At 36.2% G+C, this 132,290-nt stretch overlaps 1 protein-coding gene and 2 pseudogenes across 2 annotated transcripts; 2 read left to right on the top strand and 1 right to left on the bottom strand.

Annotated features, from left to right (window-relative positions):
- Positions 1–20,796: 20,796 nt before the first annotated feature.
- Positions 20,797–87,367, bottom strand: LOC114031823 (desmocollin-2-like). Of its 2 annotated transcripts, XM_027846956.1 has the most exons (17): positions 86,761–87,367; positions 74,472–74,556; positions 72,962–73,161; positions 70,650–70,769; positions 70,095–70,250; positions 65,307–65,451; positions 63,230–63,396; positions 57,446–57,580; positions 56,799–56,984; positions 51,445–51,692; positions 47,915–48,057; positions 41,814–42,032; positions 38,346–38,573; positions 36,649–36,773; positions 24,189–24,506; positions 22,731–22,776; positions 22,560–22,652 (listed from the first exon to the last, which is right to left on the bottom strand). In XM_027846956.1, the coding sequence occupies exons 1-16, from the start codon at positions 86,827–86,829 to the stop codon at positions 22,741–22,743; spliced, it is 2,580 nt and encodes an 859-aa protein (XP_027702757.1). In that variant the 5' UTR covers positions 86,830–87,367; the 3' UTR covers positions 22,560–22,652; positions 22,731–22,740. The 2 variants fall into 2 exon arrangements, with proteins under 2 accessions (XP_027702756.1, XP_027702757.1); XM_027846955.1 differs by lacking the exon at positions 22,731–22,776 and having other exon boundaries at positions 20,797–22,652; positions 86,761–87,365.
- On the top strand, positions 40,641–41,388 carry LOC114031720 (annotated as a pseudogene).
- A 13,630-nt stretch (positions 87,368–100,997) lies between the features above and the next one.
- On the top strand, positions 100,998–101,724 carry LOC114031710 (annotated as a pseudogene).
- Positions 101,725–132,290: the final 30,566 nt, after the last annotated feature.

Here is a 132,290-nt window from a genome sequence, read left to right as displayed (position 1 = left end):
CACACACACACACACACACACACACACACACACACACACACACACACACACGCACCAGTCTAGCATCCACTTAGGAAACATCAAATGGATGAAGACTGCTCATTGTAGAGACCTTGATATGGAGTTAAATGGAACTTAGAACTAGTCTATTAATACAATGCCTGGCCCATAGTAGATGCTCAATGCTTGTGTGTTGCTTGATATTTCTTGGTTAGAAAGTGCACATGAACAATGAACTGAACCCAGAACTGTATGAACAAGAAGGGTAATTAGTTGGTATAATTGTGCAGCATTTTCAATGACCTCAAACTTCTCCTCATAAAAAAAACAAAGCTATCTTTACATTTCTGAAGAATCAACATAGTTAGACACACAAAGAAAGGGTAATAAAGAGAAATATCACATGCATAAACAAGTTGTCACATTTAGCAACACTATGAAGTGAAAAAATTATCAAAATTTAGCAATAAAAACACTCATGACTCAAAAAAGATGGTGGACTGCTCATATAGTGAGTGAGGGATGGCAAATGAACAATCTGTGTACTTCATTGGTATCCACTGAGATAGAGATTTTAAGAGGCCTCTAAATATATATTTTTGGACCCTTTATGGACAAATTGCAATAAGATGTACAATGTGGAGAGCCTGGGTTCAAATCATGGAATCACCAGGATAGTAAGAAGCATGGGATAGTAGCAAAATAAAACTTCTATTGAGTGGAGATAAACTCACATTTCCAGAAACAAAGGGAATGCAAAGTAAAATACCTTCAAAATGGTTGCCTAGGGGAAAACTTTCCAGAATTACTGACTTAATCCAAATGAAGATTTCAAAGAATCTAATGAGGATAAATGCAATGAGGGTAGTCATTCATATAACTTCTAGGTATTGGACAAGTCACATGGGATGAAAAGATTATATATTAATAACTTATGATCTGTATTTTTGAAGGGAGTACCTCCTCAATGAAACTATAGCTCTTTTGAAGTAAGGTACTATCTAATTGATCAACATACAAGTATTTATTAAATGCCTATTAAATCTCAGGCATTATGCTAGGCACAGGGGATACAGACACAAGGAATAAGACAATCTCTACTCTCAAGAAGCTTACATTCTAAGGGGAGGGACAACAAGTGCATGAACAATGTTTTCACTTTCACTTTGTTTCTGCTACTTTGCTTGGTTTCAACTCCACTGATCAAGATGCCCTTCCAGGATATCTAGGATAAGCTCATCACTTCTAAACTCACCACCATGCTGCTGACTCAAACCTTGACTGACACCACTTCCCCTAGACTCCTCACTCCTGCCCTACCTGGTTTCAACTGCAAGGAAAGAGATCAGGTACCCCTTGGTTTCCCATTTCCTCCCACTTTCCTGCCTTCCTTCGTGTGTTGTCTCTCTCTTTATATTGAAAGCTCTTTGAGGGCAGGGACTCTCTTCTTATCAATTATATCCCTAGTGCTTAACGTGATGCCTGACATATAGTAAATGCTTAATAAATGTTTATTGGATTAGATAAGTATATACAGAGAAACTATAAACATAATAAAGACAAAGTAGTTAAATGCAAGGTAGTTTGAGTAAGGGTACTAGCTATTAGGGAGACCAGGAAATTGATCATATATAAGGAGGTAATTGAACTGTGTCTTGAAGAGAGGGATTCTGTGAGGGAGAAATGAGAAGGGAGCGCATTTTAGTCATGGCGAATGGCCAATATAGAGGCACAGAGATAAAGATGGAGTGTTATGAATGAGGGACAGAGTGCAAGAGGGGGAATAATGTATAATGAAACCAAAAACTCTGATTATTTTCCTGATTTCATGCCACTACTACACTCCTCATACAAATCTTAATCAAAATGAAGGATGGGGAGAGTAGTATGTATTATTTTATTTGTGTTTTTCAGTAATTTGATCTTTTTGTATTAAAATTCTTAAATGATATTGTCCATATTTTTTTTTCTTTTTCTGTGTTAATGTCTTTTCCTCTATTTTGGAAAATCGATTGTGCAGTATAGAGATTACTTATTCTTTGAGTATTTGTTTATCTTGCTTTTGGTATGGCACTTTATTAACTTTTTTTTTAAATTTCTATATAAAATTTATTTATTTTTGTCTATTTTCTATTTTGCCAATCCTGTGAGGAGAAAAAGGACAGAACTCAAAGATTGCTCCTCAATCCTCAAACACTTGGGTAGCTGGCTGCAAGCACCAATAGAAACTCCTCTCTCAAACTTCTTTGTCATTTACCATCCTGACCTTTCAAAATTCACAAGTTTGTAGTCTCCAATCTCCTTTACCAAAAATGAATGAAGGAACACTGAGGCTGAGAACAAAGGCCCATAGTCACAGCTACTTGTAATTCTCAAATTAGAGGGGCTAGAGGACTCTAGCCTTACAGCCCTGTCTCTCTTCTATCACTGAAACACTAAAGAGAATGGGCAAGGCTCTGGTGCCTGTGAAAAGCACTCTCAGTTCCTGCTTTGCAGCTAGTTAAAGAGCTCCTCCTCACCACCTGGAAAGCAGACCAGAACCACTTACAGACCATCTGCTCTAAATCTCTCCAAGGTACTTTTATTCCATGTCATCGTGACTCCCCTGAAAGGCTAGCTCCCATGAGGAAAGAATCAGTCAAGCATACTTATGCCTGCTCATAAGGGCTGAAGTCATTGGCCAGGTCACTATTACAAATGTTTGTTGAATGACTGAATGAATTGGGACTTGCTAGTGTCATGTAGAAATTCAGTAATAGAATCAGTACTAAAACCCAGTTCCTCAAATACCCAACCATACTAATTTTCCACTTTATCATCCATGACTCAGTGGAGTAAGTCAGGAAAAAAGGCATCTTGGTGTAAGAAAAAGAGCACAGAACTTGCACCTGAGGTCTGAGTTCCAATTCTACCACTTCTAAGCTACATGATATTGCATGACGTTCTTCATTTCTCTGAGCCTCAGCATCCTTGTCTGCAAAATGAAAATTGCCATTGGAATAGAGCTCAAATGAAATAATGCATATAAAATGCTTTGTATACATTATGTATGTATACATGTATACATGTATATATAATATATATATATGTGTGTGTGTGTATGTGCATGTGTGTGTGTGTGTGTGTGTGTGTGTGTGTGTGTGTGTATGGATTGGATTCTCAAGAAGAGAATGAGGCTTTTTCCTCTCTCTTTCTCCGCTGTAGTCCCACCCAGGAGTTTTGGAGAAAAAGTTCTTAAATAAAGCTTATGTCTATTATCATCCGTAAAAGAAATTAAGCCCCTTATAGAAAGGTACTTAATGAACAAAATTTATATCAAGTATAAGGTAGCTATTTACTTCCTCCATCACTAAAGGAATGCTTAAAAATACAAAAGATTAATAAGCACACATTAGCAAATATTTAAATCATACAACAATAACCCATCATTACTACTGCACTCTCTCAAGAGGCAAAGCCAACTTGATGGGACTGAAAAACATATTTACATTCAATTCAGAGGTGGACTGTCAAAGCCACTTACAAGTGCAGTTCTACTGACCAGCAAGGCATACATCGTTAGTCCCTTTTGAATTTTGGAAAATTATGTCAATTGTTATCTTCTACTCCAAGAATTGATGGAGTACCAAGAAATAACTTTCATTGGATAAATGATATCAGCTTGGGAATTCTCAATCTCTTGAACTCATGTGGCTACCTCATGGAGCAGAAATGTCAGTTTCTCAGGGTCACTGTTTGGTGACAAGGCTCAGAGAAAGAAACACAGTAGATGCAGCCAGGGCTTAAGGTCTAGTATAATGTTCACCTAGGCAAGCATGTGTTCTTGCTGCCCTATGCTCTAATTGTAGATGCCATTGTTACAGGATGGGAAAGGAAAGAAAATTTGCCCCCATCCTTGCTAGAAGTCCAAAGCAGAAGAATTCTGAAACTCAAATGATTCACTTAAAAGACAGGAAGGGATAGTGAGGCAGAGTTTCTCCTCTCCTTTTAGAACCTACTGAGAAAACAGCTTCTCTTGGTTCAATTACAAATCAACTTTGACACAATTCCCAGTCACAGAGACATAGCAAGAATTGCTGAATCATCTCAATAGAGTGAAATACCTATCCCTCAGCTGGAGTCAAAAGAGCATGTCGTTCCTCAAGGACTCAGAACTAATCCTCCATTGTACAACTCCTGTTATAGCAGGATACATATTGAGGGAGATTATTAAATTCATTTGCTGGGATATCGACATTTTGCCATACACCCAATGGTACTATAGCCAACACTATATGGGTCTTCACTCCTTGATATTCTTTGGTTATTAGGCAAAAAGCATTTATTAAATGCTTCCTATATGCCAGGTATTGTTCCAAGCAATAGGTATACAAATGCAAACAAAAAAACAGCCCCTCTTCTACAGGGGCTTACATTGTAATGTTGGAAGACACACAAAAAGGAGCTGAAAAGCAGTGCACAAAAGGTATCTGTTAACAAAGGAGCATGGTGAAGAATGGCCAGCCTAGGACATCCTCATAATTCAGGCCCTGAGAGGAACTCAACAATGGAAGAAGAGAGCTGGCATGGGGAAGGGATGTTCCATTGTGAGAAGGCCACAGGGAAAGTTTGATGTTCCAGAGTGAGGAGGCTCCAGGCACTAGGAAAGGTTATAGGGCAAGACTGTAGTTGAGGCCTGGTGCTGACATCCAGAAAGTGTATGAAGGTTACAGAAATGAAGGTGTTTTTGAAAGTGATAGAAGTATACATTGATTGACCCTCACAAATTTTATTTTTTTATCCAAAAGATATTATTTGGCTAAATTATTTTCCATGAATCTTTTCTAAGTTGATTGAAATACAACCTTTGAAGCAAAAATCAACTTCAAAACCTGTTTGTGAAGATGGCTTATACTTGCAACACTTTATTATATGAAATCAGTATGATGATGAAATTTACCCCACAAAGATTGCTTCTATATATGAATATTATAGCCTCTCACTGCTGAAAAGCTCTTGCTTTGTAGAAAAAGAAATAATGTAAGAAGTTCACTGAGACAGAAAACATTTAAACAGCCAAAAAAATGCAAGTAGATAGATGCTATTGGTAATTACCCTGTGATATATAGGGCTTTTTGTTCCTTACTGCAAATTGAATGCAAATAATTTTATTCCTGGAAGAAAAATGTTAGTGATACTTGAAGGACATTTTACAGTAACTGAAATCCAAAGGTATATTAGTCTCTCTTCAAGGAGATGAAGATAATACTCATAATAATTTATATATAGTTAGGGGGCAGGATTAGAAATCACTTTCTGAATAGTTTCCACTAAGCCAGGACTACCATTGGCATTTTCTATTGAGGGAACATGAAATACAAATACACAACCTAGTTGCACATGAGGTATAGCTAAATTGGGAATGGATATGAAAGCTACACTTACCAAACAAAGCAGTCCTTCATCTTTCCATAGCTGAGAAGCTGAAAGGGTAGGGAGTGAAGTAGGAATAGTCCACATTATTTGGATAATTATACTTATGTAGGCTTAATACTTTGAGTGTATATGGTACTGGTCAAGAAATAGAAAGGTAAATCAATGTAATAGGGTAGATATACAATTTACAGCAGCAAATAAACAATAATCTTGTATTTGACAAGTGTAAAGACAAGATTTGGAGATAAGAATTCATTTTTTAGTAAAAGATTGTTGGGAAAACTGCAAAGCAGTGTGGCAGAAACTGGGCAGATACCAATATCTTACACCATTTACCAAGATAAGGTCAAAATGGATGCATGATTTAGATATAAAGAGAGAATTTAAAAGAAAATTAGAAGAACATGGAACATTTTCTTATCAGACTTGTGGATAGGTGAACAATTTATGAATAAACATGAGATAGAGAGTGAAGATTGGTATAAAATGGATAATTTTGATTATATTAAATTAAAAGGTTTTTGTATAAATAAAACAAACATAGCCAAGATCACAAGGAAAGCATAAAATTGAGGGAGAAATTTCTATAGACAGTTTATCAGACAAAGGTTTTATATCTAAAATATATAAAGAATTTTGTCAAATCTATAAAACTATGAGTCATTCCCCAATTGAGTCAAAGCATATGAACAAGCAGTTTTCCAACGAAGAAATCAAAACAATTTATAGTCATATAAAAATGCTCTAAATCATTATTGATTAGAGAAAATCAAATTAAAACAACCTTGAGATATCATTTTATACCTACCAGATTAGCTAAAATGATAGAAGGGGAAAGTGACAAATGTTGGAAGGGAAATGGAAAATTGAGATACTAATTCATTGTTGATAGAATTGTGAACTGATCCAACCATTTTGGAGAGCAATCTGGAATTATGCTCAATATCAAACTACCTATAGTATAGATGTCCCCTTAATAAAAAGATTTGTTCTGTGAAGTTTGGATTCAGTTAAAGGGCCACACTTGAGGAACTATAGGTCCACATGTGGCCTTGAGGCCACTTGTTCTATTTCAAAAGATAATTAGGGAAAAAGGAAAAGAACCTATATGCTCTAAAATGTTTATAGCTGCTTTCTTTGTGGTGGAACTGAAATTGTAGGAATGCCATCAATTGAGGAATGGCTGAACAAGTTGTGATATATAATTGTGATAAAATACTACTACACTATAAGAAATGATAAGGTCAATGATTTTAGAAAAACATGAAAAGACTTGCATGATATAATGAAGAGTGAAATGAGCAGAACCAAGAGAACACTATACAGTAATAGCAATATTATTTTAAGAATGACTTTGAGCAAATAAGTTATTTTGATTATTATAAATACTAGAATTAACTACAAAGGACATGTGAAGAAAGACACTATCTGCATACAGTGAAAGAATTGATAAATAGAAGTATGTAGAAAACAGTTTTATGCATGTGTGTGTGTGTGTGTATGTGTGTGTACCTATTTGTGTCTAATGGTAGCCATCTCTAGGGTGGAGTGTGGGAGGGAGGAAAGAAAAAAAAAGAAATTTATATGATAATTTTGTTGAATATTTGAAAGGAATAGTAAGTTGTGCATAGTAGATTTGCAGTTTCATGTACAATATTTTTTAATTGTACTATGTTATGGAAATGATGGGCTTATTCCATAAATTAAAATAAAATAAAATAAAATAAATACTTTGAGTGTTTCGATAGTTTCCCCAGTGGAAGAGAATGGAATTTAGTCAAAGTGACAAGTAATTAACCCAAAACAATAGGCTGTTTGCCCAAGATTTGGATCTTTGGCATGGGGCAAGCATGAAATGTCATAAGACTTTTTTTTTAAGATAAAATGAGTTGGAGGGAGGTGAGATGGCAGAATGAGAAGAAGTCTTCTTGTCTTAATCTGCCCAGCATACCTCTTCCACAAGGATGTAGAAAATGCACCAAACCAATTCTGCATCTGCAAACCAAGAAAAAGTCACAAGGAGTCATTTTTCCAAACAAGGTCAGCTTAGGGAGACAGACAAAGAGGTTTGTGGACACTGGGCACAGGGGCTGATCAGGAGCACAAATATCAACAGTGGCAGCTGGAAGCATTCCTGACTCCAGAGAAAGAAAGTATTTTGCATACTAACTCCTCCTACCTTTGCAGTCTTCTTACACCTCACTCCCTGCTATGTGCTTTTCAATCCAGTGACACTGGTCTCCTTGCTATTCTCAAACGAGATTCTTCATCTCAGCACTAGGCATTTTCTCTGGTTTTCTCCCATGCTTAGAATGCTCTCTATACTGGTTTTCTTCAAGTCTCAGGTAAAACTCCACCTTCTACAGGAAGTTTTTCCCAATACCTCTTAATTCTATTATCTTACCTCTGTTAATTATTTCATATTTATCCTGCATGTAGATCGTACATAGTTGAATCTAATCCCCAATTAGATTCTGAGCTCCTAGAAGACAGGGACTCTGTTTTGCCTTTCTTCTTTTCCCTAACATGTGTTACATTGCATGGCACATAGTAGGCACTTAATAAATGCTTATTGACTAACTCCCTGAAAAGAAAAGGAAATATAACAGCTACAATTCAATGGAAAATCAGCAGTGGAGAAAACCTCCCAGGAAATGGTTTAAGCAACTCTACAGAGAAGCAACACATAGCAGTTTTGAGGGCAGAGTTGTTTTAAAAGCACCATAAACCTAGAAGGTAATTCAGTTGCCATTGTGTCCAATTTCTTCATTTTACAGGTGAGAAAGATGAGGTACAAACAGAATAAATGGCTTGTCCAAAGTCAAACAAGTAAATGTCAAAGGCAGGATTTGAACCCAGGTGATATAATTCTTAAATCAACGTCTTTTCCACCATGCTATCACGCCTTCCCAGTTCAATTTATCAATATTTTTAAGTTATTACTATGTGCCAAGCATTGTGCTTGGTGCTCAGGATATAAAGATGAAAATGGAAAGGAAAAAAAAAAAGAGTCCCCGTCGTCAAGAAGTTTATGGTCTACCAGCAGAAAGTAAATATGCAAAAGTATGTCAATGTATTTCTTTGAAGGGAAGTGGTCAGAAGGCTATCTAGATCTGTGATTTAATCACTGTAAGGAGCTCATGGTGAGAAAATTCACTCCACTAACGCTATTTGCCAACAACTCAGTGTCTTATAGCCTTAGTTACATGGTGGCAGTGAGAGATTATGTGACTTAACCCAGGGTCATACAGTAGATCTGTGACAGAGGTGAACCTTGCACTCAGTTATTTCTGGCTGAGACCAGTTCTCTAACCATCATACCAAACCCTTCTCAAAGAAAATGCAAAGTAATTGGGGGAGGTGGAATGGAAAGGCCTAACAACTGGAGGATCTGGAAAGGTCTTGTGTAGCAGAGGGCATGAGCTGAATTTTGAGCTAGGAAATCCAATGGGCAGAGATAAGAAAGACAACATTGCAGGTATGGGAGGTAGCCTATGCAAAAGGATAAAGGTAATAGATGTAATGTCATGTGCACGAAGCAGCAAGTGGGTTTCTGATTATAGTGAAAAATCAGTCTCCTAGAGAAATAATGTCACTAAATTTCCTTGACTAGAGGACTGACATGGTCTGACCTGTGTTTTAGAAATACAATTCCAGCTGATGCAGCCCCAGTAATGTGAGTTGTCTGGCATCTGTGCATTCCATTTCTCATCAGAGGCATGGAAAGTCATGAGAAAGTACACTCTTTTAGTTATGAGGGAAGGATGCATATTTCCTTTGTGACTACTTTATTGTTAAATTTGGTCTGGTAAATAAAAAGCATGCTTAAGATATGGATTCTTGAGCTAGGGTTTTGAATAGATGTTGACCCAAAGGCATGAACTGAAGCTGGATGTAGCTTTCAGCAGCTCACATGTTAAGAGCGGATTGGGAATGGGTGGACTGAGCTACATGTCTGTAATACATTTAGCTCTCGCTACACACACTGACTCCTATTTATTCTTAGTATAATTTTGAAATATAATTTTAATCTTTAATACCCTATATCTTTTTAGTGTTGAATATTATACAGGGGACTTTTCCTTAGCACAGAAAATGGAGATTTAAAGGAATTTTTACATTCTAACTCAGAGCAGGATAAATTTAAAGCGACAGAAGAAAAGAGATCAAAAGATAGAGGACTTCTGCTGACTTTCGCCTACTGACTGGGTATGGCAATGGGTCTAAATCACAGAAGAGCTCTAAAAGATTTGAGAATCTACCCTGTAAGGAAGAGGCAACAGAGCAGTTGCAATTCATCAGAAGACCAGAGGGCCTGAGCTACGTTTGGTCATTTGTCTTTGATGGTTGGCAAGTTTATAATAATTTAAAAATTTAAGAAAGATTATTAATCTCTTTGCCAATAACTGTTAATCACATTCATTTAAACTGAATTTTATAAGTTTAAAATAGCAAGGAAAAAAATACTAAATGTATCTCTCCTCCTTCTAACCCCTGGCAATGAAGAACACATTTCCTTCTACCTTATCCCTAGACCTCACACATTTTTATAGAACCAAAATTTTTGAATGGGAAGGAATTTTAAAAACAATTTCATTATTGTATTTGTATCTCACATCCTATCCCAGTGCCTTCCTTATACATAGTAAGCACTTTAAAAATGTTTGTTGTTTTTTTTGTTGAATGCTTGATGCTGAAGGAGATATTGAGATAAATGAAGTAGTCTTAGAATAAGAAGGGACCCCCACAAATCATTTAGTCCAACCTATAACTAAACAGGGGCATCTAGGTGGTGCAGTGGATAGAGCATCAATCCTGAAGTCAGAAAGACTTATCTTCCTGACTTCAAATCTCACCTCAGATACTTCCTAGATGTGTGATCCTGGGCAAGTCACTTAACTCTTTTTGCCTCAGTTTCCTTATCTATAAAATGAGCTTAGGAAGGGAATAGCAAGCTATCTGATATCTTTGCCAAGAAAATCTAAAATGTGGTCATGAAGCATCAGACACAACTACAATAAAAACATCTTCAACATCTTTAACAAGTGGCTGCCAAGCCTCTTCCTGAGTACCTCCCTTGGTGGGGAACTCACTACATATAGAAGGACCTGATTCCAATCAGGATGAACCTCCCCTATAAAATTGGGTCAATGACCAGGAATCTCAGACTCTTGAGTCCAGCCTGGAGATGTCTTCCAGAGATGTTGTTGTTGTTAGTCTGTGTTTTTTATTTTTTTAACAGAACTAGAAATTCTAATGGTCCCCATTCTCATGCAGTAGGAGAAACTAGACATCAGAGCTTTGCCAGTTTAGATTTTTAGCCCGTGTTAATTGTCATCACCTAATCTAAACTGACCAAAATGCCTCTAAAAGCACTTTCTTGTACAATTCTGTATGAAATAATAATGTTCTAACAAAGTTTTGTAATTCAGGTGTAGTTTTTAGTTTTTTACTATTGAGAAACTATTTTGGATTCCTGAGAGAGACTGGTAAATGATTAACATAAAACAAAAGCAGTAAGCTATTGTTATCATGTTAAAATTAGCAATTCTAATGACTAGATATAGTTAAAATTGAAGATAGTAGGCTCAATTAAAATTGTCTAAATTTTACTTGTGGTTGTCATTTAGTATTTATGGAAATGACCTCAAAGGTCACTTAGTCCAACCTGTACTTCAACCAGAATTCCTTCTCCAAAATGCCTGACAAGTAATGATCCAGAATTTGTTTAAAGAATTTACAGTGACAGGGAAATGACCACTTTCCAAGGCTGTCTATTCCAAATTGGGACAGCTCTAATTGTTAAGTACTTTTTCCTTCTATTGAACTGAGATTTGCCTCTCTATCTAGAGCTCCTAGTTCTGCCCTCTTAGGTCAAGAAAAATAAATCTAATCCATTTTCCATATTCATCTTTCTGACAGTTGAGGACAGTTATCATGCTCTACCATAATACTTTTGACCTCATTCCTTTCAGTGGCATTCTCTACTGCCTCTAGAATTTAAAAAAAATGAACTCTTCTCTTTGGCACCTAGGTAGCCTCACAATATAGCTCCCTTCTTTCTTCTAGAATGTTTAAATGTTTCTTCCTTTCATCAGCTCTATACTCCAACCTAATTGTCCTACTTGCTGACTCCTATATACAATATTCCATCTCCCACCTGCCTTACATAAGCTTATAGGAGGCTTCACAACAAAATAAAAACAAAAGTGCCATTAAACTTCCTAATGTCCTGAATTTCTGCTTTAACTCAACTCAACTGTTAACAAACAGGTTCATATTCTCTCAGGACTTTCTGTACAGTACTTTATATATGTGGATTTAGGCTGTCTCCTCTGATTTATCAGATGTGGCTGAAGACAATTACTCTGTGTGTGTAGGTGTGTGTGTGTGTGTGTGTGTGTGTGTGTAACCTGGACCTGTCTGGGTATGCCTAACATAAAGGTACTCTGAGGGGCTTTTGGAGTATGTCCACTTTGCCTAACACGGAAGCTTCCATCCTACTGATGGAATCCTAATGAAGCTGCTCCTAGGCCCAATATTCTAACTTCCTTATGCGCCTCACTGAACAATATAGCCACTGCTCTGTACCTAGCCATTGCCCACAAACCCATTCCTCATATTTCCCACCAAAACAATAGGTAGGTTCACATACTCAATCACAACCATATCCATCCAATCTCAGACAAGACCACAATAGTCAGCCAATCAGAAAGCAGCAAAAACAAACAAAAAAAGAAGTATAATGTATAAGTATTACCTCCGTAATCAAATGGCCAAATCATGTTTGACATATATATGTGCATATGTGTGTGACTCCATTTTGAACTAGCCTCTGACTAACATTCCTTGGGCAAAGCTAATTACAAAGAAAGGATTCTTCTTTTTAATCTCTCAAATCCTGGTACAGATTAGTAAATTTTTGTCCCATTGTCCAAATGTAGAACACCTTGTCCCATTGCTTCTGTTTCCCACATGATATATTTGTTATCGTTCAGTAGCTTCAGTTATGTCCAACCCTTTGTTACCCCATTTGGTGTTTTCTTGGCAAAGATACTGAACTGGTTTGCCATTCCTTCTCTCGCTCATTTTGACAGATGAGGAAACTGAGCCAAATAGGATTAAGTGACTTGTTCAGGGTCACACAGCAAATAAATGCCTGAGACCAATTTCTAACTCAGGTCTTCCTGACTCCAGGGTCTATGCTCTATCCACTGTATATTTAGCTGACTCACATCATGCATATTGCTAGGAAATTGTACTCCAAAGGTTCCTTTACTGATGAATTTAGTTCTGTGAATCAAATAACCTCCCCTTGTTATGGCTTTTAGTAATAATTTGAATAAAACCTTTTGTTTTTCATGACTTGTACCCAAACTTTGAGCAAGGTCCTTTTCACATGACAGCATATGTTTGAAGGAAGTATTAACGGAAATTTAAGGGAGGGAGAAACGATTTTCCACTAGAGGAATCAAGGAAGACTTCATGGAGGAGGTGATAACTGAGACTTGAATTAATTGTCTCCAAGGTTTGAAATGTTTTTCCTCTTCACCTTGGCCTCTGAGTTTTCCTGACTTTCTTCAAGACTCAGCTCAAATTAAATGTACGAAAGAGGTGGTTCCCACACAATCAATTTTAGACATGTTGGGTTTAAGATCTTGGCAGAACATACAGTGGATTGCCCAAAGGGCATTTGGAAATGAGGGAAGAGATCCTTATCTGAATATATAGATTTGGAATTCATCTGAATAGAGGTGATGATTGAGATAAAAGAATCAGCAAAAGACTGGACGTCTTCATTCATTTTGATTCATTTTGTTGATTTTGGAGAGGACAGAAAGCAGAGGATATTAGAACAGAGAGCAAAGGAAGAAGTTGAAGCAGCCTAGGAAATGGAAAAGTGATGAGAGGGGTAGAAAAAAGGAAAGAACATCATAGAAGTACATGGGGAAATATTATCAAAAAGGGAGTGATCAAGTGTCTAAGGTTGCACAAAAATCAAGGTGAATAATAAGAAGAGGAAATTGATTGGTCAACTAAGAGGCAATTTCAGAGTGAGTAACTTCAGTAGAGTTATAGGGAAGAAAGCCACACCATATGAGCTTGAGTCTGCTTCAGATATCCCCTTCAATCCCCTCTCACCAGAACCTGAATTCTGAGATGTAAGCTTTCACCTTAGCTTATCTGGGACCAGATCTCTACTTCATTTACAAGCTATTTCCAAATGACATGGTCACATGTGTTATATTCCCACCCTACCACACCGTTATATCCATTATTCTCTTATAATTTGTATTTATTTAGGAGTGACTATCACATAATAAGAACTTAATAAATGTTTAATTATTATCATCACAAATAAGGATGTGGGAGTAGAATGTAGACTACTCTGAACTATGTGTGTTCAGTGACAGCAAACTCAAATAGAAATAAATCCCTAGGGGCTGTATTGGCTTTTAAAAAACCACAAATTAATATTATCTATGTTGTATTGTAATTTTATTTATTTTCTTAAACATTTCTCCAATTACACTTCAATCTGATTCAACCTAGGAAAGAATTGGAGAGTTTTACTGCTGCTTGGGAGGTGGGGGTAGGGGACGGGCAGTAGTAATGCAATTTTATACCTGGAATTAGAAATGTCCAGCTTGGAGAAAAGATTGGAAGAGGACCTGATAGCTATCTTCAAGTATTTAAAAGGATATCTGATAGAAGAGGGAGTATAACTATCTGACAGAAAGGGGAGTACACTTGGTTTCCTTAGCCTCCAAAGGTAGGACTTCAGAAGGCAGAATGGGGAGTAGGTGCAAAGAAGCAGATTTTGACTCAGTAGAAGGGGAAATTTCCTAACAATTAAATATTCAAGATCCATATCATTGGAAGACAACCATTTGTCTGAGAATTTTGGTTCAGGTACAGGTACTAGATGATCTTTCCAGCTCAAGCGATAGTATTACATTTCTGCTCTAACTTGTTAGTGATGATTCATTTTTAAGCAAGAAAAAAAAACGGCAATTGTAACTCATTAGGAATTTCTGTAAAAGAGGCCTTTGGTTCAAACTCATTTCTTCATGTCAGAGCAACCTGCCCAGTTCAAGAGACATGATTTCATTGTTTCAGCACAATCCTTCTACCAATCATGATGGTTCATAGGATCATCAAACGATTTCTTGTAAAAGAAGTGAATCAAATGACTGAGAGGTAAATCCTCAACTTTTTTTTTTTGCTTCTTTATTAGTTTTATAGGTTCACTTATTCAGTTCACTCATTAGAAGAAGGCAGGCCAATGCAACCTGACTTTTTTTTTTTTTAATGGGAAGCAAATTGAATGTACATTTCTTAAAGACTGAGTTAAAAAAAAAATTCTTGTCACCTCTTAGAGGTCTTTCTGTGTCATTTTAAATATGTGCTCCATTATGTCATCTGGAGTGTTTTGCTCCTTATTTCCTCCAGAACACAGCTGCATTTGTAAAAAGATGGGGTAATGCCACAGCAGAAGGAAGGTTTCAGGGTCAGGTCTCTCTGCCTGACCTGAGGCTAGCATAGTGCCAGACACACAATGGGCATTAATAAATGCTTGTTTAAATAGAATAAATCATTTTAGGTCATTTTCCATTCTCCCTTTGAAGGATTTTCCTTTTCTTTTTTAGGCAGTTGGGGTTAGGTGACTTGCCCAGGGTCACACAGCTAGTATGGGTCAAGTGTCTGGTCTGAGGCTGGATTTGAACTCAGGTCCTCCTGACTTCAGGGCTTGTGCTCTATCCACTGTGCCACCTAGCTGCCCCTGGACTTTCCTTTTCAATCTTCCTTTTCATAACAAGAGGAAATATTTCACTTTATCAGTTCAGAGTCACTCATCTAATTTTATTTCCAGATAATAATAAAAGTAATAGTTAAAAATTTATATAGCACTTACTATGTGCCAGGTACTGTGCTAAGCAGTTTGCAATTATTTTTTTTGATCCTTACAACAACCCTGGGAAGTAGGTGCTATTATCCCGATTTTACAAATGAGGAAACTGATGCAAATAGAGACTAAGTGATTTAGCCAGAGTCACAGCTAATGTCTGATGCCAGATTTGAACTGAGATCTTCTTGCCTCTAGGCCCTCCATCCTATCCATGTGTCACCTACCTTCCCATCCTAAGTGTTTCCAAGTTAGTAAAATGTCAATCTAGTAGAGATAAACTGAAGGAAAACTGACCAAGTAGGAGCATATGAGTTTCACTTTATGTAAGCAAAAAATTACCCAAGCACTATTTTTTACCCAACACCCACCATGCTTCTGCTAAAGGACCCCAAAGGACCCAGCTGAGCTTCAGGATGGCCCTAGGGCAGCTAAGGAGATGGATAGATTCATTCTTTTGGGAGTACAAGGGAAGGTGGTCCCAAACTAGTGTCAAGTTCTGGTGCCTCATATAGTACACTTAAGGAAAAAAAAAAACCTGGGTTAACAGAGCTGTTATTCCAAAGTGGAATGGACTAACCAGGGAAGTGGTTCCCCTTCATTAGAGGTCTTATGACCAAGGGACAAAGCTTGTTTGCTATGTCCAAGAAGGAATACTTTTTCAGGAACTGTGACTATGTGGTCTCTGAGGTCCCTGTGAGCTTTGAAATTCTTTGATTCCGTGATTATTTAATGAGGGATTCTGAGTTATCTACTATCGATCAGGAACAGGATCAAGGAGTAATTATGGATTTGCAGGTTATTCCTTGGAAGCATCTCTACCCAAAGTGCTGTTGTGGACAAAAAAAAAATGGCACAAAAGTGATAGACTTTATCATGAATGGTAGGAAAAAGACTTTTTTCCTTGCAATTTAGAACTAATAATCTGAGCCCAGAATGAGGGATTTGCAGTTTAAACAATTAATTAACATTCCTATAATACCCCTAAATCTAGGTTAATGCTACAATAGTAAATTGTTAAAATGCCACCTTACCAACTCTTCCATTTTTTAGATAGTGTGGAGAAGTCCCTTAAAAATACTATTCTTTTTGGCAGAGACATATTAGTTTCTCTTTATTGATTGAGAAAACTATACAAAAATCTAGATCAGTCATAAAAGAGTATTAATTAAAAAGTACTAGCATTTTAACTATCCAAAGTGCATTTGAAATATAGGGCAGCTTTTTAAAAATCCATATTAGGTAATAGAAATATATATTTTTTTAAAAAGATACAAAGGTCTTACTTATGTCATAGTTAATTAGGTGATTCACACCCACGTTTTGGGTTACACATGGAATAAGGAAAAGCTGACTGTACAAAGTAAAGGTTCAGTCATTGATAGCAAGCATCTACATGGAGAGGAACCTGGGAAAGGCAGAGATTGAACAAGGAACAAGAGCTCCTTGAGAGTAGAAACTGTGGCTTTGTTTCCCTTAGCACCAGGCAGGCTATCTTGAGTATTCAATAAATCTTGGTGAATGAAATGATGACGATGGTGATGAAAACTACTTCAGAAGCTATAAGTCTATGTAAGGCTCAGACATGGATAATTGGAAGTATATGGACATTGGAAGTACTTGATTTGGTTTGGCAAAATTCATCAGTACTTCCTAAGCTTTGCCAAACCCAGACCCCTCCAACTCAGTCCCCATCCACCATGAGGAATCCATACCTGGAGGATGCTCACTGATCAGCTACCTGAGCAATGTAACAGCAGTGTCTGCCAAAAAACCTTCTGTTCTTAGGTTCTATCATGTTTTGTTTCGAGAAGGGAGAGAGGAATACAGTGGAAAAGTGGAAAAGACATACAATTTCAACAGCTGACTCAGACTGCTCAAAGGTGTGATACATGGGAAAGAGCACCAGCTTTGTAGTCAAGGACCTAGAGTTGACTCCTCCTCTAGGGCTAAGTCTTTTCATCTGAAAAACAACGGGATTGGACTAGATAACTTCTAAGGTCTCTTCCATCTGTAAATACATGATTCTTTATATCGATACTAGTTTTCATTAAATAAAAATACCAATGAGAAAGTTATTCATGTTCACATTAAGAGGGAAAAAAGGAACACAATTCCCTGCCTCTTCTGGTTATAGTGATAAGAGAAATTGGCAGGTAGAATCAATTAATTCTAGGAATCTCTGCTTTTAGTGGTAAAAATGTCTTTGAAATAAGTTTGAGTTTGAAATTTTTCCTATGAAATTGAAAACTTACTAAAAAGATCTCAGAATCTCCCTTGTAGTTTTAAAGAGTGAATAGTTCCCTTTAATTTGAAAAAAGAATTCAATTCACCTTGAGTTACAAAGTCAAGTTGCAAAATATTGTTTATGTGAAATTTGTTTCAATTTGAAAAACTTTTTTTTAACTTTGGTTATCATAAAAGATACAGAAATTGACATGTTATAACTTTGTGAAGGTATTAATATTGCTTTTCCTCCAAAAAAGAGTGTAAAAGAATAATGATTAACAAACATATCCAAATCTGTATAAGCTTTGTAGAACAGAACAATGAGTCTATTTTTAAAAATTGATTCTTAAATAAATTTATTTAAATTGTTAGAGATCAATATCATTTCCAATTTAGACCAGTTGCTTAAAATTTGAAATCAATTTATTTTTTAACCATGAGATTCTGGAAGCTATAATCAGTTTTGATTCCTTGACGAAAATGAATGATGTTTAGTAATTACTAAAATCTTTTTTACAATTCAATGATATATCCATACATAATATTAAAACCAGATATCAAAAGATGAAGAGAAAAACTAATTTTTTCTATCTCATCACAGTCCCTCCAAACATCTAAACACCTTGAAGACCATTAAAAAATCATTTTCCCCTCCTCAATTGCTTATACATTATACATTCCCTAGAATCCTTGAGAGAACTCCTAGGTCTTTTCTGACAATATAGCCTTTCCCTTTTGAAAAACTGTTCTTTGCTAGCAAGGGATTAATTACTCAATTGATTTTTATAATATAAAACACAATAGATAGCATCAGAGCATGTGGGTTCCAAACCCAGGGTTTCCATTAACCAGCTGTAAGACCTCAGACATAATACGTGGACCTTAGTTTCTCATTCTTTTCTAGTTTCAAATGGAAAAAAAAAAAGGTATTACTTACCTCATGGTTCCTGAGAGGAAATTGTTTGCAAATTAAAAAAAAAAATAGAATTGCAAATTATTCTACTTAATCTGTAAATGAGTTGGAGTAGATGATACTAAGACTCCCTCCTCCTTTGTATGTTCAATTTTTTTGAGCACTCAATAAAGTGCCTAAGAGGTAAGAAGGACGTATAAGAAATGGTCCCTGATTTGAAATATTTTATATATCTGGTGAGAAGCAGGAGAAGACTTAGCCATGTGAAAATAAGTAGGAAATTATAAAAAGTTAATGTAAAAATACCATTTGGTTCTAGATGATTATAAGATGACATGATTTTTAACAGAACTGGAATAGGAAATCACAAAAATAGTGAGTGATAAAAAACAAAGGGAAGTGATTAAGAAAAATCCATTGGTACAACTGGAAACATGGTATTTGATAGCTCTGAAGTCACCCTCTGTAATGATGATGGTTCAATATCCTGTGCCATTGTCAGATTTAATGAGAAGTTTCCAGTGAGGAAACCTTACAGAGAGTTTTTCCTTCCCCCAGTCTCCAGATTTTCATCCTATTAAAGTCTATAATAGTATATACCTTAACTTTTCTTTTCCTCCTGACCATTATATCATATACTTCTCATCTAGAAAGTCTTTTGAGGTAAAACCCAACCATTTTCCAATCTTTTAGAACCATTTTTGACATACTTTTTCATCCTTGATACACATTTGTCATTATAAATTAGCCTGTGTTGTTTGCCCATTTGATGGTAAACTCTGTATGGGAAAGACTATCTGGAGTGTAATTCTCTAAACATAAATACATGAAATTAGCTGAAAGTCCTTTTATTAGAATATAATAAATGTTTTATTTTCCCATTCCATTTACAATCCTATAAAGCTGTAGGTAACATAACAATGAATAACTTTAATTTTAGTAATGAAAGGCTCTTTGCTAACATAGACTTCTCAAAAAAAAAAAAAAACCAAGAGCATTGGATATATAATTTACATTCTAAGTATATACATTTCCATAAAACCAAGAAAATTATGCTGTACATTTGCATAAAAAGCAGAGTATTTCTTTAAAAAAAGTTTTTGAAGTTTTCCTTTTAAATATCCATACTCTCTGGTTAAGGTAACACACAATTTAGGATTATAGTGTAAAGATAATACCAATTGACAGAAAGGACGTTAACTTTTTTAAAATATAAAAAGATATAACATACTTTCAAAAGTTTGAATTTTAAATGGACATTTCAACAGTAAATTAATTCAAAGTACAAAATGCGTATCAAATGCAAAATACTGTATCTCCATAAATATTTCCTACAAAAGCTCCCACTAAGCTGTATATATAAAATACCCACACCTTTATGATGTATATAGCTAATTGTCGATCCATCTTTTCACCAACCTTACTTAAGCTACCCTACCAAGTTTACATAAACCCCTTTCCCCTTGAATTTATATAAGTTCCAGAGCAAAGTAGGTGATACAGGGGAAAGGGGAGAGGCTGGGTAGTATAAAAGAGACCTAACAAGAGTTTTGGTTGTTTAGTTGCTTAATTGTGTCCAATTCTTCATGACTCCATTTAAGGTTTTCTTGGCGAAGACATTGAAGTGGTTTGTCATTTCCCTCTCCAGCTTATTTTACAAATGAGGAAACTGAGGTAAACAGGGTAAATTGACTTGCCCAGGGTCACACAACTAGTGTCGGAGGCCGATTTGAACTCAGGAAGATCAATCTGCCTGATTTCAGGCCTGACATTCTATTCACTATGCCAAGTTAAATGACAGCAATCCTTGGCTACCAGGAGGAAGAGGAAGAATGGAGGTTAAGTCCTACATAATATATAAACGGGCAAAAAATAGTCTTTGGCATCCTATTCTCTCCTTTTCCTTTCCCCGGCTTTTCTCGTATGTACTGAAACCTCTTCTGCTCCAGAATCACAGGTTCCCTATCCCAGTTTTTACGTGCTCAAAAATTCTCTCTGGATTCTTATGCTATCTACTTCAAAACCCTTATTCCTTTACTTTGTAATTACAAAGGAAGCAATCTGGTCACATTAATTTACATCAGGTGAGGACAAACTTAAGGTGTGACAATTCAATCTTCCAATGACTAATTTCCTTGTTATTCTAATTAAATCTCAAATTGATAGCGTTTGTGGGGCAGTCCTAGGAAATAGCAAAGTGTGAGGAGGCAGTGACTACTCTTAAATTATAATGATTCCTTTATTTTTCTTTTCTTTTTTTTTTTTTGGTGAGGCAATTGGGGTTAAGTGACTTAGTGCCCAGGGTCATACAGCAAGTAAGTGTTAAGTGTCCGAGGCAGGATTTGAACTCAGGTCCTCCTGACTCCAAGGTTGGTGCTCTATCAACTGCGCCACCTAGCTATCCCTAATTTCAATGCTTCTTGAAGCAGGAGAAGATAAAGGAACATTTGTAGAAGTCCATCTTATGTAGAAAGGAGGTAGAAGTAGAGAGGGGAAAGAAAGTGTAGAAAGAAAGAAATGATATGTAGGCCAAGAAAGAAGGTGTCCTGAGGTTCATTTATATATCTCATAATGCATAAACTCAGGGGAACACAGGTAGCTAGACCTCCATGCTTCCTTGTTTAGGGAATGTTCATAGCCCAACTATTCTGGGAACTATCAAAAGCTTGCTTTGGCCATGTAAAAGCAATCAATATGCTTTCTTTGCTCATTATGACTAATTGACGTGAAAATAATAATTATATCATGAAATATTGACTGTTATTTTGATCTGATTATGACGCAAAATACTTCATATGCATTCAGTCTTTGCTGTTTGTGGCTTACTAAGTTCAGTCGTATAATCATAACTCTTTTAAAAATGTACTAGTCACTGTGCAAGTTTCAAGGGAGTTGTGGAAAACCAAACAACTATTAAAACTTACTGTCTACATCATTGTTCATAAGTGGTAAAAGAGAGTTTAGCATGTTGCAATGCTGTACATTATTAGAGCTAATCTTCATATGGAAAAGAGAATATCCAATCAGAAGCAAGTCATTCTTCTCACCTCTTCAAAGACAAAATCATGTTGTTCATCCTGCAGTTTTAGTACTGAAAGGTCATTCTTATTTCTGCCAACGAATGGAAGGGAACAACCAATTCAGAGAAATGAGTAAGGGCTTCTAACTCACAGAGAGAATAAAGAAAAATAAAGTAGTTCAATATATTTAATGTAAGATTACAGATAAGGTGCTGGGCCCCTGATTTTACAGATGAGGAAACTGAGGCAGAGGAAGGTTAAGAGACTTACCAAAAGTCATACAAATAGTAAGCTTCAAAGGGAGAATTTGAGTCCAAGTCCTCTGACTCAAGAGTCAGTATTATGTTCAGTTAGTTTAATAAGAGCTACTTTTTTTTAATGTTATTGTTTTAAGGTAGTGAGTATAAAAGTGTCTCTCTCCCCCTCTGCTTCCCTCCTTCTTCTCTCCTCTTCCCTCCTTCTCTCTCTCCCCTTTCTTTCCACTCTCTCTCATCATTCTATATGATCAAGGCACATCACCCGACAAAAGTTCCAAGTATTGTCTTATTATATTGAAATGGTTTGAAATTCTTATAGTCTACAAGACTGTTGGCATGGAAATCACTTGGTATGCTGTCACATCAACCAAGTTTTAATGGCAAAATATTTTTGCTTTTTAGGATGAGGGAAGGAGATAGGAACAAGTATACAAGTGAATACAGAACTTTTAATCCTTATAATGGAGCCTTAGAAACAGTCATTTGTCTATTTGCCCCCAAGATAATTTATTTCATTTTGCCATATGTTGGCCTCTTGGAAGAGGTAAATAGACTTGCAGGGGAAAAAAATGTGTGAGGGTGAGTAAGTAAACCCTCCCTTCAAAATGAAGAAAAATTCACCCTCATGATAGTCATCAAATTTATTTTTTTTTGTCCTTTTTGGAGCCCTCCAAACTATCTGGAAAAAAAGTGTAGAACTATTGGCAACACATTTATCTCTTCATGCATGTTTGTGCTAATGTAGCAAATTTGGGTTCCAGATGATCTAAAAATTCAAGCCCTTCTTCTTCATGGCGCTCACTGCAACATCCTACAGAGCCAGCTGTGGAGCCTCTTCCTTCATAGTTATATGTAAGAACACAGTCTTGAGCATTGGTGTTGTCTTCATTCTGGTTGCAGAGATGCAACTTCTACAAAGTAAGAAAACACATTTTATTATTTTTAAAGAGGCACCTAAGTAGATGAATGTAAAAATTATTTTTATTTACCTTTGATTGCTTAATTTTTAACCAGAGTGTGTCCTCTAATGGATTCCTACACACAAAAAATGTACATGGTTGGCCGGTATCATAAGCACACTATAAAATCAACATTTAGCAGATCTCTAGCAATCATGCAGTTAGAAGGTTGTGCACAAATGTGTTCTTCATAATCATGGTTCCATCAGGAAATCACAACTAAAAGCAGTATTTGCTCGTGAAATGTAGGTAGAACCAGGATTCTGATCTTTGCAGTTTTGGTTCAATACATTTGGTAAACAATCTAGAGCCATATCTCTGTACATCAAAATCAAGTTCCACCAAACAATTAGCAACAATGAAAAATTCTTCCACATAGTTCAAATAAAATCAATGAAATTACATGAGAAACACAAAATGAAGTTCATTTGAAGGTTAGACATTTTGAAAAGACGTCTCTGTCTCAATCCTCTTGTTCTTTGTCTACCAAATTTCCTTGTCCATAATTGGTACTGATTTGCACAGCTTTTGCTGTAAAGTGCCCAGTCACCAGAAGCTTTCCCAAAGAATAAGCTTCCAAGCACAGTGTATTGAACCAAAGAACCACAGGTAAATGGTTCCACAATCCTACCCTCTTTCCAATTTGTGCTTAGAGTTACCTTGTGACATGAAAACCAGAGTCACAAAAAACAAACAACACTGGGCATAGACTTGGATTTACCCACAATAGGCAATAGATCAATAATAAGTCATAAATCCTTCCTATCTCAGGTAAAGATCCAAAAAAGATTAAGGACTTTGAGATATATGAATAAAAAGGTGCTCAAAGCATTGGAAATCTTAGAGACAGAAGAAAGTGGTTAGAATATCTGTTTTTCTCATTCTCTATTCACCTCTCAAAGCCCTATATATGTGTCACGAACTTGTTGGGAGAGAGGGAGTACAGACAGTAAAACATGCAGACTTAAGGAGTCTGTAAATTTTAAGTACGTGTTTTTTTCTAAATTCTACTAGATTAAGTGACTTTGTACAGTGAAACACTTAAATGATATAAAAGAGTTTTAATGAGTGGCATTAGACATGTTAATGGTATTGAAGATACATATTAAGTGAAATGTAATGGATAAAGCAAAATCTGTTTCTGACTAAACATAAATATACACTGAAAATATGGAATAACTGTTCCCAAAAATATAGTTTAGCCTATTATTACAAGTTTACCATTCAGTATAAGTATGTATATATACTTATATATACATGTGTATACACACATATTATACATATATTTGTATAAATGTGTGTATATAAAGATGTATATATATAAAGTCTATATATAGATCTATATATACATCTAGATATGTGTACAAAAGATGCACACATATAGATATGTAGATATAGACATCTATATATCTATATATACACACTCACATATATTCTCAAAAATTCTAATACAAACATTATAGCCTGAAGACTACCCAGAAAACTCACTTCACCAAGACGTGGTTGAGTATAATTGTGCCACTCAGAGTATGTATATCTGCAGGTATCAACTTCAACATGTCCTCCACTCCTGCAAGAATCCAGGGTGTGATGTCCTCCTTGACAGGATTCCAGGGTGTGATGCCCTCCTTGACAGGATTCCAGAGTGTGATGGCCTCCTCCTCGACAGGATTCCAAGGTCTGATGTCCTCCTTTCATCATTTCAAAGCATTCCTGTCCCCCATTTTTAATTCCTGATCCCGATGTGCCACAAAAACCTTGGCCATTACCGTTAAGCATCTGTGTAGCAAATCCATTTGTGGAACACTGAAAGAAAATAGGGCCATTTATGTCATGTGATCAAGGAATGCAAAGCATGATGACAGGTACAAAAGAAAGAGGAATACATTGATTTGCAATAATATTTAGGTAATTAAACTTTGCTATTTGTACTCTAGTATGTGTTATGGAATGAAATTCATTGGAAAGCAGGTCTGCCCTTAGCATTGTTTCGATAAAAGTTAATCACATATTACAGTAAGAACTAGGGATACAGTGATTAAAAAATGACAGTCTGTGCTGCCAAGAAGTTTGCATTCTGCTGTAGGGAATGGTGGGAGTGTATGTTACACAACATGTATGCAGATAAATAGAATACAAGCTGGGAAGTGACAGGGTCAAAGGAGCACACTAGTCAAAGTACTTCACAAAAATCGGACAGGGAAGAGAACTCTTTCATTTGGGAAGAATGGAAGGGTAGGAGGGGGTGGCACCTAAACTGAGAGCTATGCATCCTAAATGTTGGGGTAGCTAGGTGGTGCGGTGGATACAGTGCTAAACCTGGAGTCAGGAAAAGATGCCTCTTCATGAGTTCAGATGTGTTTTCAGACTCTTATTAGTTTTTGTGAGCCTGGGCAACTCATTGAACCTTGTTTACTTCAGTTTCCTCACCTGTAAAACAAGCTGAAGAAAATAGTAAACCACTGGAATATCTTTGCCAAGAAAGCCCCAAATGGGGCTGCAAAGAGTCAGATATAACTGAAACAACTGACCAACAATCTCCTTAAGTGATTGTGCTCCATCCTATCTCAGATTATGCTCTCTGTCATCCTCATTCTATCACTTATTTTCAGTCTCTCTTTATCTACTGGCTCATTCTGTATGGCCTACAAACATGTCCATACATTCCTTATCTAGAAAAAACCCTCACCTGATCTCCACTATCTCCACTATCATTCTAAATCACTTATGCCTTTTGTGGCTAAAGTAAAAGATCTTAGAAGAAAACTTAAGAAACCTTAAAAATAAACAGATGAACCCACAGGAAAAACAGTAACAACATAAGGAAACATGGCCCCCAGATCTAGTAAATAAGTGTAGGCATTTATGAAGAAATATTTCAAAATAAAGGAAAATGATCCAACACTTGATGAGACAGACAAAATTGTGAAAGTCGAGGAGAATATGGAACCACAGCATGCTACTCCTAGGTCTCCCAGAAGAACAAGACAGGACAAAAAAAAAAAAAAAAAAACACTATGATGAAAGAAATAATAGCAGAAAACTGCCCAGAACTTCTAAACATAAGAAAATGTAACTTCAACTGAAAGAATCCATAGGTCACCTCTAGAAAAAAATTCCAAGGCTGCAAAATCCATCATACATAATGGTTAAATTTAACAATTCAATTCAGAATCAAGTTTTGCAAGGCATCAAAGGAAAAACCTTTAAATAAAAAGGAAAGGATATTTGAATAGCACAAGACTACTCTGCATACTCTAGAAAAAGAAGGCAATACAATATGTTCCAAAGAGCAATGGAGCTCAGGATAAGCCCAGTTGTTTCAGTTGTATCTGACTCTTTGTGGCCCCATTTGGGAGTCAGTACAAATCTGAGCTTAACCATACAAGACAAAAGATGGACATTCAATAAGAAACATTTGAAACATTTTTAAAAAAGAACCAGAACTGAAGATATCATTTGCTTCTCAAATACCCCAAAAAATAGAAATATAGGAGGAGTGAAGAAAGGTAACAAGCAAGAAAAGCAACAGCCAACAGAGTGACAACAGAAAGATGAGTAAAAGACTTCTTACCAAATGTACACAAAGAGATAGGGACAAAGGTGGAAATCTGGTAGAGGAAGTAGAAAGGGAATATTATGGATAGAACCTGGAGACACCCTGCCTACAGGAGAATATTTCTTTTGTGGGACTATATTACAACATGGGAAGTACATAAAACGAAGGGAGGAAAACTGGGGGATAGAGAAGAGTGAGTGATGTGCCCGTGCCAAATCATGTGCTACCAATGAGGGGAAGGAGAAAGCTGTGGTCTCATAAAGAAAAGAGCCTACAGGGGAGCAGGTGAGGAGGAGGGAGAAAAGATTAAAAAAGGTTGAAAAATGAAGGAGGGCTTAAAAGTAGGAGGGGGTTCCACTGATAAATGCTCCCATGAGTGACAAGAGATGATTGGTGAAGAAACTTTACACTAGATAAGCCCTGGGGGATTTTATGCTTGAAATGTCAACTTGTCCTAGAAGGGGGAGATGGAACCCCTACGAGTAACTGCCACCTAGAGAAGTCAACACATGAAAGAGATTTCCAGCAAATGTAGAATAAAAGTTCAACAGATTAGTGTTGGAATGCATAATCAGAGATGTGGTAGGGAAGTGACTCTACCGTGAGATAGGGTCTCTGACACATACAATAACTGGCACCCGGGGGCAAGCCCTACCAGGCAGTGTCAGACAGCACCTAGAGAGGAGCCTAGAATGGTTACCTTGGGAGCTTTGACTGCATGAAGAATATAGACAAAATAGGAAGACCAGATAATTATAGTGATCATGAATCAGAGAAGGAGGGTCTAGAGCAGGCCTGCCCAACCTGTGGCCTACCAAAGGTGGGACCTGCTCTAGAGTAAACAAAGTATTTAATGAAGAGAGAGAGAAATCCTTTTTGGAAAGGGGATCAAAAAATGGAATTTCAAAACTAAGGAACATGACTAGCTGAATGGTTGGAGAAGGGTAAACCTATTTGACTGAAAGGAAAAAAAGAAGAAGAAATATTTACCACATAAAAGCAGGAGAGGAAAAAGGAACTAATAAACAAAACCCTAAAGGGAAGAAGTATCAAAATGAGAAGAAAGGGAGGGAAAGAGAATCAGTGGGAACAGGGCCACCTTAAAAAAATATTGAAGTAAAGTAACTGAAGGAAAATAATACTTTGTCTACAACAGAAGAGGAACTTGAAACTGAAAAATCACCTTCTACACAGACAACATTAATACATCTAGGATAAGAAGAGAAATGGTGGAAGGGGGGGGATATTTGTATCAAATTTTTCTGATAAGTGTTTATATGTCTTGGATACCAAACCCTTAAGAAATATGTATAAAACTGATAGCTATTCCCTGATAAATGGTCAAAAGACATGAACAATCAGTTATCAAAAAAAGTGCAAAATATTCATAAACTTGTGAAAGAATGCTCCAAGTCACTAATAATAAGAGAAATACAAATCAAAACAACTCAGAAGATTCATCTCATACCCTGCATATTGGTAAAAACAAAAACAAAAAAAACAAAAAAAATGGCAGGGGTTGCCTAAGGATAAGTACATTAATACATTGTTGGTGGAACTGTGAAATGGTACAAACATTTTGGAAAACAATTTGGAATTATGCAAATAAAGTGAATAAAATGTCCATACCCTTTAAATCAGAGACTCTCCTACTGAACTTGCCCCCAAGAAAGCCATCAAAAGGAAAAAAAATCCTCATATACTAAAAAGTATTTATAGCAGCACTTTTTGTGATAGCTAAGAACTGGAAACAGTAATACTCATCAATTAGGGAATGACTAAACAAATTGTGGTACATCAATTAATTGAATATTACTGTGCTGTAGGAAATGATGCATGTGATGAATACTGAGAAGCATGGAAAGATCTACATGAACTGATACAGAGTGACGTAAACAGAGCCAAGAAAACAATATACATAGTAACCACAACAATATAAATGGAAAGAATAATGATATTCCCCCAAATCAAAAGTTAAGAAAATTATAAGGGTCAAGTAGGACACAAATGAAGAGATAAGAGATGATATTCCCTTTGTGGAGGTGAGAGGTCCAAAAGTGTTACATGTTGCAAATGTTTTCAGACTTTTTCAATGTATTGACAAGTTATTCTGACTTTTTTCCCCCTCTCCAAAAATACCATTTGTAGGAGCAGCTAGGTAGCGCAGTAGATAGAGCTCTGGCCTTGTAGTCAGGAGGACCTGAGTTCAAATCTGGCCTCAGACACATGACACTTCCTAGCTGTGTGACCCTGGGCAAGTCACTTAACCCCTATTCCCTCACCAAAAAGCAAAAAAAAAAATACCATTTGTTGTATGGGATGGTTCTCTTGCAGGGAGAGGAGTAGAGAAAGGCTATTATGGTGATACAAGAAATAGAAAATATCAATGAAAGCTTATTTGAAAAAAGTGAGCTTTTGGTGGCACTACTTTCACATTTTTTTCTAGACTTATAAATATCATTATAAAAATCTCCCTGGAGCTGCCAAGTTGATTTATTGTAGCAACATTTGAAAATAATGATCAACAATAGTGGTGTGCTGGGAAATGTCAAATAATCAGCTCTCCAGAAAAAAAAAACTGTTCAGCAAGATACTATTTTTACATTTAATTTGCATTAACATTTTCTCCACTACTTTCTTAGTTTTAGACAATTAGCAAAACAATAAATCAAGACCTAATTTGTAGAATTGATTGATTTCTGAGGTATAAATTCACTGAAAATTTAATAATTTATAACTCATATTAATACTTTAGCTGTTGGTAATCTGGTTCCAACTGACTCCAGCACAACCCTGAATCATATACACAATCTACATCATTGTCAAATAATGGATGTTAAGCATCAACCTTGTCTATTACCTTCTATTTTTTTATTAGTCTCTCTTCTCCCTGAGGTTTCATACATTTGATAGTTACATGATAACACCTCTATACAGATGACTAATATTTCTATATTTTCCTTTATTACCACTTACCTAAGGTTTGGTGTGGTATCTTCAAGTAGACATTTGTTGCTCTGTCACTTTAAATTCAGCACATCTAAAATTCAAGTTGTCACCTTCTACTGTGGAAAAATTGCTCTAAATATTTGTTTTAAAAGAGCATTAATGTTTCATTTACTTTTTGCTTTAATTCATTTCCTGGGATAAGTTGTATTTGTAACTCTCGTTTTTTCTATATGCTTGCTTTTGATTATGTTATCCTCTTCCATGGGTTCAATGACCACTTTATGAGACAGTGAAGGGTAATGGATAAGCCACTAATGACTTGGGTTCAAATCTCAATTCAGCCACTAGCTGTGTGATCTTGGGCAAATCATTTTCTCATTTGTAAAATCAGAGGTTTGGACTTAATGGTCTCTAAGGTCCCTCACACTTCTCAAATGACTTCAAAATCTATATATCAAGACCATTCTCTTAAATTCCAGCTTCACATCTCCTTTTTCCTGGTGGCAATTTCCACTTGAATCTCATAATGAACATTAAATTCATTTCTCAATCTGAACATCACTTTTTTCAACTATATCTGGCTCTCAATCCAAATTTCCTATTCTTTAGACAATACCACCATTTTTTCCAATTATCCATGCTCAAAATCTTTGGACATTCTTTAAGTTTTCCTTCTCCCATATCCTATAAATCCAATCAATTGCCCAGTCTCATCGATTCTATCTCCATAGCATCTCATGTTCTTCCTCCTTCTCTCCACTCACAATGCTACCACTCTAATTTAGGCCCTAATCTTCTCTTATATTGAGATAATGATCCTGATCAATCTCTACTTCCTCCAGTCTCACCCTTTTCTAACTTATCCATTCAAGTGCCAACCTAATTTTATCAATACTTAAGTCAATATACACTGCCGAAACATTGGTGACTCCCTACAGTCAATAGGACAAGAGCTAATCTGTACAGCCTGGCATTTTAGTCTATGTTACAGCCAAATAGAATATGAATATGTGGAATATGAATGAGAATAAATGAAATATGAATAAACAGAATATTAATATACAATAAATATATTTACATATTATATAACTATTTTTTATATAATGTATAAATATGTAAACATATATGTACATATACATAGATACATGTATATATACATAGATACACCAACGTGCATATACATGTGCGCATGCACGCACACACAAACACACACACACACATATATATATATCCCCCAAACCCAACATTCTTCCATAAAGACTGACCCACATGCCTGGACACATTCCCTGCTCACCAGCACCTTTCAGGATAACCAGCTTCCTCCAAAGTTCAGCATAGATGCCACCTCCTCCCTGAAGTCTTCCCTGAAGTCTTGAGCAAAAGATCTTTTCTTTCTCAAATGCTCCCATATGACTTTGTCAGGAGCTCTCATTTTCTTATACAATAGTTTAAAACAGTATTTGTGAGAAATGTATTGAACCACTCTTAGGTCTTTCATTTCCTTAAATATTATTTTTATTTCATATTCTACTTTGAAATGTTTCTAAAGCTACTAGTTTATCATGATTTGCAACTTTAAAACTATAAAAGAGCTATAATTTCATCAGTGTGCCTATGCCCTCCACACCTTAGTAGATAGTCTCTAGGAGTTATTATGCCTAAAAAAAAAATTACCTGGTAACTAATTTCTGATAGTAAGTGCCTCAAAATTTAGACAGGCTTCTACATGATACACATTCTTGTCACTAGTCCCAGATACTTTTCAGCTTTGTAGGCCCTGCGGCCAGCAAGTATAGCCTTCCAAAGTTTGGCATCACCTCCATGCCATGATGAATGACTAGGTTAGGACTTTAGAGGAGGAATTAAACATGAATATTAGTTACTGGAAGAGGTTTTAAAAGTCTAATTGAATGGGAAAGCATAGCATGTTTTCTTGGGTAGACAAACCTAGAATTGATCTACCTTATTGTAACTAACACATAGAGAAGCTAAGATATTACTATTTGATATGTTGTCTGCATATACCAGTTAAACACAAGCATAGAAAAAGGGAAAAAATCCCAGCATTTTTCATTGTGGCCAACCCTACTATATTAATGTAATAACAAATAAACTCCACAAACTAATTCATCTCTTTCTTTCAGTGATACATTCTTTCCTTTAACCCTCAGGTCTCCATTAATCACCAAGACATGTCAGTTCTTCATTTGAAACTTCTCACATCTGTGTCTAATCTCTTGTAAAATCCTGCTGACACCAGAAAGGGAAAGTAATTGGCTAAAGATAGGTTAAAGGGCAGAAATATGCAATTCTGATTTTGTTTCTGTGTTCTTTACCAAGAAGAATGATCAGTATACCAAGTTGGGCTTAGAAAGACAGGGTCTTCAACAGAAGATTAGCCACAATGATGGAGAAAAGGCAGGGACTCATCTGAGTTCTCTCCCAAACTTCTCCAATTGCCTTTAAGTAATGCTTTAAAAGGAATTCTAGAGTAGCAGAACCCACAAAAGGATGTAGTGAAACAATTTTCCAAGCCAAGACAACTTAGACGGTCAGCAGAAAAGGTTTGTTGCACCAGGGTGAGAGTGGAGTGCAAACCAGCACAGACTGGGCCTCAGCAAATGAGGAGCAGGACGTGGAGGTGACCAGCAGTGGTGGTTTTCAGACCTCTTAGCCCACAGATGGTAAGGGGTTAAGACAACTGGTCAAAAGGAGATTACAGGGGTCCCTTGGCTGGCACTGGGTGCAGGACTCTGTTGCATTGCCCATACTTGGACCTGGGTCACAGTCCCAGGTATCAGTCTCAGGGCAAAGAGAAGCACTTGCACACTAGAGTTTGTGGCCACAGGGGAGCCAGGACCTGGTCACAGTTCCAGGGTGGAAAACACAGACCAGTGCACAGTACAGGAGAGTAATAAACACACCTCTCCCTAGATCATACCAACTTGGAAGAACCAAAAACTTATAGGTCCCCAGAATTACCTCTAAAACTATCTCTAAAAACAGCTGCACAACAAAACCCAAAGCTTTGGACAGTGTCCCCTCCATTCGAGAAGCAGGGCCCCACTTTAGCATAGAGTTAAAAGTCAACAAATAGGCTGAAAAATTAACAAACAGCAGAAAAAGATCCTGACTATAGAAAGTTACTGGGGCAGCTAGGTGGTACAGTGGATAGAGCACTGGCCCTGGATTCAGGAGGACCTGAGTTCAAATCTGGCCTCAGACACATAACACTCACTAGCTGTATGACTCCGGGCAAGTCACTTAACCCCAATTGCCTCAAAAAAAAAAAGTTACTATGGTGACAGGGAAGATCAAAACAGAAACTCAGAAGAATAGAACAAAGTCAAGATTCTTACATTCAAAGCCTCAAAGAAAAACATGAATTGGCCCTAGGCCATGGGAGAACTCAAAAAAAGATTTTAAAAGTCAAGTAATAGAGGTAGAAGAAAAATTATTAAGAGATATGAGAGTGATGCAAGAAAATCATGAAAAAAGAATCAACAGCTTGGTAAAAGAAGCAAAAAAAAAAAAAAAATACTGAAGAAAACATCACCTTAAAAGAACAGAACAGGCCAAATCTAAAACAAGCACAAAAATCCAATGAAGAAAAGAATGCCTTGATAAGCAGAATTGGCCAATGGAAAAGGAGATACAAAAGCTCACTGAAGAAAATAATGCCTTAGAAATTAGAATTGGGCAAGTGGAAGCTAATGACTTTATGAGACATCAAGAAACAATAAAACAAAATCAAAAGAATGAGAAAAATAGAAGACAATGTAAAATATCTCATTGGGAAAACAACTGATCTGGAAGATAGATCAAGTAGATATATTGTTAAAAATTATTAGATTATCTGAAAGCCATGATCAAAAAAAGAGCCTAGACATCATCATTCAAGAAATTTTCAAGGAAAACTGCCCTGATGTTTTAGAACCAGAGGGTAAAATAAAAATTGAAAGAATCTACCAATCACCTCCTAAAGGAGATTCCCCAAAGAAAAATTCCTAGGAATATTGTAGTCAAATTCCTGAGTTCTCAGGTTAAGGAGTAAATATCACAAGCAGCCAAAAAGAAAAAATTCAAATATTGTGGAGTCACAGTCAGGATAACACAAGATTTAACAGCTTCCAAGTTAAAGGATTGGAGGGCTTGGATTGTGACATTCTGGAGGGCAAAAAAGCTAGGATTACAACCAAGAATCATCTATCCAGCAAAACTGAGTATAATCCTTCAGAGGGAGAAAATAGATATTCGATGAAAAAGAAGACTTTCAAGCACTTCTGATGAAAAGACCAGAGCTGAATAGAACACTTGACTTTCAAATGCAAGACTCAAAAGAAGCATAAAAAGGTAAACAGGAAAGAGAAATCATGAGGTATTCAATAAGGTTAAAATGTTTACATTCCTATATGGGAAAATGAAACTTACAACTCCTAAAAACTTTCTCATTATTAGGGCAGTTAGAAGGAGTGCACATAGAAAGCACGATGTGAATTGAATATGATGGGATGATTATCTTAAAAAAAATTAAAAGGTGAAAAAGAAGAATACAATGGGAGAAGGGGAAAGGTAACAATAGAATGCGGTAAATTATCTGGCATAAAAGAGGTCCAAAAGAGATTTTGCCATGGAGGGGAGTCCATGAACCATACTCTCATCAGAACTGACTCAAAGAGGGAATAGTATAAATACTCAGTTGAGTGTAGAAATCTATCTTAGTATATAGGAAAGTAGAAAGGGAAGGGGATAAGAAAAGGGGGGTTAATAAAAGGGAGGGCACATTGGGGAAGGTAAAAATCAGAAGCAAAACACTTTTGAGAATGGACAGAGTGAAAGGAGAGAGTAGGATAAACAGGGGGGAAATAGGATGGAGGGAAATACATAGTAATCATTACTGTGAAAAAAAATTTACAGCAAGTTTCTCTGATAAAGACCTCATTTCTTAAATATGTAGAAAACTGAGTCAAATTTATAGAAATATGATCCATTCCTCAATTGATACATGGTCAAATGATATGAACAGACAGTTTTCAGACAAAGTAATCAAAACTATTTATAGTCATATGAAAAAAATGCTCTAAATCACTACTGATTAGAGAAATGCAAATTAAAACAACTTTGAGCTACCACCACATACCAATAAGATTGGCTAATATGACAAAAAAAGAAAATGACAAATGTTAGAGGAGGTGTGGGAAAATTAACACACTAATGCCCTGTTGGTAAAGTTGAATATTGATTAATCCAAACATTCTGGAGAGCAATTTGGAAGTATGCCCAAAGGGCTGTAAAATCATGCATACCTTTTAATTCAGCAATACCACTACTAGGTGTGTATTCCAAAGAGATTTAAAAAAAAAAAAGGAAAAGAACATATAGGTACAAAAATATTTGTAGCAGCTCTTTTCATGGTGGCAAAGAATTGGAAATTGAGAGGATGTCCACCAACTGGGGAAATGGCTGAAATGTTGTATATGATTGTGATGAAACACTATTATGTTATAAGAAATGATAATTGGGATGCTCTCAGAAAAAACTAGAAAGAATTACATGGACTGATGCAAAGTGGAATGAGCAGAACCAGAAGAACATTGTACACAGTAACAGCAATATTGTATGATGATCTACTGTGAATAGCTTAGCTATTGTCAGCAATACAATGATTCAAGACAATTCTGAAGGCCTTATAATGAAAGGTGCTGGCCCTCTCCAAACAAAGAACTGGTGGACCCTGAATGCAGATCAAAGATACCTTTCCTTTATTTTTCTTGGGTTTTTTGTCTGTTTTCTTTCACAGCATGGCTTACACAGAAATGGGTTTTGCATGACTACCCACATAACCTATGTCAAATTGCTTGGCAAATTTAGTTGATAAATATTTTGTGTGTTTTGATGATTCCATCTACCAGCCATTTTCTCCCTACCTCTTCTCAGGCTTCCCTATTCCCTGAGACGCAACAATATTGACATTAGGCCAATTAATAACCCTACAATGGCTTCTAAGAGTTCAACTGAAAGGAAAAGCCAATGGGTGGAGCAAACTTCATTGTTGTCTTATTTAAGAAATCGCCACACTCATCCCAACATTCAGCAACCACCACCTTTATCGTTCAGTAGCCATCAACACTGAGGCAAGACCTTATACCAGCAAAAAGATTATGACTCATCAAAGGCTCAGATGATGGTTAGCATTTTTTACAATACAGGATTTTTTTAGTTAGAGTATGTACCTTGTTTTTAGACATAACACTATTGTATACTTAATAGACTACATTATAGCATAACTTTTATATGCACTGGGAAAGAAGAAAATTCATATGACTCACTTTATTGTAAGACTCACTTTATTCTTCGTGATCTGGAACCGAACTCTCAGTATCTCCAAGGTATGCCCATACACAGTCCCACCTTCCTTCATTAAACTCTCTGCACACTCATTCACCTTACAGCATTTGATCATACATTCATTGCCTCATATTGACATTCACTAGTTTCATGATGATACAACCTGTATCTCCATGTAAGTTTTAAAATCCATGAAAGTAGAAAGTATGTTTCATGTTTCTTTTGTACCCCTAATACCATGTAGTACTGTCCTGATCATACAATAGGTATTCAATAAATATATATTAAATTATATAAGAGATGCTTTGAATCCTATGAGAAAAAAGGCTAGATACTCATATGTACCCCATCTCTTATCATGTGTTATTAGGGAATTTGGGAAAGGTTTTCCTATGTTTAAAGAGAAGGGTGAAAGGACTTAAAAGACATTTGTAGGATAAATGAACTATATAGAGTTCAATTTTCCCTGAAATGCTTTCTGCCAGTAAAATGAACAAAATAGATTAAGTGCTTTATTTTTTTAATAGAAAGGTATTATTATCTGGTCAACAATCAGACAAAACATGTTCAGCTCTTTTACCTAAAACACTATTATTGCTTAAGAAGACACAATCCCAAGCAGTAGGTTTAAAATCATAAATATGGAAAGTTTCCCTCAAAATTATCTTATATCCCTATTATGTATATGTGTTTTATATACCTTTATATCTATATGCTGGTTTCCCTAGCTACGTGGTAAGCTCCTTGAGAGCAAAGACTATTTTCACCCTTTTCTTTGCATTTTTATTTGGGCCTAGCATATAGAATGTACTTAATAAATGCTTACTGATAGATTGATTACAGTAGAAAACTAATTAGTAATGTCTCTTAATTATGCCACTGCAACTATGTCAAAATTTAATGCTGTCATCAACAAATGCTTTCTGAATATTCTTGAGTTATCTAACAAGGCACCTGATACTATTTTTTTTTACTGACATCAAAATTGTTTTATGTGAAGAAGCAAAGTCTTACATAATAATAATAATAATAATAACAATAATAACAATCCATTCATGATTAAAGATTTGTTCCTAAAAGCATATTACTTACCACTCTGTCATCTCCAGGAGCTTCTGTGTTTGATATAATTAAATTTTGCTGAGCCATATCATCAGGAAAAGGTTTTTTTACTTTTGAGGGACTCCAAATTCCACAGACTAAGGTGAATAAGACACCTAGGTGAGGAATAGAATCATTTGAGTTTAATATGCAAAGCAGGAAATACAGGGTATGTATAGTGATTATTTGTTCAGCTGATTATTTTAGATCCTTGGATCAATTCTTCATTTTTCTACTTGTGGATTAACTGGATATAATTGAAGAATATCATCAAGTGCATTCTTTTTTTTTTTTTTTTTTGGCTAGGCAATGGGGTTAAGTGACTTGCCCAGGGTCACACAGCTAGTAAGTGTTATGTGTCTGAGGCCACATTTGAACTCAGTTCCTCCTGAATACAGGGCCAGTGCTCTATCCACTGCGCCACCTAGCTGCCCCTTCAAGTGGGTTTTAAGTGGTTTCTTTCAGCCACTCCAAATTGACCAAACACAAGCTAACTCAGGTTTCAAAATCAGTAGTCCAATGTATTTACACAAATTTAAGCATTCTCTCATAGAACCAAAGTCTAATAGAACCCCCACAAGAAAAAGGATATAAACTTAGGGCAGCATATAAAATTTACACTCTTCACAATATCTATTTAGGGAAGAGATTTTTTTCCTCCAAATATCCTAATGAATACAAAAAGTATAAATTGTTCTTATGCATACAAGGCAAAGAAAGATCATTCTATCCTGAATAAATGCTCTTGATCTATCTCTTGATGGAAAACACTGCATCTTTTCTCCACTGTTAGAGATTTAAGTTCTATGTTAAATCTTTATATGGCTGCAAAATACAAAAGGATCAAATTATACATTTCTATTAATACATAGTGTCCCTAAAGTTTTAATGCATTTTAAAGCTTTAATAGCATAAATATGCACTAAGACTTTTGTGATACCCTATACATAGGTGATATATACTCACATTAAAAAAATTGTAATTGCTTTTCATGGAGTCTTACTCTGATGCCTCCATGTGGTGTAAGATAAAACTAGGATCTCAAAGAATAGGAAAATAGAGCTTAATCTCTGACAGATTGTACTATTCTGGAGAGTCTTCAAGTAGAGACCTGACAATGGTCTGAGTTCTGCATTCTGAGGACCAACCCAGCTAAACAGAGAACAGGTTATCATCAAGTAAGCTGACTACTTAGTGATAATTTTTTTTTGCTATAGCAGTGAAACAAAGAAAAACAAATTATATTTATGCATATGTATATGTATCCCCATGTATAGAACTCAATATAAGCAAAGGGAAAGTGATAACATTTTGGGGGGCCTTATATAATGGTGATTTTCATACTAGTTCCTAAATATTAGTATAAAAGATATTTACTTAAAAGTTGTACAGTGGAAAGAGGAGGAGCCTTGCAATTAGAAGCCCTGGACTCAATCCTCAGCTCTATCACTTGCTAGCAGCCTGACCTTTAGAAAGTCACCATTTGTATAAGGCCTAGATTTATCATTGATAAAAATGGTATGATATCTCCCTCACAGGGTTGCTATGAGGAAGATAATTTGTAAAATATAAAGCCCTGTATTCTGATAGTATGTCATTGTCACAGAATCCCTGGGTTTGAAGGAATCTCAGAGACCATCTAGTCCAACCAGCATCATTATTATGTTCAACTAAACAAAAAGACTTACAAAATAGTAATGCTACACCCAACAATATTGCAAGGATGGCCCATGCGCCCAGTCTTGTGTCTGGATACACTGCTTTCTCAAATTTACATTGTTCTGGATGAATACAATCACAGAGATTAACATGCAACATCTTTGTTGAAGACATTCCGTGTCTATCACTCACAGTGATAGGTATGGAATATTTTCCAAATTGAGCATTATTCTGGTATGAAAGATGTGCAGATGTATCTGAAAGAAAATAAAAAGCCACAGTTACATTCTAAGTTACATTCACTGTTGCTCATCCTTTTATCACTCTATATTTTTCATCACAATTGTCTATAATCACACCCCTGTTGAGCTATGTGTCATCGTTCAATGACTTTTATTGAGGGTTTAACCTGTATAAATCATTTTTCTAGGCAATAAGATATAGAGAGGAGAATAAGGCACAGTCTCTGCCTGCAGGGAGTTTAGACTCTAAGAAGAGAAATGAAACAAAGGCAAAAATAACAGTAATACAAAATAAAGTATGCCAGGTACATAGGAGAGGTGCAAATAAATAAGCCTTAGGAGAAATTCAAGAAACTTCTGGCCAGTGGTAGGTCACAAAAAAATTCCATGGAGAAAATGGTAATTGAGCTGGTCCACTAAAAATACATAGTTTTTCCAATAGGTAAACATTAGGGATGGGGAAGAGGAGTGAGAGAATTGTTTTTGAGGCATACAAAATTTGATGAACATTGAATGGAGGTAGAAAATGAGAGGATGAAGTGAGGATAAGTGATTCATGCAGTTTGCCAGGAAAGACTATGTGAAAGGATTGTCTGAGATAAGTCTAAAAAGGTGGACTGGACCTGGATTACAAGAATGTCTACAATATGACACTAAGAAATTTAGTCATTATTGGGTAGATAATTGAGAACCATGAGCAAAAGAATGATACAATAAAAACTATTTTAGTTAAATTTCCATAATTGCTTAAATCATAATATAACTATCTTTACCTAGAACTCTAGCTACAAATAACTGCAAACAAAACAGTTTTATTTGTACTGATCAGCGTATCTTTCTATAGAACATCTCTGTGAAAATCTACTACTAAACCCAAAATAACAATATTCCACCAGTATTTATCTCTAGAACAATCTGTAATTTTCAGCATATGTTTAGAGAAATTAACTAAAATACTTAGTACCTTTCACTTTTTGAAAGTGTGCCACCAAAAACTGCATAAGTTGCTATTATATTCACATATTATGGCAAACATATTTTACTTTTCTAGATAACTTAATATTAGAAAAATGACTACACTTCAGAGCTTCATTTTTCAAAGCTTCATTCTCACATGATGAACACATACAGACATACACATGTGGGTTCATATGTATTTTGATATGTAGACACAGTTGACATTATCAAGGCTAGTTGTGATGTTGAGAACTCTGGTTTTATGCCATTAGAGAACTATAGCATCATATATTTGTTATCATCAATTTGTTATCAAGAATTTCACTCTAGATTATTCACTCATTCATTACCTATAACTAAAAGATTCACAGGTTTCCATGAAATAGCTTTGTGATATTTTGGGTAACTCAGAAATAAATCATCAGAAACAATTTAAGTATAATTCTTCATTCTGTACTACTGATAATGATTTTAGAGATAGGCTGATATAGAATGACAACTAACATTAAATAAGGGCAATAAAGTGGTTTACTACCTTGGAAAGTGATTAACAACTAATTCTTGCCACTGGTTAAGTTCTAAAAGAACTGGAGGTTTAGGCAGAAACTATTGCAAAAATTTTAGCTGTGGCTGATATTCTAAGAAAAAACAAAGAATTTTAGCATTTACATGGATTAGGAGGTTATCAAGTTCAACCCATATCTGAATAACAAAATTTTCCACAAAATCCCTGACAAGTACTAAGTCAAATCTTCAAATCACTAGTGCTAGGAAACTTCCTGAGGCAACCCATTCTACTTTAAGACAGCTCATATTTTTAGGAGGTTTTCCTTGACACTTAACAAAAATTATCCATGGAAACTTCTACCCATTGCTCCTAATTGTGTTCTCTGAGGCCAAGGGTGGGGTGGGGAACAAGTCTAATCCGTCTTTCATATAACAGTACCTCAAACACCAAAACAAGAATTCATTTTTCCCTCTACAGCCTATCCTCTTTCTATCTTTTCTATTACTGCTAAGACCACCATTATTTCAGCACACAATCAGTTACCTAGGTGTCAGCCTTGACTCTCCATACTCAAACTCATACTCAATCCATTATCAAATCTTGTCATTTCTACCTTCATGATGTCTCCTGTACGTCCTGTCATTTGCACTCATACAGACAAAACCCTGGTGCTTCATCATCTTACATTAACTATTGTTATGGGGACCAAGGACACTGGTGGGGGAAGGGGCAGGAAATGCATCATCACTCCCCCCACACCTTTTCCTTTCTCTCGCCGTCGCCTCCTTACAGACCCGTCTACGGACCCCAAACGAAACCATCCACCGTTGGGGGAGCCTTCTCCATCACCCTTCCCCCAGGGGCTCTGGACTGATTTCCAGCCTGTACCGGACAACCAGTGAGTTTTCTGCCATCGCAGGACAGAGCAGAGTGTCCTCAAGGAACTCCTGGAGCTGCAGTGCAGGAGCACGTGCAAGGAGAAGCGGCAGGGCGGTACCACTTCTAGGCTGTGGGAGAGGTGCAAGGGTCAGGGGGCGAGCAAGTAGAGGCTGTGCAGCCCCTCTCCTCCCACACTCAGCCCCTTTGGGGCTGCCAGGATGCCTGGGTCCCCTGCGGCCAGCAGCGTATGGCCAAGGAAAATGAGGCGAATGAAAAGGATTTGATCTTACACCTGGCCCTGTTCCGATTGCCCCAGTATGGGACTGACCTTCTGCTGACCTTCACGAGCCTATCTCTGGGAGTAGGTCAACCCATGGACATGAAGCCCAGGGCCTCCCACCCTGGACCCTGGTTGATTTTGAAAGGCTAGTGACTTCCCTGACTCTTCTTGACCCCAGCATCTTTGGTCCCCAGGAAAGATCATGAACTGCCCTCTGCTGCTGGTGTCTGAATGTCTGGATTCCCCAACAGAAGCAAGGGGTTGATGGCTGGGGTTTCCCCCATATCTCTGCTCCATATAGAGACATAAGGCACCGCCTTTGCAGAAATAAACTTGCTTTATACACACACACACAAAAAAAACCAAAAACAAAAACAAAACTATTGCAATGGACCTCTGGTTGATTTCCCTGCCTCAAATCTTTCCCCACTTTAACCTATCTTCTACTCAGAAGCCCAAGTTTAGTTCTGAACATACATCTGTGTGTGTGTGTGTGTCTGTGTCTCTGTCTCTGTCTCTCTCCTATATGTTTCCTGAGACCAGAATCTGTGTTGTACCTCTCTTTATACCCCATGTGCTTACAACACATCAGGCTTCTAGTAAGCATGAAATTGAGTTGCAGATCATGTACCATTCAATCTGGTGATTGTCCACATTTTCTGGATTTCAGGAGAACCTAATTTGAAATCAAATGGAGGCCCATTCATGGGATCATCAGGATCAACAGCAACGACCGTTGTATGTCCCATCTTTGGTTTGCAAAGTACAATATTCTCTTCAAGGATGATTGGAGCATTGTCATTCACATCTTCAAGGATAATTCCAAGGGTACCAGTACATGTTTTACCATCTGGGAAAATTGGAGAAAATTTCAATGTAGCTTTTACTCTTTTATTCATTCCTGGTGGTAATCAGTTACATTCAATTTCAAATCCTAATCACCTAGAATCTTAAATATTTTATTTCATCTGGGAGCTTGTATTCCTCCCCCTTCCTACTCTCAATTTTATGTTATGCAGCTATTTGTGTCTCTACAGAGTAACAAGGCTTTATGAAAAGAAACAAAGACTTAGATGACAATGCAAATAAACACAATTATATAAACTTAAAATATATCATTTGAGTTGACCACTATTCTAAACCACTTCAACTTTTACCACTGGAATAGCTACTTTCTGATTGAGTGGTGAAGGAAACTAGCAAGGACATTATAGCAATATATCACAAGGATCATACACTATAATGAGTTGGAGTTTACATCAGGAATGCAGGACTAGTTCAATATTAGGAAAACTATCAGCGTAATTGACCATATCAATAACAAAACCAACAGAAATCATATGATTATCTCAACAGATGCAAAAAAAGCCTTTGAGAAAATACAACACCTATTCCTATTAAAAACACAAGAGAATATAGGAATAAATGGAGCTTGCCTAAAAATGATAAGTAATATTTATCTAAACGCATCAGCAAGCATTACTTGTAATGGAAATAAACTGGAAGCCTTCTTAATAAAATCAGGGGTGAAGCAAGGATGTCCATTATCACCACTATTATTCAATATTGTACTAGAAATGCTAGCTATAACAATAGGAGAAGAAAAAGAAATTGAAGAAATTAGAAGAGGAAATGAGGAAATAAAACTATTATTCTTTGGAGATGATATGATGGTATACTTAGCGAATCCTAGGGAATCAACTAAAAAAAAACTACTTGAAATAATTAACAACTTTAGCAACTTTGCAGGACACAAAATAAACCCACTTAAATCATCAGCCTTTCTATATATTACAAAGTTCAGAAGTAAGAAACAGACAGAGAAATTCCATTTAAAATAACTATAGACAATATAAAATACTTGGGAGGCTACCTGCCAAGACAAGTCCAAGAACTACATGAACATAATTACAAAACTTTTTTTACAAAAGTCAGATCTAAACATTTAGGGAAAAAGTAATAATTGTTCAGAGGTAGACCAAGACAATATAATAAAACTAACAACTCTGTCTAAATTAATCTACTTATTCAGTGCCATACCAACCAAACTACCAAAAAATTACTTTATGGAGCTAGAAAAAATAATAACAAAATTCATCTGGAAGAACAAAAAGTCAAGAATATCAAGGGAACCAATTAAAAATGTTAAATAAGGTGGCCTAGCAATACCTAGCAAAACAAGCTGGTATGGGCTAAGAAAGAGAGTGGTGGATTAGTGGAATAGATTACATACACAATACACAATAGTAAATGACCATAGTAATCTAGTGTTTGATAAACCCAAAGACCCAAGCTTTTGAGACAAAAACTCATTATTTGACAAAAAATTGCTGGGAAAACTGGAAAAGAATATGGCAGAAACCAAGTATAGCCCAACATCTCACACTGTATACTAAGTTAAAGTTAATATGTGTATATGATTTAGACATAAAGGGTGATAAGCAAATTAGCAGAGCATGGAATAGTGTACTAATCAGATCTATAGATAAGACTTAGGACCAAACAAGATACAGAGAGCATTACAAAATGTAAAATGGATCATTTTGATTATATAAAATTTAAAAGTTTTTGCACAAACATAACTAATGCGACCAAAATTAGAAGGAAAGCAGAAAACTGGGATGAAAATTTTTACAGCAAGTGTCTCTGATAAAGGACTTACCTCTCAAATAAGTAGAGAGCTGAGTCAAATTTATAAGAATGCAAGTCATTGCCTAATTGATAAATAGTCAAAGGATATGAATAGGCAGTTTTTTAAACAAAGAAAGCAAAGCTCTCTATAGTCATATTAAAAAAAATACTCTAAACCAGTATTAATTAGAGAAATGCAAATTAAAACAACTCTGAGGTACCACCTCATACCTTTCAGATTGCCTAATATGATAGAAAAGGAAAATGATAAATGCTGAAGGGGATATGGGAAAACTGAGACACATGCACTATTAGTGATGTTGTGAACTGATCTAATCACTCTGGAGAACAATTTGGAACTATGCACAAAGAGCTATAAAGCTGTGCATATCCTTTGATCCAATACCACTTCTAGGTCTATATCCCAAAGACATTTTTAAAAAAAGGGAAAAGGACTTATCCGTACAAAAATATTTATAGCAGTTCTTTTCTTGGTAGCTAAGAATTGAAAATTGAGGGGATGCCCATTAATTGGGGAATGGTTGAACAAGTTGTGGTATATGATTGTAATGGAATAAAATTGTGCTATAAGAAATGACAAGTAGAATGGCTTAAAAAAAGAAAAAAACCCTGGAAAGATGTGTACGTAAACTGATACAAAGTGAAGTGATCATAACCAGAAAAAACATTGTATATAGTACAATGAAGAATTATAAATGACTTGGCTATTTTCAGCAGTACAAGGATCCAAGACAATCCCAAAGAACTCATGACGAAAAATGCAATTCAACTTCAAGAAAGAACATAGGTTGTCTGAATACATTCTGAAGTATACTGTTTTTCTCTCTTTCTTTCTCTTTCTTTTCCTTCTTTCTTTCCTTCTTTTTTTTCTTTTTGGGTCTTCTTGCACAAAATGACTAACATGGAAATGTTTTACATGATTGCACATGTATAATCTGTATCAGATTGCCTACTCCCTCAGGGAGGAGGGAGGGAGGGATAGAATTTGAAACTCAAAACTTTAAAAAAATGAATGTAAAAATTATTTTACATATAATTGGGGGAAAATATTTTAAAAGAGTTTTGAATGAATACAAGCACATTTGGGGAATTAGAGGGAATGACCCTATAATTCAAAATTCTAGTTTGAGCCTACCCATATTCCCCCCCACAAAAAAAAATCCTCTTTTTGTCAAAACTTATTAAAGGCAATACTGAAGCTTATTTTGATCACTTTGTTCTGTTTTTTCCATTTCTACAAGCATTGTTAATAGGCACTTAAATGATCAACAGGAAGCCCATAGCCAAACGGTGCCCTGGAAAAGCAAGTGATTTTAAAGATTAGTCTATAGCTGACCATTACCCTGAATAGGTGAAACCTCATTTAGGATAATAACAATCTAAAAAGGTCTGCAAAGTAGTTAATTAACTACTATGAATACTATATTCTCTCTTCACCTTGCTAGTAAAAGGTCTGCAAAGTAGTTAATTAACTACTATGAATACTATATTCTCTCTTCACCTTGCTAGTCTACTGAGATACAAATTACTTCCACATACTGTATAAAAGATACATTTATATAGTAATTCATTTCATAGGAGTAGAAGTACAGTATAAAAGCCCAGGATAAGTTTTAAATAATGTCAGGGATGGGAGTAGGAGAGGAAAAAAAGGAGAAGATGGCATAGCTTCTATGGTGAAGTCATAGCTTTGGAAATAATAAATGGTTTAGAGTTATGTCTCCTTATTTCCTTTTATCTCTTTTAATATAATACATGTAAAATGATGTATAAAATGTAAAACATTATATGGTGGTTAACTATAAAACATGTCAGGATATGCATTATTATCAACACTTTTAAATGTGGGAAAATGTACATTTAAACTGCAATGTTCTTTTATTTTCAGTAGATAACAAGTTGATAGAAGATGTTTCCCCACTCTGAAATTCATTATACCAATGAAGTCATAGATCCGGTCCCTACCCAGCTGCTGTCTCTATTCAACAAGTTAGTAGAATATCTGCTAAGAAATATGAGCAGTCTTCTCATCTTGAGTCTTTAGTTTAACTACACCTTTCATCCATAATCATGAGAAAGAACATTCTAAAGTAGTGTTTCTTAACCTAGGTCTACAGAACCATAGGTAGATTTCAAGGTGTATGGGGGATGGGGAGGAGCTTGGACTTGGATCAGAAAAAAAAAAATTACATCTTTATTTTCACTGACCATTGGTTTTCTTTGTAATCCTTTGCATTTTATTTTGTGCATTTAAAAACACTATTCTAACAAGGGGTCCATAGGCTTCACTGTATTAATAAAGAAGGTCTATGACACACAAAAAGGTTAAGAATCTCTGTTAGGATGAAACCAGCCAGTAAACAATTAAGTGCAAAGCATTACATAGGACAATAGATAGCAATTTTCTTACTATCTTCTTGTCTGAAAAGTGTATGTTCTACCAGAAAGAAGATACCCTTGCAACTTAGTTCATTGGCCAAAGTATAGAGAGAAAAAGCACTACAAGCTTTTAAAATACAGCTAATTAAAAGGAGAAAACTTTTTAAGCTAAAAAATTCCTGTTTTCATTTCAAAAAGAAGTGGCTTTATAAATCAATGAATCAATTAATATTTCTTAAGCCCCTACAATGGGCAAGGCATTGTGCTAAGCACTGGGGATACAGAAAGTGGCAAAAGACAGTCCCTACTGTCAGAGAGCGTGCAATCTAATAAGAAAGACATGTTACCAAATATATACAAAGCAAGAACACTAAATCTAAAATTTTAGTACAATTCATATTTTTATTCTTTATCTTCATCAAATGTAATTGTTTATATAATGTTTGTTTTCAAATAATCCCACTATCAACATATAAAATGTTTTACTTGGGGGGAGGGTGATAATTTTTATAAGGATCAGAAAGAAAAAAAATGGATTATATGTTCATTTAGAAAACAAAAGCTAAAAAAAAAGAATCAAGCCCTGGTTTGCTTTTCCTAATCATGTAATGTTTTTACTGTGTTAATGAAAATAAAATCAACTCCACTGATATTTGATGTTAAACTACTTCATCACTTTCAGGAGCCTTGCTTTCATCCAAATGATTCCTCCCTCCATACAAATAGCAATTTCTCTCCCTCTCTTTCTCCCAGGAAGAGACTCACTGAATGCCCAGGACTCTGGGCCTTAGTTTCATCATCTATAAAATGTAGGAGTTTGACTATGACCAAGGATGACAAAAGATTTCTTATTCCAAAATGTCTGTCTTAGATTAACGATGACAACATATGCCTTTCCTCAACACTTGCCAATTGAAGAGAAGAAAAGGTAGTCTCAAAATATATGAGATAGTTCCCTAGGAATATTACACATATATGTGTGTGTATGTGTATATACACGCATATACATATATATACACAGTAATATAATGCATTACATGTATGTGTATATGCACATATGTGTGTATATCTTATATATGTTATACATATATGCTACATATACCTAATACATATTTTGAAATTCAATACATATTTTGAATGTTATTACATATTTCCCTAAGCTAATCCAAAAGAGAGGGCAGTTAGGTGACACAGTAGATAGAGTGCTAGGCCTGGACTCTTCCTGAGTCCAAATCTAACCTTAGACATTGACTATGTGATCTTGGGCAACTCATTTACCCCTGTTGACCTCAATTTTCTCATCTGTAAAATGAACTAGAGAAGGAAATGGCAAACCACTCCAGTATCTTTGCCAAGAAAATTCTACATAGGGTCATGAAGAATCAGGTATGACTGAAAATGACTGAGCAACAACAAGAATCTAAAAGATGAACAATCTACACACAGATCATATTTTATCATATAAATCTTAGATGGGATATTTAATAGGGATAAAATTCAGCATGTAAGTTGGAAATAATGAGAAAAAGCTACTCGTACATTATCATATCATATCATACCATATCATAGATAGTAAAGTATATAAATCCTAACTGGAAATCAATAATAAAAAGGAGTATACTAAGACTCAAATACACTTTGGATACCTGAGTTATAGCATCACTCTATGGTGATTCCTTTGCAATATTATAAATATCTCACCTTTGTCTGTTGCAAGCACTGTAATGCTGTATACACCATTTTTAACGACCTCTGCTTCTCTGTCCAATTTTTTGGAAGTTATTATTGACCCTGAAGTTTCATCAATGGTGACCCATCCTTTGGGATCATTTAATTTCTTATACCTATTAATAAGGAATAAAAAAATTTCATAAAACTCAAAAACTTGAAACATTCCAAAATATAATATTGCTACTAAATTGCTTTCCTATTCCATTTTACAAAAACATGGAAAGTATAATGGTGTTACTGGTGAAGCTGGGAGGAGAAGGCATGATGAAGATGGGCCTGAGAAGCACCCCAGCATATCAGCAAGGACAGGGACAGAGAATTAAAGGGACCATCATAAAAGACAGACGCTTCGGGGAGACAGGTTGTGGCAAATTGAGTGATTGGTTCTTCTAAACTATGTGTCACCTCATCCAGAACTGACTTTGAAGTTTGATTCTCTCTGTCCCTATAATTAATTGGTTTCTGAAGTTTGATTCTCTCTGTCCCTATAATTAATTGGTTTCACACCCACAACCCACCCATCTGAGATCTGGGTTCTTTGAACAAACCTTGGTTAGGGACCAAACCCAGCCTCTTGCTTTATACTTGCTTGGCTCTCCATTTAGAAATCACCTTTGTCCTCTGGAGGAGTATTGCTCCTCTGCCCAAGTCTTTTACTAATCTCTGGCACATAACAGCCAGCCTTCCCCAGGTTGGGATACCATACTTTGTCTGACTCTGTACCTGAAGCTGTCAATGGCAGAGCTACTTGCTAGTCCCTTATCTGGGAGACTCCAGAGCTATGACAAAATTTGACCCAAACACCAGAATAATTCACTATTTTGTGAGGTGCATTTGCTACTGGTCCAGGAAGACAGAAGTAAAATTTTAGTTAAGACAGAGGGTTGAGTCAGTAGACCTTAGATCTACACAGCACTAGAAACTCCCTTACGTTCTTCCATTGAGCAGACAATGGATCTCCCAAGGCTTCTAGGCCAGTGAAAGATTCTCATGGACCCCCTAAGGAGCCCAAAGGTGACCTTTGTGGGTATCCTGACTAGCAGAGTAGGTTTTCTTCTGAGTCACTCTCTACCTGACTGAATTACCACCCTCTTCAAACCTTGTACAATGTGGACAGATTTCTTTAGAAGTTCAAAGGGAGTAGTGTGCCCTTTATCATCTTAGAGTTAAAACTACCAACCAGCAGATTTATTGGCTTCAGTAGGGACACTTTGCTTCTAGGCCTTAAGGTCTGCTGGTCAGAAAATAACTTTTATTCATGAAAGGAGATATATTCATGGCCTACCTTGACTGCTACTACTACTCCTAATAATAATAGCTAACATTTATATATCACTTACTATGTGCCAGGCACTGTACTAAGCACTTTACAAAATTATTATCTCATTTGATCCTAACAACAGTCCTGGAAGGTACATACTATTACTGTCACCATTTTGCAGATGAGGAAACTAAGTCTAATAAGAAGTTACAGACTTGTTCAGGATCACATAGCTAGGATGTATCTGAGGCAGGATTTGCCCTTACTCTAAATCTAGCACTCTATCTTCACTGTGCCATGACAACCCAGAGCAATTTCAGACCTCCTCATAGCTCCACCAACGCCAGATCAGTTGGGCAATACTATCAAGTAGATTCACTTTCACTCTGACTTATGTTCCTGGACCATGAAATGTGAAGGTAGAAGTGCTGTCATGAAAAGCCAGATCCCAGCTGGAGCCTTATTACAGACTATATCCATTAAACCTTAACAAATCTATTAGAGTTTATCTGCTAGAAATTAAGGATACTTATAATTACACTTGGTTATGCAACTTCCAACTGTATATGGATAGGCCATACCTTACGATAACTAATTTTTAATATCTAAAAGGTTCTTATACCTCCACTGTTGCCTTAGATATATCCTGACTAGCGTAAAGTTTTATATTTTCCATGACGGCTAAGTATCAAACCACAGGGATCATTCAAAACATTCTACGTGGTTGTCTATGACTTTAGGTGGCTGAAACAATGACGTAACTAGGTAAATGCAACTGTGGCATGTTAGAACGTCAAACCATTATGTGCCCAGGCCAAGGAACTGGGGGCACAGCTCCAGTTGTTCAAACTGGCTGGGCAGGGGCCAGTCCAGGGGGGATAGTGCTGAGATATCATGCCTTCATGACCCATTTGGAAAGGATTTACTTCTTCACTGCACTTTCCCTATTTTAATTGTCATAAAGGGAACATGAATTGAATCCTGGAAATATCTCTAGTACCACCTTTACTACTTATCAGAATGATTGTTCCACCCCAATTGTTATTAATATCATCTATTCATCTTCTTAAAACATACTCTTCCATAAGAACTATGATTTCCACAATTATTGTCCACCCCATCTACTCTATGCACTGCAGTTCCTAGAGAAGTAGGAAGCCAGACTAACTTACAGCAAGAAAAGTGGTATATAAATGAGAAGCTGACTACTATCACATCCCAAAGAAACCCACAACCAAGTTTGTCTATTTTCCCATAATCTCCACACCATCAGACTTCCCAAAAACTGATATAAAAGGCTGTCTTCTCATCAATCAGGTTCTAATTCCAGGCTCATATTGGCTGTGGTTATTCTCCTCTTTCCATCACCCTTGTCTCTTTGGTCTAGCAAAATCACCTCATTAGTGAAATAAAGTTTTTTGAGGGGAGATTTTTTTTAATCCCCTCATGGCAACGTGTATACCCTTCGTGTCTAGCACAGTAGCTTAAATATAGTAGGTGTTTAATAAATATTTGTTCATTTGAATTCAGGTCCTTGACTGCTACAGTTAATTAGGTAAAGGGTGGAAAAATATATTGTGCAGATGATCATTACCTCACATAGACAGTGGGACCACTTGAGGATTTTGTGGACTGGCAATGGTATAGAACTGAAGAAAGGACATGGAAACCAGCCCACAAAATGTACAAGCCATAGAAAGGGTAGAGACTTTTCCCCCCAAGGCTATCCCAAACCACAGCAAGAAGTTTAGACAGGTATGCTGACTGATGGAATGGTGTATGAGCTCATAGCATTCTTTCAGAGGACGAGTGAAGAGAAAACAAAGCTGACTCTGTCCCTATGACCCAGCTTTCTTATCAGTAAAGGGTAGGGGTGGAAAATGCAAACAGCTGACATAAAAGACTTAAAATCAGGGAGATGACTGTCAGACAAATGGTCAGTTCCTCTGACATGCCCTGTTTGCTGCTTCCTTATCCGATACTAACCTCCCAACCTCAAGTTCCATTCCTAAAACCCGTTTTTCAACTTATTACAGTGCTTGGAATTTCGGAGCTCTGAAGAAACCCTAATAAGGACATAGTTTGACTTTTTATTTTACACTTTCTTGGCTCCTGACCCAGATATTGCCTCTCTCCTCAGTAGGGGATTGCCCTTCCCCAGCCTCAGTGTTTGCCTAAGCCCTGGCCTTTACCCAGGCAGGACATGACACTGTTTATGTAGATAAGGACTTATTTGTACCTTATATCTTTGCTGCTTCTGGTTTCTGTGTCCTGTGCTTTATACCCACTGGCTCTTGTCCCAATGGATACATTTTCCTTGATGCGAACACTTTGTGCTGGTGGGCTGCAATCTGGGCCTTCATCCTGATCTATTACATTTATGGTTACCATAGCTGTGTTCATGCTCCGTATATCTCTAAGGAATGGGGCTTCATTGGTTGCACCAATTTCCAGTATCACCTTGTGATTTTCCTCATAGTTCAGTGGCTATAAAAGAGCATTCACATCAGTTTAAATGTCCATATGACATGTTGAGCAGGTTAATGGTAACTATTCAATTTAGAAAACAAATGTAATCTCATCAAAATAAGAAATATGAAAATCCTGTGTCACAATTATATTTATATGTGTGTGTATGTGTGTGTGTGTGTGTGTGTGTGTGTATCCCAAATCAGAAGACCCATGGATTATTTTTAAAGTGGTTTCAGTTCTATCTGGTATAAAAGCCTATGAAACCTATAATCCTCTGATATCTCTGTGGCCAACAAAAGAAAAAAAAAACAAAAAACAAAGAAAGAAAAGAAAAAAGGAAGAAAAAGAAAAAAAAAGAGTACAATTGCTCCAAAAGGAATGACCAGAAATAGGTAGCTGTCATTTGTTTTGATAAGTCTTGGGAGGTTCTCTGTTATGTCATGAATACATGTCCTAGAAAGACAGTAGCTTTATTGTTGTTAACAAGTTGACAAACAGCTCCCTTGACCCTGAATAGGGAAATCATCAACTACCACTGTTTCTAGTTTTCTCTAGCTAAAAGAGGCTCTAGCCAGAACCATATGCACGCCCTAGACTATAGTTCTTAGAATGTACTCTCACTTTCTCCAATATGCATGAACAACATATAAACACTGAAAAGTTCAACTTTTAGGGAGAGGCAATGTGACATTATGGGAGGCTGCTACTCAAATATAAAGAAGGTTAACTAACATATTAAGGATATGTTGCTGTTTTTGTTTGTTTTAGAAAATTAAAGAAAACTCACAAGGAATCATACTTTCAAAGTACTCTACACATTTACAGAATTGAACCCTCTGTTCATGCTAGGAATGCTCTTTCTCCTCTCCTTCACCTTCTGGTTTATTTCAAAGTTCAGTACTAATCCACCTTCCTTAAAAGGCCCTTCCCAGACCTCTCTCCTAGCCCCTCCCCCCGACTCATCCCTTGCCTCTGAGATTACCTCCCTTTTATATCATATGCATTTCGTACACATATAACTATTTGCATATTTTCTCCTCCATTAGAATACGACCTCTTTGAAGGCAAGGTCTGTTTGTGGGGTTTTTTTTGGTTGTTGTTATTTTGTATGTGTGTGTCCGTGTGTGTTTGTGTGTTTCTGCCTTTCTTTGTATCTCCAGCACTATATAGAGTGCCAGACACCTAGTAAATGCATGTTGATTGATTGTATCCAGACTCCCTTTTCTTTAATCTTCTTAACTCTTTCCCAAGATACTTAAGCATTCAAGGAGTGGTAGGAATTGGTGATTTACTGATAGACTAGAGCCAAAGGGTCAGAAGAAGAGAATAATAGCAGTCTAAGTGATAATTGAAGCAATTATTTGTCAACCTAACAACAATAGAGATATCTATTGTCTCCTGGGGTATGTGTCCACGATATAATAGAGAATATGTCACAACTAATCAAAAACAAATGATAGCTACCTACATTTGGGTATTCACATGAGCATACTTCAAAAAGGAACATAAAAAATATCATCAGCAAAGTAAAGGTCTTGGGTAAGTAAACTTGGGTAAGAAAGTCTTGGGTAAGAAACTGAAGACCACAGAAACACAGGTTGCATTTTTCTTACTGCTGTCCACTGAAGTAAAGGGAGGCAGAAGAGAAAAACAAATTTGGAAAGAGGAATAGTCAGCTAAGAAGGTTATATCTGAGAATGGGATTTTTATTTCTGGATTATGATTTATAATGGATACAGAGATGACAATTTATTGACAGTCATAGATTACACCTAATAGAGTCTAAAGATATTTGTCAAGTATCTTCCCCCAAAAAAGGGCTTTAAAATAAAAGGGATGGAGGATTAAGACTGTCTGTGTATATCCTCCAAGTTAGATGGTTCAGAGTGTCCACAAAAGGAAAAGAACAGTAACTGAGATACCCAGAAATTCACAGGAGAAAAATTCCAAGGAGAAGCACTAGTAGTAAAATTCAGGACTTCAAATGTCTATATGTAAATGCCTAAAGTTTAAGAAACAAAGAGAACTAAAGGTCTTGACAGTGGAAATAAAATTTGACTTCACAGATATCATTGGGACTTGGAGGGATGAAACCCATGCAGGGATCATAATTGTTTCAAAAGAAACAGAGTAGATTAAAGGGAGATGAGGTAGCATCGTATATTAATTAGATGAAAAAATCTAGGAACCAAAGGAGGGGAGCATGATGGGAGGCATTTGGTAAAGGAGGGAGATCAGAAAAAGTGTACAAAAGATCAGAAGCAAGGCCAGATAACAGAGGACTAATGTAAAAGCATGGCAAAAGTTCCATGAACTGTGTCAGAAGTGCTAAAGTTCAGAATGAGCTGATGTTGGCAAGGGAAGCTTAAGAACAGATTATTTAATAGATAGTTGGTGAGTGTCTAGAAAGGAAGCAGTGATTACAAAGAGTCAACCTGGCTTCATCAAAAATAGGCCATGTCAGGCTACCCTCATTTCCTTTTTTGACAGGATTATTAAACTAGTAGATAAGGAAAATGCCCTAGTTATAGTTTGCTAATATTTTTTAGCAAATCTTTAAATAAAGTGTCACACTGTCCTTGTGGAGAAGATGCAGAGCCATAGATTAAGCACAATATAATTAGATGTATACAGAATTGGTTGAATGATTGAATTCAAAGAATAGTTGTTATTACATGGTAAGTCTCCAGTGGAGTTCTCCAGGGATCTGTGTTTGGTCCTGTGCTATTCAGCATTTTTATCAATGACTTAAATAAAAGTATAGGTGGATATTTATCAACTGCATAGATGACACAAAGACAGGAAGAATAGTTAACACATCCAATGACAGTCAGGTTCCAAAAGGTTCATGACAGAGCATTTTGGCTAAATCTTATAAAACAAAATTCAGTAGAAATAGATGGAAAGTCTTATAATTGGGTGCCAAAAATCAATTTCATAAATACAAGATGGGGAAATATGCCTAGATAGCAGTTGTTCTTAAGAAAAAAAAAAGGACCTAGGGATTTTGAGTCATCGAAATGATGTTACAACCAAAATTTAAAAAAAAAAAAAGCTAATACAATCTAGGGCTACTTTGAGAGAGGCACAGTTTCCAGGAATAGGAAATGAAAGTTCCATTGCCTTCTTCCCTAATCAGATCCCATCTGGAGTATTGCATTTAGTTCTGAGCTCCATAGTTTAAAAAGAACATTGAGGAACTTTACAATGTCCAAGGAGCAACTAGGATGATACAAAACTCTGAGTCTATGTCACATGAGGATCAATTGAAAAAAGAGGAATGTTTAGTCTTGAGAAATAAAGACTCAGAGAGAAGAGGAGGGGGATGGTAATAGTTTTAAAATATTTGCAGAGTAGTCATGTGGTTGAGGGATTAGGCTTGTTCTGTTTGTTCTGAGAAGACAGGAAGAAGAGGAAAGAGAGGAAATTGTAAAGAGGCAAATTTATACTTGACATCAGAGCAAAACTTCCTTATAATTAGAGCTGCCCAAAAGTGAGAGGGGCTGCCTGGACAAGTGGTGAATACCACTTCCTCAGAGATCTTGAAGCAGAGGTTGGATATGGTATAGTGGAAATTCTTTTCAAGTTTGGAGTGGACTAGAGGGCTGCTCAGTTCCTATGATTCCAGGATTTACTTAAAGTATGACAAAATTTAGATAGTTAAATAAATGTTTAGTTCCAAACTTTGCCCACTGAATACGTTCATGAAATGTGATTATTTCCTAATAGCATGGCCTTTTCAAGAAGCCAGAAACTCCTCTACATGTTGAATTCCATCAGATATAAAGAGGTAGAAACAGTCAAGTACCAATGCTTATTTCTGCAATGCTTTGAAAATACAAGGACTAATTTAGAAATACATATATTGGTGGGGGTTTTGTTTATGTTTTAAGAATCATTGGGTTTAGGGCAGGAGTTTGTTTAGGACAAGAGGTCCATGAACTTGGTTGAAAGAAAATTACGTGTTTATTATTTTCATTAACATCTAAATTAAATTTATCATTTTCTTCAATTATTTAAAAACATTATTCTGAAAAGTCTATAGGATTTACCAGACTCCATCTATCTCTCTCTCTCTCTCTCACACACACACACACACATGCGCGCGCACACACACACACACACACACACACGACCTTCTGCTTTAGAGGAAGAAGAATCATCTAACCCAAATGTCTCCTTTTACAGATAAGGAAATTTAGGCTCTTGGAGGTCAAGTGACTTGCTGAAGTTCATATAGCTAATCAGAAGCCAGACTAGAATCTGAAACCATGCTCCACGATTCTAAATTCAATGATTTTTCCACTGCTGTCATGTTGTCTCTCAGAAAATTACTTGAGAAAAGGCCATGACACTCCTCAACAACAGAGGCTTCCAGCAACTTGGGGGACCTTAATAGAAGATTGGTTGAACTTTATTTCAGGTTGGGGTGCCATAGCTACTCTTCCTAAATTCCTTTGGTCAAAACTATGAGAGTACTCTATGAAATTTTCTGAAACCTAGATAAACTGATTTGAGAAATTCTTGCCCTGGCTTTTGAACTCTACTAGTTTGGAATTCCATCAAGCTTCCCAGAAGGGAAAGAAAAAATATGGTTTCCCTTTTACTCTGGAAACCCTTTTCTTCCTCCTTTAGCACTTGCAAAGCCTCAAAAGAGTCAAGGCTTCCTAATTATATACCCAAATGCTAAGGAAGCCTACTTAAAACTAGAAGTTGACCTGGAAAAGCCTCTGAATGTTCTCAATATTGAACTGGAATAGTAAAATCACATTTCTTGAAACAAGTAAATATAACCTTAGAAGACATTCATGGATCGTACTTTTCTTGTCTATGCTAGACTGGATCAGTTGCTAAAACTGAGAAAATGCATGATTTAATTACATCAGTTAATGTCATATTGGCATAATGATTCTGGCTATGAAGGACTGGAAGTCATTCACTAATTAAGATGAAACGGTTCATAAACACATAGACTGGAGGAGTGCCTATATATGACTGAGAAACACAGATTTTTACACTTTATCTAAACATTTGTTTTATTTCTGTAGATGCCAAAGTTCATTTAAGTGAAGTCAATATGACAAGTTTTAGATTTTCCAAGCTATGATTTTTTTTTCTTACCTTAATAACAGATAAAATGCCTTCATTGGTTTGGGGGTCTGTCACAATCTGAAAATTTTTATTTCCATTGCCTTTTAAAATGGTATAATTAGCTCTCCAATTAGCAGTGTTAGGCAAATCCTTATCTTCTACAGCTATTCGCAAAATATTCCTCTTGATTGTATTTTCTTCAACTGATGTTTCATACTGAAATAAATAAAAGTCTCATTAGCAATTTTCTTTACAAAGAGAGAAAGCTATGTTAAGGGCAGTGAAAGTTCTCTTCACTCCCCCAACTCCAAGAGCACTTGATATCACAGTTTTCACAAATGTATTTAAAACAAGGAATTCAAATGGTCTGGTCATTCAGGGTCATTTTTAAATAATGCATTTAGAGTAAAAATTAGTCTATGTGACAAAAGAATACAATCTTCATGCTAATCAAAGTGATAAAGCAGTTTTCTTCTTATGTATATCAGCCATCTAAGCTTTCTTTAATTTTACTTGGAAGAATTTGAATAAGGATGCTACTCATTTTGTAATTTTGTGTTTGTTTTTCAGAAGTTAAACATTATATTGACTCAGACGACATGATTCATGGTAAAAGAAAAATTAGATGTTTCAATTGGATGTAATCCATTTTATATTAAATAAGTATAAGCACTTACCATAGGCTTTGTGAAAGTGGGAGCATGGTCATTCACATCTTTTATTGAAATGATACAAGTTGATGTATTCATCAAACCAAAAAATTGACCATCCATATCTTGTACTTTCATTTTCAACTTGTATTTGTCTACTACCTGAAACCAAAAATAAAAATTCAATTGTAGGAGAAAAGCTAATGTTTGTTCATATTCTTAGACCATTTATCAAATGGGAAATGGGTCTGTTTTCTTATAAATATGAATACATTTCTTATAAAACTTGGAAATGAGACTTTTATCAGAGAAACTTGCTGTACAAATTTTTCCTAGTAATCTTAGCTTCATTAGATTTGTGTTAAAACTTTTTTTTTAATTTTATGTATCGAAATTTATACATTTGATCTTTTATGATACCCTATACATTCTTTGGTCATGGATTTTTCTCCTTATCCCTACATCTGATAAATAACTTTTTCTGTTTCTTTAATTTATTTATGATGTAACCTTTTATATCTAGGTCACATGTCCATTGGGAGGTTATCTCTGTATGTGGTGTGAGGTATTGGTCTAAATCTAATTTCTTCCACATTATTCTCCAATTTTCCCAAAAAATTTTTGTCAAATATTGAGTCCTTATCTCAGTAGCTAGGGTCTATGTTTATCAAATAGTAAGGTATCAGACACACATACTTCTGTATGTTATATACCTACTCTGTTCCACTGATGAATCTCTCTTAGCCACTATCAAATTGTTTTTAAAAATAACTACTTTGTAGTATAATTTGAGATATGGCACTGATAGGCACTGGTGGACCCTCTTTGTTTTCATTTCTTTTCACCATTTCTTTGAAGTTCTTGACCTTTTTTTTCTCCATACAAATTTCAATAATATTTTTCATTCTAAGTTATAGATATATTATATTTATCATTTTAAGGAAACGATCATCTATTCCTTTGAAAATTTCTTTTTAAAGAAATTAACAAAATTGAGACAAAAAAAGAATTAATAAAACTAGAATTTTTTAAAAGATAAGCTATGAATTAACTTGATTAAAAAGAAAGTAGAAAATTAAATTACCAATATCAAAAATAAAAAGGAAAATTCAAAAGAAATGAAAAATGAATAAAAATTATTAAAATCTAATTATTCAACTACATGCCAAATGAAGTAATGAATATTTACAAAAATATAAAGCATCCAAATTAATGAAAGAAATAGAGAACTTAAACAACCCAATTTCAGAGGAAGGAATTAAACCAAACTTTGGCTTTGAAGCTTGGGCCTTCCATGCATCCCTCTTCACCCTAACTTCTCTTCATTTAATTTTGATTCATACCATTTTTTTTCTGAAATGTCTACCATCTCCCAGTACCTAATAGATCAGAAAGGTCTTTCTTTTCCTTCATCTAATTAGGTTATAAAAACCCATAGAAAGGAAAGTATTTCCATGACTAACTAGAAAGAATAAAAACAACAATTGGACTCTTGCTTTCATGTGACTAAAAATATAATTCTAATATCTTCTTCAATTTACCACCTCCTTATGTTGCACTTTGGCATCTATTTTTACACAACATGGCTAAATCGTTTATTTAAACCTACACGGCCAAAGTTTGTCAATTGCCTTTATGCCCTTTGATTCAGACTATGGTTGATGACATCACAAAGGAGAAAAAGTACTGACTGTGGAGTCAGAGAACAATGGTTCAAATCCAACCTCTAAAGCTTACTACCTATTTGAGCTTAGGCAAGTCACTTCACTTCCTGGAACTCAGTTTCTACACCTCTACAATGAATAGTTTGCACTAGGTGGCATAATGCTACTTTGTTTTACATGATAATTTCCCAATGGTCTATTCACATGATTTGTATAGCACATAGCACAGCACCATATATGTAGGAGGAAAGGAGAGAAGATACCTTTCTGATCTATTGGGTACTGGGAGATGGTGGACATTTCAGAAAAAAAGGTATGCATCAAAATTAGATGAAGAGGAAAAGAGTTGGGGTGAAAAGGGAAGCATGGAAGGCTGAAGTTTCAAAGTCAACGTTAAAGGTCTTGCTTTTGTTCATAATGCATTGGGAAGTTTTATAGTAAGCTCCTATAACCGCAGATATTTTTTTCCAGTAAAATATGTGAAAGATACTTTCAAATTTTAAACCAGCAAAGTTAATTATTAAATACTTTTGAATGATATTATATGTTCTAAATATTAAAATAGCAAACTACATACTAAGTTAAGTTATTCATTTGCAGCACAGAGCTAACGTTTCCTCCCCATAATCTTCACTCTCCTTGATACCCTGTTATATTGGAAAGGACTGACCAGTCTCTTGACCACCATTCATATACTCTCCTGTTCCTCCTCTTTGAAAAATCTCTCTGCCTCTTTCCTCCTGCCTCTGAATTTTCCTCCACTGTCCTTAATGTGAATGTTCCTTACAATGAATTATCTACGAAAATTTTTTACTGAAGCTCCTGACCTTAAACATATCTAAAACTGAACTGTTCTTGTGAAAACTGCTACCTTCTTCAAAACACCAAAACCTCAAAACCATGGATCTTTGACTCCTCCTTCTTCTTTGTCCTCTTAAGTAATCAGTTTCCAGATCCTATTAATTTATCCTTCATTATGTTTTAAATCTCATTTTTATTTCCACTGCCATTCTGATTGTCCAGAACCTGATGAATGTAAGTTTATTTCTACTATGCCAGATTTTCAAATAATCTGAATCTAGACTACTCTAAGTCTCCTAAATGTTCCTATCTCTACACTCTTCCCTCTTCAATTAATCCTATATATTAGTCTTCCTAAAATACTCAACACACATCCTGGTAAGCAGGAATGTTTCTATCATACTTCAAAGTCAATAAGATACAATTCAAACTCTTTAAAGTGGCACTTAAAACTCTCCACAATCAGAACCCAATCTGCCTTCTACCTCATTTCTTATATACATTCTGCCCTGGCTAGACTCCTATCTGACTACTGTCCTCTAAATATAGGGGATTCATTACTGCTTACCACTATGGTTTCTGTCATATGCCCCACCCTGATTCCTCCCATACAAACCCTATGTAGTCCTTGTGTCAGGGTGTACCTTTCCTTGAAAGTTGTCTGACTCCTATCCTATAATGGCTTCTCCAACTAGAACTTAAAGATTTTATACATGAGGAAACTGAAGCAAATAGGATTAAGTGACTAGCCCAAGGTCACACAGCTAGCAAGTGTCTGAGGCCAGATGTGAATTCAGGAAGATGAGTCTTCCTGACTCCAGGACTGACACTCTATTCATTGCACCATCTAGCTTCCCAGAACTTACTAATCTTACATTTATTCAATATATAATCAAATGCTACAATAAAATGAGATAATATACATAAAGCACTCTACAACCTTAATATGCTATATAAATGCTAACATAATTATTATTGAAAAAAATTATCATTTTTATCCACTACATCATCATCCACTCACTATTATTCAGCCCTTTGTAATCAAGTCTCTATGCCTTCTTTTCAATTTTTTCACTGAAAGTCACCGAAGACAACACAAAACTGAAAACAAGGTAGATGCCCATGGATTAGAGAATGGCTAAACAAATTATGGCATATCAACATAATGGAATATTATTGTGTTATAAGAAATGATGGGGCAGCTAGATGGCACAGTAGATAGAATTCCAGGCCTGGAGTCAGGAAGATTGATCTTGAGTTCAAATCCAGCCTTGGACAAGTACTAGCTCTATGATCCTGGGCAAGTCACTTAACCCTGTTTGCCTCAGTTCCTTATCTGTAAAATGAGCTAGAGAAGGAAACGACAAACCACTCCAGTACTTTTGCCAAGAAAATCCTAAATGGGTTCACAAAGAGTTTGGCTGAAAAATAACTGAACAACAACATAAAAAATGATGAGTGTAGGGGCATCTAGGTGGTACAGTGGATAGAGCACTGGCCCTGGAGTCAAGTGAGTTCAAATCCAGCCTCAGACACTTGACATTACTAGCTGTGTGACTCTGGGCAAGTCACATAACCTCACTGTGTAGCCAAAAAGAAAAAAAAAAGGGGTAAGTATGATAACTACAGGGAAACATGGAAAGACTTGCACAAACTGATGCAGTGAAGTAAGCAGAGAATAATATACACAACTACAACAATTTAAATGGAAAGAAACACCACGAAACAATAAAAAGCATGTGTTGAAAAATTATTAAAAAAAAAAAATTACGGCCTCAAAGAAATGAGAAGACATCCCATCCCTCATCCTTTCCAGAGTGGGGGAAGGTCCACAGGTATATTGCATATATTTTCAGTTTTTTTATATATATATAGATTGGTTTTGCTAATTTTTTTTCTCTTCTTCCTCTTTTTCTTTTAAAAAATATTCTTTATTATATAAGATAGCTCTCTGGAAGAGGGGAGGAGAAATAAGATGGAGGAAAATACAAACAAAAAAATCAATAAAATGTTATTTAAAATATAATTAAAAGTCACAAAAAGGTTAACTCAAACACCTTCTCGTTACAGCCATTACTGTAAACTAACTCTCTATCCTCCTTCTCATTCTGTACAATAATCCTCTCAAGATATTTAGTTGCCATATTGTACCATTATCAAGATTATAACCCACCAGAACCCTCAGATCCTTTTCATGTTTAGCCATTATTCCCCCATATTATGAAGTTCTGATCAAAATGTAGAATTTTTATGTTTATCTTGATTAAATTATATCTTAATATACTTAGCCCAATTGAAGGCTATCCATCAGGCTATCTTTTTTCTGATCATCATTTATTCAATGTGTTAGCTAGCTCTCCCAATGGTGTGTTATCCACAAATATGGTGGGCACTGTTATCTCATTTGAGAAAACCTAATTGGAAGAGATGGCGGAAGAGAGAGAGAGAATACTATTCTTCCTTCTCTTCCTCCTCCTCATCATCCTTATCTTTCTCTAAAGAAATCATAACTCTCTGAAGAGATGACATTATTTTTTCTATCCACCACAATGCCAGGACATTGCAATACAAAGAGTTAGGGTTCAATATATTGTTGACTGAATTATTACTTTTGCTTTTGATTACTTTTTGTTTGGAAAAAATGTCTATTGTGATTTAAGGGCTGAGTGGTAATAATAATAATGATGAGGTTGATGATGATGATGATAATAATACCTTTTTATTAAAAGATGCTACATGTATTCTGAATCCTACTTTCAAGATGAACAATCAGCATGTGCTGATCCATCACCCACATTCACTCTGCCAGTTCCTTTCATAACCAAGAGCACATTTTTCAAACCAGCTCATGGAGGTTAAGGGTCTGGACTGGTTTGGGCTGTAGCCCTGCAAAAAGTAAAACAAACTGACCTGCACTAAGATTTGAGCCATAACCATAGTTTCAGTTTCAACTGAACCCATGAAAAAAATAACCTTTCAATCCACAAGAAAAATCAAAATGACAGTTTCAAGAATGCTTTTAGCAAGCCAGTCCCACTCTTCCTCTTATATTACTTCACAATGTTCTTCCATCTTTTGGTAACTAACCCCCAAAATATCATATTCCTTTCTCTTCATGGTACATCCCACACAATTAAAATGAAGTAATAAAAGAACCAGCTTAAATAAAATATGAAAATCATAAAATATATCCTCTCACTGCAATCTCTTTTACATGATCTTGACTTTGGCCAGCACTTTTTTTCCACATTTCAGCTAAAAGGCATTTCTTTAAATTGGAATCATGTTTAATAATACTTTTTAGTGAAGTTTGACACAGCAATTAGATGTTATGCTTCAAAGTTACCTCTCTGTCCAGCTGATGTGATATTGTAGTGATCACACCTGAAACTGGATGCACTGAAAATAATTTAGGAGATGGTGGCTGTTGTTCCATAATAGAGTACTTCAGGCGAGTATGCATGGTATCAGGTTCATCTCTATCTGTAGCAGATACCTTCCCCACTGTGGTGCCTATGTATTTGGAGAAAAAAAAACCCTCTTCAGTATCTACAAAAAATATAACCTTATGCCTCTCATCTGTATGGTTTTATCCCAAATAAGGTAGCTTCAACAAATATTATTTTACCTTAACACTATTCAAGTGTTATAACCAAACCACACCAGAAATTCTCAAAATTTTGCTGGAACACCATTGGACAATGATTTATTATTTCCATTGAATCCACTATTCCTATCATAGCACTTGACATAACATTACATTTTCATAGAACTAATTCATGTTATCAGGGAGGGTAGACCTATACTTAGAAAACTTAGGCAAATATGAGGAAAAAACTGATAAATAATTCTGAAAGGAAATAACTTTAAACATTTTGATAATATTTTCCTAAATATGGATAGGGAATAGATCTGTGATTTAATTGGCCTAGGCAACTCCCAAATTAGGAAACTCATTCCACCTATGCCGGTTGGTAGTTTCTCTTCAATTTATAGTATTAGAGTTGCCTAAATCACTGAGAGCTTAAGTGTCTCATACAAAGTCACATAGTCAGCATGGATCTGAGACAAAATTTAAGATTAGGTGTTACTGGCCACAAGGTCAATTATTTATGCCGTGATGACAATCACAAATTTTCACAAAGAATTTAAGATATTTTTAAAAGTCACCAATTATCAGATAATAACTATGTACTGAGCAACCACAGTGCATTCTATTTTATTCACAGTTCAAACTATTATATAATTAATTTCCAAAACTGTGTATTTTGTCTACAATGTTATATTGTCAGGGAATGAATTGAATTATAAAATCAAAATAATAGAAAGATTATGAATCTAAGAGATTACAAATTTTCTTTTATAACTTTGACAACTTTTTTGATGGTGGCAAAGAATTGGAAATTGAGGAGATAGCCATCAATTGGGGGAAACATGAACAAGTTGCAGCATATAATTGTAATACAATGTTATTGTGCCGTAAGAAGTAACATGCAGGATGGTTTCAGAAAAATTTATATGAACTGATGCAAAGTAAAGTGAACAGAACCAAGAGAACATTGTACACAGTAACAAGAATATTGTAATGATCAACTGTGAAAGACTTAGCTACTCTAATCAATACAATGATCCATGACAATTCCAAAAGATGCTATCCACTTCCAGATAGAGAACTGATGAACCCCAAGTGCAGATTGAAGCATTATTCACTTTATTTTTCTTGTTTTGTTTTGTAATATGACTAATACAGAAATATATTTTTCATAAATTCAGGTGTATAATGAGTATCATTTGCCTTCTCAACGGGTGGGGAAGGGACTAGAGAATGGAAAGAATTTGGAACTCAAATTTTTAAAAATAACAGAAAATTTTTAAAAAACAAAAAAGTAATGAGTTTGGAAATTTATAATAGGAATTTAGATAAAATCCACATCATATTTTTTTTTAATTTAGGTAGTAAAAAGGGTAGGGGAGATAGGCCAATCAGGAAGAGTAAATTTTCATTAAAGTAACATCTTGCTAAACCGTCAGGGACAGTTAAGTAAGCAGATGGAAAATACAACATAAATAATGGCTAAAGTAGATATTTGGGTTTTTGGTTTAACCACTGATTTATAGCAACCTGATTTCACCTAATCCTCTTATTCCTTCTTGCAGGGGCTAACAAACACTAGCAACAATGCAAAGAAATTAGAGAAGCAATAGATCTGTTTAAAGCAGAAATTGTATGGTCAAGATTAAATAACTGATAGCTGCCTATTGAAGGAATTCCTTTAGAGTAGGCTTCCATTGAATACCAAGTGGAAAAAATATGATTTAATGCTGTACCAAATCAATATGAAACTTGGTTGCTTAAAAATTACATTTAAAGAATACTCAAACTGAGCAAACTTAATATTAATTATTATTAATAATGTGCTTACCAACTCCACAGCCTTCAAGAACCTCAAAATTATAAACTGTTTCTGTGAACATTGGGTAGTTGTCATTTTCATCTTCAATTTTGATGGTAAGTGTCAAAGGAGAATCTGCATAATATCCATCTCGAGTAGATGCATAGGCATTTAACTATAAGAGAAGAGAAAAATGTAAATTAGATAACAATGAACCAAATTTGGAGATGTTGTCTTGACATTCCTTATTAAATCATTTTCATCACCACAACAAAGCACAACTAACAGAACATGAAATTGGAAGTGGCATATCAACCACAATAAGAGATATCAGGCTATTTTTAGAAAGTGTTGCACTTCAAATGTAAACTAGAAATGAAGAGGGGAATTCCAGGGGCCAATTAGGTCTAGTATAGTAGGATGAAGAATGACATTTGAGGTCAGGAACTCTATTGCTATTCTAAGCTCTGCCCATACTCAGCTACATTATGCTGGGTAGGTCAATTGAACACTTGAATTATCTAGCTATATTTCCTATTGGTTCATTTATATAATGTACCCTGGAATCTTTGTGATAGAAACAAATTTGCAAATAAAATATATCTTTTGAAATTGGGAAGAAAGTAGGAATAACATAAAGAGAATGAACATACAACTAAGAAAAAGAAAATATAGTTTTCTGTATTTTGGAGAGCTCTTTATTAATGTGGACATAGACCCTGTTTTATCCCATGACAGTCCTAGCAAAACCAAGGTGAAAGAGAGATGGATATTTATAACTCAAACTGACAGCCGTGTTCAGATAGCGAAGCAGAAGATATTTAACTATAATATTAGTAAGGAAACTTCTCGACCAAACAGAAATTCCTATTCCCAAAGCAGTGGGAGCAACTAAGTTTATTAGTTGGAGATGACAGGAGAGGAAGACAGCACACAAAGGCAAGGTCAACTAGCTTCTAAATTAAGAACAAAAAACATAAAGCTTTGTTTTAATATATTGCAACAAATTATACAGCATCTAGAATGAAGACAAGAAGTGGAAAGAATACCAAAGAATGAATAGAGAAAGAAGGAAAAGAAAAGGAAAAGGAAAGACAATACCATATAGGGATTCCCATTAAAGATTCCTATATTCCCTACAGAGATTCCCAGTCTCTGCAATCCTACCCCATGGAAATTCCTGAGTGCTTCTTTTAGTTCTAGTAAACTATCCTGGGTAGATCAATTCTGATTAGCCCTGAATACCCTTCCCCAAACAACTGCCAAAACTTCCCCCACAAACTTATTCAAAACCCTCATAATTTGGCCACCCACCTGGCTCTGTTAAAACAACCCCAAAATTTCTTCCCCACAATAGACCATGTCGCCTCCCACATCACCCTCCTGACACCATTGGATCTCTTCGAGAATGAAGGACAAATGACTATCTGTGAATAGTAGTAGTTGCCCCACCAGGGACTCAACTGGTCTTTTCCAGTTGGGCAATACTGCTTGCTTGCTTCTTTCCTTGCTTCCCTCTCTCTCTCTCTCTTTTTTTTTTTTTGTGCGAGGCAATTGGGGTTAAGTGACTTTTCCTGAGTCACACAGCTAGTAAGTGTGACATGACTGAGGCTGGATTTGAACTCAGGTCCTCTTGACTCTAGGGCCAATGCTCTATTCACTGCACCACCTGGCTGACCTTACGCTCATCATGCTCCCCCCCTTTCTTTTCTTCCTTCCTCCTTCCCTCTCTTCTTTCCTTTCTTCCTCCTTCCCCTCCCTCTTTCTCTTCTTTCTTTTCTTCCTTCTTTCCTTCTCTTTCTTTTCTTCCTTTCTCTTGCTTTCCCTCTCTTTTTCCTTCCTAGCTCTTCCTCCTCTCCCTCTGGCCTCATAGGAGGACACTTACTTGCGGGTGGTCTGTCCAAAGAAATATAAATTTTGATTGGTGAAACCTTGCAAGATATCTTGGGGTTTACAGGCTAGATTTCTTTTTAGGGACCATGCCTTAAACACAAATTACTCTTGTCATTGATTGGCCAACAACAGGTCCCAGTCCAAGCCTCACTTGGTCACTGTTTGGGTTCTGATGGCTCAAAGTGAGTATAAATAGCAATTGTTTCTGTTTTGGCCAGAAACCTTGAGGGTCTTCCCCTCCCAGATGGATTTTTTTTTTTCTTTTTTGACTAGGTAAATTCTTCTAGGCCATTCTTTACTTTATTTCTTACTTAGCCTTAATCACTGAATAGGCATTGCCTCAGACAAACTGAGACCTGGGAAAGACCTTAGTTTAAAAAGGCCAACATCTCCCACTTCATCGGGGCCACCTCTAGCCATCTTGAACTATACCTTACCACTGGACTCAGATGGCTCCAGGGGAGAAAGTGAGGCTAGTGACTTTGCACAGCCCTACCTCACTTAAATCCAATTCATGTGCAAGTCAGGACATCACCTTTCTGATGTCATTGGTCCTCTTTGAGAATGAAGGACAAATGGGGCAGCTAGGTGGTGCAGTGTATAGAGCTCTGGCCTTGGAGTAAGGAGGACCTGAGTTCAAATCCAGCCTCAGACACATAACATTTACTAGCTGTGTGACTCTGGGCAAGTCACTTAACCCCAATTGCTTCACAAAAAAAAAAAGAAAAAAGAGAATGAAGGACAAATAACATGTCACTTCTAACTCTGAGACTACTCTTTGCAAAGAAATTAAGAGATTAACTCCACTTATTCTCTAGATAACTTTCTCCCTTTAATGTATTCAAAGAAATTCTTTTTTTTTTTGAAGGAAAGATAAAATCTTTGCAATTGATCTCCAATTCTAGTGTACACTTGATATGACACACAGTTTGTAGACTTCTTTTAGATATCATATCACCTAAAAATCCTTCAAAGGACCAACAAAAAAAGTCATAATCCTTAGCCTGGCATTTAAGGGCCTACACAATGTTGGCTCCAAGCTCCCTTCCCAACTTTATATTTTTATGTTTTCTGGATGACAAACTGGCAAACTTGATGTTTGCCAAACTTGAACCAGTCTCCAACCTCTACACTTTTGCTCACATTCATAATTAAAATACAGTTTTCCATATCTACCTGTTGAAATTTTTTTCATGATTAAAGACTAAACTCAAGACACCACCTTCCTTCCCTTACCTCAAAACTCATTTGCTTTCTACTCTGCATTTTACTCTATTATATTTTTTATATCACTTCCCTATCTCTCCATTTAGATTTCAAGTTTCTCTGTTACAAAGATATTATCTAATTTTATGCTTATGTCTACCATTCAGTTTGATTTATTGAATTTCTGTTTTTGCAAAATACGTTTTCCCATGTAATAACTTCCTTGACTTTTCCAATTAGCCAAAGACTATTTCATTTTAGTTGGAAAATATGGCCTTTTTATCCTCAGAATATGTTAAAAGCTATCATTATTATCATTTGTCCTATTTTCCAATAAGTATTTTTAATAACCTCCATTTTAAATTCTTAACTTTTCCGTTAATACTCACTATTAAATAATTGAGCAGTAAATATCTTAAGTTTTACCTTTCCTATGAGGATGATTGATGTGTTGTACTGTAACATAATTGACAGCTTCAAAATCAAAAGATTCTGTCTGCTAAAATGTCATCGCCATTTCATGATTTTTTTATAAACGACAAGTAGTACTGATATCGCTGCTAAAGTTCTAGTTGTATTGCAGTTTTACAACTAGAGAAATTGTCCTTGATATTTGAGAACACGTCCTAAAAAGTAGAGCTATATCAAATTGAATGAGCTGCCTCAGGAGTTACTCAGTTCCCTTTTACTGAAATGCCCATTTGAAGAGTATGTTATTGAGGAGTTACTTGAGTTGAACTAGATTCCTTCCAACTCAGAAACTTTGAAATAAATTGATTTTGTAATAAGAGGGTAAGAATGTTAAACAAATACTTAATTGCATTTTTAAAGTTATCAAAGGCTAGGTTAAATGAATTCTTACTCTTCATATTGACACTAAAAGATGGCATAATTGCTTAAATTTTAACATTTCTTTGGTCATAGTTTTGTCTGTTCATCAAGAAGATCTCAAAGCAACTCATGATAAATAAACATTCAATACCCTAACAAAACTGTGATACTTAAATACCTCTGATTCTAGCTTTATAAACAAGTTTATTGGGTAAACCTTAAAGTTCTTTCACCTCAAAAGATGGACAGTGAGGCAAGTAAACTGGTATCTCACAGGCCTTACTTTATAGTTACCAGAAGTATAATTTTCTACAGCTTCCCTCTTTTGTCTTTAGAGTCCTATGTAGATTTTTTTTCCAATTCTTTAAGCACTGTTGTTGCCCTTCTCAGGGCTTTTTCCAAGTATTACTCAGATTGTTAATTCTAGATCTCCACTTGCTCTACAGAAAATAAGAGAAAATGTAGTCCTATACAGAATTCTTTTTAGTCACATGCAAATTAACTTCTCAATTTAAACATGATGGGATTATAGCTTCAAAGGCCTCCGAGTCTAACTCCTTCATTTTACAGCTGAGGAAATTAAGGTTTAAGACAATGACGTGTTTTGTTCTAGATTACATGAAAACTGAGTTATAGAATTAGGAATTAGACCCAGGTCCTTTTGACTCTAAATACACTCAGTTCTTTTAACTATACAATATAGCCTCGCTAGAGTTAAGGCAACTGGCAGCAGATACAAATTTCTAAGAGAAATGAACATTAAAACCCATTCAGAGCATAATATACCAAAAGGATAGCCACACTGAGAAAAAAAAAAGATTGAGTACGAACAATGAGCAACAAACAGAATGATCCATAAATAACCTCATTAATAATTTAAACTCATACCTCAAAAGCCTCATACGTCTCACGATCTACAGGACCAGTACAAAATAAATTCCCAGTGTCTTCCTCTATATAAAATAATTTGAGGGGTTTCTGGTCAACTCCAGGCCCACTGATGGAGTAGTAAATAGTGTATTTCTGGGCTGAATCAGATTGGATCTATACAAAAAGTAAATAATATATTTGAAAAAGTCAGAATTTAATTATGTTATTTCTTTTGATAAAATTTGAATGTATATGTTGATATACTTATGGTATGGGAAAGAGATAATTTCAAAAATATAATACATATAAGTATCTTCACAGTATAAAGCATAGTAACAGAAACAAGAAGAAATCTAAGGAATTAGCGCTGGATTAAACACACACACACACACACACACACACACAAATAGAATACATGAAATATAACTCCTGAAGTGATGAAGCCTTGTTAAAAATGATAAATATATACAGATTCATTTTTAAATGTCTGAACTGAATAGCTACTGAGAATAAAAACTTTGTAAGCCCAAGGGTGCTTGTGTGGGTGTGTGTGTGTGTAGATTTAAACTCTACCTGTTGAAGAAACAAGGGGAAAGGGCCTAGAGAGTTCTCTGGCATTGAACATGGAATAGGAGCCCATCTCCTCTTGGCACGTCGGAGAATTGTTTCTTTAAATTCTCTTTTGTTCAGCTTCTAGATTTAAAAGAAAAGGACAAAACAATGGCATTTGGTTTCCTAAACATCCAAATGTCCATAAACTCAAATCCTCAAACAATTAGGATTGAAATGGAAATGAAATAGTAGGATGTTAAAGTCAGTCTTTTTAAAACTTTGACTAACATCATCACCAAAGAGAGGCTTATAAAAGATCATTTTAACCCTCATCATAGCAATCATCTTTCTCTAATAACCTGCATGGAAACATGGAAGGGCTAGGTGTTGAATTAGAGTTGGAAAGGATCTGTTAGTTGAGACTGTCATTTTTACAACTTCTTAGGTTTCAGAAATTCTTAATTAAAATTTTCCAAGTGGAATAGGTTTTAAAGACTATGTGAAGTTAAGGAGAAATAAATTGTACTTCCTGGGAACCTCTCAAGATTAATTACCTTTAGTTCTACAGAATGAGGAATCAACATGTAAACCAGAATGTTCACATCTTACATCTGAAGTATTTTTAATCCTTTTTTGTTGTTGTTGTTGTTGAGTTGGAATCTGACTAGATTAAAAGAAAACCACCTTTTATCTACATAGCTCAAATAGAGTCAGCTTCTTTTTTTTTCTTTTTTCAGGGAAACAGATTTTCCCTGAATAATAAGTTAAAGAGTATACAAACTATAGGTGGAGATAAGATTTGGACTCTGGTCTTTCTCTTATTATAAAGTAGGAATATAATCATTTTGAATTCTGTTGATTTAGCTTGTGTAGATAAAGAAGCTATTATTCTTCTTTGTATTTATCACATTATGCCTTTTAATACAGCTATTTGTATAGATGACTTATCACCCTATCTGACTTACTCCTCTGAGAACAAATTTAGCAGGACAATGGGTCTAAGGTGAAGTATAGGATGTCTTTAGTTGCACAGTTAATGACTGCCTGTTATTAGCTGGACAGAACTGAGTTGGGCCTAGAAGACAATGTAATGGCACTCTGAAGAGTAGGCGGAGGACAGTAAGGTATAAAAAGACTGTAAAAGAGGAGGCAGGTTCCGAAGGGCTTTAAAAGTCAAAGGATTTTTTTGATCATGGAAGCAATAGGGAGCCATGGGAAATTACTAGGGGAAGGGGTGGTGTGTGGAGTGACATGACCAGACATACACTTTAGGAAGATCACTTTGATAGCTGAGTAGATAGATAATGTGCTGCAGTGTGAAGAGACTTGAGTTAGGGAAAACAACTAGAGGCTATTTCAGTAAATAATGAAGGCCTGTACCAGGTTGGTACTAGTGTCAGCAGAAAGAAGGTGGTATATACTAGAGAAATTGTGAAGGTAGAATCAATAGAACTTTACAACAGAATAGATATGGTGGGAAGGGGAGGGAAGGAAAGAGAGAAAAAATGGAATTAAGGATGAAACCTAGATTGTGAGTCTGAGGCCTGGGAGGATAATAGCGCCCTTCACAGTAATAGGGATTGTTTAGGAAAGGGAGGATTTCGTGGAAAAGAAAATGAGTTCTGTTTTGGAACCACTGAGTTTAAGGTGATTACAAAACATCCAATTGAAGATATCTAAGAGAGAGTTGGAGATGTAAGAATAAAGGTCAGCAAAGAGAGAGACTGAATAAATAGATCTAAGAATCATCTGCACTGAGATGATAATTGAATCCTTGGAAGCTAATGAGTTCACTAAGTGAAATAGTAAAGAGTGAAAAGGGATAAGGGCCCAGGACATACCTATAACAGTGGACCTTCCCATTGCATCACATGATATGGCATACAGTAACATATGGTAACCAAGGACAAATCAGCACAGAGACTAGCCAGGTGGAATCACAGCAAAGTTTTAGTATCTTCAATCAGAAATCATCTTTTATGATGCTTTTCTGAGCAATGTCCCTCCAGTTTTGTTGCTCCTATCTGGATCAAATTATCTAAGTGAGTGCCTGAAAACTTCTGAGGTCCCCCACTATATTTCCTCCCACTTATGTACCAGTCAAGATTTCATGCCCTATTTTAATAGCAGCACTTTATCAACTCACAATCAATTTGTCCAAGAGGATGCTTAGATCTTATTACCATATTAAATGTGAGATTTTATAATGAAGTAAAAGTAAAAAATGAAGCAATAACAGGACATCTTAATTATCCTTCAGTTTTGGGAGAGGGGTTTTGAAAAGACACCAGTATTTTTCTAATAAAAATTTTTTTAATAAAATTTTTGAATACCTTCTTTTGATGTTCCAATGTAACATTTATATCCTTCTGTTTCTGTTCCTGAGTATTCACAAGAGATATGATAAAAGTCCTCTTCCCTGGAGACAATAAAATTGTATTTCTTGGATATAATGAACCATCTTCTAAAATTCCAAAGTCAGTATCACTTGAATGAATAAGGTTTGGAGACTTCAAGCAATCTTCCAGATTAACTGTATGAAAAAAAAAATTCATGATAATATGAAAATAGAAATAAATTTCTACAGGAATCCAAGTGACTTTGCAAAGAATGATAAATAGAGAGAGAAGAACCTAGTCACATTGGAATCATCAAATGTTCCTACCAATTTTTAAAAAATCATTTGCAAATGGTTTTGAAATGAGATGCACTTCTAAAAAGGAATCCATGTTTTGATTCAGCTATATTTGAGGTAAAAACATATTACTTTGAATAGACAATTATTAGCCTTTCAAATATGCTCTTTTTAAATATTTTCATAAATGAGAATTTTCATCTAAGGACAAAATACTTAAACTATGAGTTGGTATGTGACTTGAAAATATGATTCACCTGAGGAAATTACATTTCTTAAAGATAACACATAACCTACAAGAGATACATGCCCATTATCAGGACCTAAAGTAGTCCCATGAGGCAGCTAGGTTGCAAAGTAGTTAGAGTGCTAACCCTAGGGATGACCCGAGTTCAAATCCAGCCTCAGAAACTTATAAGCTGTGTGACCCTGAGCAAGTCACTTAACCCTGTTCACTTCAGTTTCTGAATCTGTAAAATGAACAGGAGAAGGAAATGGCAAACCACTCCAGTATTTTTGACAAGAAAACCCCAAATGAAGTCACAAAGAGTCAGACACAACTAATTGACTAAACAAAAAGAAGTTCCATACACACTTACAGAAACTGAAGAAAACAGAACAAGCAACAACAACATTGCCTGAACTAATAAATACAAATAAAAACAAATAAGAGAGGGAGCACTGGGTAGAGCATTAGACCATTAAAAATAAAAATTCTGATGAGTGTATGGGCTTCTCCACACTGGCAAGGGGGGAGGGAGGGGAAGGGAAGGTCAAAAAGATTAAGAACCCTCAGACTAGATGGTCTCTAAAGTGCCTTCCACCTATAGATCCATGAGTTCTCCCTCTTCAGTCTTGAGTTACTTCTAGTCCTCTTGCTGTGGCACTATCTATCATTGGAATTCACATTTTAACTGGAAGCGTAACAAGTAGATGTAGAAATACAAAGATAATAACTGAAAAGGAAAAATGCAAAGAAAAAAATCACAACTAGCAGCAAAACCACAGAACAAGATTTAAAAATACAAAATTCAACAAAATTATGAAGACCGGAAGCATTGTCAAGATTAGTTTGACTTTTGTTTGTTTCCAAATAGCACTCTGAATGGTCAGGGTGAATAATTTTATAGTTGTTTTCCATTTTCAAAAAGGGAGCTTAAAGAATGAAGTCTAAACAACAATTTATAGAATATTATGCCATATCTTACCTCTGCCAACAATTTCATTAGCTTCTAGTTTAGTAGGCACATAGAAAGTTACATCATTGCAGGCTTCACAGGGAAAATTCAGGACCTAGAAAGAAAACCAAAACTATTTGAGACAATTAGTCTTGATATAAAATTGTTATTTTAAATTGTGCACAAGAGAATCTTTCAAATTAATATATAAAATTAGATGCCTTCAGCAAAACAAAGTGAAAATATAATATACTTGAATAGCAAGCCTGAAAAAATTTTTGTCTAATTAGTTTAAATTTTACAGTGTGTTCCCAAAGTCCTAGTGCTATTTTTAGCTATTAAACTGCACTAAGACTTGTGATACAACATATTACACACACACACACACAGAGAGAGAGAGAAACATATGTTTGTGTGGAGAAAGGAAGAGATGGGGGAAGAATATATCAGAGTGGTTGCCATGTGAGAAGTGGATGGATATGATAAATATTATAGAGGTACAATTAACAAGAGTTGACAACTGATTAGGAATGTAGAGTCAGAGCAGGGAGTAAAAGAATGACCACAATGTTCCAAATCTGGTTAGCTGAAATGATGGTGTACCCTCTACATAAATAGGGAAATTCAGAAGAGGGATGGCTTTTACAGGAAAGATGACAAGCTCTGCTTTCACCATGTTGAATTTTAAATGTCTACAGGGCTTCAAGTTTGAAAGGTCCAATGAGCAATTTGTGTAGGACTGGTACTCAGAAGAAAGACTAGGCCCTGACTTGTCATCTACTGGATCTGTTAGACTTACTCCAAATTGCTTTGTTTTAAAACACTCAGATTTATCAATGAGGCTGCTAGAAAAAATATACTGCCATCAACTTGCTGCATAATATCAAGGAAATCATTTAACCACTCTTGCCCTCTTTCTTCACATGTAGAATAATCCCTTCTATCTCTAAAATTCTATCAGCTAAGAATGTATAGTTTCTGAAGACAATTTAAAAGATTGGTTCCAAAAAATACATAATATGATCATTTAAGTAAATGTGTAACCCCAAAGTATAATCCTAGGGCAGCTAGGTGGCACAGTAGATAGTGTCTGACCTGAAGTCAGGAAGATTCACCTTTCTGAGTTCAAATCTGGCCTCACTTACTAGCTGTGTGACCCTGGGCAAGTTATTTAACCCTATTTGCCTCAGTTTCCTCATCTGTAAAATGATCTGGAGAAGGAAATGGCAAACCACTCCAGTGTCTTTGCTGAGAAAATAACAATATATATAAAACAAATAAGATATACAACAGCAATAACAAATAATAACATAACCCAAAGTAATCACTTTGGGAAGGATACTACATATCTAGCCAACTAAATTATATGTTTTGTGTTTTTTTTTTCCAAAGGTCATAGTTCCTTGTTGCTCTGTTATCTTTCTTTCCCCCCTTCCCCATGAATATGCACCCACAAAATTTTATTAAAATTTACTGATGATTTTTTAATGGTCTCAAAAAGAAAAAAAAAAAAGAAAGGTCTTCTGTTATTAGAGGAGCCACCACTATGAAAACAGGTTATTTTAAGAAAATCCAAAATTTATGAAACTGATTAGTCAAGGAGAATTATTACATTACAGAAAGGTTATGTTGAACAGTTACCTTTAGTGCATTTAAAATTATTTGAATTATAAATAACTTTTTAAAACCACCTCAAATGAAATGGATAAGATCTATCATATATACACATATATGTATGTGTACATCTCTATAGGTATACATATATGTACATGTGTATATGTGTACACATATATGTACATATGTATACACATATATGTACATACACACATATACAGAACAAACTGGATTATGCCCTGTGAATAGTAATTGGCTAGATTTCATTCTACTACACTTTGACTATATTTTTTGTATTAATTCAACTCTCTATAATAATTTTACAATGTATTATGTGAATAGTCAGTTGAACTATTTTGCTTTGTTAATTTTGAAAATTTATACAATTCAAAGACAAAGTTAGACTCTCCAAGATTGTTTTATATGTATTAAAATGTGATGTTACAGAGAATCACTGTCGGTTTTCTAAAACAAATACTATTTTTAATGGAAGGATTTGAGTATAAAATGGAGGCTACATTGAGTAATTAGACCAAAGTTCTCTGTTGAATTGAGTCACACATGGAGACATGAAACCTAGGTTTTCATTACTCCAATACCAATGGTCTATCCCCTATAATGGGAGGTGGAAAACACTACAATTATGATTAAGTGAACCAGATTAATATGTAATTGGGAAATATTTAGCAAAATAAATAGAAATACAATAGAACACAAATAATATTAATATGTGGTTTTCTAAGTTAACATGCAGCCCTTATGGCATGCTTTCTTTTTCGAGTTTGACATCCCTGCCCTATACCACAAAAATAACAGAGGATAATAATTATTAAGGGGATCAAAAACAGGGTGAGGATAGTTAAAGCTTCATAGACTGGTAGCTTATAAAAATGCTAAAACAATAAAAAAGGTTTTTTTAGCTTTGTTAGGAACAAGATGAAGATCAAAAAATAATTAGGCATCATACTTTGCCTGAATTAGAAGGTAATCACAGATGAAAGAAAATTTAGTCAACTCCCATTTTGTTCCTAGTTTCTCTATTAAAGAGAATAATCTTCTGATAGCAAAAATGGAATAAAATCAAGACCAAGGATAAATAGGATATATAAGAAAATAATTAAAAGCGGGAGAAGGGGAAGGGAACAGGCATTTACTAAGCCATTACTCTGTGCTACCTATTGTGCTAAGTATTTTATTATCTCATTTCATCCTCACAACCACCCTGGGAGGTAAGAATTACTATCTCCATTTTATGATTGAGAAAACTGAGGTAGACAGAGATTTGCCCAGGGTCACACAGGAAGTGTCTGAGGCAGAATTTGAATCAAGATCTTCTTGACTCCAGGCTCAGTACCCTATTCACTGTGCCACCTAAGGTCTTAATTGCTCCTAATAAGTTCAGATCACCTGGCCTAGATAAACTACATCCCCAAGAGAAATAAAGAAAATGACTGTTAAACCGCCATCAGCGACCCACATCCAGGGAGAAGAGGAGAGGTCTGTGAATGGAAAGACCGGAAAGTGTTGCAATTTTCAAAAAGGGAAAGAAGGTATTCACTTCAGATTGTAGGGTGGGGTGTTCAATGCTGATTTCTAAGGAAATTCTAGAAGAGACTGCTAAAAGTACCAATTATACTTAGAAAGGATGAGGTTTACCACTATGAACTGGGATGGGTTTATTAGGGGCAAGTAAATCTGGAAAGTGGTGTTTATGCTATCAGGCATGGTGAGTATATTGAACTATTTTCTTGAGCATTTTTCTTTTTATTTAATCTTTGTTAGTCAGGAAAGCTTGTTGTATAGAGGAAGTAGAGTATTCAAACATTAATATAATATACTAGCAAAAGGCATCAATAACAAAAATGAAATGGAGGCAAAAAAGAGAGCAAACTATGCCAGACTAGCCTCATTTCCTTTTCTACTAGCTTCACTAGACCAGAAACCAAGATAATGCAAGGATATGGTACATGTGGATTTGAGCAAAGCAGTATAGAAAGTATTGCCCCAGATGCTCTTTCTGCAGCATCTAACACTGTTAACCAAATGTATCTCTTGGATATTCTTTTTCTTTTGGTTCTTGTGACAATCTGATCATTCATTCTCAGTCTCCTTTGCTGGACCATCATCCATGCCCTACCCATTAACTAGAGGTGTGTTCCAATGTTCTATCTTGGGGCCTCTTCTATTTTATGTACGTTAACTTGGGGATCTCATTGGCTCCCGGGAGTTTAGTTATTATCTCTATGTAGATAATTCCCAGATCTACAGAGTCAGTACTTGTGTCTCCTGAACTCCAGGTCCATTTACATCACAAACTACCTACTGGACATTTCACACCACATATCCCACCAGCTTATCAACTTAACTCATCTGAGAAAACTTTCCCTTCTTCTGAACTTTGTTATTACTTCTGAGAGCACTACCTTCATTGCAGGTAACCAGATTTACAACCTCGATGATATCCTCAACTTCTCACTCATCCCACATATCCAGTCCATTGCCAAATTTGGTATTTCTATTTCCATGTTCCTTTCTCTATACTCACAGAGCCAATGCCCTAGTTCAGGCCATTTTGATCTGCCACCTGGACTATTACAACAGTCTTCTATTTTGTCTTTCTAAAGTTTCTACTCACTCTAGTCGATTCACTACACAACTACCAAAGTGATTTTGTGCAGTCCCCTTCCACACCACACCACACCCACACCCACACATACACACATACTCAACTGCCAGTGGCTCTATATTATTTCTAGGATCAAAAGTAAACTCTGTTTGGTATTTAAATTTTTCCACAACCTGGTTCCTTCCTATTCTTATACCTTACCTTACTTCTTGTCATGCACTTCATGGTCCATCTGACTTGGCATACTTGCCCTACTTCACACAGAACACTCCAACTCCCATTTTGGTACCTTTGCACAGGCTGTCTGCCATGCCTGGGAAACTTTCCCTTTTCACCTTTGCTTCTAAGAATCCCTGACTTCCTTTCAAGTCTGAGCTCAAGCTACTGCAACCACTTCCTCTGGAAGTCTTTCCCCATGGCCTTAGGTACCACTGCCTTCCCCTCTAAGGTTATCTTACATTTTCTATGTATCTTATGGGAAGAGGGGGAGTCAGTCTTTGATTCCTTTCCCTTAATTAATATATTCATAAGAAAAAAGAAAATATAACAGAGTTAATTATGTACTGATACGTTAATGAAATACAAATTCCTGTTCATGTCCTGATATCCATTTTGGTTAAGAAAACTATAAAGAAATTTTCCTTGATTGACTCGGGAAAGGACAATGCCATTGACTGGAGAGAGATTGGCCACACTCCTAATAGCTGATAAAAGGCTGAGCTCATCAGCTGCATTCAATCCAACAACAAGTTGTTTTTTTTTTAAGCCCTTACTACAGGCCATGAACTCTGCTATGGCTGACAATACAAAGAAGAGCAAAACCAGTCACTCTCTTCAAGGAGCTTACATTCTATGGCAGAGACAACATGTGAATAAAAATTTAAATACAAAATATATACAAATTAGATGGAAAATAGCCATAGAAGGAATAGCTCTAGCATCTGGGAGTGGGGGAAAGGGAATGGGAAACACCTCCATAGGAAGGTGGCTTTGATTTGAGTTTTAAAGAAAGCCAGGAATTCTAAGAATCAGTAGAAATGTGGGAAGCATGGTGGACAAGTGCAAAGGCATAAATATGAGATATAGAGTGTCATATACAAGGAATAACAAATAGGTCAATATAACTGGGTAGTAGTCTGTATGGAAGGGAGTAAAATTTAAAAAGAATGCAAAAGTGAGAAGGAGCCAGTCTCTGAAGAGCTATGAATGTGATATTCAGTCTGTGAATGTCGAACACAGCTCTGTAGACAATCAGTTTGGTAGTCAGTCTAATACCTCTTCTCTCCCACATTTTCCTTCAGAGCCTCCCAAACACTGAGCTGGCTCTGGCAATGTGTTTGTCAACCTCATTATTAATGCGTACATTTCTAGAAAGTACACTACCAAAGTAAGTGAGCTTATTTACAGCATTCAAAACTTCTACATTGGCAGTAACTGATGGTTCCACATATAGATGGTGTGGTGGTGGCTGATGGAGCACCTGTGTTTTCTTGGTGTTAATTGTTGGGCCAAAATTAGCACAAGCAGCAGAGAATCAATCCATAGTTTGTTGCGTCTCAGCAAAGGAGAATTTACCTTATCTCAGCAAAGAAGAATGTACCTTAGGTTTATGGTAACGGGAGGGTTTTACAGCTACTGTTTTCATAACGCCACCTTAGAAAGTACTTTTGCCTTGGGTCTACTGGTTGACATAATTAAACTATTAAAGAGGAGCTTGTTGATTGTGACTCATGAGTTAAAGTAGTAATAAAACAGACTCACAATCTTCATCCTTGAATCTAAGGGCAGGAGAAGTAACTTCAAAAGGTGCTTTGCTTTTATATACCTATATATGTGCAAATTGTTTTACCCATTTGAATATAAGCCCATTGAAGGCAGAGGCCATTTTCTGCCTTTTTAAAATCATTAGCACTTCTGCCTAACAGATAGTAAGTTCTTGATATATAATAATAAATACTTGTTGATTTACTGATTGGTGTCCTTGCAGATGAGACAGAGAAATGGGGACTGAATGTTATTAGGTGGGTTTGGAATTGTTGACTATCAATATTGCCTGGTGGACATTCTCTGATGGAGTGCTTCAGGGTTCTCAGCTTAGCTCTGTTTTATTCAACAAATTTTATTTGAGAGATTTGGAGAAAGACACAGATGACATATTGGAATTGTGTAAAAATAGTTGACTGATCTGAACCATTCACATGCCCTGATTGCAAACCAAGCACTGAATCTCTTCAGTTTTTACCACATGTTAAACTCTCATCAATTTGTAGTGATTCATCACCTGTATATGACACAAAGCTGGTAGAAATCACTAATACACTGGATGAAAAAGCCAAAGAAACCTCAACTAGTGGAAGGAGCAAGCTAGAGCTAGCAAGAAATTTAATAGGGACAAATGTAAAGTCTTATGTTAGGATAGAAAAAATCAACTGCATAAATGCAAAATGGATAAAATATGACTAGAAAGTAGAGAGGGAAAAAAAAGCTAGGAGTTCTAATGGAATCCAACCTCAATTGGGAGCAAGCAGTGTGATACTACAGTCAAAAGGATTCGTGGCAGTTTAGGCTGTAATAATAGAAATACAATGCTCAGAACAAAGGAGGTAATAGTATTCTTATATTCTGCCCTTATAAATATACATCTTAAGTAACTATGTCCGATCCTGGGTACCATGTTTTAGAAGAGACATTGGCAGAGTAGAGTAGATTCATAGCTGGATAACCAAAATGAGGATATTCAGTACTGACATGTGAATAGGTGAAAGAACAGGGAATGTGTAGCCTGGAGATAAGAATTTTTATAGGGGTCATGACAACTTCCTCAAGTTTTTGATTCTCATGTGGAAGAAGGAATAGGCAAATCATATGGTACTGAAGGGAAAAACTAGGAACGACAGCCAGAAGTTATATGGTGAAAGATTTTTGCTCAGCATAAGGAAGAAACTATAGACAATAGAAGGAGCAACAACTCTAGAATCAGAACCTGGGTTCAAATTCCTCAGATGACATTACCTTTGTGACCTTAACCTGCGATCTCATTTTCCTCCTCTGTAAAATGAGGGAATTGAACTAGATGGGCTTCTGAGGCTCCAATCTAGGTCTATCTCCATGATCTTGTAAGTGGAAAATCTCCTAACAGTTTGTGTATTCTAAAAATGAAATGGGTGCCTTTTGGGAAGGGTGTGGAAGTACTAGGCTCTGACACAATAGACATCTTCAAGAAAATTCTAGATAACCACTAGCTAGATCAGATATTGCAACTGGGATTCAATATTTGGGTAAAGGGTTGAACTAGACAACCTCTAAGAGTCTACAATTATGAATCAGAATGAGTCAGAAGGCACTTCAAAACTTTGCATGTTCACAGAGTTGTCACTATGAACAATCATTATATTTGCGTTATAGGTGATAGAAATTACATGAAATATGTATCAAAGCTTTGACATACCCTGAAAGCTGTATTTAAAATAATGAATCATATCGTTTCTTTTATTACATTTACCTCTTTTACAAATGTGTCATTTGTGAGTTCAAATTAATGAAATTCCAGTTAAATATTACTGTACTTCTTTTTTGTTTAAAATCAACTTGACACATCATCATTAAGCACCTAATCTTTGCAAACCACTGTGCTTTAAAAAAAAAGTATAATTTACATGTTCTTCCCTTAAATCCTAAAACCTTAGAGTTGGAATGAGCCTTGGAAGATATTTAGTCCAACTCACATCCAAACAAGAATCCCTTCTATACTATCCCCAATAAGTGATCACCTATCCTCCACTTGAATTCTTCCTTACCATGGGAACTTGTTCCTGAGGCAACTCCTTCTACTTTTGGACAGCTATTTTAGAAATAAATTAAAAAGAAAAAAAGCAATGAACTAGGAAATGGAAAAATTAGCATCTAATCTTTGTTCTGATACTTAACAGCTTTGTAACCTTTAGCAAAGCACAATCTCTGAGTGCTTCAGTTTACTCATCTGAAAAATGAGAAAGATAGATCAGACCATCTATAAATTCTCATCTATCTTTGACACTCTGTAATTCATTACCAGAAATTTGGCCACCAAACTTATTTTGTCAGTAGCAATTCACAAAACAGAGTTTTGGAAGGGTTGCAAATTTCTTTGGTGGAGCAAGTAATCCATGAAATTATGAAATCTTTTGAAGCAGCAAAAGTTGTATATCACTAATCATATGCAACATTACCCTTTATAAGCAAGGGAGTTACATCATTTTAAAACAGTAAGGGAGAAAATATGAAAATGATTGGATTATAATACCATATCACAATTTATTTTGCTTAGTAACTTCCTTCATTAATTCAGATCAGCAATATTGATGTGGTTATAGAGAGTTACCTGGGATGTTAAAAGGTTAAATGATTTTACCAGTCTTACGGTTTACTGTGACAAATGAAGGGAATGAAAGCAATATGTCCAAAAATACTCAACAAGCCCTCTTTCTTGCAATTTTTTTGGGGGGGTAGTTAACTTCTGATGAGAAAATTCTTCAATTTAAAGAGTCAAAATAAAAAATCAAATTACAGAGTGAAAAGATTGGCTTGGGCCACTGAGAGGTAGAGTGACTTGCTAAGGGCCACATGACCAACATGTGACAGAAGCAGTCCTTGAACACAAGTTTTCCTGACTCTGAGGCTTATTCTATTCACTATGCCTCACACTTTCACAAACAGCAGGTAGTAAATATAGTTCATATGAAGGAAAAAAGCAGCCCTCAGCACACACCTTGAGAGTTGCTGCAAATTTTATGATATGTAAAGAAATATATTAAGATTTTTCAGTCCTTTTTGGAGAAGTAACTGGCAGATCAACTGTAACTCTTTTTATATTCAAAAGTGTGAAGAGACCTGAGTAAGCAAATACAAACCATTTCCCCCATTTTATCATATCTGTTTTAAGTTGGAAATGCTTTAAAATGGAAGCCAACTGTTTGCTTTAGTACAATTTTACTAACAGGTGGCTATCCTAACAATATTTTTTCTTCACTTTTTGGAAAAATCTTAAAGATTGAGGACAGGGAAGATGTAAAATAATATTAAACAAAATTTGAGGGGAGGAAAATCTTAGAATCAAAAAACTGCTTAGCAATTTCTTCAACTTACAAAAAGAAATATAGTACAAATTGAAGATGATAGGGGATAACAGATTTAGAGCTGGAAGGAACATTGGAGGTCTTTCCCCACAACTTGTGAAGAAATTGAGACCCACAGAAATTAAAGGACATCTCTAAGACCAACCAAGTAGCAAGTAGAACAGCTGGGGTTCAAACCTGATTTAAAAAACAATATTCTTTCCATTCCATCTGCTAATAATGCAGAAGATTCACTGTAGCTTTAAAAGCCTAAGGCTGCTATTTTAAAAAAGCTTCCTTAGGAATATTTCTTCAAGAAAAAAAAAATTGTTTTCCAGAGTCCTAGTGATTTTAGACAAAATAGGAACATGTATGTGTATGTATGTGTATGTGAGTGTGTGTGTGTGTGTGTGTGTGTGTGTGTTTTAAGGCTACTACACTACACACCTACATTAAATTGAAAAAGAAAATGAACTTTCTAATTGGGAACATTGTGTCATTTGGATCTATATAATTAATAGAAAGAGGAAAGTTTGTAAAGGTGCAAATGTATTAATCTGGATAGGAGTGCAGGTGTTTGTTGAAGAGATTATGTGAATAGGTGAGAGAAGATTAAAGAAAAAAATGTAATTTAGAAACAACATCCTCAAGTTAAGACCTTTTACCTAAAATTTTTCCTTTTAAAAGAAATAAATGAAATGTGAAGTGGGGAAGTTACTAACCTGGGTATATAATACCTGTATATTATTCTGCTCTCCCCTAGACCAGCCCTCCTAAGACTTAACTCCCAGCTGAGCTGTTTCCCTATCCTCCCTACAGGGACCTACAAAAACCAAAATCTTACTAAACCAGCCTTTACGACCTCCAAACTAGTCCAGACTCCCTACCTGTTCTACGCATCAACTTTAGAATAGAAATAACAACATAAGCACCATTTAAAAAAAGTTAAAGATTCAATACCTTTCAAAAGATTTACAAAAAAAAGCATTTAAAAAAATATTTACCCATGTGCAGAGGTTTTCTTCATACTTGGGCAAGGTTTATATGTTTTTAAATGATCATTGCTCCCCACAGCTATAGATAATAACTGATCCATCAACTTCAAATTTTCAAATTATCTATGATTTTACCCTTGTGGCTTTATCCCTCGTGCTTTAATTTTGTGATTAGAATGGTCAAAATAATTAATCATGTAATGACCAGCAGCTGATGAGCCTCTCAACCTAGTCAGTCCAGTCTACAACAGACATTTCAAAGCCTTTCTAGTTTGGTAAGACCTGCCAGAGCTTGCACACAAGTAGGATAGACTTCAAGAAAACAGGGCCACCTCCACACCCAGAGGAGGCGTTCAAGAAGGGCTTTATGGAGGAGCCAATCAGTTACCAAATATTTCATTATCCACTTCGTACAAAGCACAATGCTAGGCACCATGAAGAATACTAATAAGTCGCAAGTTTGATCCTTGCCCTGAAGTCTTAGTTGGAGAGACAAGGCATTTGTATGCCATATATGTGTACTAAAAGACAGACAAATTTGGCAAGGACGAGGTATTCATTTCATTGGCCTCTACTGCCCTGCAAAGTAAACCCAAGCTCATCTCAAGAAAGCAGGAAAGTAAAAGGCCCCTTTCCTTGCTCTCTATGGATGCCTCTCCACCAGTTTCTAGGCGCAACCAGAAAACCTGCGGCCTGAAGCTATCAACTTGGCTTTTGCGCACATCCAGGACTTTCCCACTTAGCTTTGTTTATTCTCAGGACAAGTACTAGGGATAGGCACAAAGTCTCAAGGAGGAACTACTTTTAATCTTTTTATATGTGCCTATTTTATAACATACTGCCCTCCAATGTGAATGTTTCCCCACACGCCTCATGAATTCATGTTACATTAAAGGCTTACTCAGACGGACAGCATTCCGCACCAGACTAATTTTCAAACCTTGGGACAATGTCTTAAGAAGCTTAAAGTACTATATAAATGTGAATTATTAGTTTCATTAGGGATGCGTGAACTTGCCCAAACTCCTGCCGTCCCAACTACCTTTATCTCCCTCCTTCTCCTCCCTGCCCAGCAGCTCCTGTGTCCTCTTCGCTGAGGTTAAGAGCTTCCCATCCAAAATAAGCTCTCCCCTTTCCCTCTGGCTTTTTTTCCTTTCCTTGGGCACAATGAATTAGGGGCAAATTATCCCCGAAGGTTAAAGCAAAGGCCGAGATCTAACCTGAACGCTAGGAGGCTTTGCCCCACCCGGCTTCACACCCGTTTCTCCCCACCCAAGGATAAGGCTAAGTTTCTCCCCAGGAAGAAAGGAAGCTTCTCACTTTTCCTCTTCTGCCCGTAACCGTTTTCTTTCTCGCTCTCTCAGCTCCAGGTCTCCCTGCATTTCCCAGGAGCTCTCAAGTTTCAGGAAACTCAATCCTTTTGTCTTTTTTCTTTCATTTGGGGGCTGGATATACCCTTTTTGTTGGGCTAGGGTTAGGAGCTCAACAATCCCACCCACGAAAATGAGCCACGGCCGCCCCAGTGGTCAGGATACGACCCTAGAGGGGGCCGGGGGTAGGGGGAAACTGAAGAACTAGGCGATTTCCAAGTGACTGAATAGGCTTCAGAATCTTAGGCACATGCAGGCACGCACACGCCTCCTATAAGCAGAGGCCACAGTTTAGGAATGAAGGCTAAGGGAAACGCCCGTCAGCTTCCCAGGCTGAAACCCTATTCCCAGGCTCCGCTCCTCTCCCAGACTGTTGCTCTTCTTCCTTTCCCCCAGTCGCCTTTTCCCCCAACAGGCTTTCCGGTTCGCATGGGCGATCCATCCCCTCCATTCCCAACTTCCCCCCAGCCCAGTCCAGCTGACCCCTACCCCTAGCCCAGGCTGATCCCCCGCCCTTGGGCTACCAACCCCACCCTCCTGGGAGGGCTGCCCAAGTGGCTACCTGGGGGCAATAGGCTCCTTTCTCTCCCCTGGAGTGCACTAACCGGCGGCCATACTCACCAAGAGGATCAGCAGGAATTTCAGGCAGTTGGCTACAGCCCAGGAGCGTCCTGGCCGGTCTGTGGACATTGGAAGCAGGATCTGAGGGCAGAGGAGGAAAAAACTGCTGCCTCTAGGGGAGGCACGGAATATAAAAGCAAAGTGGGACAGCAAGAGAGGCAACCCCGAGCGGAATCTCCAGCCGGGACCACAACAGCGGCTTCCCAACTGAGAGTGTGTCGTGGGAGTGAGAAGTGGCTGCAGATGCGGGAGGAGGAGGAGGAGGAACAGAAGAGTTGCTTCTCTTCTCAGTCTCTCTCACCTTTCCCAATCCCAAGAACTTCACCCCTCTGACGTAAGGCCACCAGAACTCCCAGGAGACACTGAGGGGCCCCTCCTAGCGATTTCTCAAGTCTTATCACGGAGAAAGTAGTGGTAGGAAAGAAGTATCTCAGGTTGCCATCATCTCCCTGGCGCTTTTTTTTTTTTTTTAATTAAGCTGAGCAGGGCAGTTGTTTCACAGAGGCAGAAGAATCCAATTCTCACCACCCCGTTTATCTTTAGGGCACTATCACCAACCCGCCCTTCATGGAGCAGAGGTATACAAGACTCCCTTAGTTCCTCCTTATTCCTGGCACTCTGCTACACTGACAAAAAATGTTTGCCTGAAGGGATCGTTGTCTCAACATGTATTTTGATGTCAAGAACCTATCTGCTAAAGGAACAGCGGTCCCTCCCATTGAGCTCCTGACCAGTTTTCTGGAATACCGTCTCCAGGTGAGAAAGATTTTCCAGATAGTCATCCCTTTTTTTGTGAGAGGTGCAGCTGCCAGCTCCCCTAGGGAGCTGAGCATGAATATGGTCTGTCATCCTGGTACTTTAGAAATGTACTATTAAAATACATAATTAAATAACAAAAGTTCACAGTTCTTGTTTGTTTCATTTCTTTAACAAATTGTAATTGATTCTTCTATACCTCCTATAAGAAGCAACTATTCAGTCCACAAACTCTGGATTTCTACCTTTCTAGATTCCAAAACTGGACTAAGAGGGCAGAGACAAAGGATATGTGAATCTCTAGAATGAGAATTAGAAACACATTCAAAACTGATCAAACAAAGGGGAAAAAAATGTCCTGTTTAACCTTTAGACTGCAGAGGTGTGTATATACTCCAGGATTTGTTTGCTCTCTTTCAAACGGACATCATGCTCTTCCAAAAAGTTCCCAAAAATACTTTTTTTAGGATATATTTTTATATTTGACTTATCTTATTAGAGCTGTCTCATCTAGAAAGTACTAAAAAGCAATAATTGAAAATTACATAAAGTAACTTGTATTAGAGAAGACTAAGGAATTTATTACACACAAAGAGCCTTCTGCCCTAAACTGTTCAGTTTTCTCCTTAGAGTTGAATTCAACCACTCCAATTTAATTTACGCTTATTTAGAAAAAAAATCACTTTGTTGTGAGAATGTAAGTGCTTTATTTAAACACTTCTTATTTAACTAGAGAAAAAAGTTAATTGAAACTCTTTCTTTACTTTTAGCTAATTAGTCTTACCTTTCCTGTATGACTTCAGCATTAATTGCCTATTGTTTGCAGTCTGACAATGATGAATAGCTCCTAAAATTTCAAGCAATAATATAACAGTAATACTGGGTGACTATATAACATTGAAATAGACTGTTGTACTGACTCATTGTATAAGTTTATCTGAGCTCCAATTGTCTCATCTAGATCATTTAAATTCATATATAGCATGTATGTTCATGTGTGTCTGTGTGTATAGATAGTCATGCTTCAGAGGAGATATTTGTTTCATGTATATGTGTGTGTTTTTAATTTTTAGTTTATTTTCAGTATCCTAGGTCTAAGATTCCTGGGAAGAGTTAGCCAGTTACAGCTGTCTTTAAAAAAAGATGAATACTTATTCAGAAAATTATTACTGCAAAATATGTACAATGAGAGTGCATACTAATGATGGGAGGTACTTTTAGTAACTCAGAGTTTCCTGTCATTATTTCTTATATCATCATTTATTGCTTCTGAGCCTGTTCCCACATCTGTAAAATGGAGATTTGGAGTTAGGAAGTACCTTAGATGTTATTTATCTACTCTAATGCTCCCATTTTATACATGAGGAAACTGAGGCCCATAAAGGTTAAGTGACTTGCCCAAGGTCATAAAGGTGGTAAAAAGTAAAGTCAGGATTTAAACATTGGTCCTCAGACCCCAAATCCAGAATTTTTTCTATTGTACCACACTGCCCATAACATATATTATACGCTACATATCTGGTTGTTATGATCAAGTAAGATAACATGTGAAAGTTTTACAAAGGATAAGGAAAAAGTAAAGTATCATTTTCATCACCTTAGAAATAGTTCTCTCTGACTCAACTAAATTAGGTCTATGAAAATTTTTGAGAGGAAACAATTTGCTAACCCAATTGGTCTCTGTTGTCTTTGTACGGCTTTTTTCGTCTTTTTTGTATTTCTTTTCTGTTCAGTCTGTGAGGAATGCAAGGCAGTGTCTCACTCACTCTTAGTTAAATAATTGCTGGAAAGTACTTTACTTTTGTCTAATAAGCATTAATGGCCCAGCATTAAAATTTTCTTCATAAATGTTCCAGTAAGTAGTTGGGCCATCTTGGATAACTGAATTATTCTGAGAATTGTCACATCTCCAGAAAAATGTCTACAGTGTAGACTTGGCCCAAGAATAGTTGAGTAAGAATCAGAGTTCACATGAGCTAGACTAGAATAAGGAACAATGGACAGAGGTCATTTTCTAGATCCAATCTTCTCCAATATATTGATGATTTTTTATTGTGTTCCCCTTCATTTGATGTGTGTGTTAAAGACTCACTGTACTTTTTAACCTCAGTTGCCAAAAAGGAACATAAAGTTTCCAGGGAGAAGCTTCAGTTTTCTTCTCCTTATGTTAAATTCCTTGACCATATTGTTACTTCTGATGGACTTCATTTAGACTCTGGCCATCTTAAAGGCATTCTTCAATTTCCTCATTCAACCACTAAGCTGCTGCTTAGAGCCTTTTTGGGACTTGCCAGATATTGTCACCTATGGATCCCTGGATTTGCCTTTATTGCCTACCTCCTCTATGATCTACTTAAAAATGACCAGCTGGAGCCTTTTAAATTGACTGGATCCTCCTATGAAGCTTTCCAAACTTTATTTTTTAATGGTAATTTTTATTTTTTTTTTTGTTTTCAACATTTATTTCCACAAGATTTTGAGTTCCAAATTTTCACCCCATCTCGCCCCTCCCCCCACCCCAAGATGGCATGTATTCTGAATACCCATTCCCCTAGTCTGGCTTCCCTTCAGTAATCTTTTGGACTTCCTTTTCCATTTGGCCAATTTTGCACTTTAGTGCATTATCTCTCCCCACTTCTCTTATCCCCTTCCCCTTCAATTTTCCTGTAGGGCAGGATGGATTTCTATACCCCATTTCCTGTATTTCTTATTTCCCAGTTGCATGTGAAAACATTTTTTTTAAACATGTATTTTTAAAACTTTGGGTTCCAAATTTTCTCCCTTCCTCCCTCCTCACTCACCCTCATTGATAAGGCAAGCAACTAAATATAGGTTATATATGTGCATTTATGCAAAACGTGCTGTGGAAAACTAACTCTATTTCCCTTAATCCTATCCTGCCCCTCCATTTATTCTATTCTTTCTTTTGACCCTGTGCCTCCTCAGAAGCATTTGCTTCTGATTACCCCCTTTCCCAATCTGCTCTCCTCTCTATCATCCCCCTACTCTCTTGTCCCCTTCCCTCCCCCCATTTTCCTGTAGGGTAAGACAGATTTCCATATCCAATTGAGTGTGTATGTTATTCCCTCCTTAAGCAAAATCCGATGAGAATAAGATTCACTCATTCCCTCACCTTCCCCCGTTTCCCCTCCACTGTAAGAGCCTTTTCTTTTCTGCTTTTTTTGTGAGATAATTTACCCCGTTCTAACTCTCCCTTTCTCCTTCTCCTAGTATAATCCTCTCTTACCCCTTAATTTTATTCTCCAGATATGAGCCCTTCATTATCAACTCACCCTGTACCCTCTATCTATCTATCTATATCTATATCTATACATATATATATATATATATACACATACATATAATTTTTTCCCCTCCAACTACCCTAATACTGACAAAGGTCTCATGAGTTACAAATATCATCTCCATGCAGGAATGTAAACAGTTCAACCTTAATAAGTCTCTTGTGATTTTCTCTTTCCTGTTTACCTCTTCATGTTCCACTTGGGTCTTGTACTTGAAAATCAAATTTTCCATTGAGCTCTGGTCTTTTCATCATGAATGCTTGAAAGTCCTCTGTTTCACTGAACAACCACTTTTTCCCCTGCAGGATTATACTCAGTTTTGCTGGGTAGATAATTCTTGGTTGTAATCCTATCTCCCTTGCCCTCCAGAATATTATATTCCATGCCCTGTGGTCCGTTAATGTAGAAGCAACTAAATCTTGTGTTATCCTGATTGTGTTTCCACAATACTTGAATTGTTTCTTTCTGGCTGCTTGCAATATTTTCTCCTTGACCTGAGAACTCTGGAATTTGGCTAAAAATTCCTAGGAATTTTCCTTTGGGGATCTTTTTCAAAAGGTGATTGGTGGATTCTTTCAATTTCTATTTTGCCCTCTGGTTCTAATATATCAAGACACTTTTCCTGGATAATTTCTTGAAAGATGATGTCTAAGCTCTTTTTTTGATCATGGCTTTCAGATAGTCCAATAATTTTTAAATTCTCTCTCCTGGATCTATTTTCCAGGTCAGTTGTTTTTCCAATGAGATATTTCACATTGTTTTCTAATTTTTCATTCTTTTGGATTTGTTTTACAGTGTCTTGATAAAGTCACTAGCTTCCAATTGCTCCATTCTAATTTTTAGGGAAGTATTTTCTTCAGTAATCTTTTGGACTTCCTTTTCTATTTGGCCAATTTTGCACTTTAGTGCATTCTTCTCCTCATTGGCTTTTTGGACCGCTTTTGCTATTTGGGTTAGGCTACTTTTTAAGATGTTATTTTCTTCAGTATTTTTTTGGTAAGCTGTTGACTTCTTTTTCATGATTTTCTTGCATCACTCTCAGTTTTTCCTCTACTTCTCTTACTTGCTTCTCAAAATCCCTTTTGAACTCTTCCAAGGCCTGGGACTGATTCATATTTTTCTTGGAGACTTTGGATGTAGGAGCTTTGGCTTCGTTGTCTTCTTCTGGTTGTATGTTTTGATCTTCTTTGTCATCAAAGTAAGATAATATAGTCTGACTTTTTTGCACTGATTACTGATGATCCCAGCCAATTACTTGAATTTAAACTCTTTGTTAAGGTAAAAGTCTGCTTCCAATGTAGAGAATGTACTGTTCCAAGTTTCAGGGATTTGTACAGCTGTTTTCAGAGATACTTCTAGGTATCTGAAAATTTGCAGTTGTTCCAAGGTGCTATGATAAGGGGCAAGGTGTTTCCTCTCCACTGCCACAACAAGCTCCACCACACCAGCGTTCCTTCTCGCCCCAGGACCGCCCCTCAGAACTATGACCCAGATCCAAGCACGGGCAGAGCAAGAGATTCCTGCCTCAGCACTGGCAAAGAGATCCCTGCAATCCCCCTCTGATCAGCCACTTGATTCCCCCTCAGTCTGTGGGCTTGAAGCTCAGGAAATAGCCGCGGCCCTGGGCCGCGTTCCAGACTTGTGGCTGAGACCTAGCTTCTTCTCTCACCGCAGTCACAGACTTTTACCACTGACCTTCCGAGTTGACTTTGACATTCCTGGGTTGAGAAGTCTGGAAACCACCACAACTGCCCTCGATTCAGTCCTCTAAGGCCTGCTCCAGGGATGCTGCAGCCTGAGCACCCATGCTGAACTGCACTCCTCTCCCAGCCTGGCACGATATATCTTTTTGATCAACCATCCAGGCTATCTTTGGCTGGAAATTTGTTTCGCTCTGTCTTTTTCTGGGTTCTGCTGCTTTAGAGTTTGTTTAGAGCCATTTTTATAGGATTTTGGAGGGGTTCGGGGGGGACCTCAGGCAAGTCACTGCTTTCCCTCTGCAATCTTGGCTCCACACCCCCACTTTCCAAACTTTAAAGGCTTCCTTCATACATCCTCCTTCATCTTCCTCCCTTTCCTCAGTCTCCCAAATTAAAAACTCCTCTTTTTCTTATTTGTTTCTGAAAAAGGAGGAAATCGTGCAGGGTATGAACCCAAAAAATACAGAGTACATTTATGCTCTCTCAGATATCATAGTAAGACTATTGATGCTGTAACAAAATGACTTCCTAGTTGCCTAAGAGCAGTAGTGGCAATGGCAGAACTTGATGTTTTAGCTGATGTGATTCTAGACTCCCACTTAACAGTGTTAGTCCCTTACGCAGTAGAGGCATTATTCAAAGCCATTATTCTCAACATTTTTCTACTAGCCAATTGGATAATTTGGAAGCAGGACTTTCAAGTAACCCAAATATAACTATTGAGCAGGTATGGACCCTCAGCCCTGCAACTTTTCTTCCTGATAAGGCACAGAAGAATAATGATAAGGAGTATGATTGTAGAACCTTTCTTTGCAGTATTCTTTCCCTCAGATTGGATTTGAGCAAAACACCCTTGGAAGAAGTAGAATTTGTGTGGTACACTATGGTTCCCATCTGAGGAACCCTAAAAGTTAATTAGTTTCAAGATATGGGACAACAACCTCCACCAAGATAGTGGAGAAAGGACACTTACCTGGTGCCAAGTCAGCTCAACAGGCTGAACCTGAAGCTGTTGTTTGTGCAAATGAGCTGGCCCAAGGTGAGAAAGCAAACATCTATAAAGATAGCAGATATGCATTTGGGAGTACCTCATGACTTTGGAATGCTTTAGAAACACCAGGGATTTTTGACTTAAGGGGACAACCCATAAAGAACAAAGAGTAAGTTAACAGATTTTTAGACTGTCTACTTCTGCCCATAGCAGTAACCATAGTAAAGCTCCAAAGGCATGGTAAAGAGAACACTGAATAAGTCAAAGGAAATGTCTTGGCTGATGAAGCTGCACATTCTGTGGCAGGAATGCCAGAGAACCCACCACAGTTTTTGTTACAGCTGAATTTAAGAAATCAAACCCCTTACTCTTGAAGACACTGGGGAAGCCCAATTGACCATAATTAAAACAGCAATAGACTAATCTGAAGGAGGGACTTTGGACCCAAAACTTGATTGTGGAACGGACCTAATGGACTGATAGTCCTCACTGATGTTCTTGCTTTTCCAATGATGAGGGTTTTGCACCAATTTAATCACTAAGGTCCCAAAAAACTGAAGGATCTAGCTCTAAAATATTGAAAATTTGAAAAGGCTGCCCAGCAAGTGGAGGATCTATGTTTGGTCTGTCAACACCATAATCCTTCCAAATCCATTCATCCATCTCTGGGGAAGTTCTCTCTCCCTAAAGGACCTGTTGAGAACTGGCAGATTGATTTTGTTCAACTCCCTGTCTGAAATAAGTTGCTCTGGTTATGGTTTGTGTGTTCTCTCAGTGGGTAGAAGATTTTCCTATTCAGAAGGCTACTGCCACTGCAGTGGCTAAGATCTTGTTAGAAAAAAAAATTACCTTTTGGGGAATTCCTAAGGAAATACAGTGATTGATATACTCATTTCACAGGTCAGCCTTTCACTGGTCTGCATGCCTCTTCCCCAATATTGTGGCATCTCCACTGTGCCTACCACCCACAGTTCTCAGGATTAGTGGAGTGAACCAATGGAAGAATTAAAATCTAATTGGGGAAACTGACAGAGCACTTTGCTTTGGCTAAGGGTTCTCCTCCTAGTTCTAATGAACCTTAAAGCTAGACCTTTTGGATTCCATAAACTCTCACCTTATGAAATAATAACAGGAAGGCCTATGCCAATATGCCCATAGACTCAAAGGATTAATGCTCAGACTACCCTGTCGTCTTACTGTAGGGGGCTGACCCAAACTTTAACTGCATTACACAAATCTGTGTCTGAGTCATTCTCCACAGATTTATCCCTGAAAGCAAAACCTAATGTTCACCCTGGTGATTGCATATACTGGAAATGAAACTTAAGAAAGAACTCCTCAGGGAGCCAGGATAGCAGAGTAAGCAGTAAATTGCTGTAGCTCTCCCATATTCACTTCCAAACAATCATAAATTAGCAACCTAGAATAAATCCTGGAACAGCAGAGCCAGCAGAAAGGCAGAGTGAAGTGATCTTTTAGCCCCGCAGACTCGGAAGATTGCAAGAAAGATCTGTCTCACTCACCCAAAAGGGGAGCAAATTCCAGGACAGAAAGCATCCCATCAAGCCAGCAGCAAGCCCCACCTCAGCAAACTAGCAGGAGATCCTGAGCCCCAATGTTGTGGAGCAGGCAAACACCAAAACCAGGACCCCCCCCCCCCACTTATCTTAGCATAGCCAGGAGAACTGGCAGACTCCAATTCAGAGAAGTACCACATACTTTAGTGTAACCCCAGGAGGGCAGGTGTCCTCAAGCAGCTGGACCTCCATGTGCTTCAGTGCAACCCAGGGCAAACAGGTATCCTCCAGGAACCAGACCTCCACCTGCTTGAGGATAGCCTTGGGGAAACACAGCTGGCCTCAGCATACACTAGACACCACCACTAGGACCTCAGCTCAGCACCAGGTAAGCTGCCAGATCCCTATAGCCTCCAGCTGTGTGAGCCACCCCCATCCCCTCAACATAGCACCAGACACTAGGGTCCCCCATGGGCCTCAAGGCAACATCAGTGCAGCACCAGATAAACAACCAGGGCCTACCACCACTGCACAAGAAGCCTGAGACAGAGTCCTTTCCACCCTGGGAGCAAATATCAAATTTAAAAGAAAGGAAGAAGGCTAAAAAAAAAAAAAAGGTGAGCAAAAAACAACAACAAAAAAAATCTGACTATTGAAAGTTAATATGAGAAGGGAAGGGTCTTCGACCAAGACACAAACACAGAAGAGGACAACAGTGTCAAAACACCTATGGGCAAAACCCCAAAGAAAAATGACATGTGGTCTCAAGACCAGAAAAAGAACTTATGAAAGAGCTCAAAAAGGAGCTTTAAAAATCATGTAAGAGAAGTAGAAGAAAAATTGGGATGTAAGAGAATTATGAAAAAAAGACTCAACAGCTTAGAAAACTGCTTAAAAAGTAGAAATGACCAAATGGAAAAGAGATACAAAAATCCACTGAAGAAAACAGCTCCTTAAAGAGTACAATTGGCCAAATGGAAAAGAAAGTACAAAACCTAATTGAGGAAAGCAACATCTTAAAAGTTAGAATTGGGCAAGTGGAAGCTAGTGACTCTATGCGACATCATGAATCAATCAAATAAATTCAAAAGAATGAAAAAAATGGAAGAAAATGTAAAATACCTCATGGAAAAAAAAACTGACCTGGAAAATAGATCTAGGAGAGACAATATCAGAATCATGGGACTACCTAAAAGCTATAGTCAAATGGAGGACCTGGAGAGCAACTTTCAAGAAATTATTAAGGAAAACTGCCCTGATGTCCTGGAACTAGAGGGCAAAATAGGCATTGAAAGAATCCACTGGTCACCTCAAGAAAGAGGTCCCAAAATAAAAGCCCCAAGGAACATTATAGTCAAATCTCAGAACTATCAGGTCAAGAAAAAAGTATTAGAAAGAAACAATTCAAATATCAGGGAGTCACAATCAGGATCACATAGAACTTGGCAGCTGTAACATTAAAGCATCAGAGGTCATGGAACATGATATTCTAGAGGGCAAAGGAGCTAGGACTACAACTAAAAATTACTCACCAGGTAAAATTAAGCATAAGACATCAAGGGAAAAAACGGCCATTCAACTAAATAGAAGGATTTCAAGCCTTCATAAGAAGAAGACCAGAACTAAACAAAAATTTGACCTCAATATCAAGACCCAATAGAAACATAAATATAACTTCCCTGCATGGTAAGATGGTGCTTGTAATTCTTTTTTTGGGGGGGGGTGATTATTTTTTATTTCTAAGAATTTTGGTTATATGACTTTTTTTTTTCAAAATAAAACTTAAGAGGAAAAAATTATTTAGGGGGAAAAGATCAAGGTTAGATCAAGGCAATCTAAAATAGGTTAGTCAATCACACATATAACATCCTACACACACAGTGTACCATCATTTCAATTCCAAAGATATAAAATTGGAACCAGTCTTTAAATGAGCATATTTGGGCATGTGCACTGTAATTCACATAATGATTTTTCAAGAGTTCAAGAGTTCACAAGAGGGTAGTGGATTGCTAACTCCAGAGAAGTCAGCAAGTATTTCACTCTTCTAGAATGATCTTCTGTTCTGAAATGTATCATTTTTTTCAGAATTCAAAGTTTACCAAGCATTTGCTTATAGCCTTGCAAACAGAACTAATGACAGATATTAACTAGGTAATGTGGAGATATGGACACTTGTGAAACAATTAGACACCATATGTTGGCTGCAGTTTTCTTTCTTTCTTTTTTCTTATTTATTTGCTATTTCATTTTTTCCCCATTACATGTAAGAAACAATTTTTAACATTCATTTTTAAAACTTTGAGTTCCAAATTCTCTCCCTTCCTTCCTCCCCACACCCCCTCATTGAGAATGCAAGCAATTCAATATAGGTTTATCCATCTGTAACTATGCAAAACACTTCCATAATAGTCATGTTGTGAAAGACTAACTATGTTTCCCTCTATCCTATCCTGCCCCCTGTTCATTCTATTCTCTCTGTCCTTTCATGCTGTCCTTCCTCAAAAATGTTTGCTTCTGATTATTCCTCCCTCCCATCTGTCCTCCCTTCTATCACCCCCCATCTCTTATCCCCTTACCCCCTACTTTCCTGTAGAGTAAGATAAATTTCTATACCCAATTGAGTATGTATGCTATTCCCTCTTTAAGCCACTTCTGATGGAGAGTAAGGTTCACTCATTCCCTATCACCTCCTCCCTCTTCCCCTCCACTGTAAAAGATTTTCTTGTCTCTTTTATGTGAGATAATTTACCCCATTCTACCTCTCCCTTTTTCTCCCAGTACACTCCTCTCTCATTCCTTAATTTTGTTTTTTTTTAGATATCATTCCTTCATATTCAAATCACCCTGTGCCCTCTGTCTATATACACTCCTTCTAGCTACCCTAATAATGAGAAAGGTCTTACGAGTTATAAATATCATCTTTCCATGTAGGAATGTAAACAGTCTAACTTTAATAAGTCCCTTCTGATTTGCTTTCCTGTTTACCTTTTCATGCTTCTCTTGAGTCTTGTATTTGAAAGTCAAATTTTCTATTTAACTCTGGTCTTTTAACAAGAATTCATGAAATTCCTCTATCTCGTTGAATATCAATTTTTTCCCTTCATGGATTAAACTCAGTTTTGCTGGGTATGTGATTCTTGGTTCTAATCCTAGCTCCTTTGACCTCCAGAATATCATATTCCAAGTCCTCTAATTCTATAATGTACAAGCTGCTAAATCTTGTGTTTTCCTGACTGTGGCTCCATGATACTTGAATTATTTCTTTCTGGCTGCTTGCAATATTTTCTCCTTGACCTGGGAACTCTGGAATTTGGCTATAACATTCCTGGGAGTTTTCATTTTGAGATGTCTTTCAGGAGGTGATTGGTGGATTCTTTTGATTTCTATTTTGCCCTCTGGTTCTAGAATATCAGCTTTTCCTTGATAATTTCTTGAAAGATGATGTCTAGGCTCTTTTTTTTTTTTATCATGGCTTTAAAGTAGTTCAATAATTTTTAAATTATCTCTCCTGGATCTATTTTCTAGGTCAGTTGCTTTTTCCAGTAAGATATTTCACATTGTCTCCTATTGTTTTCATTCTTTTGGTTTTGTTTTATCATTTCTTGATTTCTCATAGAGCCATTAGCTTCCATTTGCTCCATTCTATTTTTTAAGGAATTATTTTCTTCAGTGAACTTTCAGACCTCCTTTTCCATTTGGCCAATTCTGTTTTTTAAGGCATTCTTCTCCTCATTGACTTTTTGCACCTCTTTTGCCATTTGGTCTAGTCTATTTCTTAAGATGTTATTTTTCTTCAGTATTTTGGGGGGTTTCCTTTAGCAAGCTGTTGACACATTTTTCATGATTTTCTTGTATCACTCTCATTTCTCCTCCCATTTTTTCCTCTACTTCTCTTACTTGATTTTCAAAATCCTTTTTGAGCTCTTTCATGATCTGAGACCAATTCATATTTTTCTTGGAGGCTTTGAATGTAGGAGCTTTGACTTTGTTATCTTCTGATTGTGTATTTTGATCTTCCTTGTCACCACAGTAAGTTTCTAGTCTAAGCTTTTTCCATTGTTTGCTCATTTTCCCCAGCCTATTACTTGATTTTTTAATTCTTTGTTAAGGTAGGGCTCTGCTTCCAGAATGGAGGGCAAACCAACCCAAGTTTCAAGGGTTTTGTCAAACTGTTTTCAGAGCTATTTCTAGGGACAGGTAAGTTTTTAGTTCTTCCAAGGTGATATGATCTAAGGAGAGGTGTTTACTCCTCTGTGCTATGGTCTATGAGTGACCACAAGCATTCTTTTCTGCCCTGGAATTGTGAGGAGAGTCCCCTCTCCACTGCTACCACAAGCTCTGCTATGCTAGTCCTCCTCCTTGCCCCAGAACTACCACCCAGGACTGTGCCCCAGATCCAAGTATGGGCAAAGCAACAGAGTTCTGTGTCAGTGCAAGGAAAGAGACCCCATAATCTCCTTCTGACCAGTTGTTTTATCCCCTTACCATTTGAGAGCTCCAGAAGCAGCCTCTGTTGCTGCCATTGCTGATTCAGTCATTCCCACGGCCTGCTCCTGGTTTGCTGTGGCCAAGGCTATGTTGGGGCTAGGGCTGGACCATGCTCCTCTCTCACCCAGGTCCAACAAACCTTTCAGGCTGACCTTCTAAGTTGTCTTTGGCTTTTGTGGCCTGAGACGTCTTGAAACTCCAACTTCTACCAGTGATTCGGTCCCCTGAGGCCTGCTCCAGGTTTCCTGGGACCTGGTCTATGCTGGCACAGCCTGTACTGGACTGTGCTCCTCTCTCAGCCTGGTGCAACAGACCTTTACTGTTGACTTTCCAGGTTGTCTTGGGATGGATATTTGTTTCACTCTGTATTTTTGTGTGTTCTGCTGCTCTAGAATTTGTTCAGTCTTTTTTAAAGGTATTTGGAGGGATTTGGGGGAGAGCTCAGGCAAGTTCCTGCCTTTACTCCACCATCTTGGCTCTGCACCCTGGTGTTTGTAACTCTTAAAAATTGTATCACTAATGGTACATTTTGAAGAAATATACATAGAGGGTATGGGTATAAAGTGAATTTGAGGGAATGACATAAAAACATTAAGGAATGAGAAAGAGAAGTATAATGGGTACAGAAGGAAGGAAGTGGTAGAATGGGGTAAATTATGTCACATGAAGAGGTGAGAAAGACCCATTACAGTGGAGGGGAAGATGAGAGGGGGAGACAATGGTCATTGTTTGAACATTACCTTCATTGATATTGGCTCAAAGAGGCACAATCAGTTGAATATAGAAATCTACCTTACCCAACAAATAAGTAGGAAGGGAAGAGATTAAGTAAAGGGGTGGGGGAGTTACTCTTAGAAGGGAAGGCAGATCAGGGGAGGTAGTAGACAGAAGCAAAACACTGGTGAGGTGGAAAAAAGGTGAAAGGAGAGAGAAAACAAACAGGAGAAAGCATAAGATGTAGGGAAATACACAGGTAGTTATCATAACTGCAAATATGAATGGGATGAACTCTCCCATAAAAGGGAAGCAGATGGCAGAGTGGATCAAAAACCAGAATTCTACAATATGTTGCTTACAAGAAACACACTTGAAGCAAAGAGACATACACAAAGGAAAGGTAAAGGGTTAGAGAAGAATCTATTATGTTTCAGCTGAAGAAAAAAGAAATAGAAGTAGTCAACCTGATCTTAGACAAAGTAAAAGCAAAATTAGACCTAATTAAAATAAACAAGGAAGGAAGCTACATCTTGTTAAAAGATACTTTACAAAAAAAAAAAGTCCCTAAAAAATACAATTGGCCAAATGGGGAAGGAGGTAGAAAATCAATAGAAGAAAACAATTTGTTAAAAATTAGAAATGGGGGTCAGGTCGACCCTCCCTCCTTCCTTCCCCCCGCTGCTGGGCCGCCTGGGTCTGGCTCATTCCCAGCCTTCCAGCTGCCCTGACTCTCACCCTCTTTATCTCCTTCCCTCAGAGTATGTCAGGCCTCCAAATTAACTTCAGCCCACTTAAGGAGCCACTGCGCTTCATCAAGATTCTCCAGTGAGTAGCTTCCATTTTTTCTTTTGCCACTTGTGGAGGTTCTAAGGGCAAGACAAGTTTCATAGTTTCGTGCCCAAGTCAGAGAACTAAAAATGAGACAATTGAAGCTGCCTTTGCCTATAAATTCAAGTTGAATCAAGTTTCACTTCATGTAACAGCAACACAGAATCCTCTGTGTGGTGTAACTTGGAGCAGTCATTTTCTTATAGGAAATTTCTCTTCTTCTGCTCAGTTCTGTTACATTCAAAGTCTTGGCCTTCCTATACTGCATTACTACACTTGCACTTTATATTAGTTATATCAACCTATATCAGGAGAGTCAAAAAATTCCCTTTATTGACTTTGTTATTGCTCTTATTGCTTCTTTCTTATGGTTGGTGAGCACTTCAGCCTGGGCTAAAGCTCTGACAGACATTAAGATGGCCACAGGTGAAGATCTTATTGGTCAGATTGACTCATGCAGTAATAATAAGGATGTACACTGCTACTTTGACTCTGTGACCAGTATGGGATCTCTGAATGTATCTGTGATTTTTGGTTTTCTGAACATGATACTTTGGGGAGGAAATGCTTGGTTTATATATAAGGAGACCAGCTTGCAGGGTCAGTCAAATGTTTTTACCCATGGTGCAGGAATAATTGCACCTACTACAGGAATGTAATTAAAGGAGAGAACTACACTGTGTGAAATTAGAATACATTCTACAACATATTGTCAGCATCTTTAGAGACAATGCAATTTGTTTCTAATAAAAGTAATGGTATTTGCAATAAATTTATGGATTGAAAATTCTGCTAGCTTTTACATGAAATATGTGCCTTAGAGACAAATTCTGGATGTAAATATTTCAATTTGTAGAGTCAAAGATCTAGGGATTTATTATGAGGTTGTATATGTAAAAATTAATGTGCAGTTACTTCACTAAATTTTTTGCATAGCAAAACTGTTTACCCCTTAGGCCTTAACACATGTATCTTTATTCAGGAAGTGAATGTATGATTCTATTTTAAAAAAGGAAGAAACTGCATTTGAATTACACACTACTGTAAGTTTGTACAGTTCATATGGTTTAAGAACTGTCTGTTTAAAAAAGGCTTATTACATTATAAATATAGCATAGCAAAAAAAAAGTGTTTAGTTCAGAACTTAAATTTAAATACAGTTCATGTTAAACAAAAATTTCTGAATGCAGAGATGGGTTTTAAAATAAATAACTTTAAATACTTAATAGTTGTACAAAAATTGTTTTGAGGTTGGAGATTGGAAATTTCAAGTATGTATAAGTGTTCTTCGATAAGGTTAATGTAGTAATTCTACAATTTGAGGTGTTTACATTATGTTGATTGGTTTCTTAGACTGAGTATACTCTAAATATGATTCACCTAGACACTTTGAAAACTGCAGGCATAGGCTTATTAATATTTGTCCTCTGTTGTTCATGCTACTTGGTTTCAGGATGGGATAATCCTAGAAGTGTAGAAAAAAATTTAAGTTTTTTCCTTTTTTTAACCCATTCAAAGGAGAGAAGAAATTAAGTTTGTTTTTTTTTTACTTTTGAGATGCATTTAAATGTTTAGAATCACTAAAGTTATTATTGGAAGCTCAGCACTGATATTATGAAAATAAGAAATGAGATCCAAATTTCATTTTTTCTTAATGTTCTCATTCATGCTACATAAATGGATGATTTAAAAAATTATGTATATATGGTAAACAAAGGAACACAAGTGATCTAGCTACATAATAGGTGCCTGTTTCTTTGTACACATATTTGGTTGTATTTTGAGTATGCAAAAGTCATTCACATTATTTGCTAATTTTATAGTTGCATTGTACAGAAATTTAGATTTTTTTCTTCCAAATTGATTATTACTTTGTGAAGCACAATTCACTGTTTCCACATTTTTGTTGCCTTTATTCATGACAGGATTTGATCATGTGAGAAATGTATGTCTTTTATGCAGCCAACTTAATAAAAAAAAGTTGAAAAATTAAAAAAAATAGAATTGGGCAAATGGAAGCTAATGACTCTATGAAAGAGCAAGAATCAGTCAAACAGAAACAAAAGAATGAAAAAATAGATGAAAATGTAAAATACCACATTGGTAAAACAACTGACCTGGAAAATCAATCAGGAGAGATAATATAAAAATTATTGGTCTACCTGAAAATCATGATGAAAAAGAGCCTGGACAGTATCTTTCAGGAAATCATAGAGGAAAACTACTCTGAGGTCTTAGAACCAGAGGGTAAAATTGTCATAGAAAGAATCCACCGATCACCTCCTGAAAGAGATCCCAAATTGAAAACACCAAAGAATATAATAGCCAAATTCCAAAATTAACAGGTCAAAGAGAAAATACTGCAAGCAGCCAGAAAGAAACAATTTAAATATCATGGAACCACAGTCAGGATTACACAGGACCTTGCAGCTTCTACATTAAAAAACCATAGGGCATGGAACATGATATTCCGTAAGGCAAAGGAGCTTGGATTACAACCAAAGATCAACTACCCAGTGAAAATGAGCATGATCTTTCAGGGAAGGAGATGGATATTCAATGACATAGGGGAATTCCAAACCTTCCTGATAAAAAGACCAGAACTCAACATAAAATTTGATCTTCAAATATAAGACTCAAGAGAGACATGAAAAGGTAAATGAGACAGAAAGAAACAACATGTTATTAGTAAGAGCAAACTGTTTACATCCCTACAAGGGAAGATGGCACTTGTAATCCCTGAGAACTGTATTGTTATTACACTATTTTAAAGGGGTATACATAAAGGGGTGGGTATAAATTGACTTTGATGTAATGAGAAAAAAAATCTAATCAAGTGAGTTAAATGGATCCAAGTAAATGGATTAATCTGATCTAACTAAGAAAATGTACTGAAAGAAAAGGAAAGGAGAAGACAGACAAGGGTAAATTACATTACAGGAAAAGGCACAAAAACCTTATTACAGCAGAGGGAAAAAAGGGAATGAGATGAGGATTGTTTGAACCTTACTCTCATCAGATTTGGCTCAAGAAGGGAATAACATCAGTTAGGTATAGAAATCTAACTTGCCCTATAGGCAGTAGGAGGGAAAAGGGGAAAGAAAAGGGAAGGGAAATAGAGGGGATTGAAGAAGTAGTAAGGGTAAAAGGGAAGAAAAGAGAGGGGGGATAGAAGGGAGGGAAGAAGTAGTAAGGGTTAAGGGAAAGAAAAGGGAGTGGGCTAATAGAAGGGAGGCGGGACTGAGGGAGGTGGTAGTCAAAAGCAAAACACTAGTGAGGAGGAAAAAGGAGAAAGAAAAGCATAAACAAAGGGGGAAAAGGATGGAGAGAAAGACACAGATAGTAATCATAACTGTGAATGTGAATGGGATGAACTCTCCCATAAAACAGAAGTGGATAGCAGAATGGATTAAAAACCATAATCCTACAATATGTTTTTTACAGAAAACACATTTGAAACAGAGGGACACACACAGAGTAATGGTAAAAGGCTGGAGGAGAGTATATTATGCTTGACCTGAAATTAAAAAAAGCAGGGGGTATCAATTCTGATCTCAGACAAAGCGAAAGCCAAAATAGATCTTATCAAAAGAGATAAGGAAAGAAACTACATCCTGCTAAAAGACACCATAAACAATGAAGTAATATCATTACTAAACATATATGCATCCAAATTCTTAGAGAAGTTCAGGGAGTTACAGGAAGAAATAGACAGCAAAACTATACTAGTGGGGGACCTCAACCTCCCCCTCTCTGAACTAGATAAATCTAACCACAAAATAAACATGAAAGAAGTTAAGGAAGTGAATAGATTATAAGAAAATTTAGGCATGATAGACCTCTAGAGAAAATTGAATGGGGATAGAAAGGAATATACATTTTTCTCAGCAGCACATGTCACATACACAAAAATTGACAATGTACTAGAGCATAAAAACCTCACAATCCAATGCAGAAAGGCAGAAATATTAAATGCATCCTTTTCAGATCATGATGCAATAAAAATTATATGTAATAAAGGGCCATGGAAAGATAGGCTAAAAAATAATTGGAAACTAAATAATCTAATACTAAAAAATGATTGGGTCAAACAACAAATCATAGAAACAATCAATAATTTCATTCAAGAGAATGACAATAATGAGACAACATACCAAAACTTATGGGATGCAGCAAAAGAAGTTCTTAGGGTAAGTTTTATATCTCTAAATGCCTATATGAATAAAATGGAAAAAGACAAGATCAATGAAAATACAACTAAAAAAACTAGAAAAAAGAATAAATTGAAAACTCTTAATCAAACACCAAATTAGAAATACTGAAAACCAAAGGAGAAATTAATAAATTGAAATTAAGAAAATTATTGAACTAATAAATAAAACTAAGAGCTGGTTTTATAAAAAAAAAACAATAAAATAGATAAACCTTTGGTTAATTTAATTTAAAAAAAAAGAAGAAAACCAAATTACCAGTATCAAAAATGAAAAGGGTGAAGCTACCACCAAGGAAAAGGAAATTAAACCAATAATTAAGAACTATTTTGCCCAACTGTATGCCAATAACTTTGACAATCTTAGTGAAATGGATAAATATTTACAAAAATATAAATTGCCCAGATTAACAGAAGAGGAAGTAAAATACTTAAATAACCCCATCTCAGAAAAAGAAATTAAACAAGGCATTGATGAACTCCCTAGGAAAAAATCTCCAGGGCCAGATGGATTTACAAGCAAATTCTATCAAATGTTTAAAGAACAATTAATTCCAATACTACATAAACTATTTGGGAAAATAGGTGAAGAAGGAGTCTTAAATCCTTAAAATAAAATTCTTTTTATGATACAAATATGGTGCTGATACCTAAACTGGGATGAGTCATAACAGAGAAAGAAAATTACAAACCAATTTCCCTAATGAATACAGGTGCAAAAAATTTAAATAAAATATTAGCAAATAGATTATAGCAACTAATCACAAGAATAATACACTATGACCAGGTAGGATTTATACCAGGAATGCAGGGCTGGTACAATATTAGGAAAACTATCAGAATAATTCATCACATCAACAACAAAACTAACAGAAACCACATGATCATATCAACAGATGCAGAAAAAATTTTTGACAAAATGCAACACCCATTCTTATTAAAAACACCAGAGAGAAGAGGAATAAATGGAGTCTTTCTTAAAATAAAAAGTAGTATCTGTCTAAAACCTTCAGCAAGCATTATATGTAATAGGGAAAAGCTAGAAGCATTTCCAATTAGATCAGGGGTGATATCCATTATTACCATTGTTGTTCAATATTGTACTGGAAACAATAGCTTTAGCAACAAGAGAAGAAAAAGAAATTGAAGATATTAGAATAGGCAAAGAAGAAGCAAAGCTGTCACTCTTTGCAGATGATATGATGATATGCTTAGAGAATCAAGTAAAAAACTAGTTGAAATAACAAACAACTTTAGCAAAGTTTCAGGCTATAAAATAAACTCACATAAATCATCAGCATTTCTATATATTACCAACAAAGCCCAACTGCAAAAGACAGAAAGAGAAATTCCATTTAAAGTTACTATAGACATTATAAAATATTTAGGGGTCTACCTCCTGAAACAAACCCAGGAACTATATGAACACAATTACAAAACACTTTTCACACAAATAAAGTCAGATCTAAATAATTGGAAAAACATCAGTTGCTCATGGATAGGCTGGGCTAATATAATATAAATGACAATTCTACCTAAGGTAATTTACTTATTCAGTGCTGTACCAATCAAACTAACAAAAATTATTTTATAGAGTTAGAAAAAATAATAAGATTCATTTGGAATAACAAAAAATCCAGAATATCAAGGAAACTAAGGAAAAGAAAAGCAGGGGAAGGTGGCCTAGCCATTCCAGATCCTAAATTGTATTATAAAGCAGTAATCATCAAAACTGCTTGGTACTGGCTAAGAAATAGAGTAATGGATCAATAGAATAGGTCTAGTATGCAAGACACAGTAGTCCATGACTATAGTAATCTATAATTTGACAAACCGAAAGACCCCAGCTTCTGGAAGAAGAACTCACTCTTTGACAAAAAATGCTGGGAAAACTGGAAAAGGGTATGACAGAAACTAGGCATAGATCAAAATCTCACACCATATACCAAAATAAAGTCAAAATGGGGTCATGATTTATATATAAAAGGTGATACTATAAGCAAACTGGGAGAGCAAGGAATAGTTTACCTATCAGATTTATGGAGAACAGAAGAATTCATGACCACACAGGAGATAGAGAACATTGCAAAAAGCAAAATGGATAACTTTGATTACATTAAATTGAAAAGGTTTTGTACAAACAAAGCCAATGCTACCAAGATTAGAAGGAAAGTAGAAAATTAGGAAAGAATTTTTACAATCAGTCTCTCTGATAAGGGCCTCATTTCTAAAATATATGGAGAATTAAGTCAAATTTATAAGAATACAAGTCATTCCCCAATTGATAAATGGTCAAAGGATATGACAGGCAGTTCTCGGATGAAGACATTAAAGCCATCTATAGTCATATGAAAAAATGCTTTAAATCACTATTGATTAGAGAAAAGCAAATCAAAACAATTCTGAGGTACCACATCATACCTATCAGATTGGCCAACATGACAAAACAGGAAAAGGGTAATTGTTGGAGATGTGGGATAATTGGAACACCAACGCATTGTTGGTGGAGTTGTGAAATGATCCCACCATTTTGGAGAGCAATTTGGAACTATGCCCAAAGGGCTATAAAAATGTGCATACCCTTTAATCCATCAATAGCACTTCTATGGCTACATGTCAAAGAGAGCATTCAAATGGAAACAGGACCCACATGTACAAAAAGGATTGCAAATTGAGAGGATGCCCATCAATTGTGGAATGGCTGAACAAGTTGTGGTAGATGAATGTAATGGAATACTATTGTGCTATAAGAAATGATGAACAGGCATACTTCAGAAAAACCTAGAAAGACTTGTATGGTCTGATGCTGAGTGAAGTGAGCAGAACTAGGAGAACATTGTTCACAGTAACAGCCACATTGTGCGATGACTAATATTGATAGACTTAACCCTTCTCAGCAGTACAAGAATCTAAGACATCTCCAAAGGCCTCATGATGGAAAATGCTATCCACATCCAAAGAAAGAACTATGGAGTTTGAATGCAGATCGAAGCATACTGTTTGCTATTTTTTTCTTCTGTTGTGTTTTGTTTCCTCTTTCTGGTGGTTCCTCCTATTGGGTCTAATTCTTATTTACAATATCACTAAAGTGATAAAAGAAAGAAAAAACTCCTTGGAACCAAGTGGAAAGGCCTATTCCTAGTGTTCCTGACCAACCCAAGAGCAGCCAAGCTCCAAGGTGTAGATTCCTGTATTCATCTGTCCTATCTGAAGAAGACACCCACACCACCATAAGAATCTGAATCCACTGGAAACTTGACCTTGGACCAGATCCAGAAGCTGCCAACATCTGGTGCAGACAACTCCCTAAGATCTCCAGATTAGGGCTAAGTATGAATTTGATTACTATAAAACTAATAATTTTGCTTTTGTTAGCTTTCTTGTATATTCTTTGCTGAATTTTTAGAGCACCTGTCCCACTTTTGTGCAGGACTCATAGGTTAGTTCCTTTTGTTGCTGCTATTTTTAGTTATTTTTTTTAGTATTTGGATTGTCTACGTATAACCCAATCTAGGAAGCCTTGTTTATCTCTCCCCTCTTTTTCACAGGACCTGCACATTGTCTTTATCAGTATATACCAAAGGGCACTTTTGGTCCTCAAGATCACCATGGGTGTCCCTCTTCTTATGTTAATTTTTTGTACCCTTTTTTCCTGTTCTCCTTCATTGTACTTTTTAGTCCAACCCCTTCAAAATTTTGTTAATATTGGAAATTTATCAGACTGTTGGTTATATGTAAGGTATAATTATGCTACTTCCATAGAATCTGTAGCTTTTCCTGAACCAGCCTCTTAGCTAGATTGTTAATAACTCCCAGTTGTTTTCTAGCTTTGTCAATGTAACAGATCCTTTGTTATCACATACCTTGATATGATATTTTGGCATCACAGTTTGGTAATACCTTTTTAGTAAATTCTACTACCAAACTCACCTTTTATAGGGAACTTCTAGCCTCCTTAGCACTTACCCTCAAGATTTCTAGCCTGAGTGGAAGCACTTTCTCCAGTTCTTACAGTCACTTATCAGTTGGCATGGCCCTTGATACCTCTATAAGTGGTTTGTTCCTGCCTTGTGGTTCTACTGTGTATATTTCACTTCCCCTGAATTGGCATGGGACCTGTGGTCTCATATCTCTCTCACCTAATGTTATTATTTTGCCTTCCCTGATCCCCTTGAATTAAATAGTCATTGGTAAACTCTTTTTATGGCCACCATCTGTTGCACTGGAATAGTTTCTCTTGAAGGTGGTCTGCTTGTAATGTCAATGCAAGTCACCTTCTCTTTTAATGCAACAGCTAAATCTCTCTTTATTCTGCATGATGAATTCAATTCCCAGGTTGGGATGGTTCTCCAAAACCAACAACTCTCACAGCTGCCCAATGTGGTACTTGTGGGGATATTGGAGAGAAGTGCTTTTTTTATGTTAATCAAGCTGGGATTATTATTTCCAATGTTCACACTGCAAAAGAAAAGATTCCCTTCTTCTCAGCTCTGGAAAAATGGAAGCTTGGCCTTTTTAGCTTGCTCCCTGGCAGGATTGGAACATTTTTTAGCTCCTTGCTCCAGGGTCTCCTTTTAATATTATTGGGAATATTTGTCATATATCTTTATGTAAGGTGTTTTGTTTGTCTTGTCTTCTAGTTGATCTACCAAAGTTGCTAACCAAATTATGTTTCAACAAATTGTACCCCCATGGTCTTGGGGGGGGTTGTGGGATCCCCTTGACCAAAAGGGAACAATGTGAAAATGAATATACTAACTACTTTGATTTGCTTGAGCTCCCCAATCATCAAGGTAACTATGGGGAACAGTATGGGACTAAATTGATCAATCAGGATGCAGAATGGTTTGACACACCAATAATCTTTTGTGGTGACTAAGAATAAAGCCAGCTGGAAATGTAGAATCAGAATCAGTGATGTGGAAATTTGCTTAGCTCAAACCAGCCTAGGGCAGTCCTTGAGCCATCAGCTAGCCTTGGACTCTTGGAGATATCCCACTTATCTTGTTATCCATACTCAAGCCTTGGATTCCGGCTAGGTGCTTATCTTGTTCACTCTTCAACGTACTTAGAAGTCAGTGCCCCAGTTCCTGGAACTCTCCATCCATAACACACCCTGTTTCTACTCAGATTAGTCCATTTCCTACCTCCCTTTGTTAGAAAAAATATATAAACTTAGCTGTTCCAGCATTAAGCTGTCTGCTCCATATGCATATGTGGGTACCTGCTTAATAAAGATCTCAACTTTTATGCACAGTATCTCTCCAATCTTCTTTCCCTGGGGAAAGAGAGATCCAGGTCCCATAGGGTTCCTGTCTCAATTTACATTAGAGATCATTCACATATTATAGGATAGTCCCACCTAAATGCCCCTACTTGAAGGCGACAACCAATGTCTAGCTAGTAGAATCAGATGAGTGAACTCTGAATGTTCCAAGTGAAGTGAAATGAATTATTTCACTGAGAAAAGTGAGACTATCTTACTGGACCTCTCTCAAATACACCTTATTTTCTTCAAACTTATTATTATGCCTTTATTTTCTAAACTTCCTCACACTCTTCAACCTGGAGCAATTTGACTTTCATCTCCTCTACTCCACTGAAACTGCTTTCTCCAGGGTCACTAGTGACCTCCTGATCACCAAATCCAAAAGTTAGGTTTTTTTTCAGTCTTATCTTCATATTTCATAATTTTAAAAAATTATTTATTTAAGTTTATGGAATAAAACAAGCATTTGTGTAACATGATATAATAAAAAAAAGATGATTGCCCACGAAACTACAAATCTATTACGTACAACTTGCTGTTCCTTTTCACTATATAATAAAGTTATCCTGTAAATTTCTTTTCCCCTCTTTTTTTCTTCCCTCATCCTCCTTCCCCAGAGATAGTTACCATTAGACACAAATATATATATGCATATAAATACACGTATATGTACATATACATATATGCACATATATATGTATGTGTATAACTGTATGTATGTAAATGAAATTATTATACACATACTTCTATTTATCAGTTTATTCTCTGCATGCTGATTGAGAACTGATAGACTCAGGGTAGATAGATGTATATTTTTTTTCTTGCCTTTTTTAAAAAACATGGCTAATGCCAAAATTTGCATGACTATACATATTCATAATGAGGGATTTTTTGTCTTCTCAATGGATAGAGAAGGCAAAAGGAAGAAGGAAAAAATTTGAAATAGAAAATAAAAGAAAAGTTTAAAAGAAAAGGAGAGAGAGAGACAGAACACAGAGACAGAGAGAAAAATTATCGGTGCTAAATTGGGACAGTGAATGGATATAAATGAGCCTTCTGGATGGATGCGGTGTCACTGAACTCTGCTTCTGTTTCACACTGCAGAACCCAAAGTCTTTTCTTTGCTTCTCTTAGGCTTCCCCAGGGTAAGAGCCTGATTTCTTATCCATTGGTAGTAGAAAGTCTGTTTCCTTTAAATTTGTTACTTTTCTGTTTTAAATATTTACTTTGTCTCTTAAGCTGAAAGCTGTAATAAACTCTTCACCACAGACATTAATAACATGGATATATTTATTGGAAACGTTGATGAAAAGAGGTAATAGAGGGACTTGACTGGAGAAGAAGAGAAATATTAAAACTGCAATATTTTGCCAGCAATCCACTGGCTGGGGGCTCAGAGGTAAAAAGAACAACTACTCATTCCTTTTCACAACTTTCCAAAGGACAGAGAGAACACTTTGAATCTAGGCCTATACTGGGTTGGTCATGAAGGTGCAGGCACACTCTCAGGATTCCCTTGGTTGTAGGCATCATATTGAAGACATATGTAAAGGCTTCTGAGATTATTCACAGAAAGTTCTATGAAAACAACAACCAATGAAAGAGGAGGAAGCACTTTAAGTATGTGGATATACCCAACACTTAGGGAACATGTGGGAAGATGCTGATGCTTATGATTGCACAAAGACATCTTAAGTTCAATATGTCCAATTTTGAACTCATCTTTCCCCCCCTAAAATGTCTCCTCTTCAACTTCCCCATTTCTATTGAAGGCACCACTACATTTCCAGTTCCCCAGTTTTATATCCTCACATTATCCTGGACTAGCTAACCAATTGCTAAATCTTGCCATTTCTACCTTAACAACACCTCTTGCATAAAACCCTTTCTCTCTACTTACACTCTATTATCAATTTTAATTCAGGCCTTTATCTCTACTTAGCTTGATTATTGCAACAGCCTCATGATTCATCTCCCTGCCTTCTTTTCTTCCTTATTCCAGTGGAATAAATCAGTCAAATTGCCCTACTCTGTTTAAAGTAATCAATAAAATGCATGACCTACCATCCTAATCAGGTGAGAACAATCAATCTCAATCATAGGCTTTTGTCTCAAACAAATAATAAGCTTTAGACTAAGTTTGGACAAACCCATTGATATATTACACAGAAATCATATTCATATTGGCTGAGAAAACTTGGATAAACCCTAAAGGTCACCAATTAAATATTAAGCCATTTTGGAACTGAAATCAGTCCAAAGATTCCAGAGATTCAGTGTTGAGTGAGTAGCTAGTGATAAGTGAAGAAAGAGCTGCTTCTGAAAAGGAATCTTTGAGGCAGGAGAAGACCTCTGAGAATCAATTCTTGGTTTCAGTCTCCTTCTCATATCCCTCAACCAGGATTTCAGCAATTTCTGAGATCTGGATGACTCCAATCTTCCCAAAGCCATCCTAAAAGTGTCTCCAAAATCAACATATGATCATGTAGGCATTTGGAGCCAAGAACAGATGGATTAGATACATATTAAAAGCTCTTTTTGCCTCATTTCCCTCATCTATAAAATGTGGGTAATAATACTACCTATACCCCAGAACTATTATGAGCATCAAATGACATAATTCATGTAAAGTGCTTTACAAATTTTAAAGCACTATATAAATGCTAAATAACCAGCAAGTCATTCTGAGAAATTTGCAATTTATCCTTGAAGTAATGGGTAAATGCTGAAGGCAGTAGGGAAGTAATATGATCAGTTTAATGCCTTAGGTAAATAATAATAGAAGCTTTGTTGAAAATAGATCTAGCACTTAAAACCCTTCCCAATCTGACTCTGGCCAAGGTTTCCAGGATTTTTACAACATCCCTTGTTACATATTGTACATTCCAGCCAAACTGACCTATTACTGTACCCTCTATATGTCTTTACATCTCATACTTTCATTCTTTTGGGTAGGCTGTCTCCTATGCCTGGAATCATTTCCACTTCTTGGAATCCTCATTCCACTTCAACATTCAGCTCATATGCTACCTTTCATAAAAAATATCACTCATTTGTTAGTGTTCTCTTCTTTCCCAAAATTAATGTTTTACTTACTTTGATTTTGCCCAACTATATACCAATAAAAAATAGCATGCCTGGATTAACAGAGCAAGAAATAGATAAATAACGCAGCTAAAGATATTTAAGACATAATATGTGAACTTCCAAAGGAGGGGGGAAAAACATCCTCCATGATTAGGTGTATTTGCATGTGAATTATATGAAAGAATTAAAGAACAATTAATTTCAATATTGATTTTTAAAGCATTGGACTTTACTTTTGTCACTAAACACATTCACATGTGAGCTTCCTTTCATAGTGCTTCATTATACTAGAGCTACTTGAAGTTGTCCTCCACTCTTCCTAAGTATTATATTGTACATCTTCCAACCTGAATGGCTCAGCTTCTGATGTCATCTCTTTTACCAGTGTGATACTGTTCATAGGATTTTCTTGGCAAAGATACTAGAGTGGTATGCCATTTGCTCCTCCGGGGGAGAAGAATGGGTGATTTTAATTCAGATGATCACTACATATACTACTTTGGGCAAGAGTTCCTTAGAACAAATGGAGTAGTACTCATAGTCAATTAAAGGGTGACAAAAGTGGTACTGGGGTATAATTTCAAAAATAACCAAATGATACCTGTTTCAATTCACGGCAAACTATTCAACATTACAGTGCTCCAATCACTGATGCCAAAGAGGTCAAAGTTGATGAGTTCTATGAAAACCTACAACATTTTCTCAAAATAACACACACACATACACATACACATATGTATACACATACACATACACATACACATACACACAAATAAGATGCCACATTCATCATAGGGGATTGAAATGTTAAAATAGAAAATCAAAAGATAATTGGGATAACAGGCAGGTTTGGCCTTGGAGTACAAAATGAAGCAGGTCAGAGAATAATAGAGCTTTCTCAAATTAACTTGCTGGTTATAGAAAACACTCTTTTTTCAATAACTCCAAAAATGACTCTACACATGGACATCACCAGATGGTCAATATTGAAATCAGATTGATTATATACTTTTTAGTCAACAGTGGAGAAACTTTATACAGGAAGTTAAAACAAGACCTGGAGCTGACTGTGGCACATATCATGAGCTTCTTACTGCAAAGTTGAGACTCAAATTGAAGAAAGTAGGGAACGTCATCAGACTATATAGGTATGACCTAAATAACATCCTATATGAATATGAAATGGAGGTGATGAATAGATTTAAGGAGAGTAGATCTGGTGGATAGATTACCTGAAGAATTGTGGACAGAGGTTCACAATATTGTGCAGGAGACAGCAACAAAAAACATTCCAAGGAAAAAGAAGAGCAAGAAAGGAAAATGGCTATCTTTTGAGGCTTTACAAATAGGTGAGGAAAGAAGTAAAGAGAAAGATATACCCAACTGAATGCAAAATTCCAAACAATAGTAAGGAGAGATAAGGTTTTCTTAAATGAGCAATGCAAAGAAAAAGAAGAAAACAATAGAATGGGAAAGATAAGAGAGCTCTTCAAGAAAATTAGAGCTATTAAGGGAAAGTTTCATGTAAAAATGGGCACATGACAAAAATGGTAAAGATTTAACAAGCAAAAGAGATTAAGAGGAAACAGCAAGAATACACAAAAGAAAGATCTTACCATCACTGATAACCACCTTGGGGTGGTAACTGATCTAGATCCAGACATTCTGGAGAACAAAGTCAAATGGGCCTTAGGAGCATTACTAACAAGATTAGAATAGGCAATGGAATTCTAGCTAACCTATTTAAAACCCTGAAAGATGATGCTATTAAAGTGTTGAACTCAATATGCCAGCAAATTTGGAAAACATGACAGTGCCCACTGAATTGGAAAAGATCCATTTACATCCCAATCCTAAAGAAGGACAATGTCAAGGAATGTTCAAAGTATTGAACAATTGTACTCATCTCACATGCCAGTAAAGTTATACTGAAGATTCTGCAAGCTAGGCTTCAGCAATATGTGAACTGAGAATTACCAGAAAAGCAGGCTGAAGAACTAGAGGCAGAGGAACTAGAGACCAAATTGCCAACACTTGCTGGATTATGGAGAAAGCAAGGGAGTTTAAGAAAAAAAATCTACTTCTGCTTCACTGATTACACTAAAACCTTTGACTGTGTGGATCACAACAAATTGTGGTGACTTGTCAAAAAGAAGGAACTACCAGATCATCTTACTTGTCTCCTGAGGAACCTGTATGTAGGTCGAGAAGCAACTGTTAGAACAAATATGGAACAATTGATTGGTTTAAGATTGGAAAAGGAATACAACAAGGCTGTATATTGTCACTTTATTTATTTAACTTACATACAGAACATAGCATGTGAAATGCCAGGTTGGATAAATAAAAAGCTGGAATTAAGGTTGCTGGGAGAAATATCAACAATCTCAGATATGCAGATAATACCACTCTAATGTTATAAAGTAAAAAGAGATTAAGAAGCCTCATGATGAGGGTGAAATAGATTGTAAAAGCTGACTTGAAGTTTAATATAAAAATAACTAAGATCTTGGCAGCTGGTCCCATCACTTCCTGTTAAATAGAGGGAGAAGAAATGGAAACTGTCAGATTTTATACTGTTGGGCTCAAAGATTACTGCAGACAATGACTGCAGCCATGAAATTAAAAGATGCTTGCTCCTTGGAAGGAAAGCTAAGGCAAATCTGGACAGCATACTAAAAAGCAGAGATGTCACCTTGCTGACAAAAGTCCATGTAGTCAAAGCTATGGTTTTTCCAGTAGCAATGTATGGTTGTGAAAGTTGGGCTATAAGGAAAGCTAAGTGCCACAGATTCAACACTTTTGAATTGCGGCACAGGAAAATACTTTTAAGAGTCCCTTGGACAGCTAGAAGATTAAATCAGTCAATGTTTAAAGAAATTAATTTGGGCTATTTTCTCTGATAGGTCAAATAATGAAGCTGAAGTTTAAATGCTTTGGCCACATTGAGAATATGAAAGTCATTTGAAAATACCCTGATGGGAAAAACTGAAGGGAAAAAGAAATAGCAGAGGATGAGATGGATAGATAATATCATGGAAACAATCAACGTGAACTTGGACATACTTCAAGAGATAGTGGAGGATAGAAGGGCCTGTATGCTATGGTCCATGGGATTATGAAGAGTTGGACATGATTGAACAACTGAACAACATAATTTCAATATTACATTAAACTGCAAAAAATAGGAAAAGAAAAGAATTCCTACCAAATTCCTTGCATGGTACAAATATGATCTTGATGTTTAAACTAGAGAGATATAAAACCAAAAAAAAAGGAAACTATAGACCAGTATTTCTAATGAATATAAACACAAAAATTTTAAATAAAATATTAGTGAAAGGCTTCATAAATATATCAAAAAATTATACACAATGATCAGGTTAGATTTATATGATGAATGTATGGTTGCTTCAATCTTAGGAAAGCTATAAATAATAGACTATATTAACAAGAAGAACAATAAAAATTGTGTGACTATATCAATAAAAGTTTTAAAAGCTTTTGGAAAATTGTCACACCCATTTCTGTTTTTAAAGAAGTACTAAAAAGCTAGAGAATAAATGTATCTAAGTAATGTGGGATGTATGGGGTATTCAAGAGGACTAGTACCTCTGATATGAGGGCTTGCTGAATTCTTTTTGAGTTCCTCATCCACCTTTGATGTCCACCTTTCACTCAACTCTCACCTATGACTCCAAGGAGCTGTAGCATATGCAGTGGCCACACCCTGGAAAAACCATCTTTGCACATCGGCTAAACCAAATTGAGGGTAACCAACAGGCCTCAAACCTGTCTGTGAGTTAAAGACATGTCTTCCCAAAGCACGTGAAGACTTCCCCCAGTGTAATGGTAGATGAGAACAGTTTGTTCCAATGGCCATGAAGGCAGCTGAAGCAGTTGCCTGTGAACCACTTAGAGCTTGCTTAGAAATCAAAGATGGCAAGCTTATCCACCGAATCCCCGGCTATAGTGAGTTGTCTTGACTTTTGTTTTGCCACTGGAATTCAATGCCTCTGGAAGACAGAGTGGGGCTGGTAACTTTGTGCAACTCTGCCATACTTAAATCCAATTCATGAACACATCAGGACATCACTCTATGATGTCATTGGTCTCCTTCAAAAACAAAGGAAGAACAACAATCTCTAAAACCAAGAGCTAGCATTATGTAATGAAGATAAAATAGAGGTCTTTCAAATAAGGTCATGGGTAAAGAAGGGTGTATATTATTACCACTATTATTTTATTCTTTCTCTGTAAAAACAGTACTTTGTCTTTTCAGATATTTTTATTTAATCTACTTTAAAGCAACCCTATCCCAAATCACTCTCTTCCCCTCAGCCTTAAGCTTTACTCCTTTGTTTGTCATCCTTTTTCCTAGTTTTGGAGTTTTGTTTTATTTATTTATTCCTCTTTTGTTCTTTTATCTAGTTATCTTATTCTTTCCCTCTTTTTTTCTCATTTAAATAAAGTAATATTCAACTCTTCAATTTAGTTTGTTTCTTAATTTTTTTTTCATTTTTCGATGCCTATTTAAACAAAAAAGATTTCTTTGCTTCATGTTCTTATAGGCTTTTATTCTTTGATCCATGGCATTTATACACATTTATTCCATGCTTTAGTCTTTGTATTTTCCACAGAATAAAAGCTTCTCAGATACGTATTTTGAATTCCCTCCTCTAAACAGTTTTTATGTTATTGCTTTATAGGCCTTGCCCCATTCCCTCCCTCCTTTTTTTTTCTGTTGTGCTTTACTCTTAGAGGTATCAATTCCTGGAGGAGATAGAAATAACAGAACTATTACCACATTGTACAAATTTTCCCATGTCCCTAATTGTACAGTTCATTACAACCTCAGCCTTCCCCATAACCATTTTTGTCCCCATTTGCTATGAAATCTCTTCTTTGGGTACTTGACATTCTACCTTTTTGGAAGTCAGTTTCCCCCAGAAGCTATAATTCTTCTCTTGAGTTAGAATGCTGTCTGTTGAGACACAACTTTTTCAAATTCCTAAAAAATATCCCTATTTTAAGGTCCCCATTTCCCATTACAAAGCATCTCTTTGGACCCCAGTGGGAGTATTTTTCAGTGATTTCCCTCCCACCTTTGAATTGAGATTTCCCTTTTCCCCCCATCTATTTCAGTCCCTCCTTTTACCTCTTTATCCATTCTCCTGTAGCTCTCTTCCTGAGAGACTACAGGAGTTTTTTTCCCTTTGTTGTCTACTGTAGATATAAATAGTACATATCACATATTTCCAAGACATTCAAACATTCCCTCTATCTATTTCTTTCCCTCTCAACCTTTATGTGCCTTTCTATTCTGTAATGTAGTCCCACAAAAAAACAATGATTAATTTGCAAGCAGGGAATTGTGTAATCCATGGTGTTTCAGGCCTGTTCTCCTATAATCACTTCTATTTACATTCTATTTTTATCTTTGATATTTTTAGAAAGAAATCTCTTAGTGGTCTCTTTTTTGTTATATTGCTGTTTGTATTGTTATTTTTAAACATGTAGATGTCTTTCTCTTTCTGTTTTTTGGCCCCTCTTTATTTTTTCTGTAGTAATCTATTTTATTAATTGTACCTTCCTTGGTTGCTGTATTTGTTTATATATCTAATATTTTACATAGTACTAGAAATTCTAATTATATCAATAATACAAGGAAAAAGTGAAAGAATAAGCAGGCAAAATTATTGCTTTGTTGCACATAATGTGATGGTTTACTTAGAGAACCTTAGAAAATGAACTAGATGAACTAAAAATTTAATTTAAACAACTTGCAGGATGTGGAATAAATCCAAACTTGAAAGATATATAATAAATCCACTGGGAAAAGTTTCCTTTTTAGAATTTCATGGGTTCTTTTGCAAGACTTGAATCAGAAGATGCTAACTTAGAAAGAAAATAGGAAGCCACATGAAAAGGACATGGAAATAAAGACAAAGCAGGCCACAAGGAAAGGGCACCTCATTATATTCTTGAGCTTCCATAAGCTGACAAATTAACTGAAATACACTGATGTGGAACAAGATCTTCCAACAAAATACCAGCATGACAGCACATTTGGTGCATTCAGGTTTAGTAGATGGTGGAGGATGAGAACTTAGGAGATAAACTCCACACCAAGGGAAATGGAATCCCAGAGCCAGAGGCAAGATAAATCCATTCCTGAGGACCTCAGCAAATCTTTGGAAAGTCCACTGAAAGCATGTTGAGAAAAGATAGGGGCAGGGACTGGTAGGAGAGAAAATATCTAACAGTTAACTCATTCCATTTGCATGTATATTATGGGATAGTTTCCCCACACCTTCCTAAGTTTTCCCTGAGAAATTTCTTCTCCATCTGTCACCTCAGGAGATAGGGGAATATGCTCCCATTTATGTATGGAGGCAGATAATGGATTTACTTCTTAATTTCCCCTTCTTTAAAAAAAACTGCTTTTAGGACATTATTTTTATTATTATCATTAGATATGTAATTGGTAATAAAGAGTCAACTGCTAATAAAATGTTGCACTTATGGAGCCTTGGACTGTGATTTGCAAAACTGATCACCTAAAATAGTTCATTCTAAACCTAGGAAAGGTAGCAAAGAGCTACATACACAACCAGAGCATGAGGGGGCTCAGTGTTATAATAATTATAATAACTCAAATTCACATAGAAACAGAGATCACATTACTACAAAAAATGCTGCAAAGTATTATGATCCTAATCTTGAAAATGAGAAAAACTGAGGCTCAGAAAGATTGAGATTTACATGAGGTCACACAGCAATAAGTGTCAGAACTATAATTTAATGAAAGATCTTCTGATTTCAGAAGTATATACTATCTATCTTATCCTGTAACCATTTTCCCAGTGCTCCCTAGAGGGAATTTATCTTCTTCATGGAGACCTCCATCTTGATTGCATTCTATCAAATATGGGAGTATATGTTCATTAGCTCACTCATCCATCCATCCATTCATTCATTCAATAAGCACCTCACTTCGATAAGTGTGATTAGCATTTTGGAGAAAAACTGAATGAATACCCTAGAGGTAAGTCAGATTGAGGCCATACTGAGTTCATTGGTTACCACCTTTCACTCTGGACCCCTTATGGCCTTACCTATTGACACATAGGTCAGACAATAGCCCAGGCCTTTAGTCACTGTCACTTTTAAAATTTGATTTACATTATTTCTACCCTTCCTAGAAGCTCTTGTTAATAAACCAATACTTGGATAAGCAGCCTCTGGTCAAACCATCTGATGATTAGCAGTTGGCACATTTAACATTGGTATTATCCCAACCATGTGTGCTACTACCACCTAGAGGCCAAAATATATAGTGCAACTTATGGTTTGATGGCATAAGAGTCCCAGGACCAACTGAAGGTCTATAATAATATGATATTAATATTTAACAATAAAAATGTATATACTTATCAATCAGTGACCCAAGATTTCTTGCCCTGGTTCTTTTCCCGATACCAGCATATCTTATTAAAATTCTATCTTTTACAAGAAGCCTTTCCCAGAATCTCTTAATTCTAGTGTCTTCCCTCTCTTATTTACTATAGATAGTGTTTATACTTATTTGTTTGTGTGTTGTTTCTTACATTAGATTGAAAGCTCCTTGATGACAGGGACTGTCTTTTTCCTTTCTTTCTAACCCCATCTCTCAACACAGTGTCTGGCACATTGAAGATACTCAAAAAAATGATTGAATTTGAGTTTCCAGGAAGTATGGTTTTACATTGATGAATCTTCTAATTATCTGCCAGTCAGCATATAAAGGACTATAGGATTTAGAGCTGGAAAGAACCTTAGAAAATATCTAGCTCGTGTTCTCAGCAATACAATGATCCAAGAGAATCCCAAAGTACTCCTGATGAAGCATACCATATGCCTCCAAAAAAAGAACTGATAGTGACTGAATAAAGACTGAGTGCTGTCTTTATTCAGTCACTATCAGTTCTTTCTCTGGAAGCACAGGAAAATGAGTGAGATGATGCAAAGTGATTTAAGCTAGCCAGGAAAACAATACAATGACCATAACAATATAAGTAGAAACAACAGAAAAAAATTGAAAACTGAAAGTCATAAAACTATGATGACCAAGCTAGGACCCCCAAAAAAGAGATATGCAACTCCTTCCATTATTTGTACTATGGCTATTGAGCAGTGCATATTCTATTGGAATCAGTTAATGTATTGCTATTTTTGATTAACGAGTTTTTTTTCCTCTCTTTGTTATAAGGGCTGATTTTCTAAGTTGGGGAAGGGGATGAATATATTAGGAAAAGAATGTGCTATAAAAGCAAATGATGGCAATAAAAATGTAAGAAAGAAAAAGAAGAGAAATGAAGAAGTATTCAGGTTTGAATCCTAGCTCTGGCCCTTGCTAGCTATGGGCAAATTACTTCCCTTCCTTGAGCCTTCATTTCCTTATCTACAAAATGAGGATGATCTTTACTAGTTCCCTCTAATCTCCCTTTCAGTTCTAAATCCTAGTATCCCATGTCTAGGTAAAATTATTTTTGTTTTGGCAATACTTTTCATCAATAGTTAAAATTCAATAGCTATTCTAATAACTAATTAACCTTTCCAATCAAGTAAACTCAATTCCTTCTATATTCAACAAGCATTTATTTATTAAGTGCTTTGTATATGCAAGGAATTATGCTAGGTATTAGGGATATAAAGAAAAATTGAAACAACCTCTGTCCTCAATTAGTTTGCATTCTTTTTGAGAAATATGTACACATATGTTTATTAGACCCTTTGAACTCCCCTAACTCACACTCCTAATCTGGCTTCTCTGGGAAATTACTACTCCAGATCAAATGTTCTTCTTTTTGGGTCTGCACTCCTAAAACCATAATTCACAAGCCCCTACCATTTTTTTACACATAAGAGTAAGCCAGTGGACACAGTTCACTGAAAGGAAAGGAGTTAACTGAAGTGTCATAGAAAGAATATTAATAATTAATATTTTCCCCACAAATCTGCGGTACATTTGCCTACAAATACATATTATATATAGGCATATATATATATACATATATCATCAGTAGAAATAATGGACACAAAAATTAGGGGTCACACATAGGGAAAATAGCTGACCAGGACACACCCTTCAGAGTTGCAGGGCTCAACTATGTCGTCTTGTGAAGTTCTCCTGCCACTTCTCATGGGATATGGCATCTCTGCTGGGTCATTTGGGCTTGGATGTCCTCTTCATTGTCTCCAGCTTCAGCCTCATTAACATATTAGACTAGAATATTGCTTTCAGAAGAAACTAGAATCTATATCCCAGTATCAGCCAGAGCCTCCCCATTACTGTTTCCCCAAAATCTTAACTTTGAGGCCTGCCATCTCCTATGCATCAGCATCCTGGCCCCCAGTGCTAGAATCTCTCTTCTTTCACCTACTGCTCAACATAATTCTATAGCTAGACTTTTGTTCTACTGGACAAAGCCATATATTTCTGCATCAAGACACTAATGCCAATGGGAGAGAGAAGAGAGAGAAAGTCTTTGCCTTCTTTTACTATCTTTTAACAGGTGAAAGGTAAAGAGTGAACTTTTCCCTCAGACTTGCCTCACATTTTTTTTTCAACCACAGATAAAGTTTATTAAAGATCTTCCATATTGGTCAGACTCTTAAGGAATCTGAACATTTGTGAGCTATTGGCTAGATTATAAGAATCTGAGAACTTTAATGGAGACAAGATGGACCTTACATGCAGAAAGACTGTGGGAGGGATCTAGGAGTGGCCAACTAGTTTGGAGTGACTGTAAGGAGGGATCTAGATAGGGTAAAGGGTGGGAAGTAGCCAGGGCCATTGGGAGGTAATTTGCCTCACATTTTAAATGACACCAAGGACATTACTGATCCTTACCCAGTCACCTTCATCCCCTGGCTAAGCCTTTGCAATGTTATCAGATTGTTTATGCTCAGTTGCTAGGTTTTTAAGGTAATACTTTATACTGTGTTATAGAGTTATTTAGGGAAACTCCTAAATATCTTCTGTAAATCCTTCCTTCAGTTAAATATCTGCTCTCAACTGGGGTGCTTTTGGCCCATTTGTCCAATACCCAATTGCGAATAGTTCTTTGGTGAATAAAGGAGGGCTAAGAATTTTTATTTTGATTGTCTCTCCAAAAATCTCATTCTTAAAGGTCTCAGCAAATTCTATGTCAACAGGAATTTATTAAGTGCTTACTATGTTCCAGGTACTATGCTGAGCAGTAGGGATACAAAAGCAAATAAAAAAAGAAAGAAATTCTCTGTCCTTAAGCAGTTTACATTCTAATGAGAGAAGGCAAAAGTGGAGCTGAAAACTGTAAAGGAGAAAGACTGGGGAAGTACTCATGCAGAGAATGAAGGACAGCTGGTCTGTGCCCTTCCTTAAAATAGAGGTTCTGAGAGGAACTCACCCATGGGAGAAGAGGCCACAGGGGCAGAGGGAGAATAATCCATTAATAAATAGATTTTGATGTTGCTCAAGAACTAATGTAGCTGGTGAGACTGGAGAAGGTACATCCCAAAATTAATGGTTATGGATATTCAAAAATTAAATACCATGTTTCAGAATTCCCACAGGCTACCACCTACTTTAGTCCTTGAAAAGGCCATCCCCAATCTAAATACAATAAAGAGAATAAAAAGGAGGGATGTCTTAGACCCTTGTATTGCTGGGAAGGGTTAAATTTATCAATATTAGTCATTGCACAACGTGGCTGTTATTGTATACAATGTTCTCTTGGTTATGCTCACTTCATTCAGCATCAGACCATACAAGTCTTTCCAGGTTTTTCTGAAATCAGCCTGTTCATCATTTCTTATAGCACAATAGTATTCCATTACATTCATATACCACAACTTGTTCAGCCATTACCCAATTGATGAGCATCCTCTCAATTTCTAATTCTTTGCCACCACAAAAAGAACTGCTATAAATATTTTTGTACATGTGGGTCCTTTTCCCATTTGTATGATCTCTCTAGGATATAGCCCTAAAAGAGCTATTGCTGGCTTAAAATGTATGTACATTTTTATAGCCCTTTGGGCATAGTTTCAAATTGCTCTCCAAATTGGTGGGATCATTTCACAACTTCACCAACAACACATTAGTGTTCCAATTTTCCCACATCTTCTCCAACATTTATCACTTTCTTGTTTTGTCATCTTGGCCAATCTGATAGGTGTGATGTGGTACCGCAGAGTTGTTTTGATTTGCTTTTCTCTAATCAATAGTGATTTAAAGCATTTTTTCGTATGACTATAGATGGCTTTAATTTCTTCATCTGAGAACTGCCTGTTCATATCCTTTGACCATTTATCAATTGGGGAATGACTTGTATTCTTATAAATTTGACTTAATCCTCTATATATTTTAGAAATGAGGCCCTTTTCAGAGAGACTGGTTGGAAAAATTCTTTCCCAATTTTCTACTTTTCTTCTAATCTTGGTTGCACTGGCTTTGTTTGTGCAAAAACTTTTCAATTTAATGTAATCAAAGTTATCAATTTTGCTTTTGCAATGTTCTCTATCTCCTCTTTGGTCATGAATTCTTCCGTTCCCCATAAATCTGATAGGTAAACTATTCCTTGCTCTCCCAGTTTGTTTACAGTGTCAGCCTTTATATCTAAATCATGAACCCATTTTGACTTTATTTTGGTACATGGTGTGAGATTTTGATCTATGCCTAGTTTCTGCCATACTCTTTTCCAATTTTCCCAGAGGTTTTTGTCAAAGAGTGGTTTCTTGTCCCAGAAGCTGCAGTCTTTGGGTTTGTCAGATTATAGATTACGATAGTCATGGACTACTGTGTCTTGCATACTTAACCTTAACCTATTCCACTACTCTTTCTTAGCCAGTACCAAGCAGTTTTGATGATTGCTGGTTTATAATACAATTTAAGATCTGGAATGGCTAGGCCACCTTCCCCTGCTTTTCTTTTCCTTAGTTCCCTTGATATTCTGGATATTTTGTTATTCCAAATGAATCTTATTATTTTTTCTAACTCTATAAAATAATTTTTGGTCGTTTGATTTGTATGTCACTGAATAAGTAAATTACCTTAGGTAGAATTGTCATTTTTATTATATTAGCCCAGCCTACCCATGAGCAACTGATGTTTTTTCTAATTATTTAGATCTGACTTTGTTTGTGTGAAAAGTGTTTTACAATTGTTTTCATATAGTTCTTGGGTTTGTTTTGGGAGGTAGACTCCTAAATATTTTATAATGTCTACAGTAACTTTAAATGGAATCTCTTGTTGTTGGTCTTTGTTGATAATATATAGAAATGCTGATGATTTATATGGGTTTATTTTATAGCCTGCAACTTTGCTAAAGTTGTTTATTATTTCAAGTAGTTTTTCACTTGATTCTCTTAGGATTCTCTAAGTATATCATCATGTCTTCTGCAAAGAGTGATAGCTTTGTTTCTTCTTTGCCTATTCTAATACCTTCAATTTTTTTTTCTTCTCTTATTGTTAAAGCTAACGTTTCTAGTACAACATTGAACAACAGTGGTGATAATGGACATCCTTGTTTCACCCCCAATCTTATTGGAAATGCTTCCCACTTGTCCTCATTACATATGATGCTTTTAGGTAGATGCTACTTATTATTTTAAGGAAGACTCTATTTATTCCTATGTTCTCTAGTGTTTTTAATAGGAATGGGTATTGTATTTTGTCAAAAGCTTTATCTGCTTTCATCTGTTGAGATGATCATGTGGTTTCTGTTAGTTTTGGTGTTATATGATCAATTATGCTGATAGTTTTCCTAATATTGAACCAGCCCTACATTCCTGGTATAAATGCTACTTGGTCATAGTGTATTGTTCTTGTGATAAGTTGCCGTAATCTATTTGCTAATATTTTACTTAAAATTTTTGCATCTATATTCACTAGCGAAATTGGTTTGTAATTTTCTTTCTCTGTTTTGACTCTTCCTGGTTTAGGTATCAGCACTATATTTGTATCATTATCAACACCATATTTGTATCATAAATTAAATTTTTGAAAAAAGTAATGTGGGTATATATGAATTGACAGGTACCAGCAACATCTACAATACTCATATCAGCTTCCACACTTATAATGAAAATAGTAACACAAGAGTTATTAATTTTAGTCATCTACAAGTTATCTAGCCTGATTTATAAAGGAAACAGTGGAAAAGTGACTATGCAACTACAGCATGAAAAACAGCAATAAGAAAATAAAAGGTTTTGTTTTGTTTGTTTTTATTAGGAGATCCTTACAACATTAGTGTCTCCAAAAGAAGACTCCTGGAAGAGAATCCCTCCACATTCTCCTTAAAATCCATAAGGCCCCCAAATATATCCCAGATATATCCCCATAGTGTGTAATTTTTTTTTCTTGCTGACTACTTGACTCCATAGCCTGACTCTCATTTCACTGGATGCTAACATGTACTTTTACTGCAAGATACCACTGCAAATGTGGAGAGGGGGAAAAAGACAAATCCTCTATCTCTCTCATACCACATTTTCCAAGAAGGGAAATGGGGGAAAGGTGAAGAATAAACTCTTTCTTTGGAGCTCTCTCTACTGCTTTTAAGGGACACCAGGGGTATGACTGATGCTCAGTCACCTTTGTCCAATGGCCAAAGCCTTGTAATGTTATCAGGTGGGTTATGTTATCTTGCCAAATTATTTAAGTAATTCCTTTGCACTCTGCTATTGAGTTATTTAGGAAAATTCCCAAATACCTCCTTTACAAAATAAATACAAAAATATAAAGTAAATAGAAATACAATTTTGAAGTGGGATGAGAATACTAACAAATAGAGAGATCAGAGAAAGTCTCCCTAATTCTGACACAATGAACCTGTCAGATCAAGAAGAATATTTATTTTGAGTCTATTAGGCTTTCAATTCTTTTTTAATAGCAATTTCCTCCCCCACTATTTATCCAAGCCCCTAAACTTTCCAAAAAGTAGCAATACTACACTATCTACTATCTTTCTGGTTTTCAATGGTATCACTTCTAGGGAAAAAAAAAAGATACTTTGCAATTGGATCTGTTTGACATTTCTCCTGGATAATGAGGTGAATTCAGAGGAGAAAAGATACATACAGAAAAAAATAATACATTGAGCTATTTCCTTCAGTTACTGCAAAACTGTAAGGATGAACATAGGATGATTTCAAATAACCCTCCTATGAAGAATTGAAAATGAGTATGATGGGCTATAATACATCACCAGGATTTAGGAGAAGCAGAAAAAAAGATGTCATCAATTAACTGCATGAGGGGAAAAGAAAATAGGCTAGTTATATGGCAAGGGTGAAAGACAGTGATGATAGCCCACATGTTCCATTGATATCTTGGTGACATCCTTGGAAAGGATTCTCAACCACATTAGATGACAAATATATGGGAGGACATGGACAAAAGCCCCAGTGGTGTTGGAAGGAATATCCATGCCAACAAGGTAACTAATCCATCTTACAATTCTATTTTAATATTATTTGAATACTTGAGATATTACATTTAGATTTTCCAGAAAAGGGATAATTCATTCTAAAGTATGCATAGGGAACTAATGTTCGCAAGTGTTGGCTATGTTAAAAGTACTGTACATTTTAGAAATAAAATGCATCCAGCCTCTCCTAATGTATGACAATACTGGATGATGCAAGAATTTCTAAATTTATGTCACTTAAATTAATTAAATTTAACATTTAAAGACATTTTATTGAGGATCTGAGCTTAGATGTTAGACTTAGATTTTCATCAAAGTTAAAAGTATAAAGCATTTCTTAGTTCTTTAAAGAGTCCTTTGGATCAAGTAAATGTCATCATGTCATGTACTTAAACTGTACCCAAACAAATAAAAAAAGGTGGTGTTTGTTTGTAAGCATTCTAGGGCCTCTGAAATGGCATTTGAAATGACATACAATCAGTTGAGTATGCTTGTTTTCTTGCTGCTTGTCACTGATAGACTGTAATATTTGCCCAACTAAAACGCTCTTGACGTTGGAGACAGTTTGGCATCCTTAGTCCACCATAAAGGTGTTGTTCCAGATTATATCAGGAGACCATTTCCCAAATGGTCAAAGAGAATAAGTCAACCTTGAGCCAAAACCAACTATAAAGATCTGGAGGCAAATCATTTAGTTCCAGGGCCTTCCTAAATTCTGCACATTTTCTTTTCAGTGCTTTTATTCCTACTATTCTTCCTCATCCAGCCTCTACACACACACACACACACACACACACACACACACACACACACACACATAGTGCCATTCTTTCTTTACATTGTCTCCCTTAATGATCTTATTAACTCCCATTGATTCAATCATAATCTTTATGAATATGATATCTAGAAGATTTATTGATCCAACCCAAGGCATTCTCTTTAACTTCAGTCCTGTTATTCGTTCTCACATTTTCCATCCATCACATTTGTATCTCACACTCAATATATTCAAAATACAACTCATCTTCTTCCTTGTTTGTTCTCCAAACTTCCCTATTTCTGTCAAAGGCTAGATACCCAGATTCCAAAAATGTGGAGTCATCTTTGACTTCTCCCCCATTGAAATATATACTCTGTAAAGGTAGAGACTATTTTCTTCTCTTTTTTGTCCTTCTTTCTATCCCCAGTGCTTAGCATGGTGCCTAGCACATAGTAAGCACTTAATAAAGTAAGCACTTGTTGAGTGACTGACTCTTCCCTTTTCTGCACCCTTCCCTCATATTTGATCAGTTGCCACATTTATCAGTTCAATTTCTAAGTCTTTTGTCTCTGGGGATATGCTGGAGCCAACTCAAACTGGCTCAAAACACATTGTAGAATTTTCAGTGTGAGCATTTATACCTCTGAAAGAAGTAAATGGCTACAAATCATGTTTTGATGTATTGTTTTATTGATTGTGTAAACTTAAGAAAGTGATGCAAAAATGTAAATAATTCAGATTAAGTTTAAAAGTGTGTGAGGAATTAATTTTATTTGTTTTTGGAGAGCTAGTTGTTAAACATTTATCATCATCTCCCTGTTTATATCCATCCTTTCACTTCATTCCCATGGCCAGCATCTTAATTTGGATCCTTTTCATCTCTTCTTTCTAATAAGATCTTTCTAAGTCGGCTAATTTTCCAATCCATCTTCCATCTTTACACACAGTTCTAGCCAAGTCACTCTCCTGCTAAAAAACCTTTAGTATCTCCTTACTGACCTTGGAACAAGTATGAACTCCTCCATTTGTTATTTAAAACTCCCTGCTCTCTAACTTCAATACACCTTATCTCAAATGACTGCTTTTCACAAACTCTACCAAATAGCTCTTCCCTAAATGTAAAGACTTTTTTTCTATCTGTATTCAAGAAGGCCTCCCACTCACTTTTTCTTCTCAGAATCCTTATTCTTCTGCAGGTGTTGTAAGACACCTTTCTTTATATCCCTAGCACTTAGTACAGTGCCTGACCCATAGAATTTGCTTAATAAATGCTTGTTGACTTGAGATCACATGACTGAAAGTAATCTTGCTTTAATTCCACGTGCTAGCTGGATTATTCAGAATCAACCAATTAATCTCTTGCTCTCTTGGGAAGAAGAAAAGTGGGTTATATTTTGGTTTAGTCCTGCAAGGTTCTAGTCTTCTGAGTCAGTAGTCAGAACCAAAGTAGTTGCCTGTAGATTGGTTGACAATCATTAGACAAACACAGGACTTCTAGGATATTTTACCTTCTTTCTCTGGGTCAGAACCAATGCCATGACTTTTTTTTTTGCACATCTGCCTCTCCTCAGACTGCCAAAACAAAGACTGAAAATACTCCCAAAGGGTGGGAAAATTTTATCTTAAGAGTCAAAGACAGGTCGGTTGTGGGTCAGGATATTTGGTATTGTTACTCTAAGGATAAATAGTAATGACAAAATGTATTGAGACTGCATATATAGGGACTGGCAGACCTGTCAATGAGCAACTCCCTGCGGATTATATGGTTCAGTTTAATTGGACTTGTTACCATTTCTCCTACGTGGCAGGCACTCCATTTCCCATCTTGATACCTTTGTTCTTGGTTGTTCCTCCTGGCTGGAATGAACTCCTTCCTCACCTCTGACTCTTAGAATTTCTAACTTATTTCAAGAATCAGCTCAAGTACCACCTGTTACATGAAATCTTTCCTAAGGAGCTACTTTATCATCCTCTATACCCCCATTACCTTGTATCTATTTCATATGTACCTATGTGTGTGGGAGTGTTGTTTCCTCAAACATGTATTAGCTGTGTGATCCTGGGCAAATTTCTTAACCTGTCTGCCTTAGTTTCCTCAATTGTAAAATGGAAATAATAATAGCACCTACCTCCCAGAGAATCAATCTGTTTAGAGACTCAGGGAGAACAATACTATGATCTCCCATAAGTCCCATAATCTCCCATAAGCATTATCCCACTTAGTTGTGATTTCTTTGTGTCTTCTGGTTTCATTTATGATAATAATTTCCCTATACATCCAAGGTCCAGTACTTACTATCAGTGTAAGTCAGCTGGGGAGGGGTGTGGCACTAATGGATAAAATGTTGGACTTGGAGTCAGCAAAACCTGAGTCTGAATCCTGTCTCAGACACTAACTAACTATGTGACTTTGACCTTTATCAGATTCAGTTTCCTTATCTGTAAAATGAGATTAATAAATAGCAACTATCTCACAGTGTTAGCTGAGAATCAAATGAGTATGTAAAGTCTGCAAACTTTAAAGCACTATATAAATTCTAGCTATTACTTTAGTTTCCTTTTTTTTGTAAGCTGAGTTGGATGCAATGATCTTTCTAGCTCTAAATTCATGAACCCATGATCCTATAATGTGACTGTGATTAATTCATTGACTATCATTAACATTTATTCCTTCTAGAGGTATGTCAACTTGTTGGTCTTTGAACAAAGAGGATACATTTAGGGTACCAACATTCAAATTAATTAATCCTGATGGCCCACTGGGAAGCTAGGTGGTATTACCAAGAAAACCCCAAATATGGTCACAAAGAGTCAGACATGACTGAAAAACAACTGAACAACAACTAATTGCCCATTAGTTCCATGAATTAAGTACTCTCCTACCACTCAACCTCCACATAAATAGAATTGAATTCAGTAAACATTTATTATTTAATTTTTAAAAATTATATTTGTATACATTAAAAATTTACATAGCCAAGTGAATTGAGTGAATTTGGAATCAGCTAAATTGCACAATGGATAGAGCAATGTACCTGGAATCAGAGATCTGTGTTCAAATCCATTCTCAGCCACTTAACTGTGTGAGCCTAGATGAGTCATTTAACCTCTATCTGCTTCAGTTTCCTCTTCAAGAAAATGGAGATAATAACAGTACCTATCTCCCAAGGATGTTGTAAAGATGAAATTATATTTCTAAAGCATTTTGTAAAGCTTAAACTACTATAAGAATATTGGTTATTGTTAGTTATCATATCATCATCATTTGTATAGTGATTGGTTAGCAAATATGCATTTTGTTATGGATAATGACAAACGTTCCTTTCCATAAAACATCAGCCAATACACACTCCTGGGTTTCAGTCTTCTCCTAGTAAGAAATATTAAAGAAACATCGCACTGGTGGATAATACTTACCTTCCTGCTTCTTAAGTAAAAGG

This window comes from Vombatus ursinus, unplaced genomic scaffold, assembly GCF_900497805.2.
Source record: "Vombatus ursinus unplaced genomic scaffold, bare-nosed wombat genome assembly UNPS02015255.1, whole genome shotgun sequence".
Lineage (NCBI taxonomy): Eukaryota > Metazoa > Chordata > Mammalia > Diprotodontia > Vombatidae > Vombatus > Vombatus ursinus.
The sequence above is the reverse complement of the archived record's forward strand: the minus strand, read 5'-3'. Positions and strand labels throughout refer to the sequence as shown.

Excerpts from the sequence above, each read along its gene's own strand:
- LOC114031823 (XM_027846955.1), bottom strand. The coding sequence starts at position 86,829 with ATGTCCACAGACCGGCCAGGACGCTCCTGGGCTGTAGCCAACTGCCTG. Across the intron at positions 48,058-51,444 it reads AGAAGCAGCAAAGATATAAG|GTATAAGAAATTAAATGATC; the intron begins GTACAAATAAGT and ends CCTTATTAATAG. Across the intron at positions 22,653-24,188 it reads CTCAACCACGTCTTGGTGAA|AAGTTGCATCTCTGCAACCA; the intron begins GTGAGTTTTCTG and ends CTTACTTTGTAG.